At 47.1% G+C, this 125,575-nt stretch overlaps 3 protein-coding genes across 6 annotated transcripts; 1 reads left to right on the top strand and 2 right to left on the bottom strand.

The window, feature by feature from the left end:
* The first annotated feature begins 19,303 nt into the window (after nt 1-19,303).
* STOM (stomatin) lies at nt 19,304-46,259 on the top strand. Its single transcript, XM_032418816.1, has 7 exons — nt 19,304-19,474; nt 30,448-30,551; nt 31,666-31,738; nt 32,809-32,891; nt 36,357-36,560; nt 37,497-37,631; nt 44,435-46,259. Exons 1-7 carry the CDS (start codon nt 19,414-19,416, stop codon nt 44,627-44,629), a joined length of 855 nt encoding a protein of 284 aa, XP_032274707.1. The 5' UTR covers nt 19,304-19,413; the 3' UTR covers nt 44,630-46,259.
* Nucleotides 33,756-44,445, bottom strand: LOC116641207. The gene is made up of 2 exons (XM_032418817.1): nt 44,374-44,445; nt 33,756-34,634 (listed from the first exon to the last, which is right to left on the bottom strand). Exons 1-2 carry the CDS (start codon nt 44,437-44,439, stop codon nt 34,353-34,355), a joined length of 348 nt encoding a protein of 115 aa, XP_032274708.1. The 5' UTR covers nt 44,440-44,445; the 3' UTR covers nt 33,756-34,352.
* A 2,783-nt stretch (nt 46,260-49,042) lies between the features above and the next one.
* Nucleotides 49,043-102,952, bottom strand: GSN (gelsolin). 4 transcript variants are annotated; one of them, XM_032418354.1, is made up of 19 exons: nt 102,871-102,952; nt 91,697-91,788; nt 75,561-75,631; nt 73,281-73,485; nt 72,397-72,551; nt 66,456-66,617; nt 64,783-64,932; nt 63,543-63,632; nt 61,242-61,374; nt 59,880-59,968; nt 59,468-59,683; nt 57,652-57,785; nt 55,208-55,298; nt 53,795-53,965; nt 52,980-53,154; nt 51,797-51,921; nt 51,527-51,604; nt 49,850-49,910; nt 49,043-49,422 (listed from the first exon to the last, which is right to left on the bottom strand). In XM_032418354.1, the coding sequence occupies exons 3-19, from the start codon at nt 75,582-75,584 to the stop codon at nt 49,253-49,255; spliced, it is 2,229 nt and encodes a 742-aa protein (XP_032274245.1). In that variant the 5' UTR covers nt 75,585-75,631; nt 91,697-91,788; nt 102,871-102,952; the 3' UTR covers nt 49,043-49,252. The 4 variants fall into 4 exon arrangements, with proteins under 4 accessions (XP_032274245.1, XP_032274247.1, XP_032274248.1 ...); XM_032418356.1 differs by lacking the exon at nt 75,561-75,631; XM_032418357.1 differs by lacking the exons at nt 75,561-75,631; nt 91,697-91,788 and having other exon boundaries at nt 102,871-102,916.
* Between the last annotated feature and the right edge of the window lie 22,623 nt (nt 102,953-125,575).

Below are 125,575 nucleotides of genomic sequence, written 5' to 3'. Positions count from 1 at the left end.
AGAAGAAGAAGAAGAAGAAGAAGAAGAAGAAGAAGAAGAAGAAGAAGGAGAAGAAGAAGGAGAAGAAGAAGAAGAAGAAGAGGAGGAAGAAGAAGAAGAAGAAGAAGGTGTTTGTACTTGCATAAACACCAAAAGACACACAAAAAACTAATAAAAGTGGTTACTTACAGTGGGTAAGGTAAAGGAGAACAAGGCAGACAGAGACAAGAGGGAGTATTCTCAATATATATTCTGTATTGTTTGGGCTTTTGAGCCAAATAGTCCCATTACCAATAGAAAAAGTAACAAAAACTATAAAAATGCATAGGAAAAAAATGCAACCTAGTCACTAAATGATAAACAAAACCAATATCAAAACACTTGATATAAAATTGTAGGAACATAAAAGAGGGGGAAAAACTACATACTGTATGATTCCAACTCTAGGACATTCTGGAAAAGGCAAAGCAACGGAGACAGTAAAAAGATCAGTGGTTGTCAGGGGATTGGAGAAGGGACAAACAGGCAGAGCGCAGAGGATTTTTAGGGCAGTGGAAATACTCTGTATGATATTATGTAGACATATGTCCTCATACATTTATCCAAACCCATACAAAGTACAGCACCATACATTTATCCAAACCCATACAAACTACAGCACCTGAGGTAAACTATAGACTTTGGGTGATTATGATATGTCAATACAGATTCATCCTTGGTAATTAATTTATTTATTAAAACAAAAATGTACCATTCTGGTGAATGAAAGAGGCTATGCCTGTGTTGGGGCAGGGAATATGGGGGAACTCTCTGTACCTTCCTTTCCCTTGTACTGTAAACCTAACACTACTCTAGAAACATAAAGATGAGAGACAAGGGAGAGGAAAAGAAAGGCATCAAATATTCAGAGGGCTCCAGTCCTCATTTATGCAACTGGTCAAGAAGCCAATGCGGAAATCTTAACTCCCCTTCTCTACCCATTCAAGTTTTGGCTGTGTTTGGCTAGCATAGCAATTCTTTGCCTGGTTGACTAACACAAACTTAGATTCCTGAGGTGTCCAAGTCTGCCTTGTTTTCTGTTAGACTTAATAACTGGGCATGTAAAAAGAAGCATTCCATACCCAGCATAAGCCTGGCTTTATAGCAGTAACCCTAATTTACCTTTGATAATGAGGGCCAATCACACCAACCGACATTAGAAGCCTTACTTCTCTGGCTGTGAACTGAGTTTTTTGACTGATCACAATGTCTTATGAAATACAACAATGATACCAAAAAAAGCATTCAGTGATTCCATGGATTATATTAATGGTAGAATTATAAGAAAAAGAAATGGCAAATCCAAACAGATTAAATGTCAATTTTGATGATTAAAAAATGTTTTCCCCAAGGCTTCCAGATAAAGATGGCAGATTGAACATAATAATTCAATTTCACTTCCTCTGAAATCCCACTGAAACTACCAAAAAAAGGGATCTTCTAAAGCCCATAAAACTATAAATACAAAGAAAAGGGGAGATAATAGAAACAAAATTTTGCTAGCTGGAATGCAGAAAAGTACTTGAGATATAGTGGGGAAAGCCAAGAACTGAATTGCTGTATATCACAGAATCTTCCAAGGGCTCAGGAACTGAGTGGACTTTTAGAAGTGGGGGATAAAAAGAGATATTAAATAAGGATTGATAGAATGCAATTTTAAAATACATTCCCCACCCCTCGAGTGTGGGCTGGATTTAGTGACTCTCTTCTAAAGAACAGTGTACGGAAAGAGAAACAGTAAGTAGAGAAACCTGAGATACCACCCTAGCCAAGTGCTCAAGGTTAACATCACCAGTCCTAAGTCATGTTGATACCGTGCAGCCCTGATATGAGGCAGCTCATCCCTGTGGCATTCTTCCCCAAAATCCATATTCCCAATGTAATCACTGCAAACCCAAACGTCAGGCAAACCCAATGGAAGGACAGCCTACAAAACACTTTGAAACGGTCAAGGTCATGAGAGACAAGGAAAGACCAAACCACCGTCACAGATTGGAGGCTAAGGGAACATGATGACTGAATGCAATCTGATATCCTGCAACAGAAAAAGGACATCCATGGAAAAACTGGTGAAATCCAAATAAAGTCTGTGGTTTAGTTAACAGTAGCATCCTCATGTTAATTTCTTAGTTTTGGCACGTGCAGCTTGATCATAAGAGATGTTACCATGAGGAGAAGCTTGGGGGAGAACATACTGCAGCTCCATACTATCTTTGCAACATTTTTTTGGTAAATCTAAAATCATTTCAAAATAAAAGGATTTTTAAAATACAAAAATGAGAAATGGAGATACAGTTCCCATTCCCTTCCCGCATGGCATTGACTGGTGAATGGGGAATGACAGAGCAACTGTGGGAACAAGAACCCTACTGGAAAATAGGAGCATGACCTAAGTCTGGGCATACCGAATGCTAACACCCAATACCAGCCTTAGAACTGGGCATCGGGGCCCCACACGGTAGAAGCCCTACAGATTGAAGAGAGAGGGAGAACACATTGATGAAAGAAACCCATGGGTACCATTATCGCCCAAGACCCAGCACTCGGTGCTGGCACAGTGTGATCTAGAACATTAGATGTTTTATTCTCTGACGCTAACTTCATTTAGGCTCCAGGAAGATGCTTCTCCGCTTCTCCTGCTCTTGTCCACCTTTCTCCTCAAAGTAAAAGGTGACTGTCCCTGAATGCTCTGTAAGTGTGTGGGTTTGTGCTTCTGCTGTCAGGGACAGATTTTGCTACAGAAAGAATGTGCACAGTAGAAGCACTTTGGTAAAAGAAAATACAAATTAACTAGTGTGACAAATCCTTCCTCTCTGAGAGCATGAATGAAATAGATACTTGCATTTTAAAGTCTCAGAGTATTGAAAATCCATTTTTTTTTACCTCATTTCGGATTCCACGTGGAGAATTCAGTGATAGTCACTAATTAGCATACTCTTCAACACTGTTACACATGGCAGCTGAGAAACATTTTGCAGTATTAAATAATTCATATTATTCTCAAATCTGTGTGTATGTCTAGAAGTAATATGTGTGAAGCAAGCTATTCATATTTTACACTGACAGATGGATACTAATTCTAGAATTGTAATTAGTTTCACTTTTACAAAACGTTTGATATGACTTAATTAAATTTTCAAAATATAGTTAAAAATTCCAGCTTTAAATATTTTAAATGTTTGTATTTGTTGGCTATCATCAGTATCTTACCTTTTAGTTTTAATAGATTATCTTGCATTTTTTTTTTTAAAGATTTTATTTATTTATTTGACAGAGAGAGAGAGACAGCAAGAGCAGGAACACAAGCAGGGAGAGTGGGAGAGGGAGAAGCAGGCTTCCCGCGGAGCAGGGAGCCCGATGCGGGGCTCGATCCCAGGACCCCGGGATCATGACCTGAGCTGAAGGCAGCCATTTAATGACTGAGCCACCCAGGCGCCCCTATCTTGAATGTTTTAAAAGAAAAATACATAAAGTGTACAATGACTCAAGGAAGGTCTAATGCGACATTATTGTCAATAAATCAAATTTTATGTGAAATTTCAGGGTAATATTTTGCTGAAATTAAGAAAAACAAAATTCATAGCAAAGAACATAATCATTTATTAGCTTGGCAAGCCTTTACTATTCATCCAAACATCACTAACTCAGACATATGCAATAAAAATTAAAATTCAGTTGTCTAATAATTCACAGGCTTTCAGTCATATAAAAACCACAGCTCGAGATAATTTTCAGTTTTGTTGTGAAGGTATATATGTCAAGTCAAGAGAAGAAAAGAGAGTTTATTTAGTAGTTTGATTTATAACTTTTAAATATTTACACGTGTGGTGTGTGGGTCTCCATTAGCATTTATCCTGGGACACATAAAATTATACTGAAAAGCAATTTAAATCAGTAACTGGTATAAAGAAAAATAAGAAAAAAGTTTTAAATAAGCAATTTTTAACCTCAGAAAAAGCATAAGAAAAGAAATATGCTCATAATACATTACGATATTTGACTATGCATAATATTGGCATAGGTATAGTGTAAATACTGAACATTCACGCAACCAAAAATTATGTTGAGAGGATAGAGAAAGGAAGCAGAGAGGATGGCAGGGTGAGAGATAAATCCTCGGCTAGCGTAAGGAAAATCATTATATAAGCTCTAAAATTCCTATTCCCCATTCCCCACAATGGAAGAGCTCCACTGTAACATATCTATCTGACAACAGAGAGCTGGTGAGGTGCCTACAGGTGTAACGCTGAGTCCAGAACCCAGAACTGGCAGCTGCTGCTAGCGAACTGAGCCCTCAGCAACGGCACGGACCAGGGCAGCCTTGAAGACGAGAAGTCTGTGCTGCTGAAGCCCATGCATAGCCTCTACCACTAACACCACGGCCACTCCATTCAGCAAGCATCAGGCTGGCTGGAGACCAAAGAGAACTGACATTTACAGAGTGAGCCATCCTGAACATCTGAGTGTCAAGAAGCTCTTCTGCAGTGGAGGATTTCTGCTGGGCATTTCATAAAAGCAAGAAGGATTAGAGGAAAGAAGTCTAGGGAGTATTTACTTTTTATCTATTTTTTTTAAGATTTTATTTATTTGTCAGAGAGAGACACACAGAGAGAGAGAGAGAGCACAAGCAGGGGGAGTGGCAGGCAGAAGGAGAAGCAAGCTCCCCGCTGAGCAAGGAGCCCGATGCGGGACTCAACCGCAGGACCCTTAACCAACTGAGCCACCCAGGCATCCCATTTTTTATCTGTTTTTTAAATTCGTATTTTAAAATTCTTTTTATTTATTTTTTAAAAATTTTTAGCAGTAAGAAATAGTTACATATCACTCCTACAATCAAAAATAAATTTTCATAAACTAACTATGGTAAAACCTCCCTGAGATTTAATCACCATATTCACCCTGTTATGTGATGACCATGCCTACTACTTGTTCATTTCTGTCAGAGAGCTCTGCCATCCCACTGAGATTAGGTCTCTCATTCCAAATGTGGCCCTATCCGTCAGTATTCTCAGCCTAGAAAGGACAGCCGGTTTAGTGCTTTTTAAAGATTCTCATACTTCCTTCACTAATCCATTCCTTGTAGCAAAACTAAACTGACAGTCTTCTGGAATATACCAGGGGACCTAAGAGGGGCCCATGGGCAGACTGCATGACAGATGTAACCCTGCACTCCTGTACCCTAAAATTTTTTATCCCTTCTTTTAGACCAAATTCTTTCTGGCTTTTCAATGCTATTTGGGATTAGCCAGCTCAGTACATTGTTAGAACAACAGCTGGCTGCAAATGCTATCTTATCAATTAATTTGGCTTAATCTAAAAATTCCATTTCCATTTTCCTGGTCAAGATCCCTCAAATCCACTCCTGCAAATATTCCCCATATTTTCATGACATAAATGAGCAAATTCCTATCATTCTTGTGGATGTTAACACTCAACTATGGATGTGCCACAATTGAGAACTCTGTTTCAGATAAACCTAGGAGTTTGGGGTTCTCTAAGCCTTCGTTTCTGTCACTTATCTCTATTCAATTTGTCAAGACCCCTCTCTTCCCTAATCTAGCTTAACCTATCATTCATATAAAATACTTGCCAAAGTATTTAAATTCAGGCTCTAATATAATTTACCAAACCACAGAATCAATCTTTGAATTAGGTTTTCAGATACCTGAGCCCTATGACTATAAACTGTAAGAGATTTTTTTCAAGACTATCCCATAAAGGCGTGAGTGTCATTCCACTAGGGCAATATTTTTGCAATTTGAGCATGTCATCTGCTTGCTTGAAATCATCCATGCCATTAAAGGCATCCATCATGGTTCAATCAGTCCTCTTCCCCTTTAAATTGGTCTATGGTAGTAGTTACCCGGTTCCCCAGAACTTCCTCTGAAGTGAGCAGACAGTCCAATATGACCATCCAGGATAAGCTGATTAGCCCTTTTGCCATCTCATAGTACGGAACGTCACCTAACCGTCACGGAATATGAAAGGAAGGCTCTGCCTTTTGTCTGATCTCTACGTAATTACCATTTCCCTGCAGCCGTGTGACCTGCAATCCACTGTAACCACTAGACAGTAAGCTCCAATGGAGGGACCATGTCTATCCTGTTAATCCCAGCATCCCCAGCACTTAGGCTGTACTTGACACATAGTAGGCACCTAGTTAGTATTTACTGAACAAATTAATAAAGCCGAACGTCAATTCCTCTAAGAAACTTTATTATAGTGCTTATTACGTGTTTTTCCTTCTGGGCTGAGTCTCTCAAGACAGAAATCTATCTTGATCTTGGGATTGTAGGTTCGAGCCCCATGTTGGGTGTAGAGATTACTTTAAAAAAAGAATCAGGGGCGCCTGGGTGGCTCAGTCGGTTAAGCGGCTGCCTTCGGCTCAGGTCATGATCCCAGGGTCCTGGGATCGAGTCCCGCATCGGGCTCCTTGCTCAGCAGAGAGCCTGCTTCTCCCTCTGCCTGCCTGCCACTCCCCCTGCTTATGCTCTCTCTCTCTCTCTCACTCTCTCTGTGTCAAATAAATAAATAAAATCTTTAAAAAAAAAAAAAAGAAACAGAGATGCCGGGGGGCTCAGTCGGTTAAGCGTTCGACTCTTGATTTCAGCTCAGGTCATCATCTCAGGCTAGTGGGATCAAGCCCCACATAGGGCTCTGTGCTGAGTGTGGAGCCTGCTTGGGATTCTCCCTCCCCCCACCCCCACTGCTCTCTCTCTCTCAAATAAATAATCATAAAAAAAAAAAAAAAAAAAAAACCAGTAACAAAGACACCTAGTAAACTTGTAACCAAGGTACAGGAAAGACCTCAAACAATGCATATAATAAAACCAACGTCCCTACTACCACCATCAAGGGAGATATTGTTGAAATAACTGAGAGCTTAAAAACTTACAGGCTCATCCGCATAGGAACGTGGAAAAGCTGGAACAGCTTAGGTTGCTAACATTTGCAGAACTGGTCTCCTAAGAGATAGACAAATTGCTTTCATCCCTACCAAAAAAAAAAAAAAAGCCCTTTTTGGAAACTGCCTGTATTCCTTTTTATATCATTATAATAAAAGAAATTCCTAAATTTAAACTCATTAGGTGTGAATGGGTATTCTTCATAAAAATAACAATTACATCTGAAAATGTTAAGAGGCTGGCTATTAAATAATCCATGTACTTGTTAGGGCAAATCAATTCAATGAAGTTTCTGTTTTTCTAATATCAGAGACTCTCCAGGAGAGGAGTGTAGGTAATTTTGGTGCAAAGAGAGCTTTGATGGGAAAGAAACATGCTTGGATGGATTGGAGCAATGTGATAATTAGGGTAAGTTAGCACCGCACACTAAGTAGTAGAGGAAAAACAGGTAAGAACAGTGAAAGGATGCTAAGGACAAAACACCCCAATTTACAATCTGCCTCAGGTTGCTTCAAGACTTAGAACAAAATATCTTTTCCTCTTGTTTCTGCACCTCACCCCTTGCTCTCCAGTTAGTGCTGCAGTTTATCCGCTTCTAAATGAAGGATTACAGGAAGGATTCTGAGAGGTTTCTTTTGAACACGAACTCCACTAAATACAACTACTGTGCTGCTCGATTTGCTTGCAGTCGAAAATTGTGCATACCCAATGCTCCGACTGGTACTACTGAGGCAATAATGAACTTTCTGCCACTTTGGAAGGTCTAGGATTCTCAGAAAAGCCTTGTGATGATTTCAACTCCTGAACAAATTACCTGACATAGAGCTAAGAATGATTCAGTGAGCGCATATGGAACATAAAACCGATCAGCCTCGCACAGGGGGAAAAAAAATCACTGACACAACCAAACACTTTTATTAATTATTGCACTGCCACTCTATAAAAATATGGTAGCTTTTACATTGAAAAAAGGAAAGTTCCACTACACTGAATTAGAACCACTTTGTTGAATTCTAAGAATAATTTAATTTTATCATTTTGAGGAAATTTGTATAAAATTACCCCTTTGTCTTATGACATGCAGACTATAACACAGACTGCTTGCCATGATTTAGTGCACATCCTGTCTTTTTATTTTCTTTTCAGTCTATGGACATTTGGTTAATAAACTATTAAATTATTAAATTATTATTTATTAATAAATAATAAAAACAGAACTCAACCCAGAAATCATTCTCAACTTCTTTCCTTCCAGTAGAAAAACAGTTTCCATTTCTCCACCAAGAAACCAATGTTTAGAGGAAATGTGGGGCAGCAAAAAAGTCACTTTGTTCTTATATTTTAAAAAAAGCTAAAAGTGAAAGAGAAGTGGCAATCACTATTTCCTAAATTCTATATGGTTTGACTAATTTTTAGTAACCCCAACTCCTAGATTCAGCACCGATTAAAGGAAACCTTATATTTAGACCATTTTAACTTTTCAGGGGATGTAAATTCTATCAGGAATAAAATGTGGATTTTATTTTTACTTGAATCTCCATGCTTACCATAAAAAAAATCACCAGGCACTACACAGAAGAAGACGTGAAGAGATGGAGAGATATACCGTATTTGTGATGAGGAAACTGGGCCTTCAACCACTGTGGTTTTCCAGGTTCTCTCAAAGAGCCAACTAGTATCTTTGAATTTCTCTTTCAACCTGAGCCACCTGCCATCACCTCTATACATCACTTTCAAACTCTAGATGTCACTTTCTCCTTTGAGTTTGCTTTGCCTGAAAAACACCCTTTCTTTGACGTTTCCTGTTCTTGGTAAGATACAGCACTTTTCCTCAGATCGCACCAGCCCAAGGGGAAGGTCGGATCGCAGTAAGTCTCCCCAAACTATAGGTATCTGGCACCTGAAGAGCTCTAGTCTTTCTGCTGAATGGCTCTCAGTGTCCCAACGGCCGCTTCATGGATGCTCCACAGAAAAATCCAGTTGGTTACCCATTGGCTGGCACCATTTCACTCCTCTGCTAATGATTTTCCCTGGTGTTGCTAATGAACCAAACTGGGGCCAGGCTGCCATGCCCTCTGATGGCACTTCAGCTATGGGGACCCACCAACAGGTATCAGCGCTAATGGAACTGCCAACATCTGCACCATGGGTCCTGTCCTTTGACCATTCTGTTGTCAGTGATACAGCCACTGTAATTTCGACACCATTCTTCTCTGTAGCTACCATGTTTTATCATTCTGAGTCTGACAGCTGGGCTCTAGAGCTGTATGCATGAGCCTCTGCTATACTGAAGCCATCTGTCTGTGACTAAGCTAGCCGATTGCCCTTAACTGAAATACGGGCTCCTGAAAAATCTTCTTTATTTTATTTTATTTTATTTTATTTATTTATTTATTTTTTAAAGATTTTATTTATTTGACAGAGAGAGACACAGCGAGAGAGGGAACACAAGCAGGGGGAGTGGGAGAGGGAGAAGCAGGCTTCCTGCGAGCAGGGAGCCCAATGCAGGGCTTGATCCCAGAACCCTGGGATCATGACCTGAGCTGAAGGCAGACGCTTAACGACTGAGCCACCCAGGCGCCCCAAAATCTTCTTTATTTTAAAGAATTACACATTTACTATGCCTTTTTAGGAAAAACTTAATTCCTCTCAGTTGATGAAGAAAAGCTATTCTTTACTGAAGAGTGCTAGATAATGATAATAAACATAGTAGGAATAATAAAATCAGAAAATCACTGTTTGGCAACCTCTGCCCCTCAATAAAATAATTGATTCAGGCAACAATTACCAGTGGATGTCGGAAAAAATTAGCAAATAAAACAAACAGAGTAAAATGCTAGCGCTTACTGAATGAAGTAGTGGGTCAATTCTTTCAACATTCCATATGATTGAAATTTTTTCAGTAAAAAGTTGGGGCAGGGGTAAAAGTCTCCCTTGATTTACAGTGAGGTGGGTCTTTTTCATGAGGATTGGTATTCCCTTATGTACAAAACCCTGGAGTCATCTAGGCATGCCCAGAATATACTGACTTCTGCGGAAACACAATTTAAGCCTGAGCTGAGAACCCTGCTAGGCTGACTCATAATTTTTGTCCTGATGCCTTCCTCTTTCCCATCCTTTCGGTTCTGTTTCAGAGCTGTTTTCACTTCCCATCTGTTTTAAGAGCAACTCCTGAAAACAAATACGAGTTTATAACTGCACAGTTACAACAGAGGTTAAGCCAGAACCATCTGGGAAGCTTTATCAAAATACACCCATCCAGAGCCTGACCCTTTGATATTTCAATTCACTAGTTCTTGGGTGGGGCCTGGGCATATGATTTTGAAAAAGTCTCCAGATAACTCTGATATGCCTCTCTGAAACAGAGAGGTGTTTCTTTGAAACTATACTTAAGCTTTTACCTGAAGAATCCATATACAGAAGAAGGGATGGGGGCAGATTTAGAAATGGAAAAGATAAATATCAAGTCAGGAAGCTTGAAAAGTTCAAATTATTGGTATGGTAGTCATTAATGCTGCTCACTGGCATCTAATTCTCTTTCCTGTACCCCCAAAACTGCACTTTCCCCTTCTCGTTTAAAGTTGGACCCGGCCATGTTCCCGGCTTTGGCCAATGAAATGTAAGCAGCAGTGGATGTGTCACTTCCAAGCAGAAGTCATCAAGACACAGGACACAAGTCACCATATCCCTTTTTCCTGCCTTGGTGATGGTGAAACCATGTGTCGAGATGGTGCCTCCATCTGCTGAGATCCTTGGGGGGCTATGATGAAAGAGCCCCTGTCATCCCATGTAGGCCATGACATGGGAGTAAGAAATAAGCATGTTTGTGATAAATCATTAAATTATGAAAGCTGTTCGGGGCACCTGGCTGGCTCAGTTGGTAGAGCGTGAGACTCTTGATCTCAGCGTCGTGAGTTTGAGCCCCAGGTTAGGCACAGAATGTATGTAAAAATGAATGAATGAATGAATGAATGAGTAAATAAATAAAATGTGGGGATATTTAAAAAAACATAGGAAAGTTGTTCATTAATGCAACATAATCTACTCTATCCTGACTGATAAACTGGCAAATTTTTTTTTCACAGAATCTAAGCAACTTATAGAGAATGAGTTCTATCTCCATCAATGACTAAACATTTACAGAGATGGTGTTAAATAGAGAGAAATGAGGGAGTTTTAGGGTCAGAGAGCCCTAAGTTTAAACCTGTGGCATCGCTTGTTTCTTCTAATAAAGTTAGTATATAATGTCTGTATAACTTTCAATTACCTTGAGTAACTGCTGACATTTTTTTTTTAAGATTTTATTTATTTATTTGACAGAGAGAGAGACACAGCGAGAGAGGGAACACAAGCAGGGGGAGTGGGAGAGGGAGAAGCAGGCTTCCCGCGGAGCAGGGAGCCCGATGCGGGGCTCGATCCCAGGACCCTGGGATCATGACCTGAGCCGAAGGCAGATGCTTAACCATCTGAGCCACCCAGGTGCCCACTGCTCACATTTTTGAAGTTCTTACTGTACACCAGGCACTGAGCTGAGTACACTACATGGATTATTTCACTTACTTTTCCATTTTGCAGGTAAGAAAACTGAAGTTTATTTTATTTTATTTTTAATTTATTGATTTGACAGAGACAGCAAGTAAGAGTGCACAAGCAGGGGGAGCAGCAGAGGGAGAGGGAGAAGCAGACTCCCCACTGAGCAAGAAGCCCACGTGGAGCTTTATCTCAGGACCATGGGATCATGACCTGAGCCGAAGGCAGACACTTAACCAATTAAGCCATCCAGGCGCCCCAAGAAAACTGAAGTTTAAAGGAGCAAATAACTTGCTCAAGATCACAGAGCTAGGAAATGGCAGAACAAGATATCTAATACAGGCAATAGGGCCACAAAGCCTGTACTCTTAACCACTACTCCTTCTGCTTCCCTAATGTGACTTTGACCAAGTTACTTTGAAGCTCAGTTTCCTCTATAATGGGGTTGAGAGCTACCAGGCAGGGTTTTTCTTATAAGGATTAAAGGAGATAATTGGGTAAAGCAATTAATATGAGTCCTGGCATATAGCAGGTATTTAAGACATGGTAGCTATTATGTTTTATTAGCTAATATGTCACTCCTTGGCCTCTCCTATAAAGGGAGAATAATCAATATGGGAAAAGATAACAAGAATAAATACTTGTCATGACCTATGTGAACTCAGTACCATAAAAAGATAGGTAACACACATACAATAATCAATCCTACATTACTATGCTTACATTACTTAATGGCCAATGCTGACTTCTTAAAACGGGTTTTTGAAAGTAAAGATACGGTGTATCAGCAAATGCCACTTATAAGATTCCCAAGGACGGGGGCGCCTGGGTGGCTCAGTCGTTAAGCGTCTGCCTTCGGCTCAGGTCATGATCCCAGGATCCTGGGATCGAGCCCCGCATCGGGCTCCCTGCTCCGCGGGGCGTCTGCTTCTCCCTCTCCCACTCCCCCTGCTTGTGTTCCCTCTCTTACTGTGTCTCTCTCTGTCAAATAAATAAATAAAATTAAAAAAAAAAAAAAAAAGATTCCCAAGGATGTAATAACTGCAACCAGTAGCTCCAAGGCCATTATGTCTCAAGGTCCAAGAAAAAAAAGACTTCAAGGGTAGTGAAAGATATTTTCTGCTCAACTATTCACAAATGATACACTGGAATTGATAGAGTTCAATAACCTTATATTCATATATTTGTTGATAAACTACATAAGACAATACCATATTTAATGTGAAACTATTTGCTCTGGGTCTTCTATTTCTTTATTTAACTTTCCTTTTTCTTTTGCTTCCTTACGTAATAACATAAGAGTATAAGTACAGATTTTCTACATAGACAATATTCTGCAAACGAAGAGTTTTATTTTCTCCCTTCCCAATCTGCACACCTTTTACTTCCTTTCTTGCCTTATTCCATTAGCTAGGACTTCCAGTATGATGTTGAAAAGGAGGGATGATCAGAGTCATCCTTGCCTTGTTCCTGATCTTAGTAGGAAAGCTTCATGTTTTTCACCATTAAGCATGCTGTTCATTGTAGGTTTTTGTACATGTTCTTTACCAAGTTGAGGAAGTTCTCCTTAATTCCTAGTTTACTGAGAGTTTTTATGATGAATGAGTATTGGGTTTTGTCAAATCCTTTTTCTGCATCTATTGATACAATCATGTGATTTTTCTTCTTAAATCTGTTGATGTAAGAGATTACATTAACTGACTTCCAAATGTTGAACCATTTTACGTATACTTGTATATAATTTTTTTTTGAGAGAGAGAGCACTAGTGGGGGGGGGTGGGCAGACGGAGAGGGAGAGAGAGAATCTTAAGCAGGCTCCATGCTCAGCACAGAGCCCAATGCAGAGCTCAATCCCACAACCCTGAGATCATGACCTGAGCCGAAATCAGGAGTTGGATGCTCAAGCAACTAAGCCACCCATGCACCCCTGTATATAATTCTTTTTATACCTTTTTGGGTTTGATTTTGCTAATATTTTGTTGAAAGCTTTTACACTTTAAAACTTTATGCTCATGAGAGATATTGTTCTTAGTTGTCTGATAACGTCTTTGTCTGATTTTGGTGTTGGTAATGTTGGCCTCATAGAATAAGTTAGGAAGTATTCCCTCTGCTTCTATCTTCTGGAAGAGATTGTACGGAATTGGTGTGATTTCTTTCTTAAATGTTTGGTAGAATTCACTAGTGAACCCATCTAGGCCTGGTGCCTTCTGTTTTAGGTCATTAATTATCAATTCAATTTCTTTAATAGACATAGGTCTATTCAGATTGTCTATTACATAACCTTTTGATAGGAAGAATTCATTCCATCCCTTTGTTAAGATCTTTCAGGGGCTTCATATTTACCTTCTAAGTTTGGCATGTACCTTTTAGTCCACTGCCATCTCTTAACGCTCCAATTTCCTGCATATCTTACTACTTGCATTTTCCCCAAAATATCAAGCTCTGTCATATGCCTATGTATGCATAAGGGCTTTTCTGTGTTCCTAAAGTATCCTTTTCTAACTTGTATTTATCCTACTAAACTCAGCTTTCCACAGAAGCCTTTCCTGATATCTCTAGGCAATTTACCTGCTCTGTTCATCTTATACAATAGAAAAACGAAATTATTCTTACAAATTATAAGAAAAAAGCCAACTTTTAAATAGTTATTTTAAATTTTCAATGTAATTCAAGATGTACAATGAAACTATAAAATACTAACCTGGTTGTAGATTGTGTCCTTTATAAATTCAGTATCAAAGACAGGCAGACAGACACATTTTGACACAGCATATCACAATGATATAAAAACTGAACAATAAAATATCATTTCAAGATAAAGGTTAAGTATATATCAAGACTGAAGGCAAACTTGAATACTCATTTAGGTATACTTAGATACTTAGATATATCACTTTCTCAGAAGTGTTTGTATATAAAACATTTGAGTCTTTTTGTTTCTTTTTATTATTCTGAATGGTTAAGGGCTTAAACTCTGGAGTCATACACACTTGGAACAGACACCAGTTATAATGTGTGAGACCTTGGGCAAGTGATTAAAACATCTCAATTTCTTCAATTTCCTCATGGGATAAAAATAAACAGTAACTAGTGGTGATGGTAAATGATGGTAATGATATTACTTGAATTATTAAAAATAATGTCATTATATAGGCCTCTCTTTCCCCTCATGTACAGTGTTGGGAAAAATGGTTTTTTTTACCATGGACCCTAGTACCCTGCAAATAATAACCTGTCGAACCCCTTCTCCAACATCATTCTTCTTTATTCTTTTTTATAACTTTGCTAAAACAGTAGAATAGGGGCTGGATGGAGCAACATTTGAAGTAGAGTAATCCTTCTGAACCAGAAACTTTCCTTTTAGTAGTTATTAAAAATAAATCATGTCTAGAAAAATAATTACTCATAATTATAGGTCCCCTATACACACTTTGCAGGGAAACATAAATGGTTTTGAGTATCTCAGAGATATGGATATGAGAAAACAGGCAAGACAAAGATTTGGATCACCATAGTCATATGTGATATTATGGGCTAAAATGTGTTCCCCTAAAATTCATATGTTGAAGTCCTAACCCCCAGGACCTCAGAATGTGACTGTATTTGGAGACAGGGTCTTTTTTTTTTTTTTTTTTTGAGACAGGGCCTTTAAGGGGGTAATTAAGGTAACGTGATGTCATTACAGTGGGCCCTAATCCAATATAACTGGTATCCTTGTAAGAAGAGGAAATGTGGGGGCGCCTGGGTGGCTCAGTCATTAAGCGTCTGCCTTCGGCTCAGGTCATGATCCCAAGATCCTGGGACTGAGCCCCGCATCGGGCTCCCTGCTCTGCGGGGAGTCTGCTTCTCCCTCTCCCACTCCCCCTGCTTGTGTTCCCTCTCTCGCTGTCTTTCTCTCTCTCTCTGTCAAATAAATAAATAAAATCTTTAAAAAAAAAAAAGAAGAAGAAGAAGAAATGTGGACACAGATGCATACAGAGAGAAGACAATGTAAAAACACAGGAAGAAAATGGCACCTACAAGTCAAGGAAAGAGGCCTGGAACAGATTCTTCCCTCAGGCTCCTTAGAAGAAACCACCTCTGCTGACTCTTGATCTTGGACTTCTCACCTCCAGAACTGTAAGAAAAATAAACTTCTGTTATTTAAGCCATCCAGCCTGTGGTACCTTGCTGTGTAAGCCCTAGCAAGCTAATATATGTAAAAAGGAATACTAGAATGTAAGCTCCACAAGGGAGGGAATTTTTGTCTTTTTTTGTTCATTGATGTATCCCAAGTACCTAGAGCAATACCTGGTACATAATAGGTGCTCAGCAAATATTTGCTAAGTGAACTTCTTAATAAATAAAGTAGATTAATAAAATTCTTCCTATAGACGCTCTATTAAATACCATCAATGTTTCAGTCACGCTTTTTATTCTCGTAAGACCTGAGAACCTGGACTCTCAGTGCTCTTACCAACTCTGTGTTTAATTGGTCTGCTGCCACAGCCCAAATATATAAAATCCTCTGGTGAAACTCTTGGTATGATACAATTCCAGGAGTAATTTCTTAAAGACAAGAGCTAATAAGATAAAAATGCTGCTGTAATACAATAAATGTGAATTAGTCCACATAAAGAAACAGATCAAACTTGTTAGTTCCATCCTGGGGAAAACACCACAAACAGATGTGCTTGCTGGTATTTGCTATTCCCTGAAAAGTATCTGACTAGCTGATTTCACTAAAGGCATTGAGAACAGCCTGGATTCACAATTTAAAGGAAAAAAAAAAATAAGGATCCTCCTGTTGTTTTTATTAAAGCATGTCTTATGTGGACACAGGAAAAAGACAGATTAAATTTCCTCTGACTTTCTCAATTATAGGGCTTCGTGGTGCATGTATGTCTTTAAACCAAATCCATGTCTTAATATCATCACTATCACCATCAGTCAATACTTAATTTAGTTCCCTGAATATGCTAGGGAAATAACAGCAAAATAAAACATAAAAGAAATATGGAATCTATATTCTGATTCTAACTTATATGCAAATATCCCTTAATAACAGCTAGAACAAAAAATTCACCAAAATTATAATAGTTCTTGATGTGGAGAACAAAGGCAAAAGAAAAAAAATTAAATTTCCTTACAACTTACAGCTCATTGACAAGTCCTTTGGACTGGCAGAGTGACCTTCCTCTAGAAACTTAACTGCTTTGATGTTAATACTCTGCTAAGGGCAAAAGACAACCTTCGCTTAACATCCCAACCTCCAGGATCCTGTAAGTCTACTTTAACATATAAAAATTCCTTTGGAAATTTCCTTTATCTTTACTCTCCCACGATACATGTTAGCAATCATCCTCCAAGCATATGGCCCACCGATACATATCTGAAGGGTCTCATGACTAAGGTTTTACTAGACAGTAATAAATGACCTTTCATAACAATAGCTAGCCCCCTCAAGGTCCTAGAAACCTTGCTTCCAAAATTCCCTAGAGACTTATGTACGCTAGAGAGACTTAACGCTATTCCTAACCCCCTTCCAACTTGAAAGTATATAATCAGTCACGCATCACAACCCCAGTGTAGCTCTTTCTGCCCATGGGTCCTGTCCCCATGCTTTAATAACACCACCCTTTTGCACCATAGATGTCTGGAGAATTCTTTCTTGGCCGTGGACTTCAAACTCTAACATGAATATGCATGAGAAAGCCAGAATGCACTAGTTTCATGGGCAGGGAAAATTCAGCATTTTAAAATCAAAACGTGGAAACATACATCCTGAAGGTAATTTAAAAATCAAGTCAAAACTTGTTCTTAGTTTTCAGTCAGTCCTTGGGCCTGGAATTAGCTCCCCAACTGATGCAATTTGAAACCAGAGCCAACAAGTGTTTACCAAAGTCTTTGTCCCAAAGGGAGAGAAGCCTCTTTTCTAAGTCTCCAGGAGTGATGCTGCTGGGATTGCTTTGAGACTTGAGCAAAGGTAGCAAGTAGGAGTACAAACATCAAAATCATTTTGAAACATTTTCTTTTCCAGCAAAATGAAAGCCAAATAGTTTTCCATGATATGCAATCTGTAATCAAGCCCTCCTCTACTGAAGGATTTAGTTAGCTGCTGGTGCATTTGCTCCTTTTTCCTGGGAACCACAGCATAAACAGGAAGTATATGCCTCTGGGGCTTATTCGTTGCAGAATGGAAAAAATGAAGCTGTGGATTTTCTCAAGGATGATTTAGAGAGGAAGGATCATTAAGTTACTGTACTCCCCTCCTTATCTTCTCCAGGAGGCTTGGAAACCAAACGACTGCACAAGCTGTACTCCACAGGCAGGAAACTACAAACAGTTCTTTGCCCATACATGACTGGAAGTCAACTTTACAGCTCTACGTCAGGCCTTTATCACATACTCGAGTCTGCATCCTAAAGCAAAAATGATCAACCCCTGTCTTAACACCTGTTAGAACTGTGTGTGCTCCAGTTTCCATCCTGACAGCCACAAGGCTCTGGAGCTAAAATCAGAAAGTCTACCCTTTCATATTAACCAAACACCACAGTGTTGGGTATTAAACACCAAACACTGAGCCTATTAAAAAGAAGAAAAATGTACTCCCCGCAAGGGAGATCTTTGTGGTGATGGAATAGCTCTGTAGCTTGACTGCAGTTGTGGTTATATCCATCTACGCATGTGATAAAGCAGCACAGAACTACACACACACCTCGTGCTGCTGTCCCTGTCCCGGCTTTGATAACTTAGTAGTTAAGTAAGGGGTAACTATTGGGGGAAAGTGGGTAGAAGGTACACATAACCTCTCTGCACACTCTTTGCAACTTTTTGTGATATCTGCACTTATTTCAAAATAAAATATTTTTAAAAGTGGACCTTCTCGTGGGTATATCAACATACTTTGAACATTTTGCATTTGGACAAGTTACGGAGCACTGGGTGTCATACGAAAACAATGAATCGTGGATCACTACACCAAAAACTAATGATGTATTGTATGGTGACTAACATAACATAATAAAATAAAATTCAAAAAAAATGTAAAAAAAAAAAGTTATGGAGAATAAAACATAGCCTGGTTTTCAAGTGTAAGGTTTCGGCCGCCACCCAACAGAGAGCTTGAGGTTGGGAATACCCTTGCGGATGCTTTGCCTGGGACTCCCTTTCTGACCTCCCGCACTGCCTGTCCCCCGACTCAAATTCAGGTCACACCTCAACGCCACCTCCTTACGGAAGCCTTCTCTGCGCCCCCTAACTAAAGTAGGTGCCCTCTGCTCTTCTGAGTACCTGGGCCCCTTCACCGCGTTCTTCGTCCGAGTAAAGATCTGGTTAGTTTGTCGCCTGTCTCGCCCCTCGCCTATAAAGCTCCATGAGGGCCCGCCCCGTGTCTGCCCCGCGCGCGCCGCTGGGCGGGTGGCAGGTGCACGGGGAGGAGTTTGTTGAATAAACGCACCTCACTGGGATTCACCCCCTCCGGCTCCAGGACGTCGCTCGCTTCCTCCCCCTCGCACCCACTGACCCTCTCAGCCCAGGCGGAGCTCGGACCCCACCCGCCCAAGGAGGGCGCCATTTTCTTCTTACTCGTCTGCCCAGAAGCCTGCTCTCCCTTGCGTGCACCTTTTGCTCAGGCCACCCCCACAGACCCCTCCCCAATATCTTCCGCCACCGCCCTGCGCTCCCGGGTGCCCGCCCCTCCCTTCCGGTGCCGCTCCTGGGCCGGGACCCCAGCCTGGGACCGCCTCGCCCCTCGGGCCACGCCCCTCAGCCCAGCGGGGGCCGCTCCGGAGGGGCGGGCGGGTGGGCGTGTCCTTCTTCGTCCTGGGCGTCGATTGGCCGGGCCGTGGGGAGGGGGTGGGACTGCAGCCTGGGTCTCGGCCCCGGGTCTCTGCCCCGGGTCTCCGCCGCGCATTCTTCGCGGAAGCCGTTCCAGCATCGTTGGCCGGGACGTGAGAGCGGCGCCTCCGGCTCGGGCAGCATGGCTGAGAAGCGGCACACAGGGGACGCCGAAGCCCGGCGGCTCCCGGACTCCTTCAGGGGTGAGCCCCGCGCCGTCGCCCACCGCCCCCAACCCTTCCCTCGGGAACTAGCCGCAACCTGCGTGTCCCAGGCTCGTCTCCGTCGCTTTTAAGCCAAGGGGCCGCTGCTTTAAGCTTCGGTGACGCTGAGAATAGTGGACCCTGCTCCGCGGGCTGGGGGTCAGATTTAGGGATGTTAGGGTGCAAAGTGCACAGCGGCTTGCCTGGCACACGGGGGACGCACCCACTGCAGGGCACGTTTCCAGTACCAAAGCCAAATCAGGGGCTCGCGTGCTCCAGCGGTTGCCAGACGCCAGGCCCTGTGCCATCGCTTCGCGTTCATTATCTCGTGGTATGCATGCGGGCAAGGAGATGCTTAAGCGACTCGCGGCCAGTTAGCAGTGGAGCCGGGGCGCAAACCTGCACCCCACACCCAGGACCCTGCGTCTTCCTGTCGCGCGACTCCCCTTTCCTTCCAACCCATCCCCTCCAGCCAGCCTTTGCTCACCCCCATCAACGGAACTGGAAAGAACCCCTGCTCCCCCAGCCCCACCCATGGCCAGTTTCATATTAATTAGCAAGACAGACCTGTGAGGTTTTGCCCCCGCCCCTCACATATAGTAGGCTATTATTTTTGGAAGAAAAGAAGAAAGTCTCTTTTCGGCATTCTTCCCCTCTCTTCCCAGCTTCACTTTCTGCCCTATCCTGCCTCCTCTTTACTCCCTTTGTTCTAGGGATCTCGCCTTCGGGGCTTTTGTTTCTCACCAGGAATTCCTTTAAGAACTCCCACCCCACCGGGGCCTTCCCTGCCTTGATGGCAGAAACCTTGAGTGGCTCAATGCTGTTCCTCTGTGAAGGAACTAGTACCCTTGAGAGGGCTATCATCTTGAACCTTTATTGGCTAACCTCTTGGGGTGGGGGTGGGGTTCCAATAGAGATAGGTGACGGTCCTCCCTGGGGTGCTGGTTCCCTCCCAGGGGCTCTTAGTGATCCAAAGGAATTATTTCTAAGGATGGAATTTCAGACAGGCTGACATAGAGAACAACATTTTAGGTGGGCTGGGTGGGCTTTTCCAGCACCCCACAAAGAACATGATGTTGGACTTAATGATTCTGATTAGCTGTAAAGCCAGCTTTGTCCACCCATCTCCTTTGCCCAGCGATCCTTCCCAGGGGCATCAAAAGAATTATCCCTTACTTTTCTCTGCTAAGCACATTGGAGATTTACCTTCCCAAATCAGTAGTGTAATAGGAAGGATGTATTTGAAGAAACTGATACTCAAAAGAGGTTGAATTACTTCAGAGTCACCCAGTTTATAAGTAATGGAGCCATATTTTAAATTGGGGTTTGACTGACTCTAAAACTTGCAGTCCCCCTCTTTCATAGTCGGTTGTCTTATCCTAGGTGGGAAGGTGGGTGGGATACTTTCCTCTGTGCCCTGACCTTCTGGTGGGAGACAGAGGGACTGTGAGAACAGTATTAGCAGTTTGGTGAAAGCAGTGGGAAATCTGTAGACATTCTTTGGGAATGCACATGATCTTTATTTATACTTAATATCCCTTTAGTTGTTTTTTCATGATCACAGACCAGTTTTCACTCCTAAGTTCTTTTTCTTGGTTCTACAATTAACTTTTTTTTAGAGAGAATTTATTTTTCCGAATCCAGTGAAAACTGTGTGCTCCTCAGAAAATTATACATACAAACAAAATTTTGCTTAGTCTAGGTTCCCCTTCCCCCCCCCTTTTTAAAATATAAACCTTCGAGATCCAACACGGGTAGGAAAGCCATTACTAGAATTTATTAAATAGAATTTACTGAGTGCTTGCCATGGGTCAAGCACAGCCTAAGTGCTTTACAAACATGATCTAATTGCAGTCTTCTAATAGCTCCACAAGGAAAACATTATCCACCATTTTACAGCAAGGAAATCGGGGCTCAGAGTAGAAAAATCACACATGTGTGTACCTCAGAGCTAGGTTGCAAACCTGGGCTATGTGATTTTCCATTTTCCCTATCCTAGAGCTACCTCCAAAATGTATACCCCAGAGAGGACCTTCTCAGACATCAGTACTTCACTGAAGGTGAGAGACAACAAAGAAAGCGCAAAGGAACCTAGCTTCAATCCAGACCTCTTGAATAAGACATCTCCAGAAGGCTGCTTCTGAGGGAAGCGGTGGAATATAAAAGCCCAAACTCTGTCCTTTTATGACTTTGCTGACAATTAGTCTTAGGAATATATAAACATGACGAAACCTAGGGCAAGACTACTTTTTCTTGAAGCCAGTGCATTCACTTTGTAATGAAATAATGCAGGTGGATTACCAAAAAAAAATGTATTATTATAATTAAGAGACATGTCAACAGAATATATCCCTTTGGGAGAATGCCTGAAAATAAGCAGAATCAAGGGACTGATTTGTTTATTTCAGTTGTTACAGCTGATCAGATTGGGGAGAAATTTGTAACTTCTTTAATAATTAATCTGAGTTAAACCATCAATGGTCATAAATTAACTCAAACCAATGACCAAGTCTAGTTACTAGTAAAGCTGGCATATATATATTTATATTATTTATATATATTTATATTATTTATTTAAATATATATTCATATATTTATAAATATATTTGATTAAAATGGTTCCTTATTACATGTTCTTATTACAAATAGACTATTTGGGTTTATATTATCTTGATAAAGGAATTACAATTGTCATGATAATATAAAGTGTGGAAGGAAAAAGGTTAGAGATTACAATCAGTGGAGAAAAAGTATGTGTCAGTTCTCCTTTCTCCATTCTTTTTGAATCTTTGTCTATACTCTGGGACTGGTAAAGAAACTTAAACCCCAGGCATTTCAGCTGACATTTCAGTAGATTAGCCTCTGAAGATGCAAACAATAAAGTATCTGTCGTAAAGTATCAGACAATAATAATTATACCAACTTTGTCCAGCTGTGAACACACTTATGGTAAGATGGTATAGTGTAGTGAAATGAGAGTGGAATTTAGAGTTCAAGGATCTGAATTGGGATCTCAATACCATCTACCTGGGTCACCTTGGGTAAGTCTCAGTCTCCCGAATCAATTCCTCATCTCTGTCCTGGGCATAATCTTACCCGCGGTAACTGTCTCCCAAGGTTTCAAGAATCAAATGAGAAAATTTATGTGAATGTACTTTTGAAACATTAAAATGTCAGCTATTGAGATAATTCATTAATGGGGAAAACAAAGAATGAAGTTAACAATGACTATTCAGAAAACCTAGTAATTATGCAGGGAATTGAAATTTATGGGCAAAAAGTTGTATGAAAGATGGTTCAAGATGGTTTAGAACTTTATCGTCCTGCTCAAATGTAGTCTGTTTCTCCTGTAGGGATAGAGTCCCCAGGCAGATTGTTAGTCTTGCTATTTTCTCAGCAGTGTTTAGGTCCCAGAAGGCAATTCACTTACTAAAAAGTTTATGTCTATAAACTGTATCAATGTGATCTTTAAGTTGTAATAAAAATAACACTGCTATTTATTGAACACTTCCTGAGTGTCAAGTACTTCTCATTGGTTTTTATATGAGATAAGTATTGTTCTTTTCCCTCATTTTACTACTGAGAAAAGTTAGTGATAGAATTGGAATCTGATCCCAGAACCCTGAGCTCTTAGCCACTGCTTAGCTTCTTGACCTCGGTTGAAGAACTGTGCTTCTGTCTGCACCCCCCCCACCTTTTTTTTTTTTTTAAAGTAAGTTTGATGCCCAATGTGGAGCTTGAATTCATGACCCCGAGATCAGAGTTGCATGTTCCACCGACCGAGCCAGCCAGGCATCCCCAATTTTTAGATAAAGGGATGTTGCCCTCCAAAGACTTTTATGAGAAAATTAATTGTAGATACTTTTAAGATGTCCAAGTAAAGGAGCTGTGTGGAAAAAAAAAACAAACAATGGAAGAGGTAGGAGGGTTTTCTTCTCAATATATTTCAGGTCTGGTCTAAATTTAATTAACTTAATAACATTATGAAATTGTTTTTCTCCAATTTTTCTGGATATAACTGTTTCTGTCTTTCCAGCTATGGGCAATATTCAGCCCATACATATTCATTCTGACAACTGCTTTAGGACAGAGGATGATTCTGAACTGTATTCAACAATTATTTACTTGGCAGATGGTTTTTGAGTATGTATTATGCTCTAGATGTCTACCGTATTAGCTCATCTACTCTTCACATTTAACCCTCTCAGGAGGTACTCCTATTAGCCCTATTTTGAAATGAGGAGACTAACACAAAGAGAATTAAGAAACTTTGACAAGATCATACAGATAATAAATGACAGAGCCAGCTTTGGAGCCATCATGCTATGTTGTTTTAAGAAGATCAAAATCTATGAGGAAGACGGACCTTGAATAGGATAATTGCAAGTATGATAAATGTTTTTTAGAGGGGGTAAAGTGCTTTAGGCGATTTGGAGAGGGGGGCCTATTTAAGACTCAGGGGGTTCAAATTTAAAATTACCGATGACACCCTCACCTCTTTTCCCTTCTGCTTTATGGCTAAAACAGTCGAATGAAGGAAAGCTACAGAAAATCCCCAAGATACTTGGGAAAGAAAATATTTACACTTATTTAATTTCCTTACTCTTTTCGAGCTAGGCAAAGGACTCCCTTTATTTCAACTTGCATTGGAAATCTTTCTTAAAAGGGTTTGTCCGTTCCCTTTTTCTAATATCTCATGGTAAACACATTTTATGATTCAGATCCCATAATGCTTCACCAGTATTGGTTCTTTTGATCCAGTATTTGTAGGCAGAGATGGTTTATAATAGAGAGGAAAAAGTACCGCCTCCAGCCATAGTTCTTTAACTTGATACCCTCCGCCTTTAGCCATTCCAGCCCAGAGACTAATTTCTTCCCTAGAGGTTTAAGGATAAGGGCATTCGAAGAACTATAAACCATGCCTAATTAAAATATTCATTTGAAAGATGGGTTATAGTGTGTGCTTGTCTGCTTTGAAAGCCTCTGCCCAAACGACTGCAAGTTGTAATCTCCAACTAAATACCAACATTTTTTCAACATACATTTATTGAGCCCCTACTGTGTGCTAAGCTCCGCCCCTCTCTCACGCCACCCGGTGTTATTTTTCTCTGTAGTGTGCTGCCTCATTTTTGTTTCTTCACTTTTTTTCTCCATTTCACTTCTTTTCTTCTGTTCTTTCCTTCCCTTCCTTCCATCTTTTTTGTTTGTTTGTTTTGTTTTTTTTTAAGATTTTATTTATTTATTTGACAGAGAGAGACACAGCGAGAGAGGGAACACAAGCAGGGGGAGTGGGAGAGGGAGAAGCAGGCTTCCCGCTGAGCAGGGAGCCCGATGTGGGGCTCAGTCCCAGGACCCTGGGATCATGACCTGAGCCGAAGGCAGACGCTTAACGACTGAGCCACCCAGGCGCCCCTCCTTCCGTCTTTTTTTAAATTTATTTTTCTTTTTTCTTTTTTTTAAAAGATTTTATTTATTTATTTGAGTGAGAGAGAGAGCACGAGTGGGGCAGGGAGGGGCAGAGGGAGAGGGAGAATATAATCAGAAATATTACATCCTGAATATTTATACCTTTCAAAGAATTAAAAAATTGCCAAGACCTTTCATTTTGACCTACTGTTGCCCCTTAAAAAGTGCTGTTTAGGACCTTGCTGTTAGCATGTTTTTGAGACCAAATTCCTAGCCCTCTTATCTCTCCCCACCCAAACAGCACTGTTCTCGGCAATGCACGAAGACGTGAAGTGCTTTACTTGCGTTCAGGGAAAGGGGAAGGAAAAGATTGCCCTTAAATGTTGCTGTTCAGGCATTGCAACAATCCTTGGGCTCATCTTTTTCTTTTTGTGTGTATTAATGCAAACCAGTCTTGAGTTAGATTTTCAGATACTGTGTGAGACCTTTCTGGCCTTTCCCTGAAGAGGAAATCTAGTCTTTTTTTTTTTTTTTTTTAAGATTTTATTTATTTATTTAACAGAGATAGAGAGAGAGCACAAGTAGGCAGAGCAGCAGACAGAGGGAGAGGGAGAAGCAGGCTCTCCGCCGAGCAGGGAGCCCGATACGGGGCTCGATCCCAGGACCCTGGGATCATGACCTGAGCCGAAGGCAGCCGCCCAACCAACTGAGCCACCCAGGCGCCCGGAAATCTAGTCTTTTAACTTTAGAACAGAATCTCAATGATAAATGGAATTTATTATTGTACGTGATTTCCAGCAGTGCCAAGTTCAGTGGACCTTTTAGTAAATCAGCTGATACTGTATCATTAACAACATGTAGTGCTCTGAAATCATGCCTGTGGTATCCTCTTGAAAAGATTATTTTACTGCTCTTTTGGAAGCTAACCCAACAAAAATTACCATACAAGTTGTTGTTGTTGTTTTCATTTGTTTCATGGTTTTGTTTGTTTTCTTCTGTCTCAGCTCAGAAAGTCATTTGCTTTATTACTCTGGGACTGCAGGAGGAATATTTCATACCTACTTTACAGATTTTTGTGAATATTGGAAAGATGGTATATAAGGAATCCAGTTGTGGCTGCCGTGTGATAGACATTCAATAAATGGCTATTATTAGTAATAATTAAAGATACCTCCAGAATGAGAGAAATTTAAGAATTACGCAGTTTCATCTTTTCAGCAAAATTAGTTTACACAATAAAAATGCATGGAAATTTTGCTAAGCATATATGCGATGCAGCAGAGTTTCTGTTTGAGAAAATTGGACATAACCTAAATGTTCATTAGGTTCATGGAATAATGGAATATTATTCAACCTTTAGTAATAAAGAATATGTAGTGACATGAAAAGATGTTCACAATATAGAGGGGAAGCAGATTCAAAGTTATTATGTGTACCATTATTTCATTTTTAAAAAAAGCAGGATAGGAAAGGTTTAGAGGACATGTAGCAAGGCAGAAAAATCATCACCATCTAGAGATAATGAAAGTATAGATAATTTTTCTTTTTTAATTTCTTTAGCTATAATTTCTAATTTTTATAGAGATAATACTTTGCTTTTAAAATAAGAGAAAAAAAGCAATGGTTTTTAAAATTTATGTCAGTTCCCTGGAGATAAGCCCAATTTGAATATTGAGTTAAACAGTGTTGATTGTATAAACTTACATCCATTTTCAAAACCTTGCTTTGGTTAGTTAAACATTTAATGCAGTTTTCAGAAGAGTTGGTAGTAAAAGAAAAAAATTAACCGTGGCCAAGTAGTATTTACAACCAAGTGTCATGGGATCACTAATCTTTAGGAGTTTTCCTACCCAGCAATATCAACCAGTGTATCTCAGGAATGCTGATTGCTCATTATTTGTCTTTTACCTCATACAGCTGGTAGGGAGGATCCAGTCTTCAAAGTAATGAATTAGAAACTTGAAGGGAATGAATTTCATGAAATCTGGGGGAGTAACAGAGAATTTCTCTTCTTTGGCCCATAAATGGTAGAAGGACGAAGGGTTCACTAAGAGCCTGGTGAGGTTGAAGCCTCACCTGTCTGAGGAATGTGATTTGTGTACCTTTAGGAGCTGTAACCAGATGGGGAGGAATTTGAAGGCTTGAGAATGGGGATAGTTTAGGCACTAGAATAATATGAAATGGTGCCATCCCCAGTGTATGCACTGATTATTTCTAGCTGAGCATTTGAGATGTGAAAGACCAAGCCCAGTTTTTGGGATCTCCACTTCATTTCTTGTTGCTTTTCATTTGTAATCCCATGGATTCATGTGGGGCTTTCAAAAACACAACGTCACAACAGAAACTGAGTGCATGCACACATATGCACACGTACACACGAGAAAAGACTGGGCTGGAATAAGAAGAATTGGAAACATCTCTGCCCTCAGAGAGTTTATAGTCTAATATGTTCAGGACCCAGAGCTATGAACTTTGCCTGGAAATAGGCGGCTTGGGGCAGTATTTTAGAAGGCACCAAATGCTGTCAGAGAAGGATTTCTCTGTATTTGAAGTATTTCTCAAGTATTTGTGACCAGTCTGTTCCTTGTTTGGAATCCAGTTCACTTTGGAAGCCTAGACCTGAACCTGGCCACCAGCCTTGAGACTGTTTTGCTATAAATAGGCACAGCTGGAATTAAGAGGCCTTCCTCTGTAAGACTATCAGATTTCATTCTTGGAACTCCTACCATGCTTTCCCAGTTTGGATACTGTCTTGAGAAAGTGCTCCAAACACGAAAACTTCTTTCATGAGGATTTTTTAATTCAGAGGCAAAGGACCGAAGGAGTGAATTGACTTAGGACATGGGCTCTGGGGTAGGATGACCTGTGTTTGAATCCCAGGTCCTCCTCCATCATGTGGTCTTGGGAAAGCTTTGTGGCTTCAGTTACTTAATTGTAAAATGGAATTAAAAATACTTGGGGCGCCTGGGTGGCTCAGTCATTAAGCGTCTGCCTTCGGCTCAGGTCATGATCCCGGGGTCCTGGGATCGAGTCCCACATCAGGCTCCCTGCTCAGCAGGGAGTCTGCTTCTCCCTCTCCCTCTGCCTCTCCCCCTGCTTATGTTCTCTCTCCCTTTCTCTCTCTCAAATAAATAAAATCTTAAAAAAAAAAAATACTTCACAGGCTTTGTAAAGAATAAATGAGATACACATGTCAAGTAATTGAACACAGTGCCTACAACATACTGTCAACAAGTGGGTGCTGTGATCATGATCATCAGTCGTGATGATGCCTGATGGAGCCTTCTGCGCAGGCAGCACTGGGTCCCTGCTTGGAATATCCTCTCAGTAAATATGTCGACAGCCCCACAAACTGTAACTTACAAACCTCCGGGAGATTAACTTAGAGCCCTTTTAGTCAAGTATGCATAGGACGTTCACCTCACACTGTGACACAGTGTGAAAACCACAAAGTTATCTGTAACGTTTCTGGTCTTGCATCCTGCGTTTCAGAGCACTTGACCTGGATGCCACCTTGTGTCGCTCTCCCATGCTCTCCGCCTCAACTCTGCTTATTTCTTGGCCTTCTGTGGATTCAAAGGCCTGCCTCACTGCCATCTTTGCCCTTCCGAGCCCTAACCATTGCCTGGCCTGCCTCCCCCCCACCCCTTGCCAATCTCCCTCCCATTACTAAGATCGTTCCTGGAAATACTGCAGAAGCTTTCTGTGGTCCATAAGAAAAGTGATAGTATCCCTTGGCCTTCTTGGTCCCTCCGCCCTCCTCAGAGAGGAAAAACAAACTAAAAGTGAGGAAGTCACTGGTTACTGAAAGTGGAAAACACAAGCCAGGAAGTGAAGGGGGTTTCCCAGGATGGTAGGGAAGGGTGGTCCCCGGACCAGCTGCTCACACCACCTAAGAGAGCAAGTCCAGACACCCCTCCAAGAGACGCTCTCTTAGAAGAGGAAATTGGTAGAACACCTGACCCTTGTGAGAGGAGATTTAGACCACTGATGAGAGGTTTGAGGTTGAATCAATATGGGAAAAAAGCAAGACATTGGAGGAAAAACAAAAAGTTGTACGGGATGGAAAAATGAATTTGACGTCCCTACCTGGCTTAGCTTTGAATCGCATTTACATATTCATGAAGTGGAAAATTTGATAATGACCTAACCGAAATGATGATATAATTAGAAGGATGGGTATATTTATGGGGTGGGGGAGAAGCTAAATCCTCTTCCGTAGTGGAAAGTCAGTAAGTAACACTCAAAAGGGAGAAAGCAACAAGGAACAAAACCAGTATATTATTTAGAAACAGGGAGGGATAGACCAAAATACTCAGCCAACAGAGCAGTTGCCTTTGAAGAAAGGAAAACTGGAAGAGGTAAACAGGGGACTGCTCTCTTTTTATACTGATCTTGGAGAACTTTGGGACTTTTTAAACTTTGTGCAAGTATAACTGATAAAAAATTAAAACAGAAAAAGCACAGATGCAGGGTGCCTGGGTGGCTGTTGGTTAAGCATCTGTCTTCAGCTCAGGTCATGATCTCAGGGTCCTAGGACTGAGCCCTGCGGCAGGCTCCCCGCTCAGCAGGGAGTCTGCTTCTCCCTCCCTCTGGCCCTGCTTGTGCGCTCTCTCTCAAATAAATACATAATTTTCTTTTAAGCACAGATGCATAGCAACAAAGGCTAAAAAAGAAGGTGAGAATAATAGGGGGAAGAAAAATAGTTAACAGATTTTATTTATAAAAATGTGTGTGGTTTGGAAGAATATTCATCATCTCTGGATTGAATAATTTCCCCCTTTTTATACTCTTATGAAATTCTTGCAGCGGGGCGTGTATTCCTTCCTAGTAAGAAAAAAAGCGATTTCATGTTGCAGGAAAGGAAGCAATTAGAAAGTGAGAGGAAAACTATGTACAAAGATGTTTATGATACATTGTTAATAATCCTAAGAAATCAGAAACAGCATGTCTAATCATCCAGAAAAGGGTAATAAATTATGTGCACATGCCCAGTGAAATAGCATGCAGTTCACCTTTAGTTAAGCTGTCCCCTCGGCTTAAATGCTCTGTACCTTCCTTCCCCACCCTTTTGGTATCTTCCTTAACCATTCCAGACGCACCTCTGACAGCCACCACCGTCACCTACCCACCCTACCCCACTGTCACCTCTGTCCCAGATGTGTAAGTTATCCCTATTCTGTGTTTCCAAAATGCTCTATGGTCCATGTCGAGACACTTGCCACCTAATGTTATAATTATCTGTCTGTCTTGTCCACTGAACCTTCCTGATAGCTAGGATTGCGTCTTACTCACTTTTACCACTTCAGTGCAAAGCACAAGGCATAATAATTATTAGGTGCCTAATACATGTTTGCAGGATAAAAAATAATGTGGGAAATCCTGGTCATGTTAAGTAGATGAGAAAAAGTAGCACCTGCACTTCAGGGTTGTTACAAGGATTAGATGGGAAAATCCAGGTAAAACAGTAGAATGCCAAGCATCAGTGTGTTCAGTGAACAGATGATAAACATGGTGGGAGTGTACTAACAACAATGACAAGAGCTGTATATTTTTTGTTTTCACAGATAGCCCCAGTGCAGGCCTTGGGCCTTGTGGCTGGATTTTGGTGGCTGTCTCGTTCTTGTTCACGGTTATAACTTTCCCCATATCGATATGGATGTGCATAAAGGTAAAGAATACGTCACTTCCGTCTGCAAAGCGGTTAGCCCCTCACCACATAAGCCCACGTTGTGTGTATGTGTGTGGAAAAGGGAGAGAGAGAGAGACCTACTGGCCTGAATTCTTTTTCCTTCATCTCTCCCTTGGAAAATTCCCTCTAGTCACCTACTGTAATGGAATTTGGGGACTTCCTTTCAGCCATGGTCCAGGCAGTCCTTCTCATAGGTTAGAGTAAGGACCCCCATCTGAAATCTTCTGAGATCAAGGATGTGGGGTGGTCCTGTCCAGAGTCAAGACGCTGAGGTTTGTCTCCTGGCTCCATTGTTCACTGTGTGACCTTTGCCACGTTTCCTCCCTGTAAAACGGGAGGAAGTAACAACATGCACTTCATAGGGCTGTTGTGAGGATTAAATGATGTATCTAAACATACTTATCCCAATGCCTGGCATATGGCAAGGGCCCCCCAGTTGCTGGTTATTTTTTCCATAAAGTTATTAATACTTCGATAAATAACTATCATTTACATATTCCTAAGAAGGTAAAATATGCTCCAAGAATTTTCAGATAAGTTTATTATTATAATTTAAGGAATTGGGAGACAAACTGTGGGGAATTTAGTTGTTTGTTGTTGTTGTTGTTTTGATTTTTTCTGTATTAACAATGCATGAGTAACTGAATGATTATGTTAACAGCTGAGGAGTAAAGGAGTTGCTCCTATATACTACCCTATACTTCCCAAATTTTATACAGTGAATATCTATTACTTTTATAATCAGATAAAAAAATAGTAAATACATATTGTGCTTGGTAATTAAACACTGGACATGTTATTTATAGATACTGTTTGGATTTTATTTTATTTTTTTTAAGTTTTATGTGTTTAAGAAATCCCTACATCCAACATGGGGCTCGTACTCATGACCCCGAGGTCAAGAGTCACATGCCCTTAAGACTGGGCCAGGCAGGTGCCCTGATACTGTTTGGACTTTAGAGAAAAAAAAAAAAATGGAGGCACCTAACCTGTTTAGAGCAGAATATATATTTAAGAAGCCATCTATAAATATATAGCATATATAGATATTTGTACTCTTCATGTTCAATTATTATTTGTGTTTTTAATCCAGATCATAAAAGAATATGAAAGAGCCATCATCTTTAGATTGGGTCGCATTTTACAAGGAGGAGCAAAAGGACCTGGTCAGTACTAGAATTCTGTGTGGGTGGCCTGGAGACTGAAATTCTTCCTCTTGTTGATGTGAATTCCCTTATGTGGGTCCCTTCTGTGTTGACTTGGAAAAGAGTGCCTGTAACAGAAGCCGTATAACAATAGTGGTGGTGCTGGCCAGTCTTGCTACAGTCACCCTTTCCTTCCCTGGCTCCCCTCCCCTTCCCATCCCCGCTGATAAGATTATTTTAGGCCAAGAATAGCCACAGCTGTGGAAGTTTGAGCATGGGGAATTTCTACTCGCTAAAGGCTCTCTGGATTTTGTTCTCTGTGCCTTATTTTTGGCAAACTTCCCTTAAGCCCCTACTGTATTCCAAACTCTGGGAATTCAAGGGAGACTAAAATATAGTTCCTGCCCGCAAGGAGCTTGCCCTCTAGTGGACGCCAAAAAGAAAGCAGTTACAATCCCGTGTGCTAAGTACTATGACCAAGTCATTGCAGATAGCTGTGGAAACCCGGAGACAGGTGACGGACCCCAAGTGGGAGGATGAGACCAGGCTTTGGAGGTGACATCTTGGCCGAGTCTTGAGGCATGGAGAGGTGTTGGCCAGAGGGGCGGTGTTCCCGGCAGAAACACAACCTGTGCAGAGCCATGTCGAGGGGAGTATGGCGGCCCAGGGGCCTGCAGGTCGCTCAGCCCCAGGGAGAGCATGGAGCTCGAGGAGAGGGGAGCGGCCGAAGAGGGGCGCCAGGGCAGGTCATGCAGGACCTTGTGTGGCCCATTAAGGGGTCCGTAGGTCAGGAAAGATGGTTGTGCTTGCGGCTGAGAAAGTGGGTCAAAGGAGAGAACCTGGAAGGCCTAGAAAGACGTGGGAAGGATTGCGTTGGTCTAAGTGAAAACCAGACAGCCAGTGGCGGTGGAGTTAGGAGATCACATCGCGGGCCTCAGAGGCAGCAGTTAGTTAGCAAGGGGACGGCGCTCCTGGCAGCGGGCTCGTGCACCGAGACGACCTGGCTTCCTTCCGTGGGCTACGTTGAGAATTAGAGCGAATGGACGAGGTGCCAGGGTCTCTCGCTAATGTTCTGTGTTTCTTTGTTGCAGGTTTGTTTTTTGTTCTGCCCTGTACTGACAGCTTCATCAAGGTGGACATGAGAACCATTTCATTTGACATTCCTCCCCAGGAGGTAAGGTGACGGTCCTTTGCCATCAGTAACAGATGTCACGTGTGAAAGCAGCTGGCAACAAGAGCAGCACAGAATATGGTGGTGCTGAGAGCACGGGTGTAGAGCCTGTCTGCTGTCACCATTTTCTAGCTGTGTGACTTTGAGCAAGTTCCTTTACCTCTCTGTGCCTTATTTTCCTCATCTGTAAAATTAGAGGTTATAATAGTAGGACCTACTTTTTTTTTTTTTTTTTGAGATAGAGAGAGAGAGAGAGAGCACAAGCCAGAGGTGGGGGGAGAGGCCGAGGGAGAAGCAGACTCCCCACGGAGCAGGGAACCCGGATGCGGGACTCAATCCCAGGACCCTGAGATCATGACCTGAGCCGAAGGCAGATGCTTAACCGACTGAGCCACCCAGGTGCCCCAGTAGGACTTACTTAGAAGGTTCTTGTGAGGACTGAGACGTTATATGTAAAGTGCTTAGAACAGTGGCTGATAAACAGTAAGTGCTACATCCGTGCTTATTATTACCAAGTGTAGCGTAACGTTAGCATTATCATATTTGTCATCCTTTTGACTGCCACATTTCTCTGCTATGGGTTTCTGATAGAAAATCCAGCTCAGTACAATATTCTTAAGGTTCGTGATTGTATTCTAGATAAAGAATTAGGAGCTGCTCATTTGGCATTTTAGATAAAGCATATAATGTTTTATAATAGTAATTTTTTTTTTAAAGATTTTATTTATTTATTTGACAGAGAGAGAGACAGCAAGAGAGGGAACACAAGCAGGGGGAGTGGGAGAGGGAGAAGCAGGCTTCCTGCGAGCAGGGAGCCCAATGCAGGGCTTGATCCCAGGACCCTGGGATCATGACCTGAGCCGAAGGGAGACGCTTAACGACACCCAGGCGCCCCTATAATAGTAATTTCTCCATGCTCTTTCAAACTACTTTGCAAGGAATGTCACAGTTGAAACTCACCGCAGGATCCATAACTGCCGAGGGGCAGAGGGATCCCAGCAGACCGGACTGGCAGAGCCGAGAGCGACGGTCCGCTCAGTGGGTTCTTCGCCGAGTGCTTTTCCCACAGCTCCATACTAAATGCACCCGACGTGCACTCCGTCACGGCCCGGGACAGTGAGGGCCATCCTGGGCCGCATGTCCGGGGAGGTATCATCACCATCACCGGGGCAGATAGAAAGCCTGGAAACAGGATGAAGGGAGGGACAGAAGAATTGTGTCAAGTGTTTCCTGGCCAGAGGCCAGGTGCACAGCAGGGTGGTGGAGCCTGGCCGCGCTGGTTGCCTTCTCTTGTCCCCGAATCCAGGAACCGGTGTAGGAACCTCCTTCCTGATGCCAATCCAAGCAGTGGGTGATGAGGTCAGACTTTATCATCCACATGCACGTAGGGACACCAGGAATCGCTTTTACCCACGAGAACAGGGCTAAGAGGCATGCTGTATTCTCTGCATGTTTTCCCATCTTTCAGAGAAGATTGAGCCTCGGAAGGAGCCCCTCGCTGGGTAGCTGGGAGTCCTGATGTCCTCGATAAAGGTGGTGGACATCTGGCAGGCTTGCCGTAAGCCGCTCCTTCCGGCTGCTCTCTCCTCTGCTGTGGGCCGCTGACTCGCAGCGGATTGGCACCTGGCGAGCAGTCCTTTCTGCGACCCTCTGTGAACGTAATATGAAGGAAGAGAAATACTCCGCCGACGATGAACAGTAGCAGCTGTCGAAACCTCTGGCTGTGGCAGTCACAGGGGCAAGAGACTGTTTAGAAAGGATACACATTTTCCTATCACATCATGGGAAATAATTCATTTTCACACACAGATGGTGATACGTTATTAGAAATATTTTTAGATTATCAGAAAAAAAGTAACTGCTTTCCTGCCTGACAGGGACTAAACTGCTATGGAAGCCCATTGTCATTACTACCTGCCATTTACATAGCCCTTTACACTTTCAAAAGAGCCTCCTCGTTCTACGGGATCTTCAACTTCAAAGCAATTGGCAAACCATTTGCGTAGAATTGGGCAGCATTATTAGCCCCATCTCACAGGTGAAGACTCTGTAGGTCAAGCAGGTTAAGAGCCTCACTAGAGATCACCAAGGGAGGTACAGGGGTTCAGCTCAGGTGTCCTGACCCTCCCTCCCACGCTCCGCCTCAGTCACACTCTTCCTGGGATCACGTTTCAGTTCATCTCTCGGTTATTCACTACCTGCTATGTATCCAACAATCCACCGCTGCTAGAGATAACAAAGCCAAACTGCCCTCAAGAAATGCATGGCCCAGTAGAGAAGCAATGAGGCCAACCAGCAACACAGTCCCTGCAGTTAGGTGCCCGGGGAAAAGTGGTTAACCCTGCCCGGTCAGGGAAGTTTCCCAGAGGAAAAGACACTTGAGCTGTGTCTTGGGTAATGAATAATCGCGTGCCAGTCTGCTGGTGTGAGGGAGAGGAGGGGAGAGGACATCGAAGCAGAGGGGACGCCTGCACGAAGGCCTGGGGCACGGAACGTGGTGCTCGGGGGACCTACACCTTGTCCTGTGCGGTGTGTGTGCGGGAGGGAGCAGGAAGCAGTGAGGCCAAAGGGCCAGCTGTCAGAGGACCTGTCCGCCAAACTAGGAGCCGCCCTGAAGCGGGGAGGGAGGAAGAAGCATTGACACATCATGTCCTGGAAAGCATTTTTATGTAGCATGCTATAAAATATATTTTTACCCTGACCTCACCCAATAACAACAGTCCCCATTCCCTTTTTGTTTGACTTCACTGTACCGCCTCAGAGAGTTCACCAAGCCCAGGCTCTGCCCCAGCGCCGTGCCATTTCGTGCATTATGCTCCCTGCCTCGCATACTCTGCCGCCACCCTCGGGAAATTACTTCTTCCTTCAAGACGTACTTCAAGGATCACCCCTGCCCCTGACAACTGCCCCTCCTTTGTCCCATCAAGGCTCCCTTGATCCCCCACCCTCTTTGAAAGTGCCCGCTGTGGAGTGCTGTCTCAGAATTTGTTGAATGATCGAAGGAATTAATGAATAAGTGAATGTATTTTATTAAAATTCTAAAGGCATCGTTAGCTTTCGGATGCTTTGTTGTCTGAGTCCATTCGGGCGGATATAACCAAATCCCATACACTGCGTGGCTCATAAACAACTGGAATATATTGCTCACCGTCCTAGAAGCTAGAATCCAAGGTCAGGGGACCAGCAGACTCAGAGCCTGTATGAGGGGCTGCTTCCTCGTCCATAGACGACCATGAGGGTTCAACCCCCATGACCTAACCACATCCCAAAGGCCCCACCTCCTAATGCCATCACATGGGGGGTTAGGGTTCAGCGTCTGAATTTGGAGGGCACACAACATTCAGTCAATAGCACTTACTAAAGAAAATCAGCCGATGTCTTAAGATGTTCCATAGAATAACATTGCTTACACTTACATTAAAGAAGGAGTTGGTTGGCAGGTGTAAAATGGCTTTCTTGCTATTCCAGATCCTCACCAAGGATTCGGTGACCATCAGTGTGGATGGTGTGGTCTATTACCGCGTTCAGAATGCTACCCTGGCCGTGGCGAATATCACCAACGCCGACTCGGCAACCCGTCTTTTGGCACAAACGACTCTGAGGAACGTCCTGGGCACCAAGAACCTTTCCCAGATCCTCTCCGACAGAGAAGAGATTGCACACAACATGCAGGTGAGGCTGTGAGTCCCCAGAAATTCAAAGATGAAGTCAAGGGTTAGTGGTTGTTTGACAACTTTTGACTAATTCCAACTGGGGGGGATCACTGGCCTGCCTTTTTCTCTTCACAGAAAGGTTTTCTCAAACTCGATGGAAGGGAATATTTTTTACACAAATAGCTCATGGGTGAACAGCTCAGATGCATGCATTATATTTTTATTCCCTTCAGTGTAAGGTTTGTTTTTTTTTTTCCAGAATTAGCATTAACCTTTTTTCTTTAGCGTAATAATTCTGAGGCCATTCTGCAAGACCGTGTGGGTGTCGTTAAAGCTCTATTCTCTGCACGAGTCCCGTGACTTCCCTTGTAACTCATATGCGTCCCAAGCTTTCTAGAGTAATAGATTATGAATTAAACCTGACTTGTTCAAAGAAGATAAAGGACTAAAATCCGAGATCTTGTTATTTGTATAAACGTCCTTGTGTGTCAAATCTGTGACCTTAGCTGATGCGCACAACCACTGTAGGAAACAGAAAGGAAGGTTTCGTTCCTCCCATTGTAAAGAGACGAAGTGGAAGCGGGAAGAAGCGCTGTGGCTTACACGGAGTCACATTAGATCAGGAGCCAGCTGGCCACCTGCTTTTATTAGTGACGCGGGACTGGGATACAGCCATCCCTGTGGCTTTTGACCCACATCGGCACGGTTAAATAGTTGCAAGAGAGACTGAAAATAATCACGGTCTGGCCCTTTGAGGAAAAGTTTGCCAACCCCTGCATGAGCTTCTTAGTAATGGAACCAGGATCAGCTCCCCGGGGCCTCGGCCCCCGCAGAAGGTAACTAGCCTCTCTCCCGGCGCCCCCGCCAGCGCCCTGTCTGCTCCCGGCCCAGAGGTCTGCCGTCGGCCTCTGGGCTGGGCTGAGGATTCTTCGCTGGCCTTCTGTCTTCCAAACAGTGTACGCTGGATGATGCCACTGATGACTGGGGAATAAAGGTGGAGCGCGTGGAAATTAAGGACGTGAAGCTGCCCGTGCAGCTTCAGAGAGCTATGGCGGCTGAGGCAGAAGCGTCCCGGGAGGCCCGCGCCAAGGTAGCCTTGCTGTCTTGCCTTGTCTTTTTTTTCTTTTTTCTTCTCTTCTTTCTTTCTTTCTTTCCTTCCTTCCTTCTTTCTTTCTTTCTTTCTTTCTTTCTTTCTTTCTTTCTTTCTTTCTTTCTTTTTTTCTCTTTCTTTCTTTCTTTCTTTCTTTCTCTTCCTTCCTTCCTTCCTTCCTTCCTTCCTTCCTTCCTTCCTTCCTTTCTTCCTTCCTTCCTTCCTTTCTTCCTTTCTTTCTTCCTTTCTTTCCTTCCTTCCTTCCTTCGTTTGTTTTTCCTATTGAGTTCTCTTCTTAATTACAAAACAGTAAAACATTGTCGTTATAAAAATGGAAGTAATCCTAAAGCGTTGAGTCAAGTTGAAAGCCTCCCTGTCGCTTCCAGCCACATCCCCCCAGGGGCCACCACTCGTGACAGCTTAGTGTATATACTGGGGCTTTACCTGAGAGGGTGTTAGACTGCTGGCTTGTTTGTTTTACGAAAGTAGGGTCGTACCATACCTATTGTTCTCTGCCTTGCTCGTTTCGCTGAACAACATCCTGTGAGCACAGCGGTGCGTGCAGAGCCACCTCATTCTTCTGTGACTGCGTGTCCCACACTCTATGTTCCTGGTCCCCCACTAAGCACAAATTAACAGTTCTGACTTCAGAGCAGCTGGGCAGTCCCGTCAGTGTGCTTACCATTCATTCCTTCCTTATTTTGTTTCTTTCAAAGATTTTATTTTATTTTTTTTTCTAAGTCATCTCTACACCCAGCGTGGGGCTCGAACTCACAACCCCAAGATCAAGAGTCGCACGCTCTACCGACCGAGCCAGCCAGGCACCCCTCCTTCGCTATTTTTGTTTTCTCTTTCATTCTCTCTTTTCTCAGGATCTTCTTCCTCTCTGTCCTCTTAACTTTTTTTCACTCCTCTTTCTCTGATGTCTGCTTTTTCCCCTCTTTCTGCCTACCTCTGGAGCCCGCATGGATGCATGCCCCCTATGTGGGGTATCGAGGAAATATCTATTAATCTAACCTAGGAAAGAGGATTTCTGGAGCTAATACATAAGGACACAGGGATATCTCGCCAAACCCAAGGTTGGGAAGCAGACTCAAGTCTCCAGAGTTGGAGCCAGGGACCGCAGTGCGGTCAGGACTGAAGGGAGCTAATCATTCCATCTCCTGGGCCCCACCTCACTGCTGACAGCTTGAGGGCAGAGCATCTGACTCTCAAGTTTACACGCCTCCCCAGTTGAACACTAAAGGGGACAGACCAGCCTGCATTCCACATTCACAGCAGAGAGATTTTCTTTGGTCAAAATTTAGTCAAAAGGGCAAAGTCAGATATTAATAAGGTCCCACATCCCCTTGCGCGTATATGAATGGGTGGAGGAAGAGGGTCAGTTCTCATCAGAGGGGTTGCTGTGGACTCGACAGATCTCCCAAGACTCAAGGGGCAAACCAGTCTGTTGTTTTGTTGGAAAATAGTAGTAGCTGGAGATAATTGGCTAAGTGCAGAACCCTACCCTTCGAGTAGGAAGCCCTTTAAGCTGCAAATCAGGCACTATAATTTCTTAGCCAACACCGAATAGAATAGTAGCTCCTTTGACACACTATGCCCAGAATTTTCTACTAACCAGAATTGTTAGGTTTTCCTAACATGATAATTAATGCTTATGAGGACGACCTGGTAATACTGCAGAACCCTCAAGTGCTCTCTCTCTCAAAGTCATCACAGTTAGAAAACTAAGTGGTATTTCTGGTGACATTAAATATGCCCTGCTATAATCTAATGAGTATTTTGAAAATTAGGAATTGCTTTTACCTAGAATATGTCATTAACCAACAGCCCCATTTCCAAGCCATATCGAATGGAACTTATCATACATAGACGACTTAGAATGTCAGAGCCCGAAAAGTCCTTAGAGATTACCTTCAGAAGGTGACAAATAACCTGGCCCAGATGCTGCCCCTCCACCCTCCTATTCCCCTGCTGGTAATTAACCACAGCACTGTTTTCCACTGAGTCTAAGCTTTGACCTCAGAATCCTCCTATTGCCCTCCAGGTGACAAGCCCCAACTGCTTGGAATTGGCTCTAAAAATGAAACTTATTTGCCATCCCACTATTCTGATGAAAAAATTGAAGCCCAGAAAATTTATGTGATTTCCTCAAGGCCACAGAGTTGATGAGTGGCCGTAGAAATTAAAAATTGGAATTCCCCTCTGCTCCTCACTGCCTCCTCTGGGCTTCCCGTGATGCACGGAGCCTCTGTGCAGGTGTTTTCACCAGCTAGGAAAGAGAATCCCTGATAACAATGGGAAGAGATAGAGGAAGCCGGTTAGAATGCTGAATTACTGTGCTCCCACTTGGATGAGACCGTAGGGACCATCTAGAATATTCTCGTGGACCTGGGCACTGACTGTCTTTAAAACTAGGGTGAACACATAGCATCACAAGGAGTCTCTCCCTTCCGTAAAATACAGCAGCCCTGCAACCACCATAAGGCCAAAAATTCAAAATCATATATTCAGGTTCTCACGGAAAATAGGGAGTCTGTTTCTTCAATATATAAATTGTGAACGAAAAGGGTAGGAGAGCCTCTAGACTAAGAGACTTCAGAGAGAAATTCCTCAAGTTAATTAGCCATCAAGGAAATGCAAATTCAGATCACAAGCAGATGCCACACTAGATAATCACCAGAATGGTTCTAAAAAAAGAAAGAAAGAAAAGGAAAAGAACCGGGTGTGGGTGAGGGAGGACCTGGTGCTCTTATTTTGTTAACGAGACTGTAAATTTGGTGCCTCCACTTTGGAACACCGTCTGGTGGCAGCGTGTACCCGACAGAAAGGCCTGTACTAGAGTGTTCACAACAGCTTGTATTACCCTGAACTGGAAACTGCCCGCATGTCCCTTGCCGTTGAATGGATAAAGTATGCTTTATTCACACGAGGGAGCACCACGCAATGAAGAGAATGAACGTCCAAGTGCTCGCAAACATGGTTTGAGAGAAAGGAGCCGGGCACAAAAGAGGACAGATTCTCCCGCAAGCTTGACAGCACGTTAGCCGAACCTCTTTCTCAAGTGTTTAGACCCGCTCTTAATGGCTTGAGATGTAATACCTTTTCCGCTTGCATCCTTCCAGATTTCCATTCTCATAACTCTCAAAAGAAGGCCCGGCACGTGCTTTCAGGCTCATATTCCCGGGCCTAGTTATCTATTAATTGAGAGGGTGGAGTGCAGAAACGCAGATGCCCTTTCTGTGCCCTTCTCAGACCAGCCCGCCCGGGCTCTGGAAGGAGACAACAGTACCAACCTCACATACCTGAAAATGCCCGACTCGCAAGTGATGGTCTGTTGAGACGAAGTGTTGCTCGACATGGGGCTGCTGGGCGTTTGGCAGAGGCCCCACGCCCCACAGGTAGTTGGCTCTGCTTTCTGAGATCCCATTCACGGCATCTACGGGGCCTGTGTTTAGATGGATCCAGAGGTACTGCACCCACGTCTTTGCCAGCCTGCCCAGAGCTGCTTTTCCATTAACAACATGGCGTGCCTAGCCTGGTGGGTCCGGCTGCCCAGCCAAGAGCCTGTGCATTGACTGGTAGTGGGAGATGAGCTAGCCTTGCAGCTGGTCCTTGTCCAGACCAGGAAAAAGAAAAAAAGTGCCTTATCGGCCGAGATGACATGGAAAAAGCTAGAGCCTGCCGTTCTCGGGGCAGGGGCTTGTTTTGCATTCTGCACATACGGTGCCTGCCTTAGGGCACGGGTACGTGAGTCACTTTGAGTGTACCTGGTTCTTGCCCCTTCTCACACACCTACGTAGGACGTCCTGATAAATTAAGGTTTTTATCCTCTAAACTGAGTGCCTTCTCTTGGTAATACCATATCCGATAACCCCCATCTCACCTAATGGGACGACCCAGGCAACCGAAACCTAGAAACCCGGGCCCCCGCCTCTGTTCCTCTCCCTCCCTGTACCCAGTCAGCCTCCATACTGCTGACTTTCCTCCTGAATAGCCCCCCAGCCCATTCCTCCCTCCATCACCACTACCAGCAAATCGCCCTGGTCACTCTGAGGCTGTCCCACTAGCAGCTGTCCGTGTCTCCTCACCCGTCCTCAGGCATCTGTCAGTGTGTCTTCTCCAGCTAGATCTGATGAGGTTCCTGCTGGAAACTTCAGCAGCTTCCCACTGCCGACAGGCTGCAGACCAAGCATCCCTGCCTCCGCTTGGCCTTACACCATATTCAGCCACTTACATTTTTTTGGAGTACACCAGCTTTGTTTTATACCTCGGTGCCTTTCCATGTGTGCTGCCTGAAGTATTCTTTTTTTTTTTTTTTTAAATGTTTTATTTATTTACTCATGAGAGGCAGAGAGAGAGAGAGAGAGGCAGAGGCAGAGGGAGAAGCAGGCTCCCGGCCTAGCAGGGAGCCCGATGCAGGACTCGATCCCAGGACCCTGGGATCATGACCTGAGCCGAAGGTAGACGCTTAACCATCTGAGCCACCCAGGCGCCCTGCCTGAAGTATTCTTCTTCATCTTTGTCCAAACAGCAAAGCTTTCGTCCTGTCCTGTTCAACTTCTCTATCTCACCACCTCACCTTCTGCAAAAACTGCTTTCCTCTGAGGGCTGGCACTGTGCCTTGTATCCACCTCTGTCCACATCTGTCACGCTGGAACGAAGTGGTCTGTTTCCATGTCTGTGTCCCCTGCTTGACCAGTTGCTGAAGGAGGCGAGGGGGTCCACTCTCACCCCTAGCTCCTGCACAGGGCTTGACCCCTAGGCCCCAACATTAATGATATAAGTAAATGTGACTCCACTGGTCCTAGGACCATTGCTTCCGATTTTGACTCTCACCGGAGTATTATGAACCACGAATATTTTGAGATCCACGTGGAAATAACCTAGTGGAACTGCACGATTAAGCTGGAGGATCCTGGTATCTTCACCCCTCTTCTCCAACGATTATGAAGTAAAAGGAACTGCCTTCATTTGGCTTCCGAATCTTGTACGCATTAAGGCATAGGTGGATCCAAAAAATCGGGTCTTGACTTCCCACTTGCTATTCCTATACAATAGCCTCCATTTATACTTTCCACACATACTACAGCTTTCTGTCTTCCTAACAATGGCCCGAGGAGGCAGGTGCTGTCCCATTTTAAGAATAAGAAACCGGAGCTCAGAATGTTAAATAACCCCCTTGAGGATACTCAGCTGGTAAGGGTTTAGGTTCGAGATTTGAGCTCAAGCCTGTCTCACTCCAGAGCCTCCCCACCACCCCAGGGATGTTCAAACGTTTATGCTCATGTAACCTCTCAAAGAATTTAGAAAAACTATGTTCCCATCACACATTTTAAATAGACCTGTAAAAATTTTCATTTGAATTGATATATTTGGTTGAGCATATAATCCCTGGCATGTTTTAAATATTGACATTTTACACTAAACCTGTGAACATCATTCTTTTAAATGTATCCAGTGAAATTCAAATAACGTAATGACTCCATCATCTATTTAAAATATGTCAATAAGTTTTTCATAGTCGGGCATGTTTCACTGGGCCTTTTTCTCCTTGAACTTACATTTCCACTCCATCTCCTCCATGGATTTCTTTTCCTAATACAATATATTTCGTCATGAATTATTTTATTACTCTACTGCAACACATTTAGTATCGAAGTTAAAATTAATTCTTAAAAAATTTCCCGTGACTATAAGCAAGGCATTTAAATGTTTCAGAATTTCTCCTCAATATTTTTTTTTTTTTACTAGAAATGCTTCTCTTAACAAGGTGAAGAATTCATATCTTCGTAGCTGGCTATTACTTATTGCCAAAAGATTAAACATCAATTCTAGTCTTAACTTTTTCGTTTTTATAGATATAAGGAGTCAGAACTTTTGTTTACATAAATAAGTGGGTAGAAATGAAAGTTTTGTTTAAAGTCACGCCATGCAATTCTTTGCACTGCCTCTGAATTTATGTGCTAAAAACATACAGCGATCTTCATCAAAAAATATATATATTTTTAAAGATTTTATTTATTTGAGAGAGAGCACAAGCAGAGGGAGCGGTAGAGTGAGAGGGAGAAGCAGACTCCCCGCTGGGTGGGGAGCCTGACGTGGGGCTCGATACCGGGACCCCATGATCACGACCTGAGCCGAAGGCAGACGCTCAAGTGACTGGGCCACCCAGGCGCCACTCAAAAAATAATTTTAATGACCATCAGCTTTCAGTTCACTTCTGTAAAGTTCTCTTTCCTTTCTTAACAGTCAAAGAACTGGAAATCCATTTGACTTGCAAAAGGATTCATATCCAGTCGTTAGTCACTCTCTCAACCCCTACACAGTATTTTGAATTGTCCCTTTGTCCGGTCCCCTGAAGTGTGCGAGAAAGATCACAGTAAAAGAGGATATCTTGATCTCAGGCACGTACTCAGGCAAATCAGATAGAGGAAAAAGGACAAATGGAAACTGGGTAACTAGAAATCGATTTCTTTTTTTTTAATTTTTTTTTTAAAAGACTTTACTTATTTATTTGAGAGAGAGAGAATGAGACAGAGAGCACAAGAGGGGGGAGGATGAAAGGGAGAAGCAGACCCCCCGCTGAGCAGGGAGAGCGATGCAGGGCTCGATCCCAGGACTCCAGCATCAGGACCTGAGCCTAAGGCAGTTGCTTAACTGACTGAGGCACCCAGGCATCCCTGGAAATCGATTTCTTAAAACCATTTTGGCTCGGCCCTGGAAGGTTTAACGTACATACCCGGGTTTGAAGACAGCTGCCTTTTTCTCCATTTTGACCACTCCTTGGTCCTGTCCCGTAGGTCATTGCAGCCGAGGGAGAAATGAACGCATCCAGGGCTCTGAAAGAAGCCTCTATGGTCATCACCGAATCCCCGGCAGCCCTTCAGCTGCGGTACCTCCAGACGCTCACGACCATCGCAGCTGAGAAAAACTCCACGATCGTCTTCCCCCTGCCCATAGACATGTTGCAGGGCATCGTGGGGGCAAAACAGTGAGCCGCAGAGGCCAACGCAGAGATGCGCCCGTCCCTTCCGGGGTAGAGCGGGGACCAAATCAGCCCTTAACCTGTAAGGAGAGAGGAGGGTGGGACCTCGACTAAATATTCCTTCCTCTTTCCTTTTCCGTATGTTGACTGCAAGGTTCTTAGAATGTGTAGTGATCCTAGCAACAGATGAAGATTGTTAGCTTGTAAATACTGAGAAAGAGAAGGTGCGGGGAGGGGACTAGTGATTTATAGAAGATAATTTCTTACTCGTTAAAATATTTAAAACTTCATATATTTAGATCATTATGTAATAGGTTAAATCCCCCTTCTTTTGACTTTTCAGTGGGTCGTTCTGCAACCTCTATCTGCAGCCAGGCCAAAGGCAAGAAAATAGGTTATAACCACCACTTGACGGCCTGGCTGAATAAATGCTTTGCAGAAAGCAGAGACCTTAGGCTACGACCAGCTTCTCTGGGCCACACGTGCCTTACTCCCGGGGAATCTTAAGGAAACATTCTTGCCATCTGTTTACTTTCTAATCCCAGGCCATGTTTCAAAATAATCCTCTCTCCAGAGGAGGCAATTTCTTGCCTGTATCTGTCAACACTGGAGGAAATGGTCAAGATCAGTGAGAAAGATGATCTTAACCCTTGAAAGACTTGTAAATCCACCGCCACAAAAATCCTTTAAGAATAATATGTTTCTTTTCTTTTTTTGCTCAAAACTTCTTTGAGCCTCTCTACGACCAAATGATTCCCCCGTGGTCTTTCAAACCAGCTAAATACTTGTCACAAAAGTGCTTTTTTCTCACTTTTAACTATTTTCATATATCAGGTTCTCAATAGTTTGATTTTTTAAATGACACTTTCTCTAAGTTCTATAAACAACTGTTTATATACCCATTCGAACAGCTTAAGGACTAATACTTTTTTAAAAAATGTCTTCAGAAAGCCATTCTATTTTACTGTCTGCATGCTATTAACTGTTGTACACTGTGAAATATTTTGGTTATCGGTCCCGTTCATTAAATACTATAAGGAATTCACAGTATATTGGGCACATAATAGCCAATGAGCTTGGCGAGACACTGTCAGACTTAGGATACACATACGGATCTCGGTCTTTTTTCTATTTGCAGAATCATCTTTTTCTGTCACTAATGTCGATGCCTAAAGAGGAAATGGTCAGCCCCTCTGAACCACAGTTGCTTATTTTGCAGTAATAGGAAACACCTTCAGTTTCGCAAATGCTCTTGAATCTGAGCAACCTGGCATTCTTCCTGTTGGTCCGAAAACCTGGCTGGCAACATTCCTCCCTGAGGAACTCAAGTTACTCATTTTAAATAATGCTCTTATCTCTTTGGTGAGGTGGCGACCCATAAGGACCAGGAAACAACCCCCTATCCTGGCTGAAAAATCTCTTCTCAGGCTTAGAGTAACCGTGCGTTCCGCTCCTGGAGTTTCCCTATTTGCAGATACCAGTCTTCGCCTCTCTGCCTCGTGGATTCATAGCCCAGTAGGGTGGGATTAAATTGCTTGAGAGGGAGGAAGCATAAAAGGGGTCTAGGGTGAGTGTTGGTGCAAGAGGTTTTTCCACATGGCCTCCCTTTCCAATGCTGTACATAATAAAGTGTGCACTTGTACTCATTTTCTTTGGGTGAGAGTCTGTTTCCGCCTGCATTTAGTGTCTGTGGACTTCATTTTTCAGAAGTGGCCCGGGAGATCCTCCCATCCTGGGCTGGCCGCGTTGGCTTCTTCGTGTGCTCTTTATGGGCCAAAAAAGGAGGAGAGCTTACAATCGTCCATCTGTCGTCTTTCTTGTCTAGGCTCCCTCTGGTGCACCTGCCCACATATTTTCCCTGGGGGGTTTGAGATCCATGGATACCCTGAATGCGTCGCTAGTTTAATTTCCCTTTGCTTTAATACAGACAGGACAGGAACTCCCTTCTGTCACCCAGTGGTCTGTCACATCCCCTGTGCCTTGCACACTGCCTGGCCCCAAGTACACAACCAGTACCCAAGGTCGGACACAGGATCCAAGCCCAGGCCGGCCTCTTCGGCTCCTGTCAGGGCCCACCACAATGACGTACACGTTGTAGATGACCGAACACAAGGTCACTTTTTTGAGGGCAAAAATTGTTAGGAAGAGAAACTATGTGGTTGATGTGATAGTGTTCTCAGTTCACCATTTTGCCTTTGAGAGAGATATAATAGGAAGTCCCAGCGACTCCGTAGCCTCAGGCAGCTTCCTTTCTCGGAGCACTGTGGAGCTCTGTCAAAGGCCACAGCCACCAATAAACTGAAACTGGCCAATAAACCACCTTGAATGGCACTAGAGGAAATGAATTCAGGGGCAGGTCTACTTGCAATTCGTCCTCCCACAAGTTTTCAGGATGTGAGCTGGCTCGTCTAGACAGGCCTCCACCTGCCTCTTATGGAAGGTTCTAGAAGCTCCAGGTGAAAATGCTGCTTTTGTTCCAGAACTCTGCATTTGTCAAGCTGATCACTTTGACTGTGAAAGTAACCCTTTGGGGTGAGGCAGGAGTTACAAGATCAGGTCCAAACCCCTTCGCATGGTAGTTGAGGTTCCCCTGGGCCCTGCCCACCTCTCAGATGGGAGGCCCAGCCCTCCCCAGCTGCTCTGGCCTTAGGGGCTGTCCCTGAGCATACCGTTCTCCCTCATCACTCCCTCTGTACTTGCACAGTCTGCCTGAAATGCAAGGAGCACACCCCTCCCCCCGCCCCCGTGTCTCACCTGGAAAATTCCTTCTCCACTCCCCTTGTCACCTCTGCGATGAATCAGAATCTCTGGAGGTAGGGCCCCGGGGGCATCTATGCTTTTAAAAAGCTCCCTGGGCGATCTGAGTGAGCAGCAGCTCTGGAAATGGCAGTGTAAACACACACACACCCTTCCTACCGTATAAACCTTCACACTGGCCTCTGTTCCCTGTCCCAGCCCCAGGAATGGGAGACTCCCTCTGTAACAGGTGGGGATCAGGAGGACAGGTGGCACGGAACACAATGGAGGAGAACGTGGGGAGAAAAGACCAGAAGGATAGAGGGGAGGGAAAGGGATCTGTTCCACAGCAGTTCCTTGCTCTGGTATGGAACATCCATGGCGAAAAGCTCTAGAAGAAGCTCATGGAAAAGTCTAAAAGGGATTTTGTGACACTCTGAGCGTGAGCAGGGATTCAGGGCCTGCGGGGGGGGACAAAGTGGGGCACAGAGGAAGTCCCTCTCCCACGGCTTTGGGAGCCTTCAGGGGCACCTTCTGTGACGGTAACTTCCGTAGCCGAGGAGATTTCTCCAAATAGCTTTGGGGCAGCAGAATGACTCACGGAAGGCAGAGGAAGCCAGGAAGGTGTGGGCAGATTAGTTACAGGGCATGACGGCTGGGAGAAGGCACCTTGTCCAGGCTTCTAGGCAGCGAATGCAAATGGCTAAGGGCCCCAGCTGCTGGCTTTGAGCTCTGTCCCACAGGTGCACCGAAGCCACGCCTCCTGAGGACGGTGTGGACTGGGGAGATAAGACACCAGAGCCGCTCCCGGGGGGCGCGCAGCTCCTTCCCTGGCTGATGGGACTGTGGCTCAGGAACACTTTGAATCAAACATATTTGCACCCCTGTGTCTACAGTGGTCTTGTTCACAATAGCCAGAACGTGGAAATGACCTGAGTGCCCACCGATGGATGAATGGATAAACCAGATGTGGTGTATACACACAATGGAATAGCAGTCAGCCACAAAAAGGAATGAAAATGTGATATTTGCTGCAAAACATATGAATCTTGGAAACATTATGCTAAGTGAAACAAGCCAGACACAGAGGGCAAATTTTGTATGGGAAAAGGCAAATTCATGGAGACAGAAAGTTGAATAAAGGTTACCAGGAGCAGAGAGGAGGGAGGAACGGGAGTTACTGTGTAATGGGCACACCATGTATGTTGGGGACATGAAAAAGGTTTGGGTACAGATCGTGGTGGTGACCTCACAACACCGTAAACGTATTTAATGCTACTGAATGCCACTTACGAATGGTCAAAATGAGTATTATATGTAGTTTACCACAATAAAAAATAGCAAAAATGGGACTACGATTAAAAAAGCTTTTCTTTTGGCGGTTTTGGGGTTTTTTTTGTTTTTTTCCTTTCGCTCAAGCATTCCCTGACAAGCTCTGCCAGACTTGCCTGGACTACACAGCCATCTGGGGTGGGCCCCCTCCCGATTCCCTTCCACACAGGCCGTTCCCCTGGAGCCATCTCTCTGCACGTCCCACCTCATCCTGGCATCAGCTTCTCGAAGGTCCAGGATTCACACCCAGCATGAGTGAAGCTCATCCACCGGTGCAAGGGCACAGGCAAGAAGGCCCCTCCCTGGGCACTTCCAGAAGAATCACCAGGACAGACGGAGCCGCGGCAGGCTCACACACTTCCAAAAGCTTTTTATTGAATTCAATTTTCCAAAAGCACAGATACTTGAGACAATTTTCGCAAGGACCCTGAATTTTCACGTGGCTGTTTTTGGCTATGGTAAAAACACACTCACACACACCAGAGAGGCCCTGCTCGCTGTAAGGTCTCCGACGGATGGACTGTTAGAAAAGGCACTGAGCGGGGACAGGGGTGGGGTCTCTCCTTCAGGCTGCCAGTTCAGCCATGGCCCTGTCCAAGGGGTCCACAGACCAGTAGTTGTCATCCCAGCCGAGGAACCAGCCCACGAAGGAGGGAGGCTCAAAGCCTTGTTTCACGATGGTGATGGGGGTCCGCCTGTCGCGATTAGCTGGGTCCGTCTCAATATATCGCTTAGCTGTAGATACACATGTGCAGGAAAAGGAAACCCCAGAAATCCTTAGTGACTCCTTCCCCAGGGAGAGGTGCTTCCGGGCGGGAGCTGCCTAGGCTTCTGGTCTTACTGTCTCCAATGCCCAGTCCCCACACTAGACCCCACCATCCCTTAAGGGCAATGACCCCACATGGCTCTCTTCCACCACCCTGCCCGCGAACCCCAGAAGGGACAGGGGTCACAGTTCAACTTCCTCCTTCACAAAGTTTATATCATTTCTCACTCCTGCTCTTCCCTACTGGGAGATAGTAAAGAACCAGCTTTAGGGTTCCAGCTCCCAATCAGATCTGGTCAGCTACTAGGGCTCCGGTCAGGAACTCCCCAGACCCATGTGGGAAGCTGTTCCCACCCCACCACAGGACACAGACCCACAGGCACACTCGGTCCTCACCAGAGCTCAACGCTTCTGTCTTCTCCTCTTCTTGAGAATCCTTTCCAACCCAGACAAAGACCTGGAGTGAGATGTGAAATGAGGCGGGTAGGAAGGTCCCGGCCACAGGGAGGGTCCGGGTGCTGGACGTGGGACACAGCCCGCAGCTGACAGAGCCCACAGACCAGGACTGGAAGGATCCGGAACCAAGTCTGCAAACTGGTGACCCACCAGCATGCTTCGTCAGCCCACCCACCATCACATGCTGGTCTGCGTCTTTTTAGACAAGTTTAATTACCAGCTTACATTAACATCTAGAGTTGCCAGTTCTCTTGAAAACTTGGAGGATCTGGCCTTCACCTTTGTGTGGATGAAGCTGAGCAGCAGCTCCCCTGCCCCCACTTCAGACGAGCAGTTCCAGTTTGCCTCGAGCCCCAGCAGCTCATGTCCCGCCCCCCATCCCAGCCCCTCACTCACTAACATTGCTGACCACGTGCATCAGGCACGGAGGTTGAGATCCCTCTCTAGAAGTGCACGAATGATCCCTCTATAGGGATCAGCAAGTGAGTGGCCAAACACATGCTCACAACAAATATGCCCTGAGCCTGCTACGTGCCATTTCTGTGTGTCTGGGCCGCATAGGCCTAAGGCTTGGAAAAAGTAGAAGTTTTGAGCTTGAATGCAAGTTTTGTAATACAAACATATTTATGCATCTCTAACGTATTTTAAAAAGCACCTGTCACTGATACACTGATATTAGACAATAAAACACCAGACTTGACTTCTCTTATCTACAAATGTGTTCCCTGCTGAGCTAGAAGCCCCTTCGTGGCAGGTACTGTGTCTATTTTGCTCATCATAGGACTCCAGCATTGTTCCTGGAAGACAGTGGGGTGTAGGAAATGCTGGCTGAGTGAATGAATAAGCAGATGAACGAACAGATTATGTAGCCAGGGGAGCAACTGGTGACAATAGCTGAAGGGCTCAAGCTGTGAACATTCTGGCACCGATCTTCCCACTGGGCATCCCAAGCAGAGGTAGTGGGGAGACTTATGCCTTTGGGGCTGCCATCTGTAACCGATAACTCTGATAGGAAGGGTTATTGACTGCCATCCCCACGAGAACGTAAGCCCCGTAAGGGCAGGGGAGTGTCTGCTCTATCCCCAGCATCCGGATCAGTTTCTGGCACGAAGCAGGTGCTCAGTTAATATTAGTCGACTGAATGGCTCCATCCCCATCCGGTCCTACACAATAGTCTTCCCTAGGAGAAGAAGCAGAGAGCTCAGAGCCTTCTAAAACAGAAGGAGATGCAGTCTGAAACTTCCAGGTGTCACTCTGTGGACAGTTTATGCCTGCATATGACATGCTAAATTCAAGTTTCTTCATCAATAGATTTAAAGTAAGAGTTCACACTCCGCTAAGGCCTGGGAGAGAATGCTGGTCATCTGATTTGCATTTATATGGTACTTTGCAGTTTGTGATGTGATCTAATCTACATCTCATCTTAGTGAATGAGGCAAGGTAGGTACCATCAGTCCCATTTTGCAGAGGAGGAAATGGAGGCCCAGAAGGGGGAAGGGACTCAACTGCAGCACGGGGACCTTTCCAGTAACACCTGGCAACTGATCTTAGAGCTGGATGTCTAGCTCCTCCCACTCCCTCAGCCCAGACAGCCTACACCTTCTGTCCTTCACCCACCTGGTCCCAGGTGTCCAGGAGCATGACGTCATCTGTGGCCAGGTCTTCCTGCATGAGCTCTCCAGGAACCTCTTCGATCTGGGAAGGAATAGAAGGGGTTAATGAAAGCTCACCAGCCCTCACTCCCCCCAGGCTCCTTCCCCTGGCTGGGCTCACTGGGTTTGCACCCAGGAAGGAGTTGCTCCAGCCGGCAGGGGATCCTTCCTCCGTGCTGTCCGCCTCCCCATGGGGGATGGGGGAGCAGAGGCAGAGACCTCCGCGGGGGCTCACCACAAAACGTCCGATTTTGTTGGAGCAGGCAAAGAGGCGAGGAGGGTGGGCGTCCATCTTCTTGTCCTTCAGCCGCGGGGACGTGCGGTAGACAGCCTTGCCGCCCAGGGCCTCCCAGAAGCTGTCTGTGAGGGGAGACCACAGCAGTTGGTCCCCTGACACCACCTCCCCCAGCACGCTCATCAGACCCCGTGGTAAAAACCCTGCCCTAGAACGACCCAGTGCTCTCAACCCCCCTCCACCCAGGGGACCAGAGAGGGACAGGGCCTGAGGGAATCTGAAGGTGATGAAACAGAGACCAGAGAGCCGACTTGGCAGCATGCACACAGGCAGGACTACCTCTGGCTTCTGAATAACGACAGCACTGCGGGCTGGGGATAATTATCCTTGCTCAACAGACAGGGTGACGGAGGCTCAGAGAGGGTAAGCCACTAACGCAACATCACACAGCTAGTAAGTGGGAAAGCCAGGGTACAAATCCTGTCTGGCTCCAACCCACCCCAACCCCCCTGATTCTTTCCACTACACCTGCTCTGTCCACATGTGGCTATTTAAGTTCATTAAAATTAAATACAATTAGACATTCAGTTCCTCATTCTCATTAATTCCCAGGAGCCATATTTCAAGTGCTCAGTAGCCACATGTGACTAGTGGCCACCATATTGGACCTGGGCAGGTATGAACATGTCCAGCCTCTCAGAAAGTCCCACTGGACAGTGCAGCTGAAGACTGAGCTGCTCCTCCCCACTTCTACTGAGCATCAGGCGGGAAGGAATGGGCTCATAGCAAGAGCAGAGAGACTGAGGGCTGGCGTAAAGAAGATGTTCCCACCTATGTTCGGGAAACAGAGCAGGCTTGTGGCAGTTCTATCCTTGGAGATTCTGAAGATTAGGAGAGGCTGCTACTCCTGCCTGTCTTTCAAGGCTTCCTAGCAAGTGACCACCTCTTCCAGCAGCCCTCCTTGAATGCCCCAGCCCACACTGAACTCTCCTTTCCCGTAGCTCCTGAAGGCCTCCCTCTCACTGACCATAGCCCTCAACCTGCTTTTCTTGAATACTCCTTCGGGGACAGGCACTAGAAGGGGTGAGGATCCAGAGCCCCACCCCCCAAGCAGGAAGAAGGGAGGGAACCTAAGAGCTGCAGTCCCCAGAGGGCAGCAGGCCCCTCCGCCCCCAGCTCCTACCTGGCTCACTGCCTTCTGCCACCTGCACAGGTTGGACCCGCAGGACCCTGAGCAGCTCCCGGGCCCCCGTCTTCTCCGCCTCGCTGGCGCCGGCACCCACCCACAAGTAGGCGGCCGAGGGAGTTTTCAGGACAAAGGCATCATTGGAGTTCAGCGCACCAGCCTTAGGAATTATCTGGGAAGGCAGTGCTCGATTAATCAGAAACCAGACCAAAAGTCCTCAGCCCCCTCCTTACTGCCCAGGAGACCCTGCAGCAGGACCAGCTCTTAGGTGGAGACTTGGAAGAGCACCCCCATCACAGCTGAGAGCACAGACTTTGGACAATGAGGGGCTTAGTTGATTCCCATGATTCACTAACGTGCTGTGGCTCAACATGGTCATTCCAGAATTCTGGGCTGCATTAACAGAAGTTGAGTGCCCAGAACAAAGGAGGTGATAGTCCCATTCTCCTCTAGGCTGCTCTGAGCATCCTGTAGGATTATGTTCAGGTCTGTACCTTCTGCCATAAAAGGGACAGAGACCACGTGGCATATAATCAGGAAGTGTCCAGATAGGTGAAGAATGGACTACCTGTTAGGTAGTGAACTTTCCATTATGGAAGGTATGCAAGGAGCCCCAGGCATCCCTGAGACATGAGGAAGTCTAAGACATACAATTCTGCTTGCCAGGCCTGGGAAGTTACAAAAAGCTCCTTCTTAACTCCTGATCCAACCGCCCCCTCCCCCAACCAGTCCTGTGCCCAGACATCTGCCCATCGAGCATGGGAGGTTTCAAGTAGGCCAATCCCTCCTGGGGTTCAGGGCCTGGGCCTTACCTCAACGGCTCTGGTGGCTCCGGAGCTGCTGGCCCGGACCTGGAAGAGGCGGGTACTGGCAGGGGCCATCTGCCCGCCCTCACGGGACGTGCCACCCTTATAGATGATCATAGGTTTCCCGCCAAACAGGCTCATGAGGTGGGCTGGCTCCTTGCCTTGGACCACACGACTCTGGCAGGGTGACAGGACAGCAAGTCAGGCAAGGAGAGTAGGGGCATTCGTCCTTCTGTGCGGCAGCAAGCTCACCCCCCAGCCCAGCCACCATGGCCTAGGCCCATCCTCCAAACAAGGCCAGCACGCAGGTGTCTGCACGTGGTGGAGCGCATGACCCCACGGCACACGGGAGCTGGGCGGGGAAATGGGGAGTCCCCGGGAAGCTGGAGACAACGCCACTGCCTCACGTCCCCCGGGCACTGCCTCGGCTGCCCTCCCTTCCCATGAGGACCTGCCTTGCTGACCCTGAGTCTAGTCCAAGAACAAAGAGAACCCATGTTTGCAAATATTCCCTTAAATAGAAACACATGGGTTGTTCGTGGACATTCTTCCAGAATGGTGACGTCAGCTCAGGGCATGAAAGACGGCAGAGGGGTGAGAATAGAGCTTCTAGACATGGACAGACCCCTCTTGCACAGCCAGAGGGACCTCTTAAACCTATAAATCCCTTCACATCACATTTACCAGGGAGAAATATCCCCTTGTTCTCAGGGTTAAGGTCAATCCTCACCATGGCTTCTGGGTGGTCTGGCCCCTCTGCGTACCTCTCGAGACTTCTCTCATGGCACTCGGTCCCTTGGTCTACTGCTCAATGCCCCCTCCCACCTCAGTGCCTTTGCATATACTCTTCCCTCTGCCTGAAATGTGCCTGCCCAATTCCTACTCACCCATTGGGTCCCAGCAGAAAAGTATCTTCCTAAGGAGGTCCTTGTCTAATCCAGTTAGATCCTCCCAGGGATCTATTATGTCCTTACTTAACACACATGTAACTGGGGACTATTATGGGGGCCAGGTATGGCTCTAAATGCTTTACTAATATTAACTCTTCATCTGCAAGGCAATCCTGGGGCAGAGAGAGGATACTTTGAGACTACACAGGTACAGAGAGGCTAAGTGACTCATTCCTGGTCGCCCAGAGGTAAGACAGGATTCACAGGTAAGACAACAGGCTGCCTCCACATCCGCCCTCTGACTGAGTGGCCACACTGCCTCTCCTGAATGTCTGAACATCTTTCTCCTCCCCACACTACAAACCGTATGAGCGCAGGGGCGCGACCTGTGTGTTCAGGGCTGCAGATGGTGTTGGGCACACGGGAGCCCTGCATAAATGTTTGTGGGGTGGGTGGACAGTCAGCTAGAGGAGTGACCCCATGGACGAGGTGCAGGGTGGGGCCCAGTGGGGCGCTGGGCTGGCCTCACCTGCACAGGGGACCCCCCGAGCTCCTCATCCAGCTGGGCAGTCAGGATGGCAGACGCAGCGACCTCATCCTGCGTGGACTGGGCACCCTGCCTGAGAGAGGAGGTGATACTCAGCACCGAGGTTTGCACAGAACCCAGAGTGTCTCCCTGGTCCCGGGCCTTGAGAAACCCACACGCCACAATCCCAGCTCAGCACCTGGCCTTCTTCTGAGATCCGAGCAAAACCAGTGGTCTCTCTTATCCTAAATGTGCCCTGTGGGGGGCCAGCGGGCTCATCCCAGGCAGAGCAGCCACGAGGGAAGGTGCCCTGAGATGCCAAGACAGAGAAAGGAGGCCAGGACATTTCTCACAGGGGAGAGACAGGTCAGAGAACAGCAAGTGGGACATGAGCCCCTTCGCAGGGAAAAGACATCAGTACTCATAACCTCATGTGAACCTGCTCAGAGAAGTCCGTGCAGATGTCCCCCAAAAGGATCCAAGCTGCTCGCCCTGAGAGGGGAGATTGGGCAGGGGCTTCGCTTTCCACCCCACCTCTTCCTATACTGTCCAAATTTCCCATAACTAATGTGTTATCTATAGAAGCAAACAAAATCTGACAAATCGAGTTGAGGATGCAGCTACCGTTTTTTAAAAAAATGCCTTCTTCTGAATTTTGTACTATGTGTATGTATTACCTAGTCAAAAAAAAAAAATTCTTTGAAGCTGCTTTTAAAAGTCTGACGTTGTCAAATGGAGAGGCGTTCTACAAAATAACCCACCGGCACTCTTCCAAAGTACCAAGGTCATGAGAGAAAAGACTGAGGAGCTGTCACAGATTAGGACTTGGTGATTAATCACTGAGGAGGCATGATGGCTAAGTGCCATATGGGATCCTGGGTTAGATCCCAGGCCAGAAAGAGGACATGAGTGGGGCAACTGGTGAAATCCAAGGAAGGTCTACAGATTGGTAAATAGTATTGCATACTATGTTAATTTCCTGGTTTTGATCATTGTACTCTGGTTAGGTAAGATACGCACAGGGAGGGAGATGTGTAATGGGTACATGGAAACTGTACCATGTTTGCAACTTTTCAGGAAGCCTCAAGTTATGTCAAAACAAAAAATTTAAAGAGGAAGACATCCAACCATCATCACAAAGTTTTGAGATGGTATAGTAAGAGCAATACAAGTTAAAAATATACTGAGATACTGTCTTATCAACGATAAGGTTGACAAACATCCAAAAGTTTGACAACATAGTCCACCAGTGAGGCCATGGGGAAACAGACTCACTCGTGCTGCTGGGAACGCAAAATGCTACAAAGTCCATCTAGGGAAACTGGGCACCATCTATCAAAATGACAACTGCATTTAGTCTTTGACCCAGCAATCCCACTTCTGGGAATTTGCCCTACAGACATTTTCCTACACATTCAAATGATATTTGTTTAAAGGTCACTAATCATAGCAATGCTTGTAATAGCAAAAGACCGGAATCAATCCAAGTATGCATTCACAAGGAATTTGTTAAACAAGCAACAGTGTAGCCACACAGCAGAATATTATGCAGCTGTAAAAGAAAAAAAAAAAAAGAACAAGGAAGTACCCTACGTACTGACATGGGTCCATCTCCAGGAAGTACTAAGTGAAAAAAGCAAAGTGCAGAACAATATACACAGTATGCTATCCTTTGAAGGGTAGGGAAGGGAGGTAACTAGGAATATAGTCCTATTTGCAGGAAGAATTACTGGAAGAATATATATAAAAAAACAAATGAAAGCTGTTACAGAGGGGTGGGGATTGGAGAATGGGGTGAAGGGGGTTGGGATGGGAACAAGATTTCTCAACAGATACCTTTTTATTATGTCTTGATTTTTGAATTTTGTGAATGCATTGCCCATTTTAATGGAATTAAAAAAAATTTTTTTTAAGAGAATTTTTTTATTATTATGTTCTGTTAATCACCATACATTACATCATTAGTTTTTGATGTAGTGTTCTATGATTCATTGTTTGCTATAACACCCAGTGCTCCATGCAATACGTGCCCTCTTTAATACCCATCACCAGGCTAACCCATCCCTCCACGCCCCTCCCCCTAGAACCCTCAGTTTGTTTTTCAGAGTCCATAGTCTCCCATGGTTTGTCTCCCCCTTCGTTTGGAATTAAAATTTTTAGATTAGAAAACACGTGGTAGGTACAGTGCTTGGTGTGGAATTGTGGGAGGGATCTTCTGTTTGCTTCTCCCTACTCACTGCATCTCCTACAAGGGACATGTCATATTTTTGGAAGAACGGTTTAAACGTTGTTACGAGAAATAAGACAAGAGGCATTGCCTCAAGGATAGGAGCCCTCCCTCACAGTGTGGCCATTCCACTGCAGGCCTCTCACCCCATGCCACGCTCAGGGCCCAGTCGGAGCCCCCCCCACATCCCATCCCCCAGCGCATGACCCCACAGCCTCACCAGTTGTAGATGATCTGTCCCTGACGGCCACCGTGACGGTAGTTGTACAGAATGATGTAACTGTCCCCACCGTAGAACTGCCCGTACGTGGAGGGGTCCACAGGCACTTTGTTGGAGCCTTCGATTCTCCAGATCTGCCAGGACAAGGCCAGGCTCAGACGTGGTGCGGTTCCCCCCACCCAGACCCCCCCAACTCAGGCCAGTGGGGAACCGCGGGGTGGTGGGTCAGGGTTACACAACAGGACAAGCTTTTTATACATGGCTCCACTTGGGCTCAGGCTGAACCTAAAGAATTTGCCCCAATCACCGAGCCACTAGGATTCAAACCCCGGATCCTTACATGACACCCCCACCCCACCCCGTAGTTCCTCCTCGGAGTGGTCAGCACAGGCATGGGGAGCTGCACGGTGGTATTTAGGCCGTGCTTTCAGCGAGGGTAACACAGTGAGTGCCCACCTCCAAGTGTCGTGAGGATCAAGTGAGTTTACTCTCGAAAGTCCAGCACCGTGCCTGGCACAGGGAGACGACCGCCGTGTAGCTGGCAGCCACTCTCATTATTAGAATTATGATTGAGGTGATTATTAGCGATACGGTCATCGGCATCGTTAGGGAGTTATCTGGATTTTACAGATCACCTCCAGAAGCAGGGGCATCCCTAGGTGACCTCAGAATGACCCTGCTGGCACGTGTCTTCCCAGAGCTCCAGTGACAGTTTTCCCAAGCGGTCATGAGGTCCTGCAGCGCCACCTGGTGGTACTTTGGAGACACTGCGCCCTCCAAGACCAAGAATCTCCAGACCTTGAAAATTCTAGGTGAGGGGTGGGATTAAACCCCATTTTATAGGTGAGAAGAGTGAGGGTCACTCAGCCAGGCTGCCAGAGCTCTTTTCACCTGTGCTACCCTGAACATTTTTACTGCATCCTCCCCTCCCACTGAAGTATGAATGAGTGATAATTATACCAACGGCAAAAATAAGAATAAATAAAAATGAACACTTTTGCTGTTTCTATCATGTAGAATAGAAACAAACAAGTAGACTCTACTTCATAAACATCTCTGAACCCCAGGCCCCACCTCTCCATCTTCACCGTGACCTTCCTGGGAGCCAGGCTGTCTTCTCTCACCTATACTATTACAACCACCTCCTCATAGGGTCTCAACCTTCATTTTCCTGCCTCTAATCCATTTTCAAAGCAAGTTTTGAAAGCAGAGAATTGAGCTTGTTGCATGTCTGCTTTTAAAGCAAGAAAAAGAAAAAACCCTCACTTGCACCCACTGGTTATGGGATCAAGTCCACGGTCCTGGACACGGCATCCAAGGCCCTTCCTTGAGGATGCAGTCAGCCTTACGCTCTTGGGACAGTTCCCTGCCTGGAATACCCACCATTCTTCCTCTCTGGCAGCAAACTTTGACTCATCCTCTGAGGCCCAACAGAAGGGTCCCCATCTCTGTGAAGACTGTTCCGACCACCCCACCCCTTTTGCCCTTTCTCTGTTCCCATAATCTGTGTGCTCGCCTCCAATCTTCCACCGATAGCACAGGTCTGAGCAATCAGCTGTTGCTGTGCTTGCACCAGGCACTCCTTGCTGGCAGGGTGACGTCTGAGACACTTGGCCTGGGGCCTGGCAAACAGTAGGTGCTTGGGGTCTATTGGCTGTAAAAATTAACTGAGGCAAAAGAATCCCAACCACCAAGACTGTGGTCAAAACCTCATAGAGGAAGGGCCTCAGGGAAGCAGGAGGCAATGCGTGAGCCAGAGGTGCCTGGGAGGGAGCACGGGAGGGGCCTGGACACCCCCACGCAATCCCCCAGGCACCTGTTTCCGGCCCGAGCCGTCGTCATCCATGCTGTGCTGGGCTGCCATGGCAGTGGACGTGTGCAGGGTGGCAGCATCGAAGGGTATGCGCTCCACATTGGCGATGTGGCTGGAGAGGTAGGCCAAGCCTGGGCCATCTGTCTGGTCTGGGTCCCGCCAGTTCTTGAAGAACTGCTTGAACAGTGGGGTCTCGCCACCCTCAGGAAGGACGGAGACCTGGACAGGTGAGGGAAGAGCAGGATGGGGCCGGGCTCAGGTCCCCCTGAGGACAGGGGCTGCCAGGCAGAGGTCCTCGGAGGAGACTCAGACACCCAGTCCGCACTGAGGGGGGTAGGGGAGGCCCACCCCGTCCCAGCCCCACCCCACCCGACCTGGACCTGTCCTCACTGTGCGGCTTGGCTCCAAGGCTCACCTGGGTCTGCCTGGGGTAGTCCATCTTGGAGATGAAGTCGGAGGCCGTTTTGAGGGCAGCCTTCCTTTCCTCCATGTTGGCCTGCTTGCCTGTCGGCAGGTGGGGGGTGAGGCACCCGGGGTCAGTGCTATGTCCTAACGTCCAATGGTCCAGGGGAAGCAGCAGCCGAACTTCCCTCCCTATTCTGCTGATGCTGCAGACAGCCAAGACCAGACCCCTCCCCCCAGAGATGCCTGCTCCTAGAGCCCCTGGGGGTCCAGCTGGGGGTCCTAACTGATGGTAGTAACCACAGCAACCATTGTGGTCCATTTACGGAGCACGTACTCTGTGCTCAGAACTGTCCATAGCTGATTTCATTTAATTCACACAATGACCCTTTGTGATAAAGATCATTATTAACTTGTCCCACTGACATATAAGAAAACCAGGGTCTTAGAGAGGTTAGCTGACTTGTCCAAGGCCACACAGCAAGAGGGAAAGCTGTGACTTGACTCTGAAGTCCACACACCACACCCTCGGGCCCGCTTCCTGCTCCTAGGCCACCTGTCCACAGTGGGGGCCTCCTCCCACTCCCCAGTCTGAAGTTCACGCCAACCTGAGAGCCTCCCCGTGCCTGCACAGCTCCTGGCCAGCAGGTGCCAACCCGCAGTCCCCAGCCTTCCTACTGCCAAGGCTGAGGGGTCCAAAGAATAATAATAATAATAATGGCCATAAGTGCTCAATCTCTCTCTTCCTCTCTGCCCTTCTCTGTGCACCCCCTGCCTCCCTCCCCCTTCTGTCCTCGTCCCCAGGACTAATGGTAGAGCATCCAAGCAGGACGCTGATGGGTCCTCTCAGAAGCATCTGGGCCAACGTTTTCCAAGAGCCTCTCATAATCAATCCCACAGGACATTCCCCACAGATTCCATGGACCCCTAGCACAGCATTTCCCAAATAGAAACCAGATCACTTTTGTGAAAAGCCCCAATATACATTAGCAAGTTAAAGGTTCTTAAAAGGCCTGCAGTAAACAAGCCTGTTAACAGTGTTGCCCATAAACTTATTTGACCACAGAAATATACACTTTTTTTTTTCTTTACAGGCTGCCAATTAGCCTCTGAGAGAACTGGTGTTATAACATACCTGGGAAACACTGGTTTTAGCCCAAATGGGAAATCTGAGGCCCAGAGAGGGTAAGTCAAGTGCCCAAGATCACAAAGCGAGTCAATTATAAAGCCACTGCCTTCAGAACAAGACTCGATTTCTATTCTGGAGCCTGCCGTGCCCCAGGGTGCCTGCCACACACACTCTACCCTCCCAGGGCTGTAGGAGCTCCCACGAGGGCCTGGGGGCTGTCAGAAACCCTTCCCCTGCCCCCAGTACCTTTCCAGACAAAGATTTTCCCATCTCTGCCATGGTCCAGGATGAAGCAGTCCTCAGACCTCAAGGCCCCCTGGGCGAAGGGGTTCTCATCAGCCACGAGGGAGACCGACATGGTGCCCGCACCATTGGAGACCTGAGGGGACGAGGGACGGGAGGCCCAGAACATGAGTGACCTCCACCACTTTGGCCTGCCCCGGTGGGACCCCCAGGCTGACACATGGGTTGGCCCACATCCCAGCTGCCACCCCAAAAACACGGGAGAGTAACACCCAGACCCACGTCCCCAGGCTCTGAGGTACACTCAGGTTTTCTTTCCCCTTCTCTGCTTTGCCAAAAATCACACCTGAAACCCACATCACGTGTAACGTGGAAACTGCACACAGAAAGGGAAGTGGGGTACGACGTGCACGTGCAGGTGGCCGAGGAGACAGTCAATGTCATCAGTTAAAAAAAAAACAAAAAACAAAGGTAGAAAGATATAAATGCAGATGCAGTGTGGTATCCTGGATTGGAATCGGGAATGAGAAATTGGGGAAACCCGAATCAAGTCTGTTGTTTAGTTAACAGTGTTGAACCAGTGTCAGTTTCTTAGTGTTGACAAACGTCTCTGGTTATGGTAAGATGTTAAGGAAAAGCCGCATGAAGGATATGTGGAAACATTCCATCCTATCTTTGCAATTTTTCTGCAAACCTTCAAATTATTCCAAAATGAAAAGCTTTCAGGAAATTAAAATGAAAGTGTGCCATGCTAGTCAAAATTCAAAACACTGACAATCCCCAGTGTTGACAAGGTTCCAGATAATCTGGGAGCCCTTCCAGAGTGCAGTTTAATAATGTATCAGAACTTTAAGTAACAAACGCTCTACACTTACTGAGTACTTACTATGCACTGGGCACTGTTCTGAGCAATTTGTATAATTTAATAATTTATGCCATTGTAGAACTCCTTTAATCCTTGCAGCAACCCTGCGATAGTCCTACTAGTGTCCCCCATTTTATTCACAAGGAAACCAGGGCACAGAGAGGTTTAAGTAACTGAACAGCTAGAAGGCCATCCTGGGATTCGAAGCCAGGCAATCTGACTCCAAAACTGGTATTTTCAATCACTGACTTATTATTCAGGCTTTGACCCCAAAATCCACGTCTGGGAACTTGCCCTAAGGCTTTACTCAGCACAAGTGCACAGAGAGGGACTATTTGCAATCAGAAAGGGTGGATACATCCTAGTGTCCATAAATGTCTGTTGAGATTCTTACATTCATAAAATAGAATACAACAGAGATACTACACAGGGCCATCTAGATCACTGTTGCAGAAAGATATTCCTGGCCACGCTGAGAGGGAAAAAGAAGGTCACAGAAAAGCATGAATACTTTGGATCCATTTACACCAAACAGAGATGGAAAAGTGTGTAATTAGATACAGAAAGATGTAATCTGGACCTTCTTTCACTAAAATGATAGCTGTGTAACCATGGTAACCCTTAAAAAGGGTACGGGAGAGGCTGGTCTTTTAAAAATTGAGTTTTGTTACTTTTATAATTAAAACATTTTAAAAATAGTACTTGTTATCTTAAACTAGTGAAACTTCATTGACTTTAATTTTCTTTTTATGCTCTGGAGTATTGCTTACTATTTTCTTCAATGAATATACATTTCTTTATAATCAGAATAAAAATCAATGTGGTGTTTCTTTGGAGGTGATGGAAATCTGCACCCCATTTTGTTGTGATTTTACCACAAATAAGCTGAGGGCTTGACACGAGTATCATGGGCTAGGCCGGGCTTTCACCCAGAGCTCAGTCATGAGGCCAGAGTTCCTCAGCTCAAGCTCAGCCTGAGTTTTAAAAATCACAAGAAATAAATTATAACTAAAGTAACTACACACACACACACATACACACACTCCCATTTCTATAGTATTTCCCCAAGTATTTTCCTAAACATTTTCCCATGTTTTCTCTGTGGACTCCTAGAAATCCTGCAAAGTTGGCCTTACTGTCCTACTCCCCACCCACTTTACAGATGAGGAAACTGAGACCTAGAGAAAGACTACGTGCCTCTCAAGACCACACAGATGAGCATGATGTAAATGTGTCTACCTACAGTTGATCAAATTCTCTTATTCCTGGTGTAGGAAGGCAAAGGAAGTAGCTGGATGTCCGCTGGAGACATGTGGGAGCCGAGCCCCCGCCCGAGGGTGCTCTGCTTCGGGTCCCATGGCGGCAGAGCTCGGGAAGACCAAGTCCCCCGCCTCCCTGTCCTGACCCCACACCCAGGGAACAGAGCAGTTGAGGCTCACCTTGTAGAGCTTGGCCAGCCGGCGGTTGGCCGCGTCCTCCTTGGCTGTGTCTTCCGTACCTGCAGGCAGAGCTGGCTTAGGGCCCAGCACCTGCAGGAGATGAGAGGGGGAAGAAAGTCCGGCCTTGACCGCAGGGAGGGGCCTGGGCTCCTCAGAGAGCTCCCTCCCCGGGCAGGCAAGGACCCTCTGGGCATCCACCGTGACACCCTCCACTAAGGGTAGGACCCCCTCCAGAGACGTCCTGCATCTCTTCACATGTCTCCTGTGTGCGGGTCTCAACCAGAGCTGCCTGTCAAGTCCTTCCCTCCCTGTTGCCCTGTCCCCGGGAGCTCCGTGAGAACACCCAGCTCCTCCACCCCCAGCACAGGCCTTCAAATATTCACGCTCCCATTTCCTCCCAGGCTTTCTCAGAATGATAAACACCTTCCCCCACACGCCTTTAGGTGATCCCACTTAATGCTCACACCCACGAGGCACCGATGATCACTCTCCTTTTAGAGGAGGAACCTGAAGTCCAGAGAGCTCAAGTAACTTGTACACACAGCTATGAGGTAGCTAAGTCAGAATTGGAACCCAGATCCCTGTGATTTCACAGCCTATTTTCACTCTTCCATTCTGGGCTACTCCAGAGTCAACAGCCCCAGCTACTGCCGCTTCCAAGCCATGGTTGGTGTCCAGGCTCCTCCCCATAATAACCTTCTGCTCTTCCTAAAAAGTGGAACTCAACGCCCCCAGACAAGTAGGAGCCAAAGGGCATAGAGCAGAGCTTATGGTCTCCTCCTTTTCCTGGTGAATTCTGCCTCTATTGATATGTCCTCAAAGCACAACGGGGGGCAGTGCCATCCTGCAGTTGCCTGAATGGGCCATAAATCACTAGGAACGATCAGAAGAGGAAAGAGGGGATTGGGTCAGTTGTCTCTTTCTGATCTGGCTCCAGTTCCAGGATTGCTCTCAGAAGATGCCATAACCCTCCTCCTCAGCTCCTTTGGAGAACCTGGCCCTCCCAGCTGGAGGGTGTGGCTCACAACCCCAGAAGGCACCAGGCCCTGGGATTCCAGCCCCACCTCTCCGCAGAGTCTGGGAACTGTCTGGGAAGTTGCTCTTCCCCACTCTCTGAGGAGTCCCAGCTTAGTGGAAAAACAACTTCGCCTCACGATTGCCCAACCGATGGAGGGACAAAATGAGCATCCGAGACTGACGCTCGGCCCCACCCTGCACCCCCGGGATGTGGCCCAAATACCTGGAGCATCGCCTCAGGCTCAGCGCCCTCCTCCGACACGTACACTCGGGCCCGGCCACTCCGCTCGTTGTCCCGGATGCCCTTGGACACCTGTGTGGCCTTCAGCCTCTCAAATCGGTTGCTGCTGGAGCCACACCACTGGTAGATGTCCTGTAGGGCGGGGACCCTGTGTCAGGCAGCGCCCCAGCCTTCCTATCAGCCCCCCCCAGTGACACGGCCAGGAGGGGGTGTGTATGCCCACCTCGTTCTCGGCCTGCCCACGAGGCTGATGGGGCACGCACATGCCCACACCCAAGCACAATGGGCGTGATCCGTGTGCGCCAGGGTGTGTGACTGCACAGCTTGGAATGTGCATAAAAATGTCTGCCGGCTGGTGGGAGCGGAAATGGGCTCAACCGTTTTGGAAAACCATTTGGCGGTAGCTACTAGAGCTCCATGTACCACTATCTTTGACAGCACCCCCCCAGACGCGCACTCCACGGAAGTGCATTTGCACATGCCCCGGAAGACCCATGCAAGAACATTCAGGGGGGCACGCCTGGAATCGCCTCAAACCAGAAACTCTTCTGAGTGCCCATAAACAATAAAAGCATAGATAAATAGGAGCACATCAGCCCAGTTCAGTGTGACATAGCAAGGAGAATGAACAATCTATAATTAAATGCCATATGGATAGATCTCAGAAACAGAATGTTGATCAAAAGTGGGCAGGCAGATCAGACAGAAGAAAGAATGATTCCATGTACATAAAGTTCAGAAATGGGTGGAACCCTGCTACGCTGCTCAGAGTTCAGGATTATGGTTACCCATGGGCTTGAAGGGACTAGATGAGGACAGGAGAGGGCTTCTATGAGCTCATGACATTCTGCTTCTTGATCCAGGTGTTGGTTACACCAGTGTGTTCACTTTGAGAAATCCACTGAGCTATACACTCAGGATTCACACACTCTTTTGTGTACCTATTATACTTTAATAAAAGGCTCACACTAAATATACTTGCCTGTGTTTGCATGGACATTACACCACATACATAGATGAGGTGGCGGTGGAATGTCTGGCCATGTCCATTTGCAGGGATGAGTGCACCTGGATGTCAGGAATGTGTACAAAGCATCACACATCTGTAAGCTGGGCTGGGGTAAGTGCATCCCACACACATTGCCATATACAAATGTGCATGCACAACTACATGCATGAGACACATGGATGTGGGTCCTTGAACAGCACACCCAAGTCTCTGTGTGTAGGCACTCATCATGGTACGCATGTCTGGGTCTGGTGGGCAAGAGCCGATAGTTTTCGCACATGCCTGCATTTGTGAGTGACTAGACGTAAGGCACATGAGATGTGCATATGAACACAAGATGTCGGGGAATCTATATGTCAGTCAAAGTCCGAGTACACTGTGCACAAGGTCTGTGCACCTGTGTGTGATGGGCTTGAGTTTGCACGCGTGGGAGTCTATGCATGCTGGGCACCTCTGTCCTCCGGTCTCTGCAGGTGTGTCTGGCTCGTGCACAGAACATGTGTCTACACGGGGGCTGCTGTCCCTGGGGCTTGCCTGCCCATGTCTTTGCATGTGTTCACATGGGTGTGTCCCCCTCGCCAGAGTCAGTCCCGGCCAGGCCAGAAGCATCTCAGGGGCCCCTGGGAAAAGGCAGGGCGGGACTCACGTTGCCCAGGTCCAAGATGAAGCAGTCACCATTGTTGAAGCTCTCCCAGGACACGGGCACCTCGGTGGCACGGACCACACGCCGCCCTTTGACCTGGAAGAGTCTCTGCACCACCACTTCATTGGGTACCACGTGCTTGAATCCTGATGCCACACCTCCTTTCTGTTGGGTCAAGCAGACAGTGTCAGTCCAGGGCAAAGTGTCCAGGGAAGCAGATATGGGGGGAGGGGAGAGGGGAGAGGGGAGAATTGAAGGAAATTCTGGCCTGTGGACCAGCGGCCTTCCAGCAGATTCCTTGGTCAGATTCTATCAGCTGCCACCCCTTTGAATCTCATACTCCACTAACAAAGACCCCTGGGGCCACTTGCCTGAATTGAAAAGCTACAGACATTCCTTTCTCAAAACCAGCATTTCCCAAGGAATGTTCTAAGGAACTCTGGTCCTCCAAGTTATTCTGCAAGGATAGGGTTCCAGGATCACAGAAGCACGGGGAATGCTTCTTCTTTTTTTTTTTTTTTAAAGATTTTATTTATTTATTTGACAGAGAGAGACACAGCGAGAGAGGGAACACAAGCAGAGGGAGTGGGAGAGGGAGTAGCAGGCTTCCCGCCGAGCAGGGAGCCCGATGCGGGGCTCGATCCCAGGACCCTGGGATCATGACCTGAGCCGAAGGCAGACGCTTAACGACTGAGCCACCCAGGTGCCACGGGGAATGCTTCTTACTGGCTCCCTGACCGTTCGTTACACAGTGCACGTCAGCATAACACAGGCTCTGAGAAGTCCTGTGGTAAAGAAATGGGCTGTCCGCCTTTTGTTTTATGCAGCATTTTCTGACCTTACTGAATCAAGAACTGCCTTCTCTACCACATCCTGCTTGCAGCTCAAGTGTCTTGCAAAGCCATTTTGAGAAATGCTCATTCCAAGCTTTCCCATCTTCCAGGCTCTCTAGGAAGATGGCTCCAACCCACACCCCCCTTCTCCCTCCACCTACCGTACTGTAGCAAGTCCCATCCAAGTACAGAGCACCGACCTCAGGGTCAAGTCCCTGTCCTGCCACTACAGTGCTGGGTGACTCTGGGTAAGTCTCTTCCCCTCTCTGAGCCTCAGGCCTCTCTGTTCTGAAATGGGGACAGAAATCCCTGCTCTGCCAGGCTCTGCAGTGGTCACCAAGTCCCGGGGAAGGGGCCTTCAGTAGGCCTGCCCTGCAGTAGTCAAAACTGCGCTCGGCTCAGGAGAAACCAAGTAAAGGGAGCTGGCTTTCTCCCCAGCAGTCCCCAGCCCCAGTATGACAAGTCAGAGGTGACAAGGTCCTTACAGAGCTTCCCATTTTACTCATGGTAAACTGAAGCCCAAAGATGTGAAGTGACTCGCTCAAGGGCAGTCAGCAAGCATATGGCAAAGCTCAGGCTGGAAACTTCACTTCCTATTCCCAAGCTTGCTCCACGTGCCATCGGGGTGTAGGCAGAAGGGCTCCCACTAAGGCCAGAAGTGTGGCCACCCCGTCCAGGCCCCTCTTTGCCACCTCACTTTGCAGAGCAAAGCCAAGTCTGATTTGAGGCACAGATTCCATGAGGGCAAGGGGACCAAGGGAGCGAGTGTAAATTGGGCTCTTATTATGTCTACACACAGTAAGCAGTATAAAAGCACTGGTGCAATGACAATGCCCCCTGTGCTGGGCATGTTGCTCGCATCATCTATGAGGAAGGTGTCCTTATCTCCATCTTACAGATGAGGAAAGTGGAGTCCAGAAACGAAGGGACTTACCCAAGAGCTCGCAGCTTGTCAGTGATGGAGCTAGGATTCGAACCCAGGTGTGACTGAATCTATAAAGCCCACATTCTTTCCCCAACATCAGGTTTTCTTAGAGCAAACGTAACTAGGGTCACCCAGGATGGAAGGCAGAAACAAGGCACTGCTCAGAGCAAAGTTGGTCCAATAGAAGAGTGGTTTCTCCTATTGTGAGTGAAGCACCCCCTGGTGTCCTTTCTTGGTACCAGCATGAGGCCTTTCAAGAGCATCCCCTTGGGCTGAGCAGGGCTGCCCAAGGTGTTCACAGAGCCTTTCCTTCCACTCTACTTCAAGGGCCCTCTCGCTGGGGGGCAGGTGAGGAAGGGCAGCTGAGGAAGAAGATGCAAAGCCCTGCGCTCACCTGGTAATGACCACAGAGGCTGCCACTTAGGGAGTCCATGCCTGGGAGCTGGGGCACCTGCTTTACAGACATGCAATCGGGTCCTCACAACAAGCCCCTAAGGGAAGGACTCTCGTTATCCCACTTCACAGACTAGAAAACTGAGGTCTAAAGAGGTTACACCCTAAGCCCAGGGTCCCAGCTAGTTGGTGGCAGTACTCCCATGTTTGCCCTTCCAGGGATCCAGCCTTGCCCATCTACCAGCCCAGGAACTCCTGAGTGTCCACAGACAGTCCTGATCCAAGCACTTCATTCTAAAAAGACAGTGGATCTGAAAAGCTTCTCCAAAAGGTGCTGGAATGACTCACCAACCATTTCCATGGATTCCTCAGAGACAAGACAATGGGGACATGGCGGAAGAGAAAGGCCCTTAACTCTTTTTTATATGTTTCTGAACTATTTCACTTGTTCAAGCATGCCTTTTATTTGTTATTTAAAAATAGAAACATTTTTTTAAAAAGGAAAAGGGTTGTTTTATGTCATAAACCTCGGTTTCAATAAATTCTCTGTATGTGAATTTATAAAGTAAAAGGATGCTTGATATTTCATGATGGTGGACATGAATCTCCTGATTAATTAACTTACCAATCTAGGAAATTAGACTTGGAAACATGAACAGAAAGATAAAAGCAAGCTCTTGGAAGACATTAGTGGATCTAAAAGTACAGGGGTGGAAATTTTCACTGTAACCTTCAGAATTGGTTGTTGCTTTCTATGGTCTAATTATTAGGCTGAGATTGGCATCACATTATTTGAACAAAATTCAATAGGATGGTCTTAAAAGTCACTTTCCAAATTAAAGTGATGAGATACATATATATATATGATATATATAGATAGATAGTTCCTTATCTATACATGAATATACATAGCTATATGTTCATAGAGAAACATTATCCATTTGATATATATATAGACAGTAGATAGATAGATCTATATATATAGATATAGATATATATATAATGATGTATATATATATATCTGTAAAGTTGAATTTGGTGTATATCTCTAAAAGTAGAATCATGGAGAGCTTTTACTTTCTAAAACCTGTATTTCTATAATGTTTGACACTTTACTAAAAGCTTGTATTACTCTTGTAGTCAGAGAAAGAAAAAAAAGCTACAAAGATTTTTCATTTTTTAAAATGTTAAACTGCTTATAAAAAAAAGAAAAATGTATTGACTGGGGCTGGTCCCCTCCAGCCCCCTGAACTCTGGGTTCCTTATCTAAGAAATGGGAGGGAGGCCCAGAAGGGCTCAGTGGGGCCAGGGGCTTCTCTGACTCAGCTCAGCCTGGATTCTGTTTGAACAAAGGGTTTCAAATAACCCAGCCACAAAGGGTCTCTAGGGTTCTGTCTGAGAGGTGGAGGAGGACAGGGAAGAGGAGGAGAGATGGACCGATTCTGGAAAGTGCAGTACTTTTAAGGATTGGGGGGTTACAGAATAAGAGGGGCCAGGCCCTACGACAGCCCTTTCTAGTGGCTCCTGTCCCCTCCCTGCCCCTTCTCACACCCCGAGGACAGAATCAGTTCCGAGGAGCAGGCTTTCACAGGAACAAGTCTTGCGTAACAAGCTCTGCTCCTTAGGGATCTATAATTGATGAGGGCGCCAGGCCAAGAACTTTAGGCCTGCCAAGTGCGGGGGCAGCTGGAGGACTTGCAGAAGGTGGAAAACAGGACCAGCTTTGGACCTCCCATTTCCACCAGGAGGAGCCTGGGCCTTTCAGGACTGAAGTCCCAAATCCAGTCCCAGATGCTCCCTGGAGCATTCCTCAGAGTACGGTCCAAGAACATCCTGGAAAAAGCACCAGAGGGTAGAGGAGGCTTGCTACCCACGCAGATTCCGAGGCCCCATCTGCACGAAGATCAGAGACCAGGGAGGCTTGAAACATCCACTCTGAGCGAGCTCTGTGCTGGGCCCTTCACACTGAATCCCAGCTCCGTCATTTACCAGCTGTGTAAGCTGCTAACCTGGTCCAGAAGTGAAGCTGCTCTGTCTACACAGCAGCAACAATCAACAGGCACAGTTGTTACAGGGGCTCAATAAATACGTGAGAGCACACGGCCAGAGGCACCCGACCGGCCCAAAGCCTCACGGCAGTTACAGGGGATACCCTTGGGTGCTGCACCTCATTCTCCCTTACTCCTCGTCAAGTGCTCTTTCCACTTCCTGCTCTAAGAACTGTAAGAAGGCCTGGTCCTTCTCCAGCTCTGGGGCCTGGTTCCCAACCACCTCACCTCTCCTTCTTAATACACCAAGGCCTCATAAAGGAGGAAGGTGGAGCTGGACAGCTCAGCAGGAGGAGCTGTGGGTATGGATAACCTGGCAGACAGGGGGCATTAGGTAGGCTCCAGGGCATCCAGCCCAGCTCCACCCAGCCCAGGCCCGAGTCCCTGTTCCCAGAACATACCCTACCCTTTGCTATCTGGATCCCAGAGTGCTTTCCCATTATCCAATCCCCTGTGCCCTCATCTGAACAGACTCCTGCTGTTCAGACCCTGTTGGCACAGAGGACCCTAAGGCCCAGAGAGGGACAATGACTTCTCTAAGGTCACACAGCACATCAACAGCACAGATGGGGCTTCACCCCTATATGAGAACCCCGCTCATGAGAGGCACATTGGTGTAGTGGAAAGAATGCTGGGAGTCAGGAGATCTTGGTTCTAGTCCTGGCTCTGGGACCGACTTGCTGTGTGACCCTGTGCCAGTTGCTTAACCTCTCTGTGCCTCAGTTTCCCTCCCTACCGTCAAATAAGATTTTTGGACTCTGACATTAAGGCTCATCTGGCTATCAAAGCTTGTGATCCCCTCCCTATCCTGACCGAAGAGAACTGCAGCTTTGTAAACCTACAGCTTTCCCTGAGCCCTTCCAGGGTGCCAAGCCCTGGGCAAGGCATTTCCCAGCTACCCTTCATCAAATCCTCTCTCCAGGCGTGAAGGGAGGGTACAACAGGCTCTCACGTAACTAGAGAGGAAAGGGAGGCTCTCAGAGACACCAAGTGGCTGGCTTGTCATGCATATTAGGGCAGAGCCTCTCAGAGCTCCTAGCTTGGCTTTGCTCAGCCCCACCTGGCTGAGGGTTGCAGGGGAAGAGCTCTGTGTTGGCTCAGACTCCTCAGAGTTCACGTTCAAGGGGGATTCTGATGAAAATAATGAGGAATGTGGTCAAGGGTACCCTTTCAAATACCTAACATGGGGCCTTCTGTTGGCAGGGCCTAAGCACTAATGGGTGTAGGAACAGGACTGTTGGGGAAATGATAGGCTGGGTTCCCACCCCTCGCTGCTGGGGCTAGGAAGACAACCCTGCGAAGTGATGAATTTTCTTCTCTCCATTTTAAGATAAGAAATCAGAAGCTCAGGGGCACCTGGGTGGCTCAGTCGGTTAAGCAGCTGCCTTCAGCTCAGGTCATGATCCCAGGGTCCTGGGATCGAGCCCCGCATCGGGCTCCCTGCTCAGCGGGAAGCCTGCTACTCCCTCTCCCACTCCCCCTGCTTGTGTTCCTGCTCTCGCTGTCTCTCTCTCTGTCAAATAAATAAATAAAATCTTAAAAAAAAGAAATCAGAAGCTCAGAGAGGCAGTGTGATTTGTCCAAGGTCACACAGCTAGGAAGGCCCAGAATTCAAACCCAGGGCTAGCCAGCTCCAAAAGCCGAGCTCTGACCCGTCTGCCACATCACCCCACAAGGCTGAGAGATGGGTGGACCTGAGTGAGGCTCTGCCATTGGTGCCTCTGTCCCTGATGCCTGGGACCTACCCTGTACTTGAGGCCAGACTTGAAGTAGCCCAGGAAGGTGGCCGACTCGAAGCCCTGGACCTCACGGTGCTGCACGGCCCGGCCATTCAGGTAGTCATCCAGCTGCACCGTGAAGATGGCGGCTGCCCCGCTCTCATCCTGGCTGCACTCATTGCCTAGGGGGCATCAGAAAAGCGTGAGCCTGGCTTCCCAAAAGCGGTCCCAGCCTCCCATGGAAGAGGAGCCCGGAGCCCCCAGGGCTGCCCTGGCCTGGCTGTAGAAGCTGGGCAAGCCCCTGCCTTCTGTGGGCCTCAGTTGATCCATCTGTATAATGGGGCAGTGGGGGCTGGACTCCATGGTCTCTAAGAGTCCTCTCAGCTCTGACACGTCCCCCACACTCACCTCTCACTCATTCCCCCCGTACTCGCTCTCAGACCTCTAGACATGAAGTAGGGCCTGAGGCAGTGGCTCAACTCACAGATTAGGAAAGGGAGGTGCAAAGAGCGGGCAGGATTTATGGAGTCACCCAGCAGAGCAGGGACTCCAGGCTCCTGACTCCGAGGGGCAAACTGGGGTGTGGCTGGAAGTGAGCCAGGGAAGTGTGGAGGGGGTCCAGGGGCCCCACGTCAGCCCAGCTCTGAGCACCATGGTAACCTCTCGAACCGTCAAACACTCCCGTGAGGTCGTGTCGTGTCATCACCACGTCCCCTTTACAGAGGCACCGGGTGGCCTGCCAAAGGGCAGAGCCGGGGTCTGAACTGGGACAGGCTGGCTCTAGAGTCCCAGGACACCATTAGCCAAGGGGCTGGCACATATCTGATGCTCAACAGTCTCTTAGTTCCCGTGGCGCTTCCTGGGGACCATGCCTCCAGGGGCCACGCTTTACAGGGGAGGGGGGGCCTCACCGAGCCAGTAGTGGAGGTCATACTGCAGGTTCCCATTCCTCAACTGCACCGTCTTCAGGATGATGTAGGCGTCGCCTGTGAAGAAGTCTCCATAGAGGTTGGGGGGCACGGGGACCAGGTCAAACTTCTCCACGCGCCAGATCTGCAGGCCGGGCTCCTTCCCCGCCTTGAGGAACTCGGGGTGTTCCACCACCATGCTGCTGGGCTGGAAGAGACAGGAGGAGCCTGAGCAGAGGCAGGAGCCTTGGCGAGGAGAGACCCCAGGACACGAGGGAGGGTGGTTTCCAGCCCCAAGAGCATCTCACTTGAGCCTCTGACTCTCCCCACCCTGGAGGCGAGTCTACCCCTGTCTCTGGGAGTGAGCAAACAGGGCAGAGTTTAGGCTCCAAACCCTGTCCTTGACCAGAGTCTGTCTTGCCTACTCAGCTCACTGATGATGGAGGGACAGAAGGCTCTACCCTCCTTCTTCCTCCCCTTCTTAGTGCCAATTGGATGGGGCAGCTGAGGCATGGAGAGGTGGAAGTGATTCTGCCGAGGACCCCCAGCTAGGAAGTGGCGTAGCAGGCGTTGCCCACAAGCTCCAAGAGCAGAAGCTCTGGAACCATAGGGAGAACCCCTCACATGGCAAAGGTAAATCTGGGGTCTCCAGGGGTTCAGTGTGTTCCCTTCCAGCATCCTCAGTGACTCTTAGAACTAGAAGGGTCCTCAGAGAGCTCATTATCCAACCCCATTCTGCAGATAGGGAAATTGAGGCCCAAACAGAGGAGACTGGCCCAAGGTCACACAGCCTGTTTGCTTTTGCTCTTTGGAAGATTTCCCATGTCCCATCCATATCCCCATCACACTCCCAAGAAGGACCTAGATGGCTGAGCCCAAGTGGCCTCCTGAGCTGTCTGCCTCCTCCCTCCTGCCCCCCCACCAACATCCCACCCCCAATTCCATTTCTTGGAAAAGGTGGAGAGGACGCAGCCAGGGTCTGTAGGAGCCTGTTGGAGATGAGGTGGTCAAGGATGGGGGAAAGCCCGTCAGACATGCACAGGGTCTAGAGATGGAGCAGAGCAGGATGGTTAGCCTGGAGCCGGACGGCAGAAATCAGCAGGCACAGGTCACCTCAGGCCGGAGGACGGATCTAAGGGAAACCAGATGGGGAGCACTCAGGCAGAGGGGTGGAGAAACACAAAAGGAAAACAGGAGAGAGAAGGAGAAACCAGACAGGGCAGACATATCAGGGAAGGAAGAATAAATAATAGTAATGAGGATAAGCAGACAGAGGTGAAATCATACAAGAAAGAGGGGGGAAATACTGGAGAGGGAAAAGAGAAATCAGATGAGAAAGAAGAATCTGAAATGAAAGAAAAAAAATCAGAAGAGGGGTCCAAGGACAGGACACATCCCTATAACTAAAACTCTCAGCTGACTGGCCCGCTCCGGGTCACCTGAGGAGGCAGGGTAAGTGACCACCCAGCACGCTTCTACTGGGGAGGATCCCTGCCCGTGGGCCTGACAAATTTATCATCGCAAACTGTGCAGTGGTCCCTGACTCTGCTATTCCTAATCTGTGCCTCAGTTTCCCTCCCTACCGTCAAATAAGCACATGACTGACCCCAGGGCTGGGCCAACGCCGAGCTGGGAGTCTAAGCCCTGAGGCTTTGGAAATATCGAAGAACTATTTGAGGCCTTTGTCTCGGCTACTGGCTACTGCATGTAGTTTTGTCCATTTCCTTGGGAAGACAACTCAGTACATTCTCTGCTAGTTATACACAGAATATCAGAGCTGGGAGGAATCTTAGAATGAAACTCTCGTGTCCCACACTGTTGGGGAAGGGAAGTGACTTATCCGTGGTCACTCTGCCATCCAGTAACAGAGCAGGGCCCTGGCTTCTCATTCCACGCTGCATGCTGCCTCCCTCACGCGGCATCCTCAGGATCAGCAGTCACTATCAAAGCCTCAACCCTCAACCAAGGGGTCCTTGGCAGAATCACTTCCACCTCTCCATGCCTCAGGCCCTTCAAGATCCTAAAGTGTCTCCTGAAACATCAGAGATTAAATGTTGTTCAAGACAAAAAAAAAAAAAAAAATCAGAAGAGGGGAGAGAAATCAGGCAGAGGGAAAAGGAGAAATCAGGAGGCGGAGATGGGTAAGAAATCAAAAGGCAGAGGCTAGGGAACAAGAAATCCGGCCAAGGTGAGGTTAGCCTCTAGGGAGGGTAACAGCCAGGCGCCCTGAGGCTCCCACCCTCAATCCACAGGAGCCCCCCGGAAGCAGCAAGAGATACTTACAAAGCAACAAAACAGTTTTTCCATTCTAGACCTGAATTACTCCCCTTTTCCTAGCGCTGTATCTGCAAGAACTTACAATAGAGAGTTACTCCGGGAGCCCCCGGGCCCCCCGGGCACTCACCCGCGCCTGGGGCACCCGCCCCTGGGCCGCCCCCCGCGAAGCGGTGGCCGCGAGAGCCGGCGGCGACAGCGCGCACAGCGCCAGGACCAGCGCGCAGAGCAGCGCGGGCGCAGAGTGGTGCGGAGCCATGGCAGCGCCGGCGGCAGAAGACCCCAGTCGGCAGCCTCGATCTCCGGGTCACCGAGCCTATATAGCCGCCGGCCCTTCCCACTCAAGCCGGGGACCGCCCCTCAGGGAGGGCGCGGGCCCGGGGGGGCGGGGATCAGGCCTGGAGGTTGGAGACGTCCGGGATCCAACCCGGACAGACCCGACTGGGCGTGGCTGTCCCTTCACCCCTGCTCTGGGGGCGAGACCAAGCAAAGGGCCTGAAATACAGCAGGCGCCAACGCAATGCACACTAAAGGGGTGCGTACAGGTATGAAAGGCAGAAAGCCCAGCTCAGCCTCCTGGTGTGCCCCAGCGAGCCCCCTCCCCTCTGTGCACCTAACATCTCCAGCAAAAACATAAAAAACAGTTTTTGAAGGCTTTCCACACATCATATAAAGGCTGGCGTCTCCTAACATCCTTTACAGAGTAGGTACTATGGACAGCCCCATTTTACAAAGGGAAAGACTGAGTGCAGAATGGTCAAGCAACTTGCACACAACTAGGAAATGGTGCCGCCAAGATGTGAACTCAGGTAGTCTGGGTGGAAGGCCCACCTAGGCAGCATGCAGCTGCCCCCAGCTAGGGGCAGGCATGCACGGGGCTTGCCTTCATTGCTCCAGTGAGCAAGCAAGACTCCAGAGGGACAGGCAGACCTCTCAGCTGAGATGGCAGGTTCTACTTTACTTGAGACCACCCTTCTTTCCTTCTTTTTAAAAAGTTTGTTTTTATTTTTTTAAGACCTTATTTATTTATTTATTTATTTATTTGAGAAAGAGAGAGAGAGGGAGGGAGCGTGCATGAGTAGGGGGGCAGAGGGACAAGCAGACTCCCCGCTGAGCCCGGAGCCTAACGCAGGCAGGATCCTAAGATCAAGACTTGAGCTGAAGTCAGACGCTTAACCGATTGAGCCATCTAGGAGCCCCAACAGGTTTTATTTTTTAAAAGTTTATTTTTATCACAACTTAAAGTCACCTATTTGTACCAATTGTTCCCTCTCAACCCCACTCAGTTTTCCCCAGGAGCAACCTATTCTATGGACCTCCTTTAGTTGATGCTTCTGGGCTTGCCCTCATATCTTAAATACCAAGCCCTTGTTGGTTCTTGTAGTTGGTGGTGGTGGTTCTGTGGGTTTATTTTTTCTTTTTTCCAGGGGAGGGTTTTTTTTTTTTTTTTTCACTTCCAGATCTTATCTATCGGCTCCCCCTGGGGAAGACAAGGATTTAAGTCTCTTCCTCATTCTAAGGCTCCCTTCCCACCCTCCCTACTGTCCCACTAGAGGCACCCAGGCATTGTGTTAGAACAAATAATATTCCGAGTCAAGGAGGCCTGCTTTCCACCTCCATCAACCCCTCCCTCATCCCTCCCACCACTCTGCTGGACCCACTTCTCTGTTTCCAAGTTCTCTTCCCATCCTCTCTCCCAACAGCCTAGTGCAATGAGAGGAAGTGAACTGGGGAGCTGGAGATCTGGTTTGACCCCCGCCTCCACTGTGTGTAAAGTACTTTATGCCTCAGTCTCCTCATCTACTAAATGGGTATAGTAGTTGCTGAGGATTAAATCAGTCTGATGTAGTTGCTGAGGATTAAATCAGTCTGTATGTATGAAAATGGCCTGGTCTGCAACTAGGTAAATGGGTTCCTGTCCCCATTCCCCCCAAGCTATGGTCACCTATCCCAGCTCCTCCTGGAGCCCAGCTTCTATCAAATCAGGCTGAAGTTTGCCTTGCACCACCCACAACTTCCTCCCACTTAAGGCAGTCTGTGGGTCAGATAAAGAGCTAAGGGAACACAGAAAGAAGGCAATTCAGACTGTAGGGATTGCAAGAAGGCTTCGTGATAGAAAGGACTTGTGACCTAGGCCTCAAAGGACAAGGAAGACGGAGATTGAGAAAAAAAGACATTCTAAGAGAGGGGACAGCATGGGCAAAGGGCAAGCAAACACAGGCCACATCCAGTGGATAAGGAGGGGTCCAGCCTAAAACACAGGGAGCAAGAAGAAATGAGATGGTGGCAGGAGTCACAGAGGCCCGTGTGCCCCGCTGGAGTCTGAACTTTATCCTGGGGTCTGTGGGGAGTCCTAGGGAGGTGCCTGAGGCCTGGGCCTGCAGAGTCTGCATTCAGAGCTCTTCCCTCTTGCTGGGGATTTGGAGGATTATAAATACCCCAGAGTTCCCATATGCTCTTGCTGTAAGCATAAACCGGTTTCACCTCTCTGGATAGCAATTTAGCTCCCCGAATTCGAGAAAGACACAATGCAACAAAAGTTCCGCTTCCTTCAGTATTACTTACAGAGAAACACCAAAATATATGTATAAGGATTCACTGAAGCATCGTTTGAAGAAAACTGGAAAGGACCCAATGTCCCGATTCAATAAATTACAGAGCCACCATACAATGGACTACTTTGCCCCTGTGAAGAAAGAATGAGCTAGATCTGATTGTGCCTGGCACATAGTAGGGATGCAGGAAGTAAAGAGAAAACTTTAAGTGCAAAAGGCAAATTGTACAAGGACTATAGTATGGCTCCTCTCCTCTTTTTTATAAGGGTTCCGTTTTTGCACACATCCTTAAAAAGTCAAGGAGGGTAAACGCCAAACTGTCCAGGCAGTTTGCTTGAAAGGGACGAAGGGGGAGAGTTGTGGCTGCCCAAGGCTGGAGTGAGCGCCCAGATCCCTGTCATCGGCCTGAGAGGACACCCAAGGATAATGAAAACATTCTAACAGTGGAAAACGGTGATGATTACACTCTCGAAAAATCTACCAAAAATCAGAGTACTGAACGCTTACAGTGGGCGAATTGTTATGGTAGATAACTTACACCTCAACATACTTGCCTGCAAATAAAATGAGCTGTAGGGTTTGAAACTATTTACAAGCATGCATCCATCCATTGTCATTGGGTTTTTTTTTTTCCTTTTAAAAAGAAATAATACCATTAAAAATATACTTCAAGTGATGCCTGCTCATTAGACAGTTCGGAAAATACAAACAAAGAAGGAAGAAGAAATTTCCTCATCATCCCAGCCCCCAGAGTGAAAGTGAGTTGGCAGCTAGCCTAGCTGAGCAGTCCCTTCTGGAGCAGTGTGGCCCTGACCTGGCCGGTTGGTGATTCACAGAAGACTGCTGCAGCTTTGGCCTTGGCCCCGGGGGTCACTGACCACCAGCCCAGGGTCCCCGGCCCCCAGGTTACTGATTACAAAGGCCCTGCAGCTTTGCCTGTCACATAGCTCTGGAGCCTGGGACCTGATGAAGAGACCCCGGCCCCTTCCCATCCCCCCCCCCCCACCCCCCCCCCCCCCCCCCCCACCCCCCGCCTGGGGGAGCCCACAGCCTGGAAATTCTTGCTACAGGGCAGTGATGTGTGGGCTCCGATGGGGCAACGTGGCCTTACGCTGCTCCCTGCCTGGGGGAGGATATGTGAGTTCAAGACAGCAGGGGGATTTGGGTGCAAAAGAAAGACACCTAGGTAAAAAGGAAGAGGCTCAAGTGCTAGGCCTGCCTCTGCCATTGACTTCTTGGGTGACTTTGGACAAGTCCCTGCCCTCGTCTGAGCCTCAAGTCTCCATATGCCCCATGTATTGGGGCAGCATGCTCTGACTCTTAAGATGCATTCCCAGAAACTGGCTGTGCAACCATATTCAGAACCTATGTATCTGTGAGCTTCAGGGTTCCCATCTGTAAAACAGGGGCACTGGAGTGGGTCACTTCTACAGGACCCTCTGATTCAGACAGTCCAGGGCCCAACCTGCAGAAGGAGAAACTGCCATCACCAATGGCAGCATGCCACCTCACCTGCGGGTCCAGACATCTCTGGGAGAAGAGAGAGAGAGGAAAGTGGGGGGGATCCAATACCGAGTCTCCTCACAGTGACCAGGGGAAACAGGCATTCAAGTCCCCATGTTACAGATGGGGACACAGACTCAGGGAGCTTCAGTCACTGGCTCAGGGCCACTCAGCTGGAAAGACGCATTGCTGAGATTCAAACACAAGCCTCTAGTCCCCAAGCTCTGTCTGGGGGGATCAAGCAGGACCTCCTGCCACCATCCGGCCTGGGCAGGGAGCAACAGTGATGTTTCCAGATAAAGGGCTGCAGTCCCTAAACCAGTCAAGCCCAGGCCAAGCCTGGCAGCCAGGAGTCTCTGAGACAGCCAACCCCCGCCCCCCCCCCACCTCCCCAGGCTGGGGCAGGAGATCACAGGAAGGCCCTCTGGGCCTCCACATACCTGTGTGAGTACCCAGGACAAAGGCATGTCCTAGGAAGACCCCCAGGCTGTGGCCACGGAGCAGAAGAGAGACCGAGGCACCTGTACTCTGGGCCACTCATGGGCCTGGTTTCTTTGAGTCGGGGAGCCAGGCTGGCTCTGCCACCACCTGCCCTGTGAGCGCATGCCCTAGTCCCTGTCCTCCTCTGGAACTCAGACATCCCCTTGACCCTCGATCTTGGCTGCTCCTGGCTCCTGCCCATTGCCCAGCACCTGCTAGGCAGCTTCTCAGTATCTGCCACAGGAAGGGGCCCATGTCCCTCCCCTGCAGTTAGACCCCCTCAACCAGCTCTGGCCCTGCTCCCTCTCACTCTGTGACCTTAGGCTTGTCTTCATGTCTCTCTGGGTGTCCCAGGGCAGCTACCAGAGACTGGAGGAGGCGGCCTTACCTTCCGCCCCCAGCCACTATGTACAAAAGGCCCTTGGCTGGGCCTGGAAGACACCACCCTGTTCTTTTCTCTTCACCCCAAACACTGCTGCTCATTCCTCAGGCAGCCGGCCACTCACGGGAAGCCCTGTCTCTCGGAGCTTGTTTGCTTTCTGGCTCACTGCTGTTCTCTGGGTCCTCCTGGGAACACCCGCCCCTCCTGCCCTGGACTGTGCTAATATAATCAGTAAACAGAGAAGCCAGTTACGAAACCCAGCGAAACTGGACAGGGCCTCGGTGCGGTGTGGGGAGCCTCTGGACTTGAAAACACACGTGTTTCAGAACCTGGGAAACTCCACTCCTGGGATCAGGGCCTCAGTCTCCTTATCTCTCGAATGGGAGAATGATACCTATCTCACAGAGAAGGGAGGAGGGCCAAAGGCCCAACACACAGGAGGAGCTCTACAAAAGTCAGCACCCTTCTTCCTGAAACTGTCTCGTTTCTTTGCACAGAGGCCTTTGCTCAGCACGTACACACCCCACAAGAGGAACAGAGAAGGTTACGGATTCCACAGTGAGATCCTTGAGTTGAGGTGGGAGCTGTGTGACCCGGAGCAAGTTACCCTCCCTCTGAGCCTCAGGTCAGCCATCTGTGAACAGGGATAGTGAGGTCCAGTCAAAGGAGAGTTGGGAGCTCTGGACTGTTGGCGGGAGTTACCCAGAGGAGGATTTGTTAGCCGCAATGTTCATTAGTCCATCCTCTTTGTAGACGATGACACCAAGAACAAGAGTGTCATTTCTCGGAGTCACACAGCAAGTACCTGGCAGGGTACCCTTGGAACCCAGGTCTCGGGCTCCCAGATCAGAGCTGAGGCCTGAGCCCGTGATAGGACAGGGTCCCCTGGAAAAGCCAGCTGGACCTCCGCCTTGGCCCCGTCTACCTTGGGTGTGGACAGCTGTTGGGGAGATGGCCAGTAGAGCTTGGCTGACGCCACATCCAAGAGGCCAACTATCCCAGGGACTGAAGCCACTGGCCCTTTCCCAGTTTCCGGAGGCAACCCCACCTAGTGCTGAGAGCCAGGACAGGACATTGAGAGGGGGCCTGGCCCCACCACTTCCTGACCCCATGCCCTGGAAGCAGCCAGATTTGGCCATGGCTGGGAGCCCAGCACCCTTCCTGCCAGGGTCCACTTTGTAGTGTGTCTCCCCTTCTCGGTGGGGTGGGGGGGGAGCTGGCCCTCGGAGGCTTGGCAGGCCAGCGGCTGGGGCTGTAAACAGTGACAAAAGCCATGTCCTAGCCCCTCCAGCACCTTGCAACCCAGCAACAGGGGACACAGGGCACAAACACAAGTCAGCAGCAGGACAAAGAGGCCCAACTATAGGCAATGTAGCCGTGGGACCAGTAGAAGATGGGGACACAGTCTCCAGATGCAAACATCTGGGGAGGCAGGGGCTCTGATGCCCAATCCAGAGCCAGAATGAGCAGAAGCCATGGGAGGCAGCTCTCTGCTCCACAGAGGAAAGGCCTTCCAAGAAGGAGAAAAACAACGGGCATGATTGTGGCAAGAGCTCCTGCCAGGAAAATCTGGGTGTAAAGCCCTGACCTAGCACTCCCGAGCTGTGTGGCTTTCAGCGAGTCGCTTCTGCTCTCTGGGCCTCAATCTCCTCATCCGTAAAATGGGGATTGTAATACCTTCTTCCTAGGGTTGCTGTGAGAATTTAGTAAGGTAAAACACATGTGGGGCTTAGCAAAGTGTTCGGCATAGAGTACGCAACTACAAAGCAAGCTTTGGTTATTGTTTGCTGGGGGTTCAGTAAGTATCTCTGAGACTGAAGTTCCTTATGCATAAAACTGGGGTAAAACTATCTTTCTCAAAGGCAAGTGGAGGGGACTGAATGAGACCATAAATGTGAAGATCCTAGGACTATGGCTGGCATAAAATAAATGTTCAAAAATGCCACTTTCTTTCCCCCTCTTCTGGAGAGGTAATGAGCTGCCCAGTGGTGACCAGCCAAGAGGACTCAGGAGACGAGTGAACCAGCTCATCTCTAATGACCCTTTGGGCCCTGGGGCTCTAGGATTCTGAAAGAAACAGGAAAGGCAAATAATGTTTGTGCATTTGGCCAAGGTCCCTCCTGCCTGTCTGGGGATCAAGTTTATCCTTCAGGATTTACCAGGCATGTTAGAAGCTCCCTAGGCCAACAATCATCATGGTGGGAACAATGACAACAGGACATCAGAAGACCCTCCTGCTGGGGACTCTAAATGAAGCCCTTCTTGGTCCCTGAGCCTTGCACAGCCAACTATGGTCAACACCCCCGTGCTGGGCTCTGGCAAGAAGCTCGAGCCCATCCACCTGGGTATCAGTCTGCACGCTGCAGGCAGAACTCTGGAGAAACACAAAGGGGGCAGGTGTGGGACAGAGGAGAGATGACAGGGTCCAGGAGCAGGGGCCAAGCCCCCACGAGCTCAGGATACCAAGAATGACCAACAGGGTGAAGGATGCACAACCTTCTATCAAAGGAAACACAAGGCAATGTCCAGTGTGAGTTTGAACACAGCCTAAATCCCTACTGCAAGGGGACTCGGGCAAGGGGCCTTTCTGCAATGCTTTAATTTCCTCCTCTAGAAAATGGGGTGATGATTCCTACCCTGTAGGGTGTCTTGGAGGATTGAAGGAGCCCCTGGCACTGTGCTTGGCATGCAGCAGGTACTCAATAGCCATAATATCCAAAGACAAACTCCCAGCATATATCTAGACCCTATACACATACAGCTCACTGGTCCCCGTATCTACCCTTGACCTCTATCTCTGTGTCCTTGCATGCAGAACAGGAGAGGGCTGGGGGGCCCAGCCAAGGCCCAGAGACCCAGAATGGTTGCTGGTGCCAGAGATGGGGAGGCATCTCAGGAGAGGGCCTCCAGCCAGCACCTAAAGAGCTTGCCCTGCCTTCCAGCCCCTCACGAGTTTCTCCTCATGACACCCTGCTCTCTTCTCTGGTCTGCCCCCACCACAAAGAACGAGGGCTCCGGAGTCACCATCTGATCCCAGTCCTATCACTCAGTACCCGGTGACCCTGAGAAAGTGACTCAACCTTTCTGAGCCTGTGTCCTTGGGTATAAAGTGGCCAGGTGATCTCATAGGCTTACCAAAACTTGATACTAGTAAAAGTCAGTTATGGAAAAACTCCAAAGCCTATGGCATGATTAGAGATTCTTTGCAATGTATCTCAAACTTTTACCCACAATAGAACTACCAGAGATTCAAAGATATTTTTTATTGTTACTAATCCTTTTAATTTTAATAGTTTTTTTCTAAAGTTCTTTTCCCTCTTAAACATAAACAGAGGTAGAATAGTGGAATGCTTTTGTTCCTTTCCCGGCTCAGAAAATAATCACAACCAGATGGAAGAATGAAACAAGATCCAGCACACCACAAAACCCAGTGCTTGGCCCGAGGTCGCGCTCCGAAACGGGGGCCGTCTTCTCTCCCTGGGGGTGTTCCCAGCTTCACCTCTGCCCAGGCACCTGCCCTGTGACCAGCATCCTCCTGCAGGTGTCCGGCCCTCTGGGGGCTTCCGGAACCCTCTGTGACACTGAGCCTAACCAGAGTCATTCCACCGGGACATCTTACAGAAGGGCTGAGGCCAGAGTGGAAGTCTCAAGCCCCCACACTCCCTTCCCGCTTCACACTCACTTCCCATCTCCCACCTCCCCCCCGCCACACACACATCCCAGGACTGTCCTGATTCAGGGTCTCCATCTTTCCTCTGCAACCACTGCACCAGCTTTCCCACTGCCTTCGACTCTCCCATGATCCATAGAGATTGTATCATCACTTGTCAAGACCCTTCCATAGCCCCCAGTGCAGACTGAAAGTCAGGACCCCCAACCTGGCATTCAAGGCCCTCCTTGCTCTTTCAGCCTCGTTACCCACTGATACCCCCAACAACACTCTCTGTGCCACCTAACCTTGCCTCGTTACGTCACTCTTCTGCCTCCAGAAGAGCTGGGGGTCTAGCCTCAGCTCTGCCTCTGCCCCTGTGTGACCTTGGGCAAGCTCCTGCCTTTCTGAGCCTCAGTCTCCTCATCAGGCTACTGGGGCTCACGTGCAGACCAGACAAGATAAGGCCGTGTGCACCAGGTGCCAGAGGGCTCAGGAAATGCTAGCCTGGAGCCACTGCTCCTCCAGGCACCCCGCACCCCCCTCCATTCCTCCCGCAGCAGCTGGTGGCTATCTGCTTCTTAACCCCAGCAGCTGTGGTGCTCTCTCCCCTAAGCCCCCGGAATGCAGACGTGCTTGCAGCCAGCAGCGGCAGCCAGGGAGGGGAGCAGAAGACAGGAAGGCTTAGAGGAAAATTACCCGGCTCTGGCCCAGCCGATGCTGGTGCTCACAGCTCCCTCCCAGAGAAGGGATCTGGGGGCCTGGCAGGCTCTTTCTGAGCCATGGTCTTGGCCCCAAGCCTTGACCCCTGTCTGAGCTCGTAGGGTGGTAGGGGGTACCCTGGGCCCCACTCGTCCAGGACACTCCCACTCTTTGGCATTGAAAGAGACAGGGAGGAGGAGGCAAAAAAAAAAAAACCAAAAAACAGACAGGCCTTTGTGAGAGGAGAAAATTGGCACACTGACATGGAAAGGGTCCTTCTGCGGCCCGGGAGCCTGTCCTGTTGCTGAATCTCAAGCCCTGTATCCTGGCTCCCATGTCCCAGCATCATATACACCACGTTCTCTACGCCCCATACCAGGCCCGTGTTCCTCATGCTTTGTCCTGCATGTGTACCCTGACGCGTGGTGCGTGCACTGGGGCCCACGTCACTTAGACCGTACATCACGCCCCATGTACATCTGTGTTTGATGCACTCTTTTGAAGTGCATCTTTTGAAATACCAGGTCCTGTCCCTTGAAAATGTGTGTCACAAACTGTGCCAGCCGAACAGGGTCCCTCACTCTGTGCTGTGTTTCCAGTCTGCAGTGTAAGGATGAAGGAGGACAGATTCCCAGCCCTTCCAACTGTTACCTATGCAACCGGAGAGAAGTTACCTCCGCTCTTGGTGCCTCAGTATCTTTGGCTATGAGATAGAAATGATATTAACACTCACCGCATAAGAGTTGTGGGCATTAAAGGAGATCATGCATTTAAAATGCTTAGCCCAGTGCTCGGCAGAGAGTCAATACAATGTTTGCTGACATTGTCACAAGCACACCCAGGTACCTGTACTACCTCCTGAACTCCCTGCCAGGCTCCCACAGCCCTGGCTCCCACTAGGCATCAGACCTCCCACCACATTAGTGAAATTCAAACAATAAGCTGCAAGAAGGATATGATTTTCCCCTCTGCTACGGAGGAGAAATCCGAAGCTCAGAGAGGGGCAATAATGTGCATGCGGTCACACAGCCAGAAGGAGTGAAGCTGGGAGGGGCACACAGGTCTGGGCACTTGAAGAGACAGAAAGTAGATTAGTGGTGGACCAGGGAGGGGTGGGTGTGGAGACTGCCAGCAAGCGGGCAAAGGCATCATTTAGGGAGGATTTGGGGTGATGGAAATATTCTCAAACTGGATTGTGGTAATGGTGGCATAATTCTGTAAATTTACTAAAAATCATTGAATTAATGAAAATAGGTGAATTATGTGTATGTAAATTACGTATAAATTTACTTTGACAACTTATGTACATTAGACTTCCAAAAAGCTGTGTTGTTTTTTTCTTTTTTTTTAAAGCCCATGCACTTCCCATGCACCATTCTGCCCAAGCATGCAGCGAGAAAAGTGACTCCCCGTGAGTTAGGAGGGATGGTCAAGCAGAGGCTTAGCAACCAACCACTCCGAGGCCCAGCCAGGAAGGGCCTTGCACTGTGAGATTCCCAAACACCTCTGCAGCCCAGGTGTGCAGCACAATCACCCAGGGAGCTCCAGAAAACCTGGATTCCCAGGCCCCACGCCCAGCCTCTGAATCTATAGGTCAGGGTTCGGCCCAGGCACCTGGGATTCTGAGGCTCAGCCTGGACTGGGAGCCCTCATCAAAGCTCAGCATCTCCTTTCACACTTGGGGAAACAGAGGCCAGGCAGGACTGGGGACATATCAGACCTAGTGGATCAAGCAGTGGGAAAGCCAGGGCTGGAATTGGGGGCTCCCTTTCTTGTCCTTTCTCTCGCTTCCCTCCTCCTCCCTGGCCCTCTGCCTCCTGGTGACTCAGGGCTCTGAGTCATTCTGTGGCACCACAGAGGAAACTTCTCAGGAAAAACAATCCCCAAACAAAGCCTCCCCTGATCTGGGGAACAGAATAGGCCCAGGAGGCTAAGAGAGGGAGGGGAGAAGAATATAGGCTGGAGGTGGAGGGCAGGACCCTAAGACCTGGTCTCTCCTATTGGCCACTGACTTGTGTGGGGCCCTAGAGATGGCATTTCTCTGCTCTGAGCCTCAGTTTCCCCACCTGTAAATGACACCTACTATTGCACATAGAGGCTTATTATGGACCACTCAACATGATAAGTATTTATAAGCTTTTTCTTGTTGATAATGCTTCCCCCAAACCCATGGCTAGCATCATGCCCATTTTACAGGCAGGGAAACTAAGGTTCAGATGGGTTCACCCAAGGTTGCACAGTTAGGAAGTGCAGAGCAGGGTCTGAATCTAGGCCTATGTAAGTCTGAGGTCTTTCTCTCATGCCTATACACCTTTAAAACATACCTACCGCATGCATCAAACATACGGTGGATGGCCACAGTAGGTGCTCAACTACAGATGCCCTTCCCCTTCCGCCTTTCCTCCCGACCCCGTAGGGAGCACACATGAACTCAGGGTAATCACTCAGCAGGGGCACAAGGCAGGGAGCACCCAGGGCCTAAAGAGCCATAGAGGAGGAAGATCTGAGCAGAGCCTAAAGAACGAAGGGAGGTTTTTCTCTGGGGAACTGGGAACCGGGCAAGTCAGGAGGAGGGAACAGCAAAGGCAAAGGCTCAGAGGTGTGACCCACATAGAGCAATGCAAACACTGGAGAGGCGTGGCTGGGGAAGGGGTCTGACTGCCAGGAGTGCTGGCCTGGTCCCAGGCAGTAGGGAGAACAGGATCAGAGGTGGTTTGTGCTCTGCAGAGGGTCTGGCTGGCAGCTGACCTGGGAGAGTTGGACTCCCCCTGGAGCCCCTCCCCTGAGCAGGCTTCAGGGACCACCGCAGATCCCTTGCTACTCACCCACGGGTCAGAATCTCCTCCAAGGGCCTCTTCCTCGGCCATAGCTGGGCTGGGCAGAGAGCAGGTGAGCCTCTCCTTCCCACATCAACCTAATCACACAGGCCTATAAATAGGACCCTGTGGCTTAGTCTGAAATAGCTTTGCCAGGCCCAACTCCACAGCTATCACATGGGCACACACAGTTCCGGAAATGGTCCTTGACACATTGGCACATTAAAAACCAAAACTTCCTCAGGAAACTATTGTTCATGCTCTAATTCACTTTCTTAAACATGAAGCAGTGGGCTGGGGAGCAGAGCCCACCCAACTCCTGCTGATGACTGGAGATGGGCCTTGTGAGCCCTTCTCTGCTTCGTACTCTCTGGGGACCCTGAGCAAGCCAATACCTCTCTCTGGGCCTCAATTTCCCCAAATGTAATGACGGTGGTTGCATGATTTTCTCAGGGCCTGTCTAGCCAGGATACTCCCTGGAAATGTCTGGGAGAGCTCCTAGCCCCAAAATGCTCATTCCATTGTTACCCCTCCCCCCATCAACTTGGGAATTTTTTTTTTAATTATCAGCATTTGAAAAGTGAGAATTGCAAGTGGGAGAAATGAACAGGTCCAAGCCCTGCCACTGAAGGGCTGGATGACCTTAGATGAGTCACTGTCTCTCTCTGGGCTCCAGATTCCTCAGCCATATGATAAAGGGGCTGGTGGGATGATTACAGATTTGAGGCCACAGAGGACTCCCCAAGGGGCAGGTTAGAACACGACGGGGCTGTTACCAACCGACAGGGAAATAAACATAATCGAGCTGTCTACACCAGGCCCATGCTTAGGACTTTATTTCCCCACTGGTGATCCTCAGCAACCCTCTATCACCCCCATTTTCACAGGTGAGTAAACTGAGGCTAAGGGATTAAGGGATGTGACTAGCAAGTCAGGGCCAGAGTGACGTTTCAGGCTCAGACCATTGCCTCTGGTGCCCAGGATGTAACCGCACTTGGTACTGCATTGAAATGGTGTTGGTGGCTCAGAAGTGCCGACCAACGGGGACATAACCCAATAAGGGCAGGGGACAGAAAGGGGAAGAGTATTTTACTGTGTGTGTGTGTGTGTGTGTGTGTGTGCGCGCAGGTGGGTGGGAGTGACCAGCCTTCACCCAGTGACACTCATTCTCTCCAAACAGTTGACCCTCCCATGTGCCCTCCCCTCCGCCTCCCACCTGTTCTCAAATTGCATTGTGCAAATCACTCCTCAGCTCAAAGCCTGTCCATGGCTCCCTGGCACCCAGAGGACTGAGACCCAGCATCTCGGGCCACTCCCCACCTCAGCCCCACATTCCTGCTTTAGCCACACTGCTCACTAGTCCCTAAGCACAGCAGCTCCAGGTGGCCTTTGCACACGTGACTCCCTTGGCTGGAATGTCCCAGTGCCCCCTTAGCCCAGTGCTTGATGTAGAGTAGGAAAAGCCCTCCCTGGCTCCTGGAGACCATGGCCCTCATCCCAGTGCACTCTGGGCCTCAGCCCCCACAAATCTTGATTTCCAAGGGTGGGGTGGGATCTAACTCACCTCCCCTCTGCAGTGCAGAAGCTCAGCAAGGGTTGGCCAGGTAAATGAAAAGTTGCAAAGAGCAGAGAGAATGCTGGAAAGTGCACATTTCCCAGGACTGACCAATACCAAGCATGGAAGCCTCTATTGAGGCATAGCGTCAGGACACCACGCTGTGGCAGAGCCAAAAATTACACCCTCAGGACGGGTCAGAGTCAGAGTGGGACCTGCGCTAGCTCTCTCAAGGGCTCCCCCTAATAAGACAATCTGTGCAGGTCTCTCTCCTGCTTTAAAACTTGTGGTGCCCCAGTGGTTTAGGATAAAAATCCAAACTCTGACCAAGGCCCCCAAGGGCCTGCATGCCTGGGGTGCTGCCTGGTCTCCAGGGCCTTCCATGGTCATGACCATGCTCCTCTCTTCCAGTTCCTCCCAGGGTCATGTTCCTCTCTTCCTGTTACTCAACGACTCCACATGCAACATCCTGCCTCACAACCACATGTCCGTGCTGTTCCCTGAGCCTGGGGGCTCCCTTCCCTGCTCACGCAGCCACTTGCCGTCCCCTCTCCAGGTCTGGGCTTTCTCAGGGAAGCCTCAGTCCTGTGTCGGGTCAATATGCCGCCACGCCCACCCAACTCCACATGCCCTTATAACCCTAGTCATCTCCTTCTCAGCATGGTCTGTCATGTGTATCATGGCTGAGTGCTGTAAGCCCCAACACTGCACGGCCCATGAGGGATGGGAATATCATGTTCTTTGCTGATGCTCCAACACTGGTTCCGGGCCCAGGTATCTGGTGATGCACACATGATTGAATGAATAAGCAAAGGAGCAAATGAACCTTTATGTGTAATTCAAGACCAGAAGGTGGTGAGAATCCTGGTGAACGTTGGAGGCAGGAAGACAGGGCCCTAAGAAGATCAGAGAAGTGGCAGATCAACTGAGGGGGGCAGCGTCCCAGGAGCAACAAGGAGAGCGCTTCCGGAAGGAAAGGTATCCAGTGCTGCAGCAGGTGGTACGTGGAGACCTGAGGAAGTGCCACCGGATTTTGACAAGCAGGAGGTCCCTGGCGCCCCCTGGTTGAACCCCAGTTCAGCAGAGGCAGGCTTGAGGCGGGGCGCACTGCAGGGGGGCAGCACTTGAAGGGGGTGGGGTAGCAAAGCTCATATTAACAGGTACCAGCTGGGCTTGAGCCAGCCTGGCCCGGCAGGGTCTGCAGAAGTGGGGAAGACAGAAGACAGGTCCCTGTGTCCTTGCTGTCAAAAGCATTGGCAGAGTGTAACACTCTTTGGTGACAGATCACTTTGAGGCAATTCAGCTCTGGGAACTGTCAGGGCTCAGGCCCCGAAGCAGGAGTATCAGAACAAAGACTGGCCCCAGCTCCCTCCCTTCTGGGCAGCATCAGGGCTGGCCCTTTGGCTACAGAACCCTTAGGGCGCAGCTGAAGTGGGCCAAGTCACATCTCTATGCCTAGCCAGCCTTCTAGGAATCCCTGGGTTTGTAGACAAAGCATTCCAAGGCCCCTGCATCTAAGCTCTGGGAAGGAGGAACAGCTCCAAGGAGTGTCACCACCCGAAAGCTAGCTGGGCCACAGCAGATGAGTAAACACTGGAGTCATTCCGCCCTTTCTCCTTTTGGCCCCCAAGGGTGATGTCATAAGCTGGAGGGGTGCTTTCCAGGCTCTCCACACAATTGCTATTAGAAATTCACTTCTGTTCCGGCACTGGAGGCCGGGTTCTTCCCCTGGTAGGGATCCTTCCCACTTTGCAGCTCACAAAGCTCTTGAGCATCTACAAGCTCGTACAGTCCTCATGACAACCTTTTTAGGTGGGTGGGTGGGAGACCAATACACCCATTTTATAGGCGGAGAAACTGAGGCCTAAGCTGGGTCATGAAGTGGGTCCCTTGCTTCCAGCCCAGAGCGCTGCATGCCCACCCACTGCGTGTCAGCCTCCTACAGGAGGTCACCTGTGAATCAGATAGTCATGTTGGCCCCATCCTGCCTGTTGTCCCAGGTGAGTATGACTCATTCGCCTGCCCTGTGACTCACACAGCTTGGGTACTCCTCCTATGGTCAACAAGCCTGGAGACTTGGCAGCCAGGGCCCAGCTTTTTCTCACCTCTCCAAAGCCTCCGGGAAGAATTCCTGGACCTCCAGGGAATCCACCCTCTTACAGAAGTGCTAACAGAGGCCTTGAGAGGGAAAGCAACTTTCCTTCAGCCACACAGTGAGAACATAGCACAGCGAGGATAGGGGCCCAGGTGCCCTGGCACCCAGCCCAGCCCTTGTGTCTGCCCCACAGGATCACCCTTGCCCGGCCTCCCTCACAAGGGAGAGTGAGGAACAAATGAGGCAATGGGCAGAAACGCACTCTGGGCTTTACTAGAGAAATCTCAGGGACTCCCTTTGAATCCACGGTAGTGACCAGCAGCTGTTTCCACTGTCCCTTCCAGACTCCCCTGGGCAGCCAGAGCTGGGTTTAGGAGGATGCAGGGGTGTCTGCTCTGCTCCACCTACCTTGCAGGGCTGTGAGGGGGAAAGAGGACTGCTCCGTGCAGAGGTGCTGGGACCACGGCAGAGGCACGGTACAAGGGGGTTATCAGCACTACCTGTAAATAAAGGGCCAAGAATCTCAACATCAGGCACTCAAGATCATCTGGTCAAATCCCCATTTGATACTTCCATTCCACTCGTCCCCAGCACCCACCACCACAGTCACATGGCCTCTACTTGCACACTTGAAGCAATGGGGCACTCACTTCCTGCCAAGGCTGTAAGACCTTCTGTTGAAGAGTTTAGCTGGTTGAAAGAACTGTCCTCAGGATGGGCTAACATCTCTCTCCCTATGCTTTACACCTGCTGGTTCTCGCTCTATCTGCTCAGATCACCCAGAATAGGTCTGTCACCCTGTTTCCCGATGGCTCCTTAGAGACAAAGACAGTGATCTTGGGCCCCTCAAGTCTTCTACAAGTTGTATACCCTCTTTCCTCCAGCTTTTCCTGAGACCAGACCAGGTGTCTGGTTCCCTCCCTCACCCCCTTCCCTGATCAGCTCCAAATGAACCTTGTCCCTACTGACAGCACAAGACCCAAAATTTGACATTCAGGCGAGCTCTGTCCAGGGCAGGGCAAGCAGAACTCTCACCTCCATCATTCTAGATATCATGCCTCTATTAATCCAACCTAAAATCCCATTTGCATGTAAGGCAACCCCAGGGCATGTCTGAATTCAGCTTATGGTCAACTTCAGAGCTATGGTTCAGGATTCTGGAGTTAGACGAAATGACCCCTCATTTAACTAACTGCATAACTTGATCAGGTTACTTTACCCTGAGTCTCAGATTCCTTCTCTGTAAAAGGATTATGTTAGAACTTATTCCATTATTATAAGGCTATTATAAGGATTAAATGAGATAAGATATGTCAAGGGTTTTGAACAGCATATATGTTTACTCTGATTGTTAATTAAATCTCTAAACCTTTTTCTAGAAATTATGTTTTTCTCATTCTGTACTTGTGCAGTTTGGGGACCCAAGCTGTTTACATGCTGTATCCCCACTTCTATGCCTAAGTCTTGCTCTACCGTTGTAAGACCCTATTATCGTTATCTGGCAACAGGTCTTTCTCTCCCATCAGGCTGTGAGTCCTGCCAGTCTGCTTTGCCTCTGAAATTCTGGTCCAAGCCCATGAGCTGGCAAACAGCAGGACCAGTGGATTTATATGCTAGAGGAGTGAAAGAAGGACCAGCCAACATTGGCCCCACAGTGAATTGTGCATCCCAGCCCTTTGGCCCCCTGCCTTTCAGGGCCAAACTGGATCTTCACCCTTCCTCATTCCCCAGAGCTCTAGTCATCCACATTCAGGGGGAAGCTAAGCAAGCTGGCTCCTGCCTACATTGGAAAATTTCTCTGCCCAAACCAGCTTCTCCAAGCCAAGGAGAGAGTCCAAGATCCTAAATACAGTGGGGCCCTACAGGCTGCAGAGATTAAGACACCAGTGAGCCCTGTTCTCAGCTGACAGTCAATGGCCTAGGCATTCCCGGTGTATTTCTGCATTGTGAGTGGCATACATAGCAAAGCAGGGGATCTGAAAAAGGCTGACTGCTTATCTGCCACTGGTGTCCATCCCAGCTCTGTGGGCCTTCCTCAGAGAGTTCCACCTGGAACTTCCTAGTTCCAAGGATAGATCAAAGCAGACTTGGGTTGTATTGTGTTCCTACAAGTGACTAATGACCTCTCACTTTCTGTTAACTCTGTGTGAGGACAAGCCTTTGAAATCCAGCCCGCTTTTCCTCTACACACCTCCAAATCACCCCCTCATCCTCACTGGTAGTGCTACATTTCTTCCCAAATGTAATCTGTTCCTCCCCTGATGTTCCCCATCTCAGCAACAGCACCACCAGCCACCATCCATAGCCTGGGCCAGACCAGACACCAGGGCACCACCCTCCTCAACCTCCCCTGCTCTGTCACTCAGGCCTCCAACACCACCTCCCCCTGCCATGCCCTGCCCTGCCCTGCCCTGCCCTGCTGGTTCTGCTCAAATGCATCTTCTTGTCTCCACCCCCACTGTCAACATCCAGGTTCAGGTACCACCACCTGTCATCTGGGTGACTGCAGTGGTCCCCCCACCTCCTCTCTCCCCTACGGTGCAAGCCCAGACCATGTCACTCCTCTGCTCAGACTCCACCATGGTTCCCCTAGAGCCCCAGAGATAAAGTCCAAGAACCTCAGTGAACTTTTCAGTATCCTTCATGATCTGCTGCTGCCCACCCCATGAGCTTCAGCCTCTTCAGTTCCTGTCTTCCACCCACACCCCTCCAAGCTCCAGCTGGGGCGAAGCTGCACTCTCTGCCCTCTGAGTCCACATGTAATCTTCACAGAATCTCCTCTGTTCCAGAACTGTCTTCCATCCCTATTCTTCATTTCTCCTTCCACTCATGATCAAGCCCAGTTTCCTCCAGGAAGTTTGCTCTAACCTCTCCTCCCCCGTGAGGGTGAGCATCTCTGGGCTCCCCCAGGCCTCTAGTCTTCCCTGTCACACTGGATTATGGTCTGTTTCCCGGTTAGCCTCCCCCATTAGACTAAGATCTGTTCCCATGATCCCAGCGCCTAGCCTAGGGCTGGGGCCACCACAGCTCAAGATTCACCAAAGGAAGAAGCTAGGAAATCACACGCATGCACACATGCATAGACACATGCATATATGTATATGAGTAAACATATACTCATGCACGTGTACATTTACAGACACCTAAGAGCGCAGGTGCTGCCACCTATGGGCAAAAAGAGCATTACACTCTTCCCCAGGCTCTGGATGGGAGGAGCCCCAGAGACGCAAAGCATTCACTCCAGCTAACACGAAGTTGGTCTGTTTCCCATTCTGGACCTTAAGGCTGCAACAACTTAAAAACAAGATCCACAAACCACTCACTCTAGTCCACCGCCCACATGCTCCAGAGGGAGTCATAAAGAGAGATGTTTCCTTCCAGCACTCACCATCCCTGTCTGGGGCCTGCGGAGTGCCTGTTTACTGAATTATATCTTAGAGAGGGGGAGAAGGCACAGTCTGTTAGTGCTGCCCACCAGTGGAGGGGCTGGCCTTTGGGTAGAGAGCTCCCTGTTAGTGACACTGTGCAAGTCACCAGGAACCCCATATGTCTAGGTGGCTGAAGAGGAGCTTTCTGCCCTTTGGGGTGGGGTGGGGGGAGGCCCCAAGCCAGAGGTGTTTTTCTCCTAAAAGACTGTTCCCAGCATAATGGGAGGACTTCCAGATTTGGTCAGAGAAACATGATCTCTGCCTCGCAATCCCTGAAGGGTTCAAATAGCCACCCCAAATGACAACCCTGCTTTTCTGAACACCTACCAAGTATTAAACTCCTGACATACATCATGTCTCATCCTCATGATACTCTGCCAGGCAGATACCATGGTTCCTGTTTTGTGAAGGAAGGATACAAGCTCAGAGAGGTGAAGTAATGTGCTCAGTCACACAACTAAGATGTCTACACAGTTCCCACCAAGGCAGGCTGCCTCGCTGACTTCTTGGTCTCGCTAAGTTTCAGGCATTAAGGCTAGGTCTCTTGCATAGAGAAAAACACAAAGCTTTGGTTACTCTAGATCAGGGGTTAGCAAATTTTACTGTAAAGGGCCAGTTAGTAAATATGTTAGGCTTTGCAGGCCCCATACCTTGTCTGCTGCATATTCTTTCTTGTTTGGTTTTAGGTTTGGGTTTTTTGTTGTTTTTTTTTTTTGAACAACCTTTTAAAACAATGTAAAAACCATTCTTAGCTCAAAGGCATACAATCACAGGCTGAGGCCTCCCCAGAGCTGTAGTTTGCAGCCTACAGACTTGAGAGAAGAATATCTATAATCTTAAGTATAAAAACTTCTGGTGGAAATAGTTAAGATGAATGCTAGGTCCTTCAGCTGTGTTTCTCCTGCTTCAGATAGCTTTCTGCTGAGTCGCTCTCTCCTAAAGAAGGGCTCTACCTTGCTCTGCAATTAGGCAGCAAAATATTTCAAGAGCTGTTCAAATTCTAGAAACTCAGCTGTGGACTAAACAGTTTGACTCCACATAGAGAACAAAAGCGAGAGGCAAATTCAATGTGTAGAAAGAACCTCTACCACAAGACATTAAGAGATCTAGGCTCTGGTCTGGGCCCTGAACAAGGGATTTAGAATCTTACTATGCAAAGTGTGGTCCCTGGACCAGCAACTTCTGCATTACCTGAGATCTCATTAGAAATGCAGAGCCTCAGGCCCCGCCCCAGACCTAGTGAACCAGAATCTGAATTTTCACAAAATGCCCGAGTGATTCATGTTCACGATAAGTTTGAGATCTGCTAAAACATCTTTCATGTCCAACTGCAATATTGTTACCACAACCCTTTCGCTGAGGAAAGAAAGGGTTTAAAGACATCTTTCTTTATGTCATAGTATTTATTAAGTCTCTGACCTATCATCTGCACTAGGCACCCCGTTTTGGACGCATAATCAACAGACCAAGACCTGCCATTGGATCTTGAAATCAAATCTTTGACCGGCAGAAAAGTAGAAGGAGGAGAACCAGAGAAGGTGCCACTCCCCATTTCACAGCTGGGGGGATATCAGGCATGACTTTCCCAAGACTATGCTGCCAAGGAAAACGAGGGGCCTGACCATTGCTTCATTTTCCCAGGCCTTGGGTTTAATAACTGAACGCATTTTGGTTTAGATTAGAACTTTCGAAATCTCACAAGTGGTGGAGTAGCAACCAAGGCGCTCGCTGTGTGCTTTACGATAATTAATTGCTGTCTCTGGGCCTAAGTATCCCTGGTCATGAAGTAAGGGGCAGGGCCAGGCAATTCCCAAGGTCTAACTGTAAAAGCTGGAATCTGGAAGAACGATTTTGAGGCAAAAAGGCAGTCAGGAGAGGAGCCTTCTGCTGATGGTCACCACAGTCCCACCAAAGTCTCAGGGCTGATAACACAAAGTCAAGCCCATCATCCTAAGCGTGGAGGCAGAGCGTTGACCTGGTTTAAGCTCAAGGTCTTACCGCAAGTCCCAAGCAGAAACTGGAAATGAGAACAGGCTTCTCTCTCTGCTTCCTCAGCTTGGGACCATAATCGTTATCCTTACCGATGCTGAACTGTGCAAATGTATTTACTAAATAAAAGAATGAAGTACGATGTTTTGGGGGAAATGGTCCCTGAGCCTTCTAGTAAGACAGCTAGAACTTTGATAACCAGCTTTTGACGCTCCACCAAGAAGGCTGCCACCCTCAAAAATGGCTGCTGGGAATAAGAGCTGCTGGGGCCTTCTAGGCAGCAATTTGGTGAAATGCAGCTAAGGTTGTAAAATGCATAATTTGACCCAGTAACTCCATTTCTTGGGCTCTCTTTTAGGAAATAATGAAAGAAGACTAACTTATACACTAGGATGTTCATTGCAGCGTTGTTTATAAGCAGCCAAAATGCCTGATAATAGAGGAAAGTGGACCATGGTATATTCCCACTTAGATACAACAAGAGAGGGATGAAAAAGCAGGTTGGCATATATCATTTTCATAATAAAAAAATAAAACTTGGTTTTGTTTTTTTTTTTACAAATAAAATGCATTATTTCATTTCTTTAATCCCCCAGACTATCAGAATGAAAGATTTTAAATAGAAATAGACATGCATTTATCTACTTAGGTAGAGAATACTTCTCAAATTCTTCTAAAAATTAAATTCACAGTCCATAATAACATGAGAAAATATTTATGTCATCATGTTGAAAAAAAAAGTCAGAATAGAAAAATTATAAATGTGGTATGACCACAATTATATAGGGGTAAAAAAAATGTGCTGCAAATATCAGGAAGGAAATGCCTCCAAATGTTAGCAGTGATTATCTCCCATTGGCAGAATTATGGACAGTTCTTATTTTTTTATTTGCTAAATTTCCTTATCATAAGCATTCATTATAACTAGAAAAGGAAGGGGGGGGAAGTCCTTGGAGGAAAGGAGGAAAAAGCACCCCATTTCCCATGAGTATACCACCCATACCACTTTGCCACTCCCCAAAAATTAACTAGTATTTACTGTGTCCACTGAGGGCCCAGCCTCGCCATATCGCTTACACAAAGGAGATTAAGGGCCAGGCCCCACCCTGAAGGCTCATGTATACCATCTATCCTTTGCTTGGCAAATAAACCAGACCCACATGATATCCTTGTTGAGGCTGGAACGTAATAACTCTATTTGTTTAATCAGTTTAGCAAGATAAATGAAACTACTCCCACTGGTGTGGCTCCTTCACTGAGTTCCCTGAGATTCTATGGCTGAAACCATTTCTGGAGCCCCCTGGGGAAGAGCAGGTTTCAGGGATCCTGTTATCCCTTAGTCTAAGCATTGAATGCAAGAGGTACAAGAAGTTCCCTCTGAGGCAGAACAAGCAAGGCCTGGCTAGGGACTAGGACAGGGAGCCAGGAAGGAACCTAAATGGCCGCGAGTCCCCTTGGGAGCTCACATTTCCAGACTTGACCTTCCTCATCGACAAATTAGGGCCCATCACGACAACCTCAGGGCTATTGTGAGGCTCAAAGAAAAGGAGGTAAATCATTTCATCTCTCTAGGCTGAGCCTCAGTTTCCCTGTCTGTGAAATGGAGTCAATATCTCCTCCCTCACAGGGCTGTGAAAAGACCAAATAAGATGGTGAACACACGCAGCAAGCATGCTCCCTATGGTGGCCATGATTCTTACTGCCTGTAGAACAGGGAATAAGATACATAAATGAATCTTGGGCCTCAAGTTCCTTATCTGCACTATGGGGCCAACAATTCAGGCCACGAAGACCAAAGTCATGAACAGCAGCTGCATCTCCAGCTGGTGCTGGTGCAGGTTAAACATAATGACTGCTGTGGGCTCACTTTGAGGTCCATGTTCATGCGCTGAGCACAAAGCCCTCTGACTCAGAGACCATCAGAGCCAGGAAAGCCTGATATTATCATGCCCACCCCTGTACTGCAGGGTGCGCCCTGAGGCCCAGAGAAAGACACACATTAGCACAAGTCACCCAGTACTTTGTCAGTGGCAAAACCAGGACCCAAGTCCAGGCCTTCTGCTGCCCAGCCTTGCCCACCGCACCTACTGCTTTTCTCTGCTCTGCCCTCAAATTGCTGATGTGGTCCCAGGCCAGGGCAGGGGAGAGCAAGCATATGGTGGGGGAGTGTAGGGGGGAGGGGGGCAGGGAGGGTGAAGCGGGCGAGCAGCAGGAACCCAGCCTGCCTGTGGGCTGCAAACTCACAAACCACATCAGGCTGAAATATGACACACGCTCACTCAGTTGAAAGGGAGGAGACAGTTTTATTTAACATACCCTGGCTGCCTAAACACTGCTCTCTCCCTTTCCCTCCCCTGAAAAATGCATCCCTCCCAGGACCTGCTTTTCCCTGCTTCTGCCAAAGGGCGGGGAGATGGTCCTGGCTGGGACCCCAACTCACGGAGTGACCTAGGGCAAGGGATCTTGTGTTCTCTCAGCCTTGATTCCCTGAAACAGAGGGGAGACTGACCTACACTTTGGAGTCCTGTTGATAGAATAGGATGAGTTTCCCAGCGGTGCTCCTGGGAGGCCCTTCAGACCTCTGCTGCAGAGCTGAGCTCCCCAAGCTGTGCACACAGCCACTGTGAAAACCCCAGCAGTTCTCATCATGTCAGGACTACAAGGAAACTTCAGGATAACATTTAGTGAAGGGACTAAGAGTCAGGGCTCTGTAGTCAGAATTCCAGAAGCCAGGTGCCATCACCTTATAACGACAAAACCGGAGGCACGTTATTTAGACTCGGGTACCTCATCTGGAAAAGGGGAAACAGTAGTGCCTACCTCAGAGGAACACTGGTAAGGAATCAAGGAAATAATTAATGTCCCTGTGGTTGATACACTAAAAGGCAGCTTTTTGTTATAATCAGGCCAGCCAACATCACCCCCATTTCACAGATGAGGAAACTGAGGCCCAGAGAGCCAGGACTTGCCAAAGGTCCCTCAGAAGAATGAAAGCTGCAGCTCCGCTCCCGAATCAGTGCTTCTAATTCCTCTCAGTCCTGTGGTTTCTAATAAGTAAATATACACACTCAGAGGCTGTAGATACAGACTGTAAAGTTTGCTTGAAGAAAACCAGAGATCAATGCCTCAGCAAAGGACTACAGATCATGCAGAGATCATCTCAATGACCTACCTGGCAAATTCTTCTTTTTTTTTTTAAGGAGTCCAACACGGAGCTTGAACTCATGACCCTGAGATCAAGACCTGAGCTGAGATCAAGAGTCAGACACTTAACTGACTGAGCCACCCAGGCGTCCCTGCCTGGCAACTTCTCAAGAAAGACCCAAACTCCCCCCAGGAGTAGGAAGAAAGTGACCTATGGCACTGGATGGCTGAGAAGTGTAAGGCATCCAATCAACAACTCTTGCTCATCATAGCTTGGTAAAGTGCACACAAGGCTGCTAACAATGGCTACCTCTGGGGAAAGAAGGAGGTCTGGAGGGATGAAGTTTACACTATACTCTTCTCTACGTTAGAATTTTTAGCAATATTTTTTCCCACTTTAAAAAAAAAAACAAAAAACCCTGCAAAACTCAAAATAATTTAGCAGCCTTATCCAGGAGCTATCAGCCTGTTGTTTGTTTTTCGATGAAATTTATAGCAGGTTCTAAGACCTTTGGCTGGGCTTCCCGAATCTGCAACTCTGATCCATCCTGGTAGCCACTGCTCTGGTTCAGACCTGCACTCTCTTTAACTTGGACCATGTAACACCCTCCTCCTGGTCCCCCTGCCTCCAGTTTGCCCCTTCTGATGCATTCCCTACATCAACCACCAGATCAGTGAGAGTTTTTATCGTTGTTCTGCTCAAAACCTTTCTCAGCTTCTCACTGCCTTCAGGATAAAGTCCAAACCCTTAGTTTACAGTCTGTATTTACAGTCTCAACTCCCACAACTGCACCGTTCCCTCATGGCCATTGTAGCCATGGACTGCTCAAGAAACCTCAGTACCTTTGTACAAACTGCTTCTGTTTCTTAGAATGTCTTTTCCCTCAACTCCTTTAACTTCTGGGAACCTATTACTTATTTTTGAGCCTGGGTTGCCCTGACAGATTTAGTCACCCCTTTATGGGTTGAAATAACTCTCAGTATCGAATGATTGTTTCAATCACTATGGATGGGAAGTATCTTGAGGACAGAGAGCTTTGTCCTCCTGGAGGCTTTTGGGCCCTCACAGGGCAAGGCACAGAACACAGGCCCAGGCAAGTGTTGAATCAAGGAAGGAGGGAAGGAAGGAAATGTCATGAGGGGCAAATCCTACAGCCTCCCCACTCAGCTGCCTGCTTTCCTAGGTTCATATTAGTCCGTAATAAAAAAAGACTATGGAAAATTCTGGAGTAAAGTTTCCTTCCTTGATTCATAAGGAAACCTTCTTTGCTGCTGTCTAACTCCCTCCCCCCGCCCCGGGTGCCAACCCAAGCTCCCCGGCTGTTTACAATTTCCCTGGCATTTATAAATAGCAAGGCCTCAGAAAGGAAAATGGAATTTCAAAGGAGCTGGATGCTGCCTGACCTCCCATCCCATCCTTCCTCCTCTGCTCCAAGCCCCTTCCCCTTCACATCCCCAAGAAACACCAAACAGCACCCCCAAGTGTGTGGGAGGGGAGGGGCAGGGATGTCTCAATGAATGGAACACTCAAGAAAGAGTAGAAAGCCCCACCAGCTAGAAGGACTCCGCCAAAGGCCAACTGGAACTGGGTCCCAGCCCTGCCCCTTTGTCACAGTGTGACTGTGAGCCCATCACAAGCTCTCGGGGCCCAGCTGTTCTCTCAGCTGTGGAATGGGGTTGCGGTGAGACTCCAGCAGGCCATGGTCACTGTAAAGTGCGGTGCAACCAGCGGTCCCATTGCGCTGGTCAGAAATGTGGTCCTGGGAGAACGGGCCGTGCAGGATTAAGTCTTTGAGAAGTGTCTAGGAGCTGAACTAAAGCAGAGGCTCCTCCCCAGAGGCCCCGCCTTCCACAAAGCCCGGGTTACCCCCCAGGACAGCCCTGAATGCCTTTGGCTCTTCAGAGTTCTGCGTGTTTTTTTTTTTAAAGATTTTATTTATTTATTTGACAGAGAGAGACACAGTGAGAGAGGGAACACAAGCAAGGGGGAGTGGGAGAGGGAGAAGCAGGCTTCCCGCGGAGCAGAGAGCCCGATATGGGACTCGATCCCAGGACCCTGGGACCATGACCTGAGCCGAAGGCAGTCGCTTAACAACTGAGCCACCCAGGCGCCCCGAGTTCTGGGTGTTTTAAAGATACCCTCTCTGCTCTGTGGAAGGTGTAAGGGCGGGATAAAAGGTGTATGTCTGGGCAGATAAAGGGCTGCAAAAGAAGCCAATGTCCCCTACCCACCCAAAGGCGCCCCCGCCTTCCAAAAACGTGGGCTTACCCTTGGCCACCGCCCAGAGCAGCCGGCCTGCACTAGACCAGGGGGGACACTGCTGTGACCAGATCCGGGCGGTGATTAGCCCCCAGAAGAGATAGGGGCCCAAGGAGAAAGGGAGACAACAATCACTGTCGTCAACTCTGAAAGAAGTTTCCGCGTGAGTCAGAGAAAAGAACGTACACTGCAGGGCCGAGGAGGAGAAGGCACCTTCCAGTAACAAATGCAAGCAGATTTCAGACGAGTACAAGGAAGAAGTTTCTAACAGTCCTGGGCCCAAAAAGAGGAAGGAGGTGGAGGGCTCCTCATCGCCCGCGGAGAGCAGGCAAAGGCATTATTACCTTGAAGTCAAGGATCCGCTGAGCAGACTCCCCGGCGGAGCCACCGCCCAAACCGCGGACGCGCGGCTACCTGCAAGCCCGGGTGGGATACACCGAGTGCCGGGGTGACTCCGAACCCAGTTCCCCCACCCGCGGGGGCGAGGTCAAGGTTAGCTCAGGTGCTTGCAGCCCAGCCTAGCGGGGCCTGCAGGTGGAGGCCCGGCCCCCTTCCTCCCCGGCCCTAGCCCCCCAGTCCAACCCTTCTTGGTCCCCTGGAAGACCAGCAAGGTGAGGGAGGAAGCCCCTCTCCAGCGATTCCCCGCTGCCGGAACGAGCTCCAGACGCGGGCTAGCTCGTCCCGGGAGGGGAGGGAGAAGAAGGACCCAGATGCCCGGGATCCCCAAGATGTCCGGGGCCGTGGCCGTCCCTCTCCCCTACCTGCGGCTGAGGCGCTGCGGACGGCTGCTGCTAGGTCCAGCTGCGCTCAGCTGGTTCCGGGCGGCGGGGCGGGGGCTTGGCGGTCGTTCGGCCGCGGTGGGCAGGGCGCGGGAGGGAGCCGCCCTCGGGGCGGGGCGGCCGGAGCGGCCGGGCCGGCCGGGCCGGGAGGGGGGACGGGGGGAGGAGCGCCGGCCCCTGCCCGCAGGCCGCTGGGAGGATGGCCATTCCGGCTCCAGGCTGGCATTCGTCGAGTGCACTCTGTGTCACTTTAGCAGACCCCTCGCTACCTCCCCGCAAGGAAGGCATCCGGCCCCTCCTAGGAATAAACTGAGTCTCAGAGCACGGAGGGGAGATCTGCAGGAGGGAGGGGAGAGTGAGGGGAAGGAGACCCAGGGGAGTGGCCGGGCTGGCTGGGCTGGGGCCAAAGAGCTCAGTTGGGGTGGGCAGCGTGCCATGCTCAGCTGGGATCCACGGAGGCAGATTTCAGCTTTAGAGAGTTCTGACTTCAGGAGGCAAAGCACTCCTCAGGAGAGGGCGAAATGGGCTACCAACAAAAGCAGGGGAGGTGTGCAAGCAGCCCCTAGGCCCACTGGACCAAATAAAGGAGAATGTTTCCCAACTTTATTCAGAATGAAAGAACAAGAAATGCCAAGTGCATCCCTGTCCTTAAAACAGAACCTTAAAAAAAGAATCTAAAGAGGCTTTGGAGTCAAACGGCCTTGGCTGGAACTCCTGACGCTTACCAGTCCAGTAACTTTGGGCAAGTGGCTTAACGTTGGCAAAGTGTCATTTCCTCATTGGTAAAGTGGATATAATAATAATAATAATTGGTAAAGTGGATATAATAATTGCCTCTTCGTGGGGCTCTTGGGAAGAGCAGAGAAAGACTCTCAGCACAGTGGCAGTGATTCTCCATAAATGGAAGTTCTTACCAGTGTGATGGCGGATATTATTTTAGGTGACGGAGAAAATCCACGTTGTCAAAAAGATGAGTGCAAGGTCACTTTTAAACAAATGTGATATTTTCTTCATCTCAACAGCATCTCACATGCGTTGGAGAAACAGCCCCGTATGATGGCACAGGGCACGGGACGGCCCTCCAGCAGTCCTGCCGCAAAGATGGGTTCCCAGGCCTCTTGCAGTGGCTCTGTGGCTCCATTCTCGTGCGGAGGACTCCCACAGCAGGAAACTGGACCAGACGACCACCATGTCCATTCCCAGCCTTGGTGCGAGCAGCAACCCCATGTTCAGCTAGGTATATCTCCCTCTCACACAAGGTAAAATGTACCAAGTCAGTAATTGCCAGGTTCTGGGGATCCAAGCAGGAAAAGCTGGTGTTCAAGGAGCAGAGGAGCTAAGAGCACCATACTCACTTCCTGGTCTTTTATTTGTTTGTTTGTTTGTTTGTTTTTCCATTGAGTAGCAGCCAGGGAAGCCACACAGCCTGGGGAATCCCAGCTCAGCTCTTCCACCTGACCTCCCCCCTCCCTTTCTGCAACTCAGGTAATTATAGGAACCATTTCTTGAACACCTCATGCCATGCTCTGGGCTTCCCATGTGCTACGGACTTTCATCCTCCCCTCCCCACCCAGGTAGGTGTTACCATGTACAGTTTTCAGATGAGGAGGCCAAGGCACAGAGATGGTTAAGTAGCTCTCCCAAGTTCACGCAGGTAACAACATACACACCTGAGTCGTTGGCCTCTCTCCTTTGCCCAATGTCCGACGTCATACGTCGCCACCTTTCCTGGCTTGGGAAACTCTACTTGGTTCCACTTTCTCTAAGAACCGAAGCAGGGCGCTCACCCCAAAGAAAGGCTCATACCCTCCCTCTGCCACTCTGTTTTCAGAGGCTGCCCATGGCCACCTGGGGGGTGTGTGGGGAGAAAGGCAAAAACACACGATTCGGCTCTGAGCTCTTTGATTATAAGACCTGGCATACACATGCCCCGGATTTGCCAGGCATATCATTTTCAAGGCCAGCAGCTTCTCTCCGGCAAAGAAAGGTAAACCTCTGAATCTGTGTCTCCCTAGAACTGGAGAATATCAGATAGAGATGGAGGAAATTTTAGAGAACATCTGGTCCAAGTCCTCACTATAGACATGGGGAAACTGAGGCCAACGGAGCACAGGTTTGCCCATACAACCCTCTGATTGCTCCACTTGGTACTGGAGAAGCACGTGAGCACCTGCTGCCCCCAGAAATAATGAAAAATTCTGATGAAGATAAGCAATACTTCTATTGGAGGGCCATGCAAATTCCTAGCCCTTTGCTTCGCAGACATTAACACATGTATTTCACAGCTGGCCAGGATGGATCTTGGCCTGACCTTTAGTCAGGGCCAAGTCGGCCTTGCATGGATGCTAAGAAGTCTCCTTTGCCTTGGTATCTCATTCTCATTTCTTTCTAGACTCCTACTTGTACTCCTGTCCCTGCTGGCTCTAGGCATCAGTAAGGCCTTTTTTGCTCTAGATCCTCACCTCCAGAGTGAATGTCTTCTTGTTCTTGATAATATGGATCCCCTCTCATGGAAAAACTTGGATGTATCCTTTTACCAGAAGACCACCTCCAGACCACTCCCTCGTCCTCCAGGAGTGAGGATGGGGGAAACAAAGGCCACAACTCAGGCTATACAGCAGATAATTTGGAGCTGTTGCTCCCCTTGTGAGAATGCCTCTCCCCACCCACAGGAGTGGCCCTCACTTGGCACCTATGTTTGTACACCCCACCCCACCCCACCCCAAACACGGTTGATAGTAATAGGAGTAGACACCAAAACCAAGCAGGACTATCAGAATTTGGAAATAAAGTTTGGGATATGGCAATTATGGTTAATTAAGTGGGCCTGTGAGGGCTGGCCATCTCTGAAGGCTGAGACCGCCATTTTGAAGTGACCGTCTTCCTCAGAGAAAGCCAACGAGACCCCCATTAAATGGCGTGATGGATGTGGGTAAATCAGTGTGGGGAAACTCAGAGAGGAGAAGGCCAGGTTGGCCAGGGAAGAATTTGGGATCCATGAGGGCTCTTTTGGATGCAGACCTCTCCTGATGCTAGCCTCAGAAAAGTAAGTTATTAGGACAAGCATTTATTGAGCATTGAATGCCTTCTAGCAGGTTCCTGGAAGCAGAGCACAAGATCAGGATTCTGTGCAAGCGATTAATTGAAGAGGTGCTCTTTGGGGATCCTGCAGTATCCCAAGGAGCCCTTAGGGCAGGACGCAGCTGGGCCTCAGAGTCAGCCCGGATGCAGGCCTGAGCATACAGGGTACCTGGAAAGTGCTTTGACTCCATCGCCCGTCTCAGCTCATCTGCTTCCTTGTGCTGCCTCAAATCGGACAAGCATCTCTGCTTTCCACAAAATGGCTTTTACCAGCAGGGAGGTGGAATCTTTGTCTGTGGCCCACAGGCTAACTTGGGTCAGATGCCTACCCTTTATCCAGTGACTCTAGCCAGAGAGGCAGGGTCATACTGCACAAACCTGGCTGCTCCCACTGTAACCTGTAGATGGAGAGAAAGAGGGAGGGAGAGCCAGGCCGACAAGACAGTGTCACTAGGCGAGAGGACTCAGCCGGGCTTGAAAGGGTGGAAAGAGTTAAGATTGGAGGTAAGGAATGGGACAGAATCTTCTGCTGGGGTACAGAATCAGCAAAGGTGTGGAGGTTGGAGGAAGACAAGCCTGGAAGAAGGGGAGGAGTCTGGGTCCCTTCAGTGATGTGCTAGAGCACCAGAGCTGGCTGTTAAATCTCCAGGAATTTTGACAGCTGGTTGTTAAACGCAGCCTGTCCACAGCTACACACAGCTGACCCGCTGACAGAGGCATAATAAGAATTAAAACTCAAATTATAGGGGTGCCTCCTGGTCACCTTATTATGCCAATTTATTAGGTCAATTAAGCCTTATAACCACCTCCAAGTTAGGTATAATCTTCAATTTTTCAAATACATTAAACAGGCTCAGAAAAGATAAGCAACCTGCTTACGTTTCCACAGCTGGGTGAGTAGAACTGGAATCCGAATCCAGGTGTGTCCCCAAAGCCCAGGTTCTTTCTACAGCCAAAGTGAAGAAAGTCAGGGGGAAGGTGAGGCTTCTTCCAGGCCTCCCATTCAGGATCAGGAATTATTTAATTTCGTCTTGATAATGTTAGGGCCTGATGTTGGGCCCTTCCCTGCAATACTTCATAAATGCTTTATGACAACTCACTATTTATTTATATGGAAGGTATCTGGAGTTGTTTAAGAAATGTAGATCTATTTTAAGAAAGATTATAAACTGCTGTGCTTGAGAAATAAGTAATTCATAAAACCCTTTACATACATACACACACCCCGCCCCCAAAAATCTTTGAGGCAGTGCTATTTTTGTATTCTTTTATGTACCCACAGAAGAAGTTCATGTTCTGTGTTTTTTCCTTACTTATTATTTACTTACTGCTTTTCTGAGTACGAGTTATGTGCCAAGCCTTGCACTTAGGGCTAAGGGCATAGAGATGAATCAGCCATAGACTCAACCCTTGCAGGGCCTGTGGCCAAGGACACAGACAATTACAATAGGGTGTTATAAGAACCATAACAGAGGAAGCTCCAGTGGGGTTGGAAGGAGGCTGGGGGACACAGACAGGGTCCAAGAAGACTGCAAATAAGGAGATGAGCCAGGCCTTAAAGGACACCTCCCGGGGCCTCAGCTTCTTCATCTGATAACCATGTCCACCTCCAAGAGTTGTGGAAAAATGGAAATGAAATTATCCATGTCCACCATTTGCTGCATTGAAAGGGCTCTGTAAACAGTAGCTGGTCTCATTAGGGGAACCCCACATTCAAAAGGCACGGAGGTGCTCAAGATGAGTTAGCACGTGCTAGCGTGTCTGGAATACACGGTACATGATCTGAGTTCTAGAAGATGAAACCAAGCAGCAAGAAGACAGCAGCATTCATAGGTGCCTGCTCCAGGCATTCCCTCCTTTGAAACGGATTGAAAATTCCTCAGATTGAAACTATGCTCCCTCCCAGTTTGGAGATGGAGAGATTGAGGCTCAGAGAGGTGAAGTTACTTGTTTACGTTGCACAGCTGAGAAACGGCAGAGGTGGGATGAGAACTGAGATTTCACTCCAAAGCCAGTCTCCCGTGTGGGACTGACAGCGGGCCAGGCTGAAGGGATGGGGCACTGGGAAGCTGTCAGAGGCTCTCACGCAGGAGACTGACACTGTTGGAGCCAGCTCAAGAAGAAGTTTCCACGGAAGGGGACGGGCCCACTGGCCCCACAGCCTGGGCCTGCCAGGGATTTAGCAGAAGAGTTGGCTTTTGTTCTAGATGAATCAGCCCAGCTGTTTCTGAAAGCCCAGCCCCACTCTTCTGGGCTCAGCGGACCAGAAGGCATTCAGCTGTCCCCGCAGGTCACCAGTGGGGTGGGAGGGGGCAGTACTTTGTCCACTGGACTGCACCATTTACAGAGAGTTATATTATCACAACACGGAACAATGGGCTTTTTTTTTTTTTTTTAAATCTTGTGCTGCATCTCCGGCTGCAAGTTGTAGTGGAAACACAGTCAGGACAGCAAAGCATTACCTTCTTTGGAAGGTGGAGAAACTAAAAAAAACAAAATAAAAACCACCCATAAGAGCTGATTGGATTAAGTTCTAGTTGAAGTTTGGTCTGGGTCCTCCACTCTGCTCCTCCTCCTTTCCCTTCTCCCTATTCTGTTTTGCTTCTCTTTTTCTCCTCAGGGCCTGCTCTTCCTCCCTCTCTTCTTCTCCTTTCTTACCACTGCTGCTGCACTAGCAGCCCTTTGCTGGAGTCCAGAGAGCCTTGCCTGGGGAATTCGGACACCTGAGTTCACTCCCTGTCCTGCCTCTTTCTTGCAGAATGATCCAGGGCAAGTCACTCACTCGTCTGGGCCTCCATGATCCCATCTGTAAACTGGGAAGGTAGAAGTAACCACCCCCTAGGAGGGGTTAGACCTGGCTCACAAAACTGGGGATTTTTCAGCCCCTGCTTCTGCTGCACTGGCCCCAAGGAGAGCCAGAGGGCATCTGTCTCCTAAGATCTAGTAAACTGTCCATCACAAAGTTAGACTTTAGGTCAAGTCACTCTAGCTTTTCTTTATCTCACGTCTGCAATTTCTACGAATGCACAGTGCAAATGCAATCATTTCACTTTTTCGTTTTTCAAGTCAAAGCCACAGACTTGAGTAACCCAATGCCTGATTAGCAAGAAGCTCAGTGTTTCCCCAATGGAGTTCTTCTCTCCTCCCGAATGTTCCCAAACCCCAAGGCTGAAGTGCCCCAGCAGGGAAAGGGTCAGCCCACACTCACAGCAAGGAGCAATCTGGAGTTCTGCTTGCTCGCTGGTGCACAGTCTTGCTGTTTTACCCCAACCTCAGACAGATGACCTGGCAGATCCGGGTCCCTGGGCAGGTGCCAGGGGCCTCCGTGAGCTGTCCAGCTGCCTCACCGCTTAGCCTAGACGCACGCTCAAGCTTCTCCCACAGCCATCCTGCAAGGTCCTGGCCGGCCAGAGGCTCCGTATCACAGTTTGTCTGCAGACCCGCCTTTCGAGACTACCAACTTCCCTCTTTTTTTGTCTCCAAATGCCCTACATGTCTCCCTTCAAGGATGAGGGAGCAACCTTCAGGCAGCTAAAGGTGAATTACCCCAAGAGGACTTTTAAGTTCCTCTTTCTCTAGAAGTGAAAAAGGAAAAACAGGTAAATCTTCAGCAAGCAACTTATGACACCTCTTTTAAAGTATACAACGGAATCATGGCATAAATACAATTGGTTTGGTTTTGTGGAACCCATGAAAAGCTACAGGAATCTTATGTGCCAAGGACCATGGCTTGGTAAGCTTTACATTTTATCACCATCCAGACAAATACCCAGCTTCTTTAGCCTGGCAGTGGCGGCCACACATGGTCTGGCCTTACTTTGTCTCTCCAGCTTCATCTCGTCCCCTCCCACCTCTGTCACCTAATCACCTGCTGATCTCCCAGCGAGTGGATCCTACTTTCTGTCACCTCGACACCTCCAGGCCTTTGTATCCCAGTTCTTTCTTGGGATTGCCCATCTCAACATTCCCCCCCGTTTAATTCTTCCCTACATGTGCAGACTCAATTTGGGGGGCACCTCCTTGGCAAAGCCTTCCCTGACTGCTCTGGGCCATATCGTATTAGCTGACCCTCCCTGCTCCCACAGTCCCCTGTGATGTGTCCATCAGAGACTGGAAAAATCTGTCCTGCTATTCTACATCCCAGAACACTGTTTAATCTCCTTATAAATGATGGTTATTTTTAATGGTGTAATTACCAGTTTGTTTACTGTCTCCCCCACTAGACAGTGAGCTCCTTGAGGAGAGGGCCAGATAGCTCATTCTCTTCTTGCCTATGAAAGTGCCCAGGACAGCAACCTGGGCAGAGAGACCCTCAACACACACTTACTGGATTGAAGTGAAATGGCACTTACCACACTGTGTTAGAATCATCTGTTTATATTTCTAGCTCTACCAGCTAACCCCTCATGGGCAGGGACCAAGTCTTGTTGGCCATTTGCTCTTCGTGCCCAGCATAGAACTTGGCACATGACAGGTTAGTAAATGTGGAATGAATGAGTGAGTGAAATGAGTTAAAAAGACTAACATGAAGGCAGGATGAACAAATGATCAAATAAAGGAATTCCAAATAACCTTTCTGAAACAACCAATTGATAGCTGTTACTTTCACTGTTTGAAATAAATATAAGGCTCCTCTCTTGACTCTGTTCACTGGTACTGTTGGAAAAAAAATCATAATGGAGTCGGTCAAGGCTAACCTTTAAAAAAACAATCACCACAGAAATCCAATGACTGGAGTAGCCTCTTAATGAATAGGCAAGACATTGATATCAATTTACATTAATTAGTAAGGCTAAGATACCCTCTTAAAATATCTGCTTCCTTAACCCTCTAGATTTGTATCAAATATCACCCCTTAGTTTTTCCAAGTTTCATATTTAAAAAAAAATTTTTATTCCCTGTGTAACAACACTAATGTGTGTGTGTGTGTGTGAGAGAGAGAGAGAGAGAGAGAGAAAAGGGGAAACTACTATTTCTTCTCTACTGTTCACACGGAACTTCACTTCTGAAACCCAGTGTGAGGGGTTTTCCCCACACTGACCAATTCTGTTGGATGTCCTACAATTCAGTTTAGTTCTGACGCTGTCTATCTGGAGATAGGATCAGAGCCCACCCACAGGTTAGGGTGTGGTTCCACAAAACTGTCCTTACCCCACTTTGGATGCCAATTGCAAGCGTAGGCCTCCAGGCAATAAACCAAAGGTTCCTACCACCCCCTTCTCAGGTTCGATAACTTACCAGAAAGGCTCACAGAACTCAGGAAAACGGTTGACTTACTAGGTTGCCAGTTTATTATAAAGGATACAACTCAGGAGCAGCCAGATAAAGGCATGCATAGAGCCAGGTGTGGAGGAAGGAGCAAGGAGCATCCATGCCCTCCAGAGGCACAAACCTCTCAGCACCTCTGCATATTCAGCAAACTGTAAGCACCCCGAACCCCACAGTGCAGGGATTTTTATGGAGGCTTTATCATGTGGGCACGATGAATTATTAACTCAGTCTCTAGTCCTTCTCCCCCCCTTCAGGGGCTGGTGGAATGGGGCTGAAAGTTCCAAGTTTCTACTCATGGCTTGGTCTTTCTGGTGACCAGCCCCCACCTGAAGCTCTCCAGGAGCCCACCAAGAATCTCCTTATTAGAACAATAGATGCTCCTATTGACTGGGAAATTCCAAGGGATTTAGGAGCCCTGTGTCAGAAACTAGGGTCAAAGAACAAATATTAGAACAAAAGATGTTCTTAGCACTTAGCACCTTTATCACTTAGGAAATTACAAAGGTTTTCAGATCTCTGGCCAGAAGCCAGGAACAAAGACCAAAATTTATATTACTTATTATGTCCCAATATCACAGTGTTTGTTCCATAATATATGTATATTTAAATGCTCATAGTATTAAAAATACAGTAACTACTTAAAATGTCTTCAATATAGTCTTTAGTTTTGGGGCGCCTGGGTGGCTCAGTCGGTGAAGTGGCCAGCTCATGATTTCAGCTCAGGTCATGATCTCAGGGTGGTGGGATCAGGCTCTGTGCTCAGCACAGAGTCTGCTTGTCCCTCTCTCTCCCCTTCCCGCCCCCACCCCCGGCTCAGTTGGTTAAGCATCTGCCTTGGGCTCAGGTCGAGATCCCGGGGTCCTGGAATTGAGCCCTGTGTAGGGCTCCTTGCTCAACAGGGAGCCTGCTTCTCTCTTTCCCTCTGTCCCTCCCCTCGACTTGTTCTCTTTCTCTCCCTCCAAGCCAATTTCCACATGGCCCCAGAGGACTTTCCTAGGAAGACATATCCAGCACTGCATAGGAAAACAGAGTCTCGGGGCGCCTGGGTGGCTCAGTCGGTTAAGCGTCTGCCTTCGGCTCAGGTCATGATCCCAGGGTCCTGGGATCGAGCCCTGCATCAGGCTCCCTGCTTGGCAGGAAGCCTGCTTCTCCCTCTCCCACTCCCCCTGCTTGTGTTCCCTCTCTCGCTGTGTCTCTCTCTGTCAAATAAATAAATAAAATCTTAAAAAAAAAAAAAAAAGAAAAGAAAACAGAGTCTCTTACTGGCTAGTGAGACTGTAAATTGGCACAAGCCCACAAATGGGCGATTGGAATATTTATCATTCTCTTTGAGCCAATGGTTCTACCTCCAGGAATTTCTTTTAACAGGTGTGCTCCAAAAATGTGCAAAATGGCGTTATGGACAAGGTTATCAGGGCAGTGTTGCCTATAGCAGCAAAAATATGGGAAATCAGCTACATGTCCATCAGTTGAGGATTATTTAAGTAAATTATGTAATATGCATTCACCGGAATATCATTCCCAAACTATATCTTTAAGTGAAAAAAAAAAAACAAGGTACAAGTCAACATGTATGGAACGCCAGCATGTGTGTGAAGAATAATAAGGAAGAGAAGGAACAGATGTATGTGTTTGCTTGCACTTGTATAAAATACTTTGTAAGTATACATAAGAAACTGGTGACGTGGGTCAACTCCGGGGAGAGTTCTGGTGGCTGATAGATGGGGCAGAGAGGAGATTTTTCTGCATATACCCTTTGTTGCCTTTGAATTTTTAAACCATGTAAATGTATCATCTATTCAAAATAATAACAATAATAGAAAGAAAACACAGGTTGTGAGACACAAAAATATTGCTATATGTGCTTGTTACTAAAGAGATAGTAGAAGAATTCACCTCCTGCAGAAAATTGCTTTCAATGTTGGGGGAAAAGCCTTCTAAGGGCCTTCTGGTTGTGCAAAGCCAAAGCCCAGTCTGGAGGGGAAAGGTTAAAACCGTCAGATAGTAAAGGATGACCTCTTCACCTGAAGTTCTGGTTCAAAGCAATTTTTTTTTTTTTAAGATTTTATTTATTTATTTGACAGAGAGCGATAGCGAGAGCAGGAACACTAGCAGGGGGAGTGGGAGAGGGAGAAGCAGGCTCCCCACTGAGCAGGGAGACCAATGCGGGGCTCGATCCCAGGACCCTGGGATCATGACCTGAGCCGAAGGCAGACGCTTAACGACTGAGCCACGCAGGCACCTCTTGAAGCAATTCTTGACCCAAGAAAACTGGAGTTTGGGGCACTGGGAGCTGGGGGAGAGAAAAGGAAAGAAAAAGGTCTAAATAAGAATAAGAAATAAGACCAGACCCTCCAGGGCTGAGATGGCTCCCTGTAATGGTGTAAAGTTGAAAGCCTTTATTTAGGGCTAGTGACTCTTGTTTTAGGGGGAGCCAAATCCTGCTCTTGTGTGAGTGTCAGGATGTGAAAGCTCAGACTGGTTTAAAACCAAGACAGCATGTAGCTGACTCCCTTTGTCTACAACTATTTTCTTTCACCTATTATGCAGCTTCTATGTTGAGTCCTCCCGAACCTTAAGAAGAGGGAAATCTTTTTCTTTTTTGGTCTGTTTGTATGAATTGCTGATGATCCAGGCTCTAGATTTAATAGATCATCAAGTCTTCTGTTAAAGAACTAGAGAACAGGAACTGGGATAGGGAAAGAAGGAAGTACTGTGGAGGAGACCAAAGGGAGAAAGAAAGATTTCTTCTCAAAACTAGGAGATCAGAGGATTGGAGGAGGGGAAGAAAGTGATGGGGGAGTTTGCCACAAGTTCCCCACCGGCCTGGTTGCGATCTGGGCCAGTTTACCAAAAAGGAGGAAGATCCGAAGCTCAGTTGAGGCAGGTGAATGGAACTAGCAAAGAAGGCTTCAAGGGACGTTGTTCGAACATCAAGGAGCAGGGCGAGAATGGAGGCCTTGTCACAGATCACTCAGCTATGACCAGAGAGAGAACCTCCTGTTGCCCACACCAACCTAACCTACACACATTGTTCCCGTGTGGGCAGCCACTGAATGGATCACGCCATTAGCATCAGTAACTCACTGGATGCTTGCCCACTCATACCATATGATTTCAGCATGAACCTGCTCCCTTACTCCAGGTGACAGATACCTACATCATGCCCCAGGACAAAATCTATAAGCCCAAAGCAAGGAATGAGACCCTGGACTCAGTGATGGGGTAATAAGAAAGCTCTGGTCATCTGTACTCAGTGGTGGAAGGAGAATAAGAAAAGTGGGAGCTGAACTGAACGAGCTCAAACCCTCCTGAGATGGGACAGTGGGTAATGACACTGTGGGTTGCGCATGGATGGGGTGATCTGGATAGCAGGGTCTGGCAGATCTGATAATGCCACTCACTAGCCTATAACCTTTTAAGGGCTACTCTCTCCCTCTAGGGTAAATTCCAAATTTCTCAGCCTGGTGTATCAGGATAGGCTAACTTCTGCTGCAGTAACAAATGAACCCCCAAATCCTAATGGCTTCACACAACAAAAGTTTATTTCTTGGTCATGGTACATATCCCGTGAATGTGCTCCACATAGTCATTCAAGAACCTAGACTGATTGAGAAGCCACCATCCTGGACCGCATCACTTGCAACATGTGGCCTCCCCAGTTACTGTGGCAAGGCAGGAAGGCTAAGGGAGAACTTGCTTTTAAAAAATTTTTTTAAAGATATTATTTATTTATTTGACAGAGAGCACAAGTAGGCAGAGCGGCAGGCAGAGGGAGAGGGAGAAGCAGGCTCCCTGCTGAGCAGGGAGCCCAATGTGGGGCTCAATCCCAGGACCCTGGGATTATGACCCAAGCTGAAGGCAGCCACTTAACCAACTGAGCCACCCAGGCACCCCAGAACTTGCTTTTTAAAAAATACTTTAGCTCAGAACTGCCATGTGTGACTTCCATTTATAGCCCACTGTTGAACCTAGTCATGTGGTTCCCTCCAAGTGCAAGAAGACAGGGAGATGTTGGGGCGCCTGGGTGGCTCAGTCAGTTAAGCATCTGCCTTCGGCTCAGGTCATGATCCCAGGGTCCTGGGATCGAGCCCGCCTTGGGCTCCCTGCTCAGCAGGGAGCCTGCTTCTCCCTCTCCCTCTGCCTGCCACTCCCTGGGCTTGTGCTCTCTCTCTCTCTCTCTGTCAAATAAATAAATAATGGAAAAAAAAGAAGACAGGGAGATGTGGGGAGGAAATGAATATGTGGTGAGTGATAAATATCTCTGTCATACATAGCATTCAAGACCCTTTGTGATCTATTCTCAGGACCCCCTCCAGGTTCATTTCCTGCCACTATCTCTCTTCCCAACTCATAATCCACCTGTGGTCACAGAAATTTTCTCTTATTTCCCCAGGCATGTCTTTGACCATGCACCCCCATACCGTTGCTTATTATGCTGGTTCCTGAACATAAAATGCCCCTTTCCTACCTTCCCCATCTGTCAACATTCTACTTCTCCTTTTCAGCCCAGTTCAAATGCTACCTTCTCCATTCCTGATCCCTCAGGAATACAGTTAATTGACCCTTTTCAGTTCTGCCATATCTATTTTTATATACTTCCCTTAGCACTTAGGGTCTGTGGGACTGACTTCCTGGCATGTTTCACAGTGCCTGGTACATTATGGGTGCTAGAAAAATATTGGTTAAATAAATGCTTTGTGTTTAGAATTTTTCAGACAACAATTTAATTGTATGTTTTTCTCCACACCCATCCACCCACTCACAATAGGTTGTGAACTCTGGTTGATACAGACTAAACTTAACTTTCTTATATATTTTTTAAAGATTTTATTTATTTCAGAGAGAGAGAGAGAGCACTAGAGAGAGAGAGCAAGCACGAGTGGCGCCCCACAGACTAAACTTAATTTATCTCCACTCCCCCATTACCTTCCAACACTGGGAAAATTTTCAGCAAATGTTTTGGAGAGAATTGACCAATTTGTCCTATACTTAATTTTGAATAATGAATTAAAAAATAATTGCAAATAGGTGTTTTAAAAATTAGCATCTACTATGTGTATGTTATCCTTCAAATAAAAAGTTTAGTCTAAAAACAAACAGCAGGGGTGCCTGGGTGGCTCAGTCGGTTGAGGGTCTGACTCTTGGTTTCGGCTCAGGTCATGAAGGATCTCATGGTTGTGGGATTGAGCCCTGAGTCAGGCTCTGAGCTCAGTGTGGAGTAGGCTTCAGATTCTTTCTCCCCCACCCTCCCCCTCTGCCCCTTCCCGTGATCTCTCTCTCTCTCTAAAAGAAATAAATAAAATCTTTAAAAAATAAAAAACAACAGTGATGAGCAAAAAAAAGGAAATACTTAGAGAGTAAATTGCACAAAAGCAAAGACACTTCCAGAAGTTTCAGTCACTGTAATAGCATCTGTAGACAAAAGTCCTGAAATTCCTTTGGGGACAGTAACATTGCCTGGAGCTAGCTAAAGCAAAAGGGAACCCAAGGGTAGAAACATGCTGGCCTCAGGATCAGGTGGAATTAGGTACCTTAGTGCTGGGGGACCACACACAGCCCTCTTTACTTCTTTTGTCTCTGCTTCTCTTTGAGCATATACTTCATTATTCTCACTCCCTAAAAATCAGCTTTTTCTCCTTCTCAGAAAACAGCCACTTGAATCATCAACCAACAGCTAGCTACCTAGTTGCCAACTCCTTTCCAGAACGCAGCTGCTAGCTTCTTTGGCCCAATTTCAAGACCCTGGAGAAGGGGTCTGATTGGCCCAGCATGATCACGTGCCCACCTGGCTCAATAGCGCAGGTGACCAGGGTGGAAAGTTCCCCGGCATTTCCCGGGCTATTTCTCACCCTGACCTTCACGGAGGAACCGGGCACCAGAAGACAGGGCTTGGGAAGAAAAACCCACTGCTGCCTGCCTAAAACCAGGAAAAGGGAGAAGCATTCTTGAGAAATTTGCTTCCCAGAGAGATAACATCATAAATATAAATATATAGTCTGAAAAGAACAAATGATAAGGACACATGATTTCGGAAGGAACTAAAATGGCAGGAATCACAGACCTGTACCTCTGAAACAAATAATACATTATATGTTAAAAAAAAAAAAAAGAAGAAGAAGAAGATGGCAGGAAGGGAAGAATGAAGGGAGGGAATCAGAGGGGGAGACGAACCATGAGAGACTATGGACTCTGAGAAACAAACTGAGGGTGTTAGAGGGGAGGGGGGTGGGGGGATGGGTTAGCCTGGTGATGGGTATTAAAGAGGGCACGTATTGCATGGAGCACTGGGTGTTATACGCAAACAATGAATCATGGAACATTACATCAAAAACTAATGATGTAATGTATGGTGATTAACATAACATAATAAAAAAAATAAAAAAAATAAAATGGCAGGAACCACTTATAGTTACTGTATTTCCCAAATCTCTTGTGAACTAGCTCTCCCGCCCCCAGCTCCGTTGCCTCAGATCTTACCTTATCATCTTTGGTCTGAACTGTTGCAACAGCTTCTTAACTATTCTCAGCACCTCCAGTCTCACTTCATCCTGATCATCCACCAGACCAATGCTGCCAAATGATCTTTCTTTAAATGACGTGTGATCCTGTCATTTCCCTGCTTAAAACCCTTTGGTGACCCCCATCACCTTCCAAACCTCCTAGCACAGCCTTCAAGGCCCTCCTTGGTCTAGCTCTAGCTTCACCTGCTCTCCTTCCCTAGACACCAGGACTCCTCCCACCAGCTCAGTGCTTTCCTACCTTCTCAAACATTTACTCTCTCTGTTCCCTCTGCCCAAGGTGCCCTTCCCATCTCCATTACTTCTGCCTGCTGATGCTACTTACCATTAATGTCCAGTTAAATGTCTTCCCTCCCTCTGTGATGACTCCACATTGTGTCTGTTTTTAGCTCTGGAGACATCTGTCTCCTCCACTCTGTTCTCTCAAAGTACTAACCATGTCTCATTTATCTTCAAATCCCCAGTTCCAAGCCTAGGGCCTGAGTCATAGTAGGAATCAACACATGCTTATAGAAAGATGTAAGGAGAGAGGGAGGGAGAAGGGAAGAGAGGGGCTGGAGGAAGGGAGGGGGGAAGGAAGGATGGATGGAAGGAAAGGAGGGAGGAAGGAGAGAAGGATGAAGGAAGGATTAAGGAAAGACCAAGGACCTTGTTTTCTCCTCTATCAACCAACTTGGACAGGTTATGGCACTTCTCTGAGACTCCATTTCCTCCTTTATAAAATAACATCTATCCTACCTAACTCATGGGCTTACTGGAAATCAAAGAAAAGAATGTGGAAGCACTTTAGTTCTATGCAAACATTCATTATTATTAATTGGCTGTTGTATAGTATTTATTCTCCTAACTACCTAAAGACTGCAGTCTTAGTGGACCACCTTTGTTGGTCAGGGTTCCCTTGCAGGGGTAGGAGTCAGGGGGCAGTGAGGTAGATTTGGTTTGTGTTTTATCAGTGACTCATTGCCAGAATTTTGTGAATCAAGTGGTGCTGACATTGTGATTCGTTAGGATCACAATGTAACAAGTGAGTTAATTTGACAACATTATTCTATTTGGGATCCCTTTTGTACTTATTAAATCTTGGGTCCTGATTTTATTGAAAAACAAGGAATATCCACAACCACTGACCATTACTAATGATTTAACTCAAATCAAAAAATCTCTACTTACTTCTCACTCAAGGTTCTGGATCAGTTTAATTGGAAAGTGGCTTGAGCTAGATGCTGCAATGGGAGATGAGGAAAAACTGCTTCAGTTTGCAACTACTTATCGATGGGAATCAGGATTTTCTCAATACTGTGCAACGAGAATAGAAGGCAGGAGGAAATCAGAAGCTGCACAGATGGAAGGCTCCAGCTGTCATGCTACAGTTGTCTGGTAGACCAGGTGGGGCCTGTTTAGGCCCGATGGTGTGGTAGGAAATAGAACAATGTGGGACAAATGTTGGATGGTGGTGCGGCAAGGGTTCTCTTAGGTGGGACTAAATGGGTACCTGAGTGCTGGCACAGCTGCCCCCGCCCCCACTCAGGGTCATGGCCTGAGCACCTCTGGCCTGGCTGGTTCCTAACTCCTTGGGGACTATACTGACCACTGAACTTGAGCTTGCCTCTGTGAGGACCCAGGAGCAGCAGAGAGCCAAGTCTCCTCGCTTGTATCCTTGTCCTATGCTTGTCTTCTGCATTGCTCCTTTACTTTAGTCAACCAAAGGAAAGCCTGTCCAAGTCATCATGCTTACCGATCTCTGTACTCACTCTAAACCTCATGATCTGGCCTGACTCAACTAGGTATCTTTCGTCTGTCTGCCCAGTTGCTTCCCACCCCCGCATCTCTGGGAATTGTTCTTGCCACCCCCTCCATTCACACAAACACTACAGAAACCACAGGATCGGCCATTTTGCACACACCTTGGACCCTGGCCATGACTGACCTTGAATTAGGCCTGTCCTCTTGGATAGGACAAGCTCAGCTTCTGGATCAGTCAATGCCTTCCTCCAGAATTTTTGGAACAGGGTCCGGGGGGAGGGGGGAGAATCAGCCTCTATCTGGATAACTGAACTTGGATGTATAAAACCAGGAACTACAAATGTGCATATGTTCTATGGTGTTGACTGGAAAGTGAAGAAAGCTGGTCTGCAATGAGATAGAGCAGTGAGATTCGAGATGGAGAAAGAATACTGCCAGACTTTACATTTTGAACTATGTTTCTCAGTGGCATTTCTGTACTAGAATTCCATGAGATTGCCCTGAATGCCCAAAATAAATCTCCAAATCTTGCCTAAGCTAAGCCAAGGTTTCTGTTAGTTGCAGACAAAGAAGTCTCATGTATATACATTGAGAAATTCCAATTTCAGTTTTTATCCATCAAAAACTACTTCATTTTCTCACTAACTAGCTTTATAATTAGCCAGTTTAACAAATTTGAATTTATGCAAATGAAATATCTATCAATTTGGATGCTTCTGACTTCAGGCTTGCATGCTTATGGTCACAAGGTGGCCCTTTTTCAGTATGAAAAAAATTTTTTAAACCACTTAAAAATAGAAAGAGTAGTATAATGACTCCAACCTATTCATCACCCAGCTCTCACAGCTATCACTACACAGTCACCCTGAATCATCTACACATTCACATGCCTTTCCCCTCCCCTCAGATTACCTTGAGGCAAGTCCTAGACATGGCATTATTTCTTCTGTAAATATTTCAGCATATATCTCTAAAAGATACAAATTCTTTTTTAAAACGTAGTCTCCACAATATCATGATCACAGCTGAAAATATTGACAATCATTTCCTAGTGCCATCAAATCTGCAAAAGGGTCCCCTTTCCCTGATTGTCTTAAAAGTGTGTTATTTTGCTAATTTATATTCATTTTAGTGATTATAGCAAGGAAATATATATTATTTTCTAAAGATAAAAGGTATAACATATTCATACTGATAGTTCCAAGTGAAATGGAGAACTATGGTTTTCACTGAACCTCACCAATCCTAATCTGTATTTCTATGTCAAGTATCTCAGTTCTCAAGGACACCAACATAACTACTTATTTTTAATCCCATAACATGTATGTCTTTCCATCTTTGGATATATACCTTTAGGGATACAGAGTGAAATGATAGTGATTTAAAGTCACTCAAAGTCATTCTGTGTGGTTATGTCATCCACTGAATGCACAAGTAGGATCACTTTTATTTCATTTTACTTTCGATTTCTAAGGATTTTTTTAATTTAATTTTGTTGTAATTATATAAAATACTTACATGGCTCCCAAGTTAGATCTACAAAACAAGATATATTTATTTTAAAGTCTGGATTCTACTTTATCCTTTCCTCTCTAATCACTCTCTCTGCTATAGTAGTGTTGTATTAAATTTTTATAGCTTCTTCTTTTATTTGTAGTTAAATGATTACATACTCTATACATGATTTTCTTACATTTCTCTTTTTACTTAAAAATATATCCTGGACATCACACGATAGTCATAGAGAATTTTCTTATTCCTTGGTACAGCTCCACAATACTCCATTTGGGGGATTGTACCATAGTTTATTCAACTAGTCTTCTTTTCTTTCTTTTTTTTTTAAGATTTTTTTTTAATTCTTAAGTAATCTCTACACCCAACATGGGGCTCAGACTAACAACCCTGACATCAAGAGTCGCATGTTCCTCCAACTGAGCCAGCTGGGTGCCCTCAATTAGTCTTCTATTGATGGGCATTTGGGTTGTTTCCAGTCTCTTGCAATTACAAACAGAGCTGCATGGATAGCCTTGTATGAACACCTTTTTGCATTTTTGCCAGGGCATCTCTGTGATAGATTTCTAAAAGTGGGATTGCTATATCACTGCACACCTGTCAGAATGACTAAAATTAAGAGAGAAAAAATGCAATACTAAATACTGATGAGGATGTGAAGCAACTGGAACTTTCCTACATTACTAATAGGGAGTACAAAATGCTACAGCCACTTTGAAAAACAGTTTGGCAGTCCCTTATGAAGTTTAATATATATATAATATGACCTAGCAATTCCCTTCTTATATATTTACTCGAGAGAAATGAAAACTTACATTCACACAAAACTTGTCAGTACCTGAACATTTATAGAGGCTTTATTCATAATTGCCAAAGACTGGAAACAACTCAAGTGTCTTTCACCTGATGGGTAAATTGGGATACATCTCAACATTCAAATGCCACCCAGCAATAAAAGGAACAGACTACTGGTACACCACAACGTTGATGAATTTCAAATGCATTATTTTAAGAGAAAGAAGCCAGATTTAAAAAGCTACAAATTCCATGATTCCATTTATATGACATTCTCTAAAAGGCAATACTAGAGGGACAGAGAATAGATCAGTGACTGCCAGGGGCTGAGGCGAGGGGATGGTTTGACCACTACGGGGCACCACAAAGGAATTTCTGAGTTTGACGGAACTGCTGTACATCTTGTCTGGGGTAGTAATTACACAACTATAGGTGTCTGACAAAACTCATAGAATTGTACACTATAAAGAGTTAATTTTATATGTAAATTATACCTCAGTAAACCTGAGGTAAAAAAAAAAAAATAAATGTACAGATAATTTTGCTAATTAGTGCCAAAATCCCCTCTGTGGTAGAATGACTAATGGCTCCCACACATATTCAGGTCCTAATTCCAGTAATCTGTGGATGTTACCTTATAAAGCAAACAGGATTTTGCAGACATATTAAGTTAAGAATCTTGAGATAAAGAGAGTATCCTGGCTTATGCAGGTAAACCCTAAATGCAATCATAAGTGTCCTTATAAAAGGCAGAGGGAGGTTTTACCACGGAGGCGGCCACGTGAAGACAGAGCAGAGAGAGATTTGCTAGATTGCTGGCCTTGAAGATGGAGGAAGGAATTCAAGAAGATGCCAAGGAATTCAAGGAATGAAACTCTGGAAGGTGGAAAAGACACGGAAACGGAATCTCCTCTGGACCCTCCAGAAGGAGCAGAGCCCTGCTAACACCTTGGTTTCAGCCCAGTGAGATTTCTGACCCCCAGAACTTTAAGAGGATAATCTGTGTTGTTATAAGTCACCAAGTTCGTGGTAACTTGTTACTATGACAACTGAAGGCTAATACCCTCCATAGTGATTACACCGTTTTTGTAGCCCCACCAAAAGTGTAGGGGCGTCCTTTATTTAAGAATGAGGGAAATTTCCCCAGAAGCCCCAGAGTATCTCATCAGCCAGAATTGTGTCACACAGTCATTCCTAAACCAATCACTGGCAAGAATGATCAAACTTCCTCCTACCCCTTGGCCTGAGGCTGCCGCGTTCTCTCCCGAGCCACACAGTTGCCTAATTCTGACCAATATCAGGGTTCTGCCCTCAAGGGAGGAGAGGGCTATAGCTTTGGGCTGGCCACCAAAGGTACGTACCTCAAAAATTATTTGCAGAAGGGCACCTGGCTGGCTCAGTCAGTAGTGAATGCAACTCTTGATCTCAGGGTTGTGAGTTCCAGCCTAATGTTGGGTGTAGAGATTACTTAAAAATAAAATCTTAAAAATTTTTTTTTGCAGAAAAAGAAAACCTCTCAGTTCAATATACATTTTACAAGAATTTATTTTTTTAAAGATTTTATTTATTTATTTATTTATTTATTTATTTATTTATTTGAGAGAGAGCGTGGTCACACACAAGGCGGAGAGGGGCTGAGGGGGAGAGAGAGAGAATCTTGAGCAGAATCCACATGGAGCACAAGCCCAGTGCAGGGCTTGATCCCATGACCCTGAGAGCACAACCTGAGCCGAAACCAAGAGTCAGATGCTTAACCAACTGAGCCACCCAGGCACCCCCATTTTATAAGAATTTAAAAATCTAGTTGGGGTAGACTCTCTGAGGGGCCATTAACTGCACCTGATGCCCTGGCCCAACCAGGTTTTCCTCTGTCTGACTCCGTATGGCTTTGCCTTTTTTTCAGAGGAGGCAGGGCCCAGCTGAACTCTGGTTGTGAGTCACCAAGGTTATATAAGGCCCTGTGAACACAGCCTGTCTTCCAGACAAATGTCCCACTTGCAATACTAACTCAAGTCCTATTAAGGGAATCTTCTGTTTTCTTCCTGTTTTAGCTTTTCTCTGACATAGTATCCTAGACTTTCAGAGCTGCAAATGCCCTTCGAGGTAGTACCAGTAGTAGTTGTAATAACGATAATAATAATTGTAATTACAACAGCTACCAGTTATCAAGCATTTATTATATTTCGGGCACTTTGTATTTATTATCACATTTAATCCTCAAGTCTTCTTGGTGAAATAGATATTATCATCCCCATCTGATAGATTGTGAAACCCAGGAAGAGAAAGGGTGAGTTTATCCAAGGCTAATGCTGGCACCGTTCAAACTGAGATCTGTAGACTCCAAAGTTTTTTCTATTAAACCCACAAAGCCCAAAACCTTCCATTCTACAGATGGGAAATGAATACTCAGGGTGGAGGGGTGGAGAAGAAGGGGGCACCGGGAGGCATAAGCACCTTGTTCAGTTAACATGACCCAGGCTCACATTACTTTTCTTGCCCGCCACAGGAACCAGTATTTACAAATCATCATGTCACTGAGTTTAATAAGAGAAAAGGTGTTTGGTTTTTTTTCTAAATGAGAGCAATTGTGATTATTGCATTTACCAAACATCATTAGGGAGTAAAAAAAATTAAAAAATCACAGTTATAACATGAAGAGTGCCTTACAGTTTATAAAACACTTCCAAATACTTTGTCTCACGTGATCCTCGCTACAGGTGTGGAGGAGGAAAATATGATTATTCCACTTCACAGATGAGGAAACTAAGACCCCCAAAAGGTTATATTACTTGCTTAAAGTCTCAGAGATCATTCAATGGAAAAGCCAGAATCAAAATTTGGGGCCTGTTCCTTGGGAGGGAGCTTGTTGGCAATGAGGGCCTGACATTTTCCTATGAATTTTAGACTCTTATTTTCAAGTATAAAAAACTTAATTAAGATTTTGATTGGCTGACGTGATTTTTTTTTTTTAGCTGAGATTTTTACACTGCATAAATCAACTTGGTGAGAAATGACATCTTTAAAATCTCAAGTCTTCTCGTCCTTCATTTTTTATGCCTCCAAGTAGAATCTAATGTTTGGGTTTTTTTTTTCTTAATAGAGACCCTTTGCACTTTTGCTGAGTTTTTCCTTTACAAACTGCCTTGGTAGCTAATTTGAATAACATCTTCAGTTCTGTTACGCTTTTTTTCTAATTGATTTTTATTACATGATTTTTATTTCCATTTAGTAACTTGATACTTGGTTGGACATTCTTGTTTTTAAGAGCTTTTCTTTTTTTTTTTTTTTTAAAAGATTTTATTTATTTATTTGCAAGAGAGAGAGAGTGAGTGAGAGAGCACAAGCCATGAGGCGGGTGGGAGGGGGGAGAGGCAGAGGGAGAAGCAGACTCCCTGCAGAGCAGGGAGCCCGATGCGGGACTCGATCTTGGGACTCCAGGATCATGACCTGAGCCGAAAGCAGTTGCTTAACCAACTGAGCCACCCAGGCGCCCCTTTAAGAGCTTTTCTTGATCTTCAGTTCTGAGGATAAAATTATTCCATCTGCAAATTATTAAAAAAAACAAAAAAACAAAAAATCCAAAACCTGTTCTCCTGATTCCACCATGAGTGCTCCTTTTACCACATGACACTGCATTTTTCCACAGCTCTGCATTTTCCGGATGACTAAATGGCTCCTTTAAGTGCCAAAATATTTAGAAATATAACTGCCTGAGTTGAAAAATCTTTCTCAAATGAATTACAATATGTAGCAAACAGCTGTGG

The sequence above is a fragment of the Phoca vitulina genome, unplaced genomic scaffold, assembly GCF_004348235.1.
Source record: "Phoca vitulina isolate PV1807 unplaced genomic scaffold, GSC_HSeal_1.0 scaffold21, whole genome shotgun sequence".
In the NCBI taxonomy this organism is placed as follows: Eukaryota; Metazoa; Chordata; class Mammalia; order Carnivora; family Phocidae; genus Phoca; species Phoca vitulina.
The sequence above is the reverse complement of the archived record's forward strand: the minus strand, read 5'-3'. Positions and strand labels throughout refer to the sequence as shown.

What these genes read in the sequence shown, in the direction of transcription:
- LOC116641207 (XM_032418817.1), bottom strand. Translation starts at nt 44,439, where the DNA reads ATGACCTACGGGACAGGACCAAGGAGTGGTCAAAATGGAGAAAAAGGC. An exon ending in GCAGCTGTCTTCAAACCCGG is followed by an intron (nt 34,635 to 44,373) that starts GTATGTACGTTA and finishes CTTTCTAAACAG; the next exon opens with TCTCTTGCCCCTGTGACTGC.
- STOM (XM_032418816.1), top strand. Translation starts at nt 19,414, where the DNA reads ATGGCTGAGAAGCGGCACACAGGGGACGCCGAAGCCCGGCGGCTCCCG. An exon ending in AGGAGGAGCAAAAGGACCTG is followed by an intron (nt 31,739 to 32,808) that starts GTCAGTACTAGA and finishes TCTTTGTTGCAG; the next exon opens with GTTTGTTTTTTGTTCTGCCC. An exon ending in AGATTGCACACAACATGCAG is followed by an intron (nt 36,561 to 37,496) that starts GTGAGGCTGTGA and finishes TCTTCCAAACAG; the next exon opens with TGTACGCTGGATGATGCCAC.
- GSN (XM_032418353.1), bottom strand. Translation starts at nt 75,810, where the DNA reads ATGGCTCCGCACCACTCTGCGCCCGCGCTGCTCTGCGCGCTGGTCCTG. An exon ending in ACGGCTCGGGCCGGAAACAG is followed by an intron (nt 57,786 to 59,467) that starts GTGCCTGGGGGA and finishes TTGTCCTGGCAG; the next exon opens with ATCTGGAGAATCGAAGGCTC. An exon ending in GACAGAAGCGTTGAGCTCTG is followed by an intron (nt 49,423 to 49,849) that starts GTGAGGACCGAG and finishes GTGTATCTACAG; the next exon opens with CTAAGCGATATATTGAGACG.